Source organism: Phascolarctos cinereus, unplaced genomic scaffold, assembly GCF_003287225.1.
Source record: "Phascolarctos cinereus isolate Bilbo 61053 unplaced genomic scaffold, phaCin_HiC Scaffold_7;HRSCAF=346, whole genome shotgun sequence".
In the NCBI taxonomy this organism is placed as follows: Eukaryota; Metazoa; Chordata; class Mammalia; order Diprotodontia; family Phascolarctidae; genus Phascolarctos; species Phascolarctos cinereus.
Genome location: NW_027556180.1, coordinates 22,952,177 through 23,096,355, shown reverse-complemented (window position 1 = coordinate 23,096,355; position 144,179 = coordinate 22,952,177). Strand labels below are relative to the sequence as shown.

General features: G+C 37.6%; 1 pseudogene; it reads right to left on the bottom strand.

Moving 5' to 3' along the window:
* Positions 1–74,039: 74,039 nt before the first annotated feature.
* Positions 74,040–122,079, bottom strand: LOC110210203 (bax inhibitor 1 pseudogene; annotated as a pseudogene).
* Positions 122,080–144,179: the final 22,100 nt, after the last annotated feature.

Below are 144,179 nucleotides of genomic sequence, written 5' to 3'. Positions count from 1 at the left end.
CTCGCCCTCCAGGCCCCAGTGACCGTCCTTTTTGCACAATCATTCGGTATTGCTCTTTGGATATTTTATAGCATTTTATCTTTTCACTGAGACCATAACCTCCTCAAGGGCATACCTGCATTTTCTGGTCTTTTTTTTATACCAGCCATACTGCAGAGCATCTAGTATATGAGTGAATTAATTTTCATGAAAGGAAATGAAACTCTTTGCATCAATGTCTAATGATCTTTCCAAGGCTAAAGACAAGGCAAGCAGCAATGAGGCAATTGCTTCCTCTTCTGTACTCTCTCATTTGCCCCACACCCCCCCCAGTCCCAGGCCTTAACTCTGACAGGTACTGAGAAGCTGTGTCGCTGCTCTTCAGTCATTTTCAGTTGCGTCTGACTCCTCACGACCCCTTTTGGGCTTTTCTTGGCAAAGATACTGGAGCGATTTTGCCTCTTTGGTGATTTCTTTCTCTACCTCATTTTACAGATGAGGAAAGTGAGGCAGAGTTAAGAGATTTGCTCAGGGTCACACAAGTTCTAAAATGTCTAAGGCCAGATTTGAACTCACAAAATTGAGTCTTTCTGACTCCAGGTTCATGATGGTGCCACCTAACTGCCCATAGGAAACAGCGACCTTCAGGAGGTACAAACTCTCATGACCCACTCTGTTTAGCTGGCCTTGGAATTGACCACACTCCTAACCAACCTATCTAGACATCTACCTATGGTTTCTTACTGCAATTTTCATGCATCCTTCTTGCTCTTTAAACATCACTACCATGGCTTGAGCATCAACAAGAGTGCAACAACCCTACTGTTCTCACAACACTTGTAACTACCTAGCCTGAAACACCTTTCCTGTGCACCCCCTCCTCTACAATATCAACTCTCTTAGGACAAGAACTTTCTCCCTTTTATGTGTATTTCCCCAGTGTTCATAAGGTAATGCCTGCCATGGAGTAAACACTTAATGATTTTTTTTTCATTCATTCCACAAAAAGTCTAAGGTGAAACTGAATTTCACTTAACTAAAAACTAAAGGTGAAACTAAAAACCTAAGGTGAACCTATGTTAATGACAATTATGCCAAAGCCATTTTCCCTAGAAGACAAGGTACAAAAACAAACAAATAAAAAACCTCAGCCTAAGTGAATTCACTATTTCCTTAGCCAAATCTCAGTTTGGGTACTAATGGTACTGGTGGACCATTATGATTTTAGGTATGAAGTCATCCTGTATGACTTGTTAAGTATCCTACTTCAAAAAAATTATTAACATTCCAATTTGCCTTGAGCTTCAAGTATCTATCCTCTTTCTCCATCTTGGAAAAATTATCTTCCATGCATGATCATGGAATCCAACTTCCTGTATTGTCAAAGATCGCTTTTAAATGCATGCTAATTCTATTAAAAAGATAGTTTATCAGCTTTCCTTGTTGGCCTAGAAAATATGCTGTTGCCTTGGATAATTTTGCCAATTCCTTTTCCAATCTCTTCTACGTGACTCACAAACATTTTTTAGTATTATTTTTCTAGCTTCAGTAAATTAACTATGCAGGGGGCCATCAATTTATCAAAATACTGAGGCCTTCATGAACACGAAACAAAAGGAAAAAAAAAACCTACAAGAAACAAAAGTAAAATCATGAGCACCGTTTATAAGGAAAACAAATCATTGCGATCCTGTTACCATCTGAATTTGATGTTTAGAGAAAAATACTGATACAAATGCAATTTTTTGGTGAGTTCTGTCTCTGTGTCTCTGTGTCTCTGTCTTGGTCTCTCTCTCAAAAGGGATCACTCACAGACTAAGAACCAGAATGTTGCAAATACTCTATCAGTACATACTGTACAGTATATACATATATACAGCACATATCCTATGTCTTTAGATACACTATGACTATGGGATGCATCTGAGATCTTATTCATGTAGGTATTCCCTGAAACAATATACCTCCCATTCTATGCTGTGCAAAATTTCCCCAGGCATCATGGGTCAACTTAACAGACTGGGCAACAGGTGGAATTTGCTTTGGTCCCTTGACATTCTATAGCAACTGCTTGATTAAGTAAAGGGCCAGGGGATTGAAGATCAAATTATTTTAAAATAGTACTCATCTCCTCTCTATTTTCTTGAGTATTCATTAATATGCCTTCCTTCTTTTCACCACAAGTCAATTTAAATTCAGCCTCAGTTTCTTCAATTTTGAAATGAGACAGTTGAACTTGATGGTCTATGGGTCATCTTTGGCTGTAAATCAAAGATCTGAAGATATTAAAATCATTTGATGCCATTCTTAAGGGAAAGGGGAGAGACAGAGAGAGAGAGAGAGAGAGAGAGAGAGAGAGAGAGAGAGAGAGAGAGAGAGAGAGAGGAGAAGAAGACAAAGATGCAGATGCAGAAGGAGAAGAAAAGGAGAAGATGAAGAAGTAAAGGAGGAGGAGGAAGGAAGGGAGGGAGGAAGGAAGGAAGGAAGGAAAGAAGGAAAGAAGAACGGAAATAAGGGATGAAATTGATGCCATGGTAAAGAGCTCCTCTCTTCTAGTCAATTATCTGATAACCAAACAAAAGCATCCTCAATAACACTACTACTTCTATTACTACTATTACTACTACTACTACTACTACTACTACTACTACTACTACTACTACTACTACTACTGATACTACTACTACTGACATCAGTAAGAGGTAGATGAGAGGATGTTACCCACCAGAAGCCAAATTTTGATCATTCCCCTGCTGACCTTTTACTGCGCAATGTTTTTGTTGTGTGGAAATCTAATCTAATTCTTATTTATTAAGGATATGTTAAGAATTTGCTCAAGACAATGAATAAAAGGATAAAAGAAAATATTAAGTGCTGACTACGTCAAAGCATTGTTCCAAGCACTAGGGATACAAATATATAAATGTAAGAAAGCCTTTGACCCTAAGTAGTTATTCTACCGGGAGGACAATGCACATAATGATGTTTCAGTTGAAAGTCAGAGGGAAACTCCTACAGTACTTAGGTTGTAGAAGCAAAGCAGATGGTAAGAAATCTCCTTTCATGTAATTTCAACTGATAAAATAATGTTATTGATCTAGAACCATTTCACTGAGGACTTAAGTAAGGTAGTGAACAACAACAACATTTAGATAGTGCTTCCTATATACTAGATACCATGTTAAGTTCTTTACCGGGGAGAGTAACTAAGGTTTCCCGTAGGAGAAGGGCCCTGGAGGAATCTAGGGATTCTGTGAAGCAGAAGTGAAGAGGAAGTGCATTCCTAGCATGGGCAATAGTTGGTACAAAGGCAGAGACATAAAGTAGAAATGCCAAGTTCAGGTGTCAGTAAGTAGGAGATTTTGATTACGATACATGCTATAGAGGGAAGTACTGTGAAATAAACTTGGAAAAGCCATTGGGAGAATGGCCAACTAGCTTTTGACCAAATGCATAAAAAGATCAAGACCTCATTAAAGCTGTGCAATGGAAGAAAAAGTCTTCACCGACATGAAGGTCATTGAATTTTGTGATTTTAATTGAAGAATAGAACCCATCCTTAAATGTCTAAAATAATAGTGCAATTCTATGGTCTAATCATTTCAAGAAGCTGCCAATGAAATTTTCTAAGTGAGAAACAAATGTCTTTTTGCTCCACAATTGGTCCTAGGTAGCTCATTGTTTTCTAATATTAATAAAATAGTAACAAAACAATTCCTGACTTAGGCCTGGGCAACGATGAGCACTTAAAATATTAACATCTCCAAGAATGCTTGCTCTGTTTCTGGGAACTTCATGCATATCAAACGCACGGACAATCCCCAGGCAAGACTTGGTGGCTGAGATATAAATGACATATGGAATATGAAGCCATTGTTAAATGAAAACAAATAATCAGTGTCTCTGATGATGATATACCTCCATAGCATGTCACACCTTGAGCCCCAATGTCAAAGCATTCAGACAGACCCGTCAGATGAGTTGCTGCAAAGCAACTGATAATGACATCTTTATGAGTCTACTTTCAACTTTGAAATGACACTAAGAAAACATAAAGAGAAAACAAGTGACTTATGTATCACAGAAAAACAAAATGCTTTTCTATCATTCACTGTATATTCTACAGAGCCTTCTAATCCATCCTTATGACAGGAAAGCATGATGTGTTCCAGACACCATCAAACTCGATGTACTAACTGACTCAACATTCTTGTCGAAATGTGAAACACTCAATAGAGAAATTTAAGTAGGTGCTGTCCTCTTGCGAAAAATCTAGAGAAGCGTATGTCTATTACACAAAAGGGGATGATGTGGAGTAAGTACAAGCGAAAAGAAACCTTCTTAAACTTACTGGCTTGATTTCAAGGTTTTTCTGGGATGTTGACTTTTGTAGCCTATCCCTGGTGCCACAGCTTTCCCCCACATACATCAAATTGCTATAGTCCTGAACCATGAGTAGAGAGGTGATGCTAGTGATCATGATGAATGAATGATTGAATGAATGAATAAAAATTTATTAAGTCCTGCTGTGTTTCATGCTACATACTGGAAGCTGGGAATGAATTCACAGACACAAATTAAATAGTTCCTACTTTCAAAGACCTGCTATTTTCTTGTCGAGAGAACATGCACACATATAAATTTATAGAAATTAATAGAAAACAAATGGGTAAACAAAATATTTCTGAGAGAAGACACTAGTAGCTAAGTAGATGAGCAAAATCTTGAATGAAACATAGTGCTAGACCTAATTTTTTAAAAATTTTATTTACTTTACTTTTAATTTATGAAATAAAACAAGCTTTTCTATAACATAATAGAATAAATAAAAAAGGATGGTTGCACATGACACTTGCAAATCTATTATGTACTTTTTATAGAGATTCTAAGAAGTGGAAATAAGGAGGGGATGCATCCCATAAGTGGGGCACAGGCAGAGAGATAAGAAATGGAACATGATGTGTGAGGAACAGGAATAAGAAAGATTTCACTGAACTATATAGCACTTGAAGAAGAAGAATGTAAAATATGGACGGAGAGGTATGTCAGAGCATGGTTGTAAAGAGCTATAAATGTCAAAGAAAGGAGCTTGTATTTGATGATAGTGGCAACAGATTGCCACTGGATTTCATTCAGTGTGCCAATGAAATATAGAGTTTTGAGTGGATATGGTCAGGGCTGTTTAAGGCTTAAAGGGCACTTTATAATCATTATCTCATTTGCACTTCACAATACTCTCAACCTGTGAGGTAGATATTACAAATACTTCATCTGTTTTACAGATAAAGAAACCAAGTCTTGGAGAAACAAAGTGATTTTCCAAGTAGCCATTAGTGAGGACAATTTATTTGTTACATAATTCATACAGATGAATTTGAGGGAGTGTATTTGTTAGTTAGCCTCATTTTCCTTAATTGTGTAAATAATGCATTGGTCAAGATTGAGGTCCTTTCAACCTTAAATCTTATCATCTTAATATTTAATTCAAATTATTATTGAGAATTGACCTAAGAATTAACTAATTTCATGCATTAATAGCTTAATGTTTGTTTGATGTAAAAAAAATAGAAATAGAATATAATTTAGAATTCTATTCATAGAATAGATAGAATGGAAATTATGGTTCTAGTTTGGTTAATCTAGGAGAATGTAAACCATATGCATCACTTCATAGATTTTCAGTGGTAGTATGGCAGTACCAAGGTCAAAATTTTGTTTTTGATGATACACCAGGACTCTTCAAAAAAATCTCCTGTGTGTAGTAAGTATAGGCAAAGTTTTTCTTTAAGATTTTTAAGATGATAACAGAAACTCAATGGCTATCACTGCTATAAATCCCTTAGAATAAGTTAAACATCAATGATTGAGTACTGAAAGACAGGTGTACTTAGAACTTTAAATACAGAAATCTGATATTAAGACATATGGGTAATAATAATGAGTGAAAGAAAGGAATTTACTGAGCTCTTTTTAACTACTAAGCACTGAGCTAAGCCTTCAGATACAACTATAAAAGGGGAGGGTGGACATTTTTGTGTTGCTTTAAAGTTTTCAAAGCACACAATCTCATTTCAGCCAAACAGCAATTCAAGGAAGTAGGTATAACAGTTAGTAGTATCGCCATTTTGCAGATATAGACATTGAGATTCATTGAGGTTTTGAATTGCTCACTGTCACATAGTTAATAATTATCAGATGAAGATTTCAAACCCAAGTCTTCCTGGACTCTCACTCCAACATGCTGTCACTTACATCACTTTTCAAAGTTAATGGGTTGAAAAACTAAATTTAAGGAAATTTTTTTAAAAAAAATACAAAGGTAATGGATTGAATTTTTAAGAAAAATGACTTTATTTTATTTAAACTTGAATAATTATGGGAAATAAAGTATCCCTATATAGTCACCTATTTCAGCTCCTTTTAGATTTTGCGTCCATTTCTACAAGTCCTATTGTGTTGAAAAAAATCAAGTCTTCTGTGAGTCCACAAGCAGTATCACTGAAATGGTTATGCTTATTCTTGTTTGGATTAGTAGTAATGTAAAAAGGCCCCAGTCTCTTGAACAAAAAATGAGCCACTCTCCAGAAGAGGAGATTTCAATTGAACTGACTCAGCCAAGTGAATTTCAAGAAGCTAGATTACTTCCCAGCACAGCTTCCCACTCAAAAGATGAAAAATTGAAGAGTAGAGCACTTGGAAAAGACCTTTGTAGCTAGCAGCCAAAATCATTCCACTTTACTGGCCATCCAGCTTTAAACTTCATCATATGGTTTATAAGGTGAATTTATCTGGAAAGAATGTTTCATATATATATATATATATATATATATATATATGAATGTGTGTGTGTGCTTTCGTATATATACATATACACACATATATACATATACATACATGCACATATAGTTAGCATATATACCTATATCGATTATATAAATATGCACACATATGCATATATAGTCACTAGATGTGTGTATACACATTTTATACATACACACACATATACTGACTTACAAAATAATCATCCTAAAGTAGACTAGTTCAAAGTGATTTAAGAAACTAATATAAAATGCATTTACCATACTATCTTCCTTGGCTACCAATGGACATATTTGTATTACTAATAAGCACTAGGTAAATTCACCTTATTTAATTTAAAAGATGTATATCTGGGCTGGGACAAATGGACATCATTGTTCATCTCTTCTTTAAAAGGGTTATTTTAAGAAATCTAATCACTGTTCAACACTGCTGACATTGTAACCTAAGCCACTTAGGAATCCTGAAAGGATTCCCTTAAGATTATGCCCCATTATCTGTTCCATTTTCTCTCCAATAACTAAAGTCCTTTTTACATATTAGAGCAAATCACAAAGGCTCAGGGGAAGGGGTGAGGATTACTACTCAGACATTAAAACGTGCTCTGCGATAAACAAAAGAGTTCAGTTCAAAGGCTTATTGGAACCATTATTGTTATAATGACAAATAAGTCACCAGCCACTTGAACTCTAAAAGTTTGCACATGTGGACACAAACATTAAGCCTTTGTGGATGGCCCTCAGTCAGTTTGCCTTTCCATCTTCTGTTCTCCCTATCTTTAACGTTCACAGTTCTCACTTCTACCTGTTAGCCTCCTTCCAGACTCAAATCAAATTCCACATTCTGCTGGAGTCTTTTCTCAGTCTCTGCAGTTCCTCATGAGATTATCTGCCATTTGCTATGTCTATATCTAGCCTGTCCATAGTAATTTATATGCCATATGCCATTAGAATGTGAGCCCCCTTCAGGGCAGGGACTACTTTTTAATTTCTTTGAATATATAGTGAAGAGATTTTAACCATTTCTCTTTCATGACCCACTGTGGCAATCTGGTGATTCTACAAAATTATGTTTTTAAATAAACAAAACAAAATGCATGCAAAACAAATGCAATTGAAATACATTTATTAAAAGTAAAATGAAAGGAAAGAAAAGCAAGATAAAAAACCATTTATGGCCTCATATACTAAAATACAAACCTTTATACTAGTATTTAGCGCTGTCTGGCAGAGAGGGGTTAATAAATATTTATTGATTGACTGACTCTGACACTTTATTTTGTATAACTTAAATGTCCTAAATAATTACATTATTGTGAACCTATTGAACAGTTGATAAGAAATCATCATTTAAAATGAGTTCCTATCATGCTGGAATTCCGTAATGTCCTCAATTAGCTGTTAAAACAAGATCTATGAGATATCATTAATAGTAGTTAAATATCTCTGGTAAAATCTAGTTGAAAACTGATTTTATTCATTAATTCCATTAGTAAACTTTCAAAATTTAAATTTGAAGACATTTTTACATCCTCTTTATTTCTCAAGAAAACTCTCATCCCTTTCCCCAGAGAGTCATTTCTTATAACAAAGAATAGAGAAGTGAAAGGGGGAAAAAATAGAATCAACAGGGCTACCTAATACATTAACCAAGTTTGACATTTTATGCACTCTTCTACACCCTTCTCACCCCCTTCCCATTTCCCCAAGGGAGGGAAATATTCCTTTCTTAAGTAGTTTCTGTGTAGAAAATACTGTACTAGATCCTAGGGGAGATGTAAAATTGATATATCACAGGCCCTGCACTCAAAGATTTCAGAATCTAGAAGGGATTAATATTTACCTAACTATGACAACCCCCATCTTGTAATAAACACATTAGAGGCATATAAAATAAAGTAATCATGATGTCTTTAGAGGAAGATGGTAATTGAATGGGAGCTCAGGAGAAGTTCCGTGAATTAGGAGACATTTGAGTTGAGTTCTAAAAGTTGGGGAGAATTTCATCATGGGAAGAGTATGAGGCAGGATATTCTGGGTACCAGGAACAACATGAGCAAAGAATTGGGTTTGGAGAATGCAGCTCATGTTCTAGGGGTTGGCTGAGGTGTACAGTGCCTAAGTAGAAGGAGATGAGATAATGCTAAGGATGTAGGATGATGTTAGATGTGGAAGGCTTTGAATGCCAAGCAGAAAAATTTGAATGTTACAGGCAACAGGGAGACCCTAGAAGTGTTTTTATAATGGAGCTTGGCATGATTCAATCTAGGCAGTCTGAGAGATCAAAGTTATTTCTAACTCACTCAAAATCTATGAATGAGTCTGACATTGACATACACTAGTCAATATAAGGAACAAGAGTGGAAATGATATCGTGTGTTATTATAATCAATGCATAGTGGAAATGGTATTATTTGTTATTATAATCAATGAATCAGATAGTTTTGGTTAAATACGTGATTTCAAGCAAAAATTCCTGGTGGTCTTTTCTAGGCCTTAAAAAAATGACTAAAATTATTCTACAGTCTGCCTACTATGCATATATTTTCCCAGGTTCTAAAAATATTTTTTTAAAATTAAAAATAACAGAAAAATAGACTTTTATTAGAGCTAAATAGATTGTTTGCTTCATGAAGTGAATGTGCATAATCATTTGTAAAAACAGGTATAGATATAGGTACAGATATTGATATAGTTATAGATATAGATGCTATCAATAAAATTACCAGTTTTCAGTTTATTTAAAAGGCATGTAGGGTTTGGATAAGTAGATAAGAATCATAATAAATATTTCACTAAAGCCAGACCAGAAAATATGTTTATGACCACATTTTACTGAACCTAAATCTGTTCTGATTGAGGCTAATTCTTTTAATGAAAAATGTGAGATGTGGAAAGAGGACAAATATGGAGCCAGGGAATCTGAGTTTGAACCCTCATTTTGTCACATATATAGTCTCTGTGACCTTGTTATTTTAGCTCTCTAGCCTTGTTATATCATCTGTAAAATGAGAAAATGTAGACAGCCTGGCATAATGGATCAGGGGTAGGCCCTAGAGCCAGGAAGAGGAATACACAGCTATTAAGAGTCTACCATTATCTGGGCACTGTGCTGAGCACATAAACAAAGATTATCTCATTTGAGGAGAATGAGGCCTCAAAATAGTGGTATGCTGGTATGTGTTTAATGGCTGGCTTTCTGAAAAAAATAGGTATGCAAGACACACTGAACTTTAATATGTATGTTTCTTACTTCCTCCATCACTTTCTTAAGTCTAGACAATCAACAAATGAAGAATTCAAGCCCTGATTTATAATGTTTGTGGATTTCCTAGGCATAAATGCTCACACTGAGAATTTAACTCTCCTGAGGGGGTCAAGTCCAGTATTTGCCACATGCTAGCTTGTTCAACTTGGAGATTTGTGGGCCCTCTCAGTACTCTGGACAATTTTGTAAGCCTGGAAATCACAGCTCAATTATCCCTTTTCATTTGTAGAGAGAGTTCTTATGCTAAAAGTTGTCGATACCTATGAAATAACAGGTCCCAATGTGACCCCTCCCCCAAAAAATGAATAGAACAAGATGCCTATGAAAGTCCCTTTCACCTCCAAATTTGTATGTATCTACAAGTTAGTTATATGCTATTGTTATGAGGTTCTTGAGGGAAAGACAGTATGAAAAGGCAAATCATTGATAACCCACAGAGTAATTTCAGGACTTCACTAAGTATATTTATTCTTCTCAGCTAAAAAGGTGAATGTTCCACACATTGACTTAAACAATGTTAATCAGATTTTCACTTGTGCATTTCTTATTTATCACTGGATGAATCCACCTCTAAGGCAAAGCAGGTGGTCCTTGATTTTCAAAGTGAAATGTCCAAAGGTCATCAATAATTGGATTCAACTGAAAATAAATTGGCTTGAAACTAAAGGTACCATTCCTGTTTCATCAGTTATTCCCTAGCAGAATTAAAGAGACTTTCCATATGGCATATAACTTGTGAATACTTGAATATTATTGAAAGTTTAGGCACTTAAGTAAAATCATGCATGCTGAGAAAGTATCTGAGAAAACCCAGCCCCGTTAACATAGTCAGTATGTTCATTCTGTCAATCAATCAATCAACAAAGAATCAACAGGGTTCTCACTACTCTGTGCCAAATATTATGTTAGAGAAAAACAACCAAAACGAAAACAAAAACAAAAACAAATGGTCTCTGCCCATGAGAAGCTTACATTCTAATAGGGGAAATGACACACACATTCATAGTTCAGTCATTCATTTGTCAAGTTTTTACCCATCCTGCAGCATAAGATTAATCCATCATCAGGCATACATTTCACAGAGAAATCATAAATACCTGGATTGAAAATGAATAAAGCACTTCTCATTACTCTATGGGCTTTGTTTCTTATCACAAAACCCATAACTTTTCAATTGAGAGCATAATAACTTTACAACTGGAATGAATGAATAAAGAATGAAAAAAAATATGTATTAAGTGCTTACTAGGTATCATGCAACTAGGGATACAGCTACAAAAGTGAAGACAGTCTGTATCTCAAGGGGCTTACATTCCAAAAGGGGATTAGAGCATCAATAGAAGATCAGAGGCCGGGGAGGAGTATTTGGTTTAAAAAGTTACAGACCACCTAGGTGGCACAGTGGATAGAGCACCATACCTGCAGTCAGGAAGTCCTTACTTCAAATCCAACCTCAGACACTTACTACTGTGTGACCCTGGGCAAGTCACTTAATGCTGTTTGCCTCATTTTCCTCATCTGTAAAATGAACTGGAGAAGGAAATGGCAAACCACTCCAGTATCTTTGCCAAAAAAAACCCAAAAGGGGTCACGAAAGTGGGCTGTGACTGAACAACAACAATAAATGATTAGGCTATAGGAGAAGGGATTGGCCCACCATTTTAAGCAGGTGTAACAGGGTTGAACTGATAATAGCTCCAGAACAGGAAAGGAGGAGGTAGAGAAAGTGGAAGGTGTGCAGTGGTCAAAGTATTTGACCAGGAAATGGACTAGGAATGGCTAGCCTGGATGCACTGACCCACATAAGGACTTTGACGTTCAAAAGACAGACCTTCCAGGGACTTTAGAGATTATCCACCCCACCCCAATTTTACTGATAAGAATGATTAGGTAGAGCAAGGGAAACAGAATTACCTAAGGTCACATAGGTAATAAGAGTATCAGTATTTTAACTTAGAGCTTCTAATTTCACATTGTCTGAGCACAATTTTAACATGACAAAAGTAAGCTGAGTGCCATTTTTAAGTGAGGAAACTAAGACTCTGAAAGGTTAAATGTTTTACCCATGATCTAATAATAAATAACGCAATAACGACAATAATTACTGCCAAAAAATAGTACTTTAAATGGTGCAAAGTATTTATTACCTGATTTTAGCCTCACAACTTGCCTGGGGGATAGGTATTATTACCTTCATTTGACAAACATGAAAACCAAGGTTTAGAGAAAATAAATAACTAGCCCATGCTCATGCAGCTGTTTAATCAGAGGGGAGATATGATGCCAAGGGCTTGAGGCTAAAGCAGGATTCAAATGTCTCCAAGCCAAATTCGCCACCCACCATGTCATACTTCCTCTGCAAAAAAGTGAAAAGTTCATTTAATTATCCAGGTGTTTTGTTTACATGATGCTGAACTTACAGATGATGAGAAGTGTGCTACAACCAAGGGCAAAGCAGGAAGTGACAGCACAGTGATCCTATTACTTTGCTTGATAAAAGTCCCCTGCTTCTGAGTAGGTTTAAACCAGTCCATATGTTCCTCCCTGCTTTGTTTCCCCTATTTCTTTCTCCTATTGATGAGGATGGGAGCTAGACTCCAAAAAGGAAAAACCCTGGACTTTCCCATGTGGCCAAATCTCTAGTGCCCCCCCCAGGCTATAATCCCATCAACTGGCCTTTCTTTGTGGCTACACCCAATCTCCCAGTTCTCAGTTACCCTTAACCTACTCCAGACCTCTCTTGCCACTTCCCACCCTTAATTCTATCTAGGCTCCATTCTTCTTTGGCCACCCCTGGAGTTCTATTACCTCATAGACTATTTGGCCACTCCTAGATCCCTCCCATAGTCTTTCTGTATATAAGGTCCATCTTGTCTCCATTAAGATGCTCAGATTCCTAAGATCTAGCCATGGCTCAGATTTTCACAATTTAGCCAATAGCCCATAGATGCTCAGATTCCTTTAGAGTCTGACTAATATGGCGAAGTTCAATAAACCTTGTTTTTGGCTGAAAGAAGGCTTGGGTTGAATTCCTTCAGGTAGGACCCATGTGTTGATATTTTGGGATTCCAGGACCCCTAACCTTTAGACCTCATCACTATGATTCTTCTCTTCCTTTCGTTTATTCACCTCAATCTCTTAACAAAGTCTTGTTGAGGTAATTGAGAACCATGACAGGTTACTCTTGCTTTTCTCTGCCCCATTCCAATAAAGCACTGAGTTCTGGCCAAATGTCCACTGGTTTGCCATCCTTAGAAGAGATGATGGAATTGATCAGTTTTCAACCAAATTTTTTTTGGGGGGGATTTCCTTAAAAGTCCTACTTTCAGTACTAACAATGGCATGAAATTATCATGGAGTCCCCCAGACCAATTGTGTCTCAAAATAAAAACAGATCCCATTGGGCAGTATATTGACTAAGAAAAACACAAATTAACATTATGCTTCTTGTGTGTTTGCTAAACATTACCTAATTGCATTTTAACTTGATTTGGCTGCCTGCTGCCACCTGGGTTTAACACCTCTTTTCCAGATAATGCCAGCAGTATGGAAAGTGTGCCAGATTCCAGTTGGATAAAAGGTCATTAGAAAGATTGATTGGGGAGCTGGGGTAGGAAATGGCACAGACATGCTTTGAAGATGGTTAATCCAGGCATAGGAGGAGGTGATCTGCTTTGGGGGAGAAGACATGAATACAATAGGTCAATCAAATATGAAACATATTCAGTGCTTACTATTTGCACTATCAACTAATGGGAACACAAACAAAAATGAAAATCTTTGTTTTTAAAGAACTCGCTTTCTAATAATGGAGTATACCACACCTTTGAAATATAGACATAAGTTAGATGCAGAATTTTGAACCCATAATCCCTCACTCCACCACCTTCTCTCTGCAAGGAAAGAAGGGAGCCACATGGTCCTACATCTTCTTTGGACCTAACTTGGACAACATAATTTTACATCATTAACTTCTGTTTGTCCATTTTCGTGGTTGTCATCATTGTGGGTATTTCCTCCCGAGGTATATTTATTTCACTTTGCTTCTTTATATGCATGACATTCATTATTTTGTTACTTCTTATAGTACAGTAGTGCTCTCTTACATTGATGCCACAATTTGTTTAGCCTCTTCCCTAGGAATGCTCATTTACTTTGGTACAGATTCTTTGCTACTACAAAAAGTACTGCTAGAAAGATGTTGGTAGGACTTCTTTTTGTAATCATTGACTCCCTTGGATTATAGGCTTGGAAAAGAAAGAATGGTTAAGTCTATGTGTGCAAATACAAACTGGGTACAATGAATTCTAGCTAAAGAATAAATCAATTTAAAGAAAAGGTCAACTGAGTCAATGTATTCCCTTTTTTGTTGGGTGGCTCTTGGCCTTACTGCTTTTTTTTCTCTTACCCAGTATTATGGTAGTTCATAGATAAAATCCCCCCCTTCCTCTCTCTCTCCCTTCTTACTTTCTCTCTTTTCCTTCCCTTTATTACTTTCTTTCCTTCTGCACTGAGGACAGTATTGTCATTATATACCAAAATGTGCCATAGTACACCTCCATCTCCCCCAAAAACATCCTTCACAAGCACTTCCTACTATTCAAGTCACTTTGTTAACACTCTCCATCTCTCTCTCTGCCTCTTTCTCTCTGTGTCTCTGTCTGCCTTTTTTCCCTCTGTCTTTTTTTCTGTCTTTCTTTGATGTATCTCCATCTCTGTGTCTCTGTGTCTCTGTTTCTCTCTCTCTCTCTCTCTCTCTCTCTCTCTCTCTCTCTCTCTCTCTCTCTCTGTATCCTTCTATGTCTTTCTGTCTCTCCAAACTCCATTACTAATACATCTCAGGCCCTTTACTAATGTATGCCATTAAGATCCCAAGTAGGCACAGAACATTTTCATTCCTGGGATCTGAAAGACCCCTTGTAGGGCTTGCAGATTGTTGCACAAACCTTTCTTCCTCTATGCACCACTGCTGCCTTTGCCATGGGGTTCCCAACTCAAACACACAGTGTTAATAATAAAATACATCAATGTTAAAGGAGAAAGGAAATGCCTACTACTTTCAAGACTTCTCAGTTTCAAGCCCCTGGTGCATGAAATGTTATTTTACTGGTCTCAGAGAGTTTAGGGACCTTCCATAGATCAGAAACCCTCCACAAACTCTCACACAGGCACACAGTGTTGGAGGGTGTTTTGAATAGCTAACTTTAATTTGGCATGTCAAGGTTCTTTATACAGTTAATTCAAATTTAACTAGATTTATCCTGAAGAGAAACTTCAGTTCTTTGAATCAAAGATTTATTCAGAAAAGGAAAATAGGGCAAATGCTTAAAAGTACAAACATATGGCTACTCCCTTGAGAACTTCCTTGGATCATTTTAGATGCCATTTTATGTATATTTTCATCTTTTTATAATCACAAGGTTTCAATCTAAGGGGACATTTGCTTGGGATATTAGTCTTATTTGAGAATTTCTGTGGGAAAAATCCATATGAATAGATGATTTTTAAAAAAATAATTAGATGATATTTTTAAAAAAGTATTAAAAATAATTTCAGAATCAATCCATTGTGCTATTTAAGCTTCTTCTGGTATCCTCATTCTAGTGCCTGAGGCCTGACTGGGAGACAAGGAATTCTAGTTTACATATCTTGTCATATCTTCACGTTTCTGATATGGAATTGCTACCAGCTTTTCTGTTTTGTTTTGTTTTTTTAATAAATCAGATGTTTACATTTTCACACTCTGAAAAGAAAAGAGTATATCCAAACCTCTACTTTTGCTGCAGAGTTATATCTATTCCTCATCTTAGGAACTCTGACCTCATGGTCAGGGGATGTCCATAAAGATAAGGCCAAAGTAAGAGAGGGATTAAGAAAGAGAAATAAAGAGCATCCCTTGGAAGTAGAAACATCTTTCGGGCCTCAAGGACATGAACTTGGTAGAAAGGAAGGCGTGGCACATAGAAGGGAAGATGGCAGGCAATAACAGCTGGAGGAAATTCCACATGCAGCAGCCCATCCCTGACTTCCCTCTACTAATTCTACTGTGCATGGACATGATGTGAAAAGTGGAATCTTTCTTTAGTCAGTCCAGACAATTAACAACAGGAAAAACAAAATAGGAGGGCAGAATGGAACGCTAGCACTGTGAAGGAACTGGGAGTTCCACAGCAGACATAACTGTGATGTTCCTGGAGTCTGGGAGTGGGTACGCATTGGCGCCATCGGCAAAATCCATCATTCAGGATGCTTGAATTCTGCAGTGGCTTCCAAGTGGCTAACTCTATGTATCTGAATTGTATGTGGAAACTCCTTGGATTATGGCAGACCTGTGGACTAGTTTCTTGTATGAGACAATCCGTCCCAATCTAGGAAACAGAGTCATATTCACTGACTGTCTCCCATGTCTGGAATGTTTATCTTCCTTTTTTTGCCTCTTCACTTTCCTGGATTCTTTCAAGTCCTAGCTAAAATATCACCCTCTACACGAAACCATTCCCAGCTCCCTCCACTCCTACCTTAATGCCTTCTTTCCATTCATTTCCACTTTGGCTTGGCTCATCTTGTATATATGTTTTCTTGCATGTAATTGTTTGCATATTGTCTCCCCTATTAGACTATAAGCTCCTTGAGAACATGGGAACTTTTGCCTTTCTTTAGGTATTCTGTACTTGGCACAGTGCCTGGCACATCGTAGGTACTTATTAAAAGTTTGTTTGTTTTTTATTAACTGGGGATTTAAAAGGCCTAGGTGATGCTAGGGCTTCTCAGCTCTTTCATTAGTTATTTTCATGTATTTTGACTGGATTCCTTTTTACATCTTTAGTCATGAGTTTAAACACACAAGCACACACACAGACGCACAGTCAAACCATACTCATGTAATGGACTCTTATTTGCCATGTTTATGTGGCTAGAGCCCATTGAATGGAAACGCATTAGGGAAGGGAGGAAATGAGTCTCCCAGTGCACAGGGAATGAAACAGGTTTTTAATAGGATGTACACAAACAAATCTATACCCTCTAGACTCATGAAATGGGAAGATGCCATCGAGGAAGGGGCAGAGTTAGGGAGACAGAGATAGCTGATCGCTGAGCACTGAATTAGCAGAAGACCTAACCATCCCACAGGGTGAAGTGGAGGGCAGAAGGACCAGGGTGAACATGGTATTGGTAGCTCCTGGATCCTCATCAGGGGGAAAAAAGAGAAGTAAATGAGCAGCAGTGTACTGCTGTAGCAACATTATTATAGTTCCTGGGTTGATGCCCCCTTCTCTATTAGGGAATAGCTAGCAATCCAAAGTGGCATTAGTTAAATCTAGCAAAGTGACACTATTTTTTTCATTTATTCTTTTGTCCTCAGGGTGAATTCATGATGTTTAGTTCATTTTAACTCCACCTCACTCCATATTCTGAGCTCTTAATAATTCAAATTAGCCAACAGATCTCTCAATGCTGATTGATGTGAGTACTAATCCCAATGGCTTCTTCTTCCGTCCCAAGATTGGAGGATTTTCTCTTGTAACATTCCAAAGGTACAGTGGAGGCCAAAGTCTGTCTACCCATCATCCTTTGTTATGTCACAGGTCTGGTCCTCAGCCTTTTTCGATCATGTTTCTTAATGCTGTCTTTATTCCAATTTTTGAATAGGAATAATCATTTGTCATATACCATTTCCTATTTAAATACCTATCAGGAAACCTTTGAGTGACCCACAATTTGTAGCTTTTATGGTTCACAGTAAAATAAATAAATCATTACGCTGGGGGTGGGGAAAAGAGCATTATAATCTACTAATTTTCTCATAAAAATCTACTAATTTGCTTAGCCTCCATAGACATGAACTAATTGATGAGTGTTTGCCTCAACAGCTATTTAGCAATATGAACATACAAGACAACAATGCACGGACCTGTAGGAGATCAAGACTGAGTATTCATTTAAAAAAAATGTGAAAGGGAAGAAGAATTGTTTCTAGCTTGTTCTCTCATTGGATTCTTAATACATATTTGGAAAAGTAAACAGAATTGAACTTATTTTTCTTTACTTGAAAAGCAGAATGGATTTTAAGACAGAACTGTAGCTACATGAGTTCTATAATTATATTTTTATGAAAAGTATAGGGGGCAGGGATAGAAAGTTATTTGAATTGAATGAACCTAATTTCTCCCCTGTCTGAAGCCAAAAAGAGAACTGGGAAATAGTAAGTCATGCAAGGGACTGTGGGAAGCCACATGGACTGTCTCAAAACAGGAGGAAAAAAAATGTCATTGATTGAATAGGACAGTATCACATTAAAACTAATGAATCTTACTGTTTAAATACATCAAGGAACCAGAATGCTCTGATTTGCAATATATTTATTTTGTTTTTAACTGAACCTTAGAGTTCATTGATTTAGAGAACTTTCAGTGTTGAAATTCCCTCTACCAGTGTATTGACAAGCCCATAAAATTCCGTTCCCAGCCATCATTCTCATTTATTCATTCAACAAGCATGTTTTTCAAGGACTCATATAATTATTACTGTTCTAGCTATTAAGAATACCAAGAAAAAAATCAAACAGCCTTTAGTTCCTGCCCTTATCAAACTTACATTCAATTTGGGGAAAACAGCATAAACCCAGATAAGTATACATGAACCCACAGACACACACACCATAAGTACAAAGTAATTTCTAGGAGAAGGCACTAGCAACTTGAGATTAAGAGAGGAATCATTTAAGAGATAGAACTTAATCTGAGCCTATGTAAACCAAGATGTCTAAAATGAAGGGGCGAGGAGGGATGTTCATTCCAGGCATGAGGACCAGCCTGTGCCAATACCTAGAACTAAGAGATGGAATGTCATGTATGGCGAACAGCTTTAGACATACTGATTTGGCAGCTGGGTGAAGGACAGATTGGAGAGGGGGAAGGCTGGAGGCAGGAAAGCCGACCTAAGAGGTTATTGCAATACTCCAAGTAAGACATGATCAGGGTCTGACCTTAGAGGGTGACTATGTGAGAGACATTATAGAGACAGAATTGAGAAGACTGAATAAATAATTGGTTAGAGTTGGGATGAAGGAGAGGGAAGAGTAAAGGATAACACTGAAGTTGTGAACCTGAGTGGTGAAGGGAGGGAACAGGAAAGGAACTAAACATTTACATAATTCCTCTTGCTAGGAAGGCCCAGTGCTAAGTGTTTTGTTTTGTTTTGTTTCACAAATACTATCTCGTTTAACCCTCACAACATTTAATCTTGGGAGGGAAGTACTATTATTATCCCCATTTTACAAATGAGGAAACTGAGGTAGACAGAGGGCCTATCATACTGAACAAAAAATATAAAAAGGCAGGATGAACGAACATTTATTAAACTCCCCCTATTTTCCAGACACTTTGCTAGGCTCTGGGGATACAAAGACACAATCGCTAGATATTATTAAATAAATCTCAAATAATATGCATATGTCATTTAATTGAAGGCATAAATAAGGTAACCTTTTAAACTCCAAGTACTCAGCAGAAGACAGAGGCTGATGCCTCCTTTGATCACCTACTCTGTATTTTCCAGACTGAACTTGAAGGACATTGAGAAATCTGAATGAATAATTCTTCATCTCTTGTTTTTGATGAAATAAAAATTTCAGTCTTCTGGACTGTCACATTCACTACATTTGACATGTGCCACATTCACTAAAAAAATTAAAAAGAAGGAAAATATGAGTGGAGGAACTGTATGTGGGAATAGAAAATGCATTGTTAGAGTTCCCCAATGAATAAGCAATTAAAGTGCCTGTCAAAGTTCATTTTCAAATACAAAAAGAAAAAAAGAAAAGAAATATTCCCTGACCCTCTTCTTTAATGGATTAGGGACACTTTCTCCCAGAGAACATTTTGGTTTGAATACAGTCATGTTTACGTTTTTAAGGGAGGGTATATTCTCAATTGATTTTATTCACTATATATTTTCTTCATTTCAGAAGAAAATAGCTATACCCTGTTAAAATAAAATCTCCTCTTTTGAAAACAATTAAAGTCAGCAGGACATCCCTATAACTCAGTAAGAAATCTATGACTGCACCCAGAGATCTAGAATATTGTAAGGTAATATTGCTGGGAGAGTCATCCATTTGATTTTATTTAAAAGACCTTCATAGGGCTTTGACAAATACTTTAATTTTGGTTTTGGTATTTCTAAAAATAATGATCAAAGAGATTTCTAATAAGTCCTAAATGTGCAAAAGAATACTTTATGTAATTCAGGAAAAGCGTTATTACTAACTGAAGCAATCAACAAACAAAGATTAAGTATCTATTATAACTACCACTGCATGAACCTAGTTAACAAATGATCTTGAGGAAGAGAACAGTAGGAATATGCTCATGTGTGACATAGTTACTATAAATGTTTTGAATATATATGCACACTTATAATATATGTAGTGTATATACTTATATAGATATAGTCTATATATGCATATATTATATGCCCTTATATAGAATGTGTATATGTATGTATGTATGTATATATGTGTGTATACATATACATACATATATATCTATGATATATAGAGATATAGATGATAAATGATTTTGAAAATACTTCTCTCTTCTAATTGAGAGACTTTGAGAGGTGCTGTTTAGAAAGCCAGCCTTGAAGCTAAGAACTGGAATCAATCCCTCCTCTGACATACCCTGGTTGTGTGACCCCAGTCCACTCATACCAGTTCTTAAGGTCCTAGTATCTCTATAAGACTAAGTTAAAGAAAAGATGCTGACCCACACTGGTAGAGTGAGGTTCCTCATCTACTATTTTCCTGGGTCAATGAAATCACAGTTTCAGTCCCTTTCGCTTCCAATTAAATCTCTTTTCTCTCTCTCTCTCTCTCTCTCTCTCTCTCTCTCTCTCTCTCTCTCTCTCTTTCTCTCCCCCCTGTTTCTTTTGCCTATGATTTTATTAGCACAGTAATAATTGATTTTCTAAACCTAAGGTCATTTTAGAGGTGCCAGCTTCACACTGAGATGGGGACCCAAGCTAGATGAGGTATATGTATTAAAAAAAAAAAGTTCCCTGCAAAGACCATAAGGTCATTGTGCCAGCTGGTCAATGGACAATAACAAAAACAGCCAATGACATAATTGAAGTAATTTATTTCATTGTTCTTCTGCCATTCTACAATTTTTAGGTTTCTTTTCATATTACACTTTCAGAAAATAATCATAATCATAATGTGGTTATATAATATACATAATTATATAGTACAATTATTTATATTATGTATACTATGTACTTATGAAATATATATATATATGTATTATAGAATATGCTAAATTGGGATTAGCACATAGATTAAATATTCATATACTTTTACATTTTATCACTTTTTTATGTTTTTAAAGAAGTAGAGGAGATATTTTGATAGAGTGAACAAGACAGAAAATATACAATTTATAGCAAAAAATAAATAATAACTTCATTTGGCATTGGGGAAAGAGGAGATTCTCAGGATTCAGCTAAGAAAATCAATGAGAACTGGCAAATGAAGAATAACTCTCATATTGCTTTTGGGGAAAAGTACTGAATTCAGAGACGGAGGATTTTTACTGAAATCACAGTGCCGTTACTCTCCACAGCTATCCTCATCTGTAAATGGGGAAACTGAGGCCCAGAGAAGGGAGGCGATTTTTCCAAGATCATCGAGGTAGGAAGGTGGACTGGATGATCTCTACAGTGGCTCCCAGATCTATAATTGGGAATACCAAATTCTCTGCCTTTCCTAGTCCAGCAGTAGCCAACTCCTCCCTTGCCTCCTATTTATTATTCAGAGAATTTTGTGACAGTCATTACTTTTGTTCTTCATAAATTGTTTAATTAATTAAAAGGGAATCTTTCTAATAATTACAAATGACACTTTTGCAATGCCTTAAGGTTTGCAAAACCTTTATGTCATATAAGCCTTCACATGATAGTCTGAATTCTAGAGATATTATGCTTGCCATTCTACAAATGAGGGAGTCAAAGCTGAGAAACAATAGATCGCACCAATGGAAAGTGTCTAAAGGAGGATTTGAATGGAAGACTCACCTGACTACAAGTATACTTTTTCCACCTGACTGGTGTCTTTCAAAGGCCCCAGCTTCACAGAAATGTAAGAGAAATGATTATTTCTCTCATATTAATAATCAGTTATTGAATTAGGATTTAGGTTTTCCTTTCTTATTTCTTCATTTAGAAACCAGTAAACTGTATGTGTTCAGTCTCTGAAGGACATTGGTGATGATGAGATTGCCCAAATCCCCAGGGTACATGCTTTTCAATCCCCCCACCCAACTGAGAAACCTTACAAATAATTGAGTCTAATCTGAGTGAAATCAAGCCCATTGTGTTCTAGTCAGGCCTGAGTGATCAAAGTCAAGCTCCCCAGACCTTCATTAGCATGGCTCCACCTCTCACTATAATATTCATTCTATTCATTAATTATTAGCTAATCAGAGTTGATTGCCACTTTTAGGAACATCCATTCTTCCAAGGGCATATAAACGGTTCCATGAGTGGTCCTTGGCATTCGAGAGTGCCAGTGGCCCCTTTTGTTAATTATCCACTAGCATAATTAATAAAATGATTAATTAGAAACAATGTCTCTCGAACTTTTTTATACATTACAGAGGTTAGGTGGAAAGCACTTTATACATGGTAAAGAACAATACAAATGAGAACTCTTACCATTGTAAATGATGATAATTATAATGATGATGATGATGATAGTTATTATGGCATTGTTATACTTTTTTACTCCTTTTCACAACTTAAGAAACTGAGGTTTAACTGAGTTTGGTAAGGGCACAAGATGGTAGTTACAATTTAGTTACTATAAATTATAATTATAAGGATTCGTTTAAACATGCAACATTTTTAGATTGCCCACAACTGTTTTTTAAAAATAAAATGTAAATTCCCCCTGTATTTTTTCTTTTTTGGTTAAAATGGATGAAATGGTTTGTATGTCTAGACATAACCTAGGGCAAATATGCTTAATATGTCATTTTAACTGCTCCTTGGCCATATGCATTTAAATGAATGCTTTAAATCTGTACTTGCACCCTGAGGTGAAGAGCAAAATTTTGGAAAAAAACAAACAAAAACTAAACAAAAAAAACAAACCCAAGGCAAACTAAAAGCTGCCGTATAAATAAAATTGCTTTAGATTCTATTACTGTTCCATAAGGAGCAATGGTGCTTCAATTGTGAAACCTAAATGTTCCTCTGTGCACTTATTACAAGAAAGAGAATCATAAATTTAAAGGAAGAAGAGGCTTTAGAATTTACCTAGATCGAGCCACTCAATTATTTCTATTTTTTTTTTATTTGTATAGATTTTTTTCCTTTCCTCCCTCTCTCTCATCCAGACCAGAAGTACAGCAACCACTTACAGGATGCTCTCACTGCTGAATTGTCACGTTCTAGGGGCAGCTAGGTTGCACAGTAGATAGATTTCTGAGCCTGAAGTCAGAAAGACCTGAGTTCAAATGTGACCTCAGACACTTACTAGCTGTGTGACCCTGGACAAGTCACACAATCCTGTTTGCCTCCGTTCCACATCACAGAATGAGCTGGAGAAGAAAATGGCCAACCCCTCCAGCATCTCTCTACCGAGAAAACCCCAAATGGGTTCCTGGAGAGTCTGACACAACTTAAACAACCAAACAACAACAATAAGAATTTCTAACTTCAGCCTGTTTGCCCATTCCTAGACATTCCTAGACAGTTAACCACTCCTGGGAGCTCACCCTATTGGTTCTAGATATAGTGAGATCACTTCATCAACTTGAGCCAACTGTGGTCGGAAGTCTTCGGTTCAATCAATCCACCAGCCTCAGCCTCCACAATGACAGGGACCACTGGCATAGGCCACCATGCCCACTGTTATTTTTTGTTTTAACATGATTTATTTTCTTCTATATTCCTTCCCTTTTAGTTTTAAAATGAGAAAGCCAAAGCCAAGACAGACTTTGTGACTGGCCTAGGATCATATGGAACAGAGGGGGGGTGGGGTACCATGTGGAATAGCAAAAAGAAATCAGAAGATCTGAGTTTGAATCGTGACTCTACCACATAGTACCTGTGACCTTGGGCTAGTGATTTATCTTCTTTGGACTTCAGTTTCTTCATCTATAAGATGAGAGGCTTGGAGTCATTGCCTTCTAAGTCCTCTTTCCACCATAAATATAATTCCTACAGGTATTGAGTTTCAGAGTCAGAACTCAATGCCAGATGATCTAATGCCAAATTCATTACTTTTGCCATTACACCATGCTATCTGCTATGGGAGTTGGTTTCTTGGAGACCACATAGATGATTAGCTCTTAAATATATGAATGCCAAGTGGTAAAAGGAGGATAATTCAATAAGAAAAGTCTTTGGTTTATCATGATATTGATGAGGAAGAAAGAGAGAAGAGGGTATATATGGGAGAGTATCTAAGGTTTGTGAAAAGGATGTTTGGTAGCTACTGTTTCTATTAGGCCATCTCAGTAAATGCTTTCCCTAAGAGCCACTTCTGTTTACTGGTTGATCGTTAATGTGAAGCACACTGGTAGAGGCTTTTAACACTGTGAGAAGCACAATTGCCTACCGGAGACCCAATCTTAGAGGAATAGAGTGAGTTGGGGAAATGAGCCCAGAGATGGGCTATTCATCCTTCCAACCTGAACGTGATCATTACAGGCTCGGTCCACAGTGGTGAGCGCTACTTTGAACTCTGGCAGCTAGATGACACAGTGAATAGAGTGCTAGTATGTTGAGCTTAGAGTCAAAAAGACCTGAATTCAAATCTTGCAGTATGATCCTGGGCAAGTCCCCTAACCTCTTGTAGCTTCAACTTTATCATCTGTAAAATGAGGGTTATAGCATCTACCTTAAATAGTTTTGGTGAGGTTTACTGAGATCACATTTGTAAAGCACTATATGTTAGCTATTAGGAATTATTAGGGGGAAACCTCTGGGAAGGCATTCCTAATCCTATATCTTATGAGCCTCTACCAGTGTGTTGTCCAGGAATTATAAGCAGTAAATATGTGTGTGTAGTTATATATCTATATACACATATGTATGTAAATGTATGTGTGTATATACATACACACACACACATTATATGTATATATATATATACATATATACCAGTACGATATTTCCAAATTTTTAATAGTACAAAATTTATGCCATTATCACTTTCATTGCATGCAATATTAATTTTACTTTTTTTTAATATTTGCTAAAATTTCCAATGAAAATTTTATCTTTAATTCCAGTATTTCTGGAATAATTAGATATAAATATGGAAATAGATATAAATTTGAAATGTTTTAAGGTTATCTATCCATACACTAACCCTTTCATAAACTCTTCAATTAAAGATGAAATTTTCAATGAAAATTATAGCAATGATGAAAAATGGCAAAATGTTTAATGCACATTTTGTTGTTCAGTTATTTCAGTGGTTTCTAACTCTTTGTGACCCTTTTTAGACTTTTTTTCTGGCAAAGATACTGGATACTGGAGTGATTTGCCATTTTCCTCTCCCACTTATTTTACAGGTGAGGAACTAAGGTAAACAGGGTGTGGTGACTTGCCCAGGGTCACACAGCTAGTAAGTGAGGCCAGATTTGAACTCAGGGACATGAGTCTTCCCACAGTGAATGGGGCATAGTGAATGCTAATTCACATAGTGAAGATTTTAAATCAGTCCTATAATATTTCATCTATTTTTATATTATATCAGCTTTGTGGCATTTAATTATCATTCTTTCCAGTTTTGTGGACATATCAACATATCAATAACCAAGAAAACCATCTCTTTTAAGGTGTGTGTTGGGAAGTGTTAGGGATTAATTACAAAATATTTCATAGTGTTTGGGGTTTAGGGATTTATGTGTGAGTGAGTGTGTGTGTGTGTGTGTGTGTATGTGTGCATGTGTGTGCTTCATGCCTAGAAAAGAACAAGCAAAGGATGATGCACCCATGGCTTATTTGCAGACGTATTTCACTTGCACGTTGAGTGCTGAGAGAAATGTGCTTGCAGTTGTCACTCTTGTTATCCATGAAGTACAGGCTGAAGGGTTCTTTGGGGGAGTGAAAGGGACAGATGGTGATGCTTTGATTGCATGAGTGAGGAAATGGACTAATTTCAAAACTTGGGGCTGGTTTTCTCCAAGCTGCTCAGTGTCTTTTGTGTTGTTCTGGTTCAAATGCAAAGCCACCGCTATACCTAGCAGATCCCTGTGGGTTGTGGATGAAAAGGACAGTTACACAATAAATACTTCATTTTTTTTCAATTTCCATGGGGAAAAAATGTTTGAGCTTTTTTTTTTTTCCCATAGAACAACATGACATATAGAATAAAGGACACTGAATTGGAATCAGAGAACCTTAGCTGGTGTCTACACTTTGCTTCCCAGAATCCTAAGATTATAAGATTGTAGAACTGGAGTTGAAAGGCTATAATATTCCACATGAGAAAATTACGTGGAGTCAGAAGTGGGGTTTGAACCTCAATTCTTCTCATCATAGCTAGTGTCATTTTTTATACATGGGACAATGAGGAAAATAAAAAGTGGAGATAAGGTGTAGCCCTCAAGGCGCTTATAATCTGATAGTAACAGAAGATAGCTATGACAGGCACTTGAATATGCATCAGAGAGCTACAAGCTGAGGGTCACACAAGGTTTAAAAGGGAAGGCTGTTGCCAACTGGCAGAACTGGAGCAGATTTCCTTTTTGTGTGGATTTAGAGAAGTCCTAATCTCTCTGTTTCTTCACTATAACTCAAGGAAGAATAGAGGTCTCCAAGTCACTTTTAGCTATAAATCTTACGATCTGGCAAACCATAAAATCAAAATCAAACTCAAAAGATCATCCAGGAAACATTCCAAAGTCACTGCTTCCATTTAGTTTGAAGTGAAGATGGCACAGCCCTCCCTCACTTACATCCCATTCACTTGATATCATGACATCACCTCCCTGATGTCATGGTCCTCTTTGAGACCAAAAGAGAAACAACAACATTTGTCATTTCATAATTCTTAATAGAGTTTGCAATATTGCACTAGAGAGTGTCAACTCTACCTTACTGATTTAATCATAATTAATCATTTACTCAAGTTGAATAATAGTAATGAATACCAGCAGCGGCTAGCATTTAGATAGCTCTGAGTGTGTGCCAGGTACTTTATGAACCTTATCTCCTTTGATCCTCACAACAACCCTGTGAGGAATAGACTATTATAATCTCCATTTTGCAGCTGAAGAACTTGAGATAGAAGTTAAGTGACTTGCCCAGGGTCACACAGCTAATAGTTATTGAAACTGGATTTGAAATCATTTCTCCCTGGTTCTAGGCTCAGTGTTCTCTCCACTGGGCCTCCTGGCTGCCTCTATGAATAACTATTCATTTCCAGTAGGGATTGTTTGCTCATTATCTACCCCCCCCCAATAGATTGTGAACTCCTTGACAGCAAGGATTGTTTTTCGCCTCTTTTTTGTATTCCCAGAGCCTTAACAAATGACTGACTAACATGCAGTGCTCTCAAATATAGAGGAAGAAAACAAATACTTTTTTCTGCCTATTTCCCCAAATTTTTTTCCTCACTTTCTATTACGTTTAATAAAAATAAAATCACTTATGAGTAGTATAGTGAGAAACGGATTTGGACTCCTAATATCTCGACACAAATCCTTTTCTACTGCTTTTCAACCATGTTGCCCAGTGGTTAGAGCACTGAACATAGAGTCAGGATGACCTGAGTTTACTTTTGGCCTCAGACATTTTTGCTAGTTGTATCGACCTGGACACTTTACCTTTGACTCCCTCAGTGTCCTCCTCTGTAAAACAGAGACACTAGTAGCATGTATTTCTTAGAGTTCTTACAAGAACAAAATGAGATAATACTTACATAAAGTGGTTTGTAAAGCTAAAAGCACTATATAAAGCTAGCCATTCCCAACTTTCCAGCCTTAGCCCAGGTCTTTTATCATCCAACTGAGGCCTTAGCTTCTTCTTTTAGAATATGCATGACTGGAACTGTATTCTCCCTAAGGACCTTGCCAGTTCTAAATTTTAGTATCAGAATGATAGAATATTAGTACCAGAAGTGATTGATTCTAGGCTTGGCTTTCTAGGGTTGCCAATATTGGAAAAGAACAATGTCTTCACTCTACCCATCAAGTGGTTGCGCAGTTTCTCCTTGAAGCCCTGCACCTCTTCCCTAGGCAGACCATTCCACCATTGGAGGACTTGAATTGGTAAGTTGTTCCTCACATCAAGCCTACTTTGCCTCTTTACAAGTTTCACCCACTGCTCTTGACATGATCTTTTGCAGAAAGACAAAACATATCTAATCCCCATTCCATCATTTAATCATGCAGACACTTAAAGACAATGATCATGCATCCTCTAGATTTTCTCTTTTCCAGGCAAACTATCCCCACTTTCTTCAAGTGATCATCATCTGATGAGAAATCAAGGCCTTCTGTGTTCCTTGTCACTCTTCTCTGGATACTCTCAATTCTGCCGATATGGTAGACCTAGAATTAAATAGAGAACTCCATTGTGATAAGACTAGGATAGAGCAAACCAGGACTATCAAACTCATTTCTGGAAGCCCAGCCTCTCTTAATTCTACTTCCATAATATAGCCTATGATTATACATCTATTGTGTGCATAGTAATATGAGGGAGTCCTTCCCTACTCCCTTAGATCATGGATAGGTTCCATTCCATTGTCCATAAGGAAGTTTGTTGGGAGATTGGATGAACCATGTGTGACTCATGAATGAAATGAGAAGCTTGAAGAAATGATGTCTCAGGAGTTGCTGAGCCAGAACAAAGAGACTCACCTGCCCCTTTGTTGTTGTCTTTTCATTCTCTGAGGAGGTAGGGAAGGGCACCTACAATTGCACCTATTACACACAAAATAGATGACTATTGAATTAATAAAAATGAGAAAAATTGGTGATCATGCAAGTGAAGAGGAATGGATATACATGAGCTATATTGTGAAGGTAGGAATGACAAGATTTAGCAAAAGATTGGATATACAGTAGAAGGAAAATAAGAGATTAAGTATGATACTAAGGTTGTGATCCTGGGTAAGTGGCAGGATGGTAATATTCTCAACTATAATAGAGAAGCTGGAAGAGGGTATTATTTGAAGAGAAAGATAATAAGATCTCTTTTGAGTTTGTTGTGTCTGAGATGCCTAAAGGCCACCTTGTTTGAGATGTCCAAATGTAAATGGTGATTCAGGACTGTAGCTATGGAGACCAGATACCAAGGCTGTACGTATAGGTCTAGGAATCATATGCATAAATATAATAATTGAGCCCATCAATGCAGATGAGATTAACAAAGTGAGTTACTCTAGAGAGAAAATGAGAAGAAGCTCCAGGAGAGGTCCTTTAGGAAAACCTACAGTTCAAAAGTATGAAATGAAGTACTCACTAGAATGGGTAGTGGTGATGACAGGGGAAGGAGCTGAGCATTGACCCAATGAGTACAAATGACATGGAACAATAATCACTTAAGGAAAGCCATAGCTTCAGGAACTGTGACCCCTTAAGAGGTAATGGCCTTGGATTCAAATCAACACAGAAGCCGGGAACACAGTAGAGCAACCCATCCAGGCAAAAGCTATACCAAAGACAACCTTCATGAGGTCTCCATGAAGGGAGGAAAGGATGCCTACTTTCAGGATTTACGAAGTACTTCTCTGCCATATTCTTTACATGAGCCATGCACTGAGGCAACTAGGCAACACAATGGATCAACCACTGGGCCTGGGTCAGAAGGACCTGAGTTCAAATCTAGCCTCAGCTGGAAATACAAAATGGGGAACAATGATTATTTAGTACACCATTTTTCCAAGGATGTTGAGTATGTGAAGGAAATTAATGTGAAGAATGCTGGAAAGGTAACTTAAAGTCAGATTATGGATAAAGTGTTAGGGTATAAAGATTATAGTTTATTCTCTGACCAGTGGGGGAGCCACTGAACTTTACTGAGGAGATTAGTACTAGCACTATCAGACTTGTGCCTTAGGTAGCCAGGTTGAGGGTGGATTAGAGAGAGGACAGACTGCAAAAAGTGTCTTAGACATGCTGTATATTTACATGGAGAGTGAAATAGCTTGGGGTAATGGAGGGTGAGGAAGAGAGAGAGAGAGAGAGAGAGAGAGAGAGAGAGAGAGTTGGAGTCAGAAAACCTAGGTTTCAGTCTTGCCTTTGCTCCGTAGTGGTTGTGTGAATGTTGGCAACTCCTTAAGGATATAAACTGCAGGTAGGTGACTTAGTGGATGTAGCAACAGGCCTGGAGTCAGGAAGGCCTGAGTTCAAATCCAACCTCAAACACTTATTAGCTGTTTGACCCTAGATAAGTCCCTTAACCCCATTTGCCTCAGTTTTTTCATCTCTAAAATGAGATGGAGAAGGAAATGACAAACCACTTCAGTATCTTTGTCAAACAAAGCAAAACAAAACAAAATAAAGAAAGAAGGAAAAAGATAATGAAGAGTTGGATAACAACAAAGTTAGAAGGGGCAATTAGGTGGCATAGTAAATAGAATGTCAGGCCTAGAATCAGAAAAACCTGAGTTCAAATCTGGCCTCAGATATTTACTAGCTATGTGACCCTGTGCAAGTCACTTAACCCTATTTGTTTTTTTTTCATCTGTAAAATGAGTAAGAGAAGGAAATGACAAACCATTCCTGTATCCTTGCCAAGAAAATCCCAAATGAATTCACAAAGAGTCAGACATGAGCGAAAAAGACTGAACAACAACGAGATAAGAAATCAAATGGCCTTCCATGGTCATTGGAATCTTCCCAATTCAGGAACTATGGAAGTCAGTCATTTACTTTGACCATACATAAGTCCACATCTGTCAAGGATGCTCTGATAGGGCAATACCTAAGAAGAGTATTCCTATGCAAATTTTCTTGAAGTCACAACATATCTTCTAAATAAAGCCTAATCATATACTGTAGCATACTAGTCTATGAATAATATTCATCCTTTATAAGTGAGGAGAATCAAGCTTGTTAAAGTCACAAAATTACATATAATTAACAAAACATCCTTTGTAGCAGTAATCCAACCGAAGCCATAGTTTCAGTTCAATTCAGTATAATTCAATTCAATTCAACCACGCATTTACTGAATATATAATGTAGTCTAAGCCCATTATTAAATTCTAAGTAAGGAGAAAAAAGAGAAAAGGACTTTGACATCAAGAAGTCTACAATTTTGCATTCTTATTGGGGAGGTACACATAACTAAGTAATCACTCCATCTACCAGTGTTTATAAATTGCCCCCAATATGCGATCACCAAAGCTGGGGTACGCATACAAAGAACAGAGCAACTCTTTTCATAAAAAGCTCTCATTCTAATGGGGAGACAACACATGCATTTATAATAAAATACAAAAGAAAGGTAAAGAGAATAATGCAAGGTAGTTTGAGAGAGAAGGCTTTAGAAGTTGAGGCAATCAAGAAGCATTTCCTTTTGATGGTGCTACTTGAGTGGTCACTTGAAAGAAGAGAGTGATTTTATGAGAAAGAAATAAGGCAAAAGGGCATCTAAGGCATGAGGGACAGCCAGTGGAAAGATAAAGAAGGGAAATGGAATGTCATGTGTAAGGACCTGAAAGAAAACTGGTTTGGCTGGATCTAAGACAGCAGAAGGGGTTACCATTGACTGGAAACCTAGGCGAAGGCCAAGTTATATATGTAAGGTTTTCAAAGCTCAACAGAGGTCACAATCTTGTCTTTGATTCTAGAGGCAATAGGAAGATATTGGAGTTTATTGAGCAGGAGGGTGGCTTGGTCCCATCTCTGAATGGTGGGTAAATTAAAAGAAGGAAAACTTAAGAAAGGGAAGCTTTTGCAGCAATCTAAAGAAGAGGTGATGAGGTAGGAACTACGTGAGTGGAAAGATCTGATTAGTGAGATGCAATGGAGGTTGAAAGGACCAGAGATGACAAAGGGTTGTATACGTGCTTTGAGGGGAAGTGAACAGTTCAGGACAACGCCAATGTGGTAGAACTGTAAAACAGGAAGAATGGTGGAGTGTGGAAGATGGGTAGGCTTAGGAAGAAAGAACACGAGTTCTGTTTGGTCATATTGAGATTGAAATGTCCCTGGGACATCTTGTTCAAAATGTACTTTTCAGTAGCAGATTTAGGACTATTTTGGGGAACTCCCATAGGTAGAGAGAATATTGATAATGAAAAATCAGCAAAGGAGACTGGGAATGAGATGTAGACAGGTAGGAGATGTACAAGATGGTAGCATCACAAAAGTCCAGAAGTGATAAAGTAGCTAGGGAAAAAAAAAAGGCCAGCAGTGTCAAATGAAGGACATAATGGATGAGAAATGACCATCAAATTGGGCAGTTAAGAGATCATTGGTGACTTTGGATAAAGCAGTTTCCATTGACCCATGAGATCTGAAATGACAGACAATGGAATTCTGGTTAAGAAGGGAAGAAAGGGAAGTCAGAGGGAATGATGAGGCTTCAGGTTTCCTACCCCTGAACTAGGGGAATAGGGGAGGTTTTCAGGATAAGACAAAGAGCAGACTGCCGTGGCCATTAGAGCATGAGGGGTTTGAGGTAAAGGAAGCTGAGGATAGATTGGGAAGGGAGAAGATATGAGTTGAAAATTATATAGAAGGAATAATTCTAAACTTATGGTGACATCCAAAGTGCAGCCCATTCCCCCTATTTCTTGAACTTCTGTTAGCAACAATTTTAATGATTTTAGTCAAAAGCCTTCCAGCAGAATATGATAGGGGATGAAATTTTAGATGTGAGCAAAATTCACACAAGATAAACCTAACCATCAGCTTATAATTATTTCTCGTTGTATGGCTCTTTGTTTTGCTCATGCAGATATTGACATCTCAGTGCACCGGGCACCTATCTGTGGAAACGACAGAGAAAACACATCTGCTAAAGCCTACATATTTTATTTTTGATGCCACTGATTATCTGGATATGAGTCATTTTCACTGTAAGTTGATCTTTACAATGTGAAACCCTTAGCATCCCAGATGATATAAGGACTGCCTATCCCCAAAGCATCGTGTGCTGTCTGCCCATCAATCTGCCATCTCTGTTGTTTCTGTAGCTCAGATTGAACACCTCTTCTTCCTTCATTTTCGGTCTGTTCATTCTTTAGCTATTAGAAGCCAACGTGTGTCTACATGGAGTGGGGGTGGGGTACTTTCATTTTACGGGGAGTGCTTTTACACTCATACCCCCAAAGTCCTGGGAAGTCTTCCTCTCCAGATTCTAGTTTGTTTTGTCTGAACAAAATTGTTGCTTCTGTTGTTTTTCTCTTCCCGCACATGAACTTAGGCATTCTGTCTCTTCATGAGAGTGATAGTGTAAAGATTTACAGAAGGGTTCTGCCCATTTCAGTGGGTTTGTCTGATGTTTCTGTACACGCTTATCTCGCTGCCCGGTTTGGTAAGATTTAAGCTATGCTCTCTATCAAATCCTAAAGGTTTTCAGGACTTCGGGAGTCGAGCAGGGTTTCCATTTGTTACCTTTAATGTGTAACTACAGGCAAAGTCATGTTAAACCTGAGGAATGGGCACACTGCCTGAGCACACAGATCCTTGAACCATTGTGAGTGAGCAGTTCACTTTAGCCAAACCACTGGCATCTTGACAAAACCTAGTTCTGTCTTCTTTTCCCACCACTGTCTGTATCTCTCTGTTTCTGTTTTTTTTTTCTTTTTTTCTGTCTGTGTCAGTATTCCTCCCTTTTTCTCTCTGTCTCTCTCTCTCCATCTCCTACTCCCACCTCTTCTTCTCTTCAAACTCCTCCTGCTCCCTCCCTTTCTTCTGTCCATGGAATAGACACTTTAATTCACTTAAAATGATTAAACTGGCTTTGTTTGCAGATGAAGCTTTGATAAGGTGAAGATCATATGATTTAGAGGCAGGAGAGGGCCACAGTTAGCATCTATTCCAGGCTACCGCATTTAACAAATAAGAAAACTGAAGCAGAAACTGAGAGACAGAGAGAGAGAAAGGGCGAGGAGGGGTGGAAAGACCAATAAGCGTGAGAGTAGGAGTGGGAGGGAGGAAGAGAGGGAGAGAGAGAGGGAGTAAGAGAGAGACAGAGACAGACACAGAGAGACACAGAGAGACACAGAGAAAAAGAGACAGAGACAGAGAAGAGACAGAGAGAGAGAGAGAGAGAGAGAGAGACAGACAGACAGACAGACAGAGAGACAGAGAGAGAGAGAATGACTCACTTCAGATCACGTTTGGCAAGGAGCACAAATTCTCCTCCCTGCCCTGTTTTTCAGTATTCAGAGCTATTTTCATTAAACTTACTCAGACCTGTTATGATAAAATTATGGGATCAGTGGATCATAGGTCAAGAGGTAGAAGGGAATCTAAAAGTCATCCAGTTTGTCTTCCGCAGTATAGATAAGAAGAAAAGGTTGTATAGTAACTTGCTCAATGTCACACAGGCAGCAAGTGGCCAAAACACAATTCAAATTCAGGTCCTCTCACTCCAAAACCAGCACTCATCCAATTGCACCTCTTATTCCATGGGTGCTTGTCATATGAAGATCGTGACAGTAGCCAAGAAGTTCCCTATGATTTTCACAGTGAAATTACTACCCTCACCTTTGCACCTCCCACACAATCTAACTGCAGTGACTATTATTGCTCTGTCCTGTACCATTTTCTTGAGTTTTGCCTTTATTGATGTTAACACCCCATGAAGGGCCAAGCAGATGACTACTGAGTCATTCCATTTACAACTGGACAGGGTCTAAGAGTAGGAAGAATGGAGATGCATGCGGAATGTTAAAAATTAGACTGCGAGAGACTTTTCTGAAGTCATCAGTACTTCTGTTTGACTCTCCCACTAATTGTGCATAATTCTAATTTGTACCAAAAATGATATTATCTCGGCGTTATGCTTTTTGGAATTTGTATGTATTAACAAGCATGACAGAAACAGACATATATTTGTAGATGACCACTAGGAATTTGAGCAGAGTTATTTTTCTTTATTATTATTATTCCAATATCATTGGTGACCTAAACATTAATTTTTCTTTGTTTCCTGAAATTTACTCTCCTCATCCCACTCAACATGGAAGGATAGGAGCCAGTTTTCACCATTTATCGGTATAGAAACTTTGACCTGCTCTCTGACATGGGCCCACTGTTGCTCTTCAGGCAACTTTCCTCCTGCCCCTAAACCCAGGGACCCATCATATTGTTGTTTGACTTAGACATTTGGTTGCCTTTAGTAGATCTGCAGCTCAAAACTTCTGAGCTCGTGCAATCCTCCAGCCTCAGCCTCACCAGTAAGTGGAGATGGCAAATGTGTACCACCAACTTTGACGCCTAACACATTGAAATGTTAGATCCTAGAAGGAAAGTATTGTTTCCTTCTTTTTAAACATTTTTACCTATTTTTTTGTCTTTACATCCTCAGAATCCAGCTTATGACTGCTACATGATAGCATCTAATAGATAAGTGCTAGATTGAATTGTTGAATTAACACAGCTCATTCAACACTATAGAAGCTTTGAAATTGTTTGTAGAATGTTGAATGCAGTATCCAAAGCTTTTAACAACAGCAAATAGCTTCAGTATCCCATGAAGTTGGGCCTTTACTGGAACCTCTAATAAGAAGAAACACTAAATAGCTTGTTTTCTCTTTTTGGAGTAGCTTTGTTAGAGGTTGTGATGAATTGATCATTTGACTAACTGATGAGTGAGGGTGCATTAAGCATCTGTTGTGTGCTATTAAATTGCCAGGGACACAAACATAAAAACCTAAGTCTTTGCATCCCTAGTAAGGGAGAGGGGCTGCTGGGTGGAATAGTGGCTAGAGAACGGGGCTTGGATTTAGGAAGACTCATCTTCCTGAGTTCAAATCCTACCTTAGACACTTACCAGCTATGTCACCCTGGGCAAGTCACTTAACCCTGTTTGTATCAGTTTCTAATGGAAGGAAATGGCAAACTACTCTAGTATCTTTGCCAAGAAAACCCCAAATGGGGTCACAGAGGATTGGATATGACTGAACAACAGCAATGGATAACTGTCTCTTTTTCTAAAACGAATAGAGCATAATCAGTCAGCTAACATTTATTTAGCACCTACTATGTACCGATCATTAAGCGCTTGGGAAACAAAGAAAGGCAAAAAATATTCCCTGTTCTAAATGAATTCACATTAAAATGGAGGAATCAACATGAAACAATGTTCATGTAAGTTTTATATAGTGATGGGACAGGCAGTAAGATGAGGAAAGTCTTCTTAGAGAAGAAAAAACTGAGAGAAGTCAAGGAAACAGTGATGAAGAACGAACATGTTCTAGGCATGGTGAGTGAGGATACAGCAGCCAATGAAAAGTTGTAGTCAGGAGATGGAATGTGATGTATAAGATTAGGATCTCGAGTTATGATTTCCTTGATACTGGGAATTCCTTGAGAGGAAACTCAAGGCAGGTCAATACTTTTTCTACAAATTACTTATTTAGAAAGTTGCTTAGAGCACTGAGAGGTTAAATGATTGACCCCAAATCATATAGTCAGTATGTTTCTGACTATAACCCAGGTGTTTCTGGCTCTAAGGCAAGCTTTATATCCTTTGTGTCCTCTCATACACCCTCTAGGGATAATCATATTTATCTTAAATGGGACCAGTTTCTTAGTCTTTTTTTTTTTCCTTTGTCAATAATGCTCAGACATAACCTACTGCAGAGTCAAGGATAGGTAAAAAGAAAAAAAAAACAATATTAAAACAAGTTTAAGTGACTTGACCAGTGTCATACAGCTAGTAAGGGTCTGAAACAGAATTTGAAGTACGATCTTACTGATCTCAAATCTGACAGATGGCTCTTATTCAAGGTCTTTCATTCTTATATACTTTCGTTAAATGTTGCATTGTTTTAAAGGTAAGTGTAAACATACTAAAACATTTTTCAAATGTATATTTTAAATGTCTGCAATTAATTCATATTAATAGAATGATGGGCTTCTCAAATGATGAGCAACATGGAAAGAATAATAGGGTGTCAGGGGTATTCAGGGAGTACTAGCGACTCTGGTAGGGCTGCTCTTCCACCTTTGGTGTCCACCTTTACTAAACTCTAACCTGTGCCTCCAAGAAGCTATAGCATGCACAGTGGCCACACTCTGTAAAACCATCTCAGCAGATGGGGCTAAACCAGGTTGAAGGTAACTGACAGGCCTTAAATCCTTCAGTGAGTTAGGAGGCTGTCTATCTGAGACATATCAAGGCTTCCCTCAGTGGAATCGATGGATGAGAAGAATTTCTTCCAACAGCCATGAAGGCATCTGAAACAGGCACTGTGGAATACTTGGAGCTTTGTCAGATATCAAAGACTCCAAAGTCATCCACTGCATTTTGGACCATGGCCAGTTGTCCTGACTTTTGTCCTGACGCTAGACTTCAATGACTCTGGAAGAGAGAGTGAGGCTGATGAATCCATACAACCCTGTCTCCCTTAAATCAGTTCACATGTGAGTCAAGATATCATCCATGATGTCATTGGTCCTCTTCAAAAATGAAGGACAGGGGCAGCTAGGTGCCACAGTGGATAGAGATACAGCTTTGGAGTCAGGAGGACCTGAGTTCAAATCTGGCCTCAGACACTTGACACTTACTAGCTGTATGACTCTGGGCAAGTCACTTAACCCCAATCGCCTCACCAAAAAGCAAAAAGGAGAAAAGAAAAGAAAATGAAGGACAAACAACAGGTCTGGAATCAGATAAATTCAGTTAGAATCCTGGCTTTTCACTTGTCAAATCTACATTTATCTGAAGATACATGTGTAAGTCACTTAACATCTACAGGTCTTTGTTTCCTTAACTGTAAAAGAAGGGAGTTGGGTTAAATGAAGTCTAAAGTTCCTTCCAGATTAAAGCTAAATTTAAAAAGAGTACCTCAAGGATTATGTTAGCTGGCTCATTTTATAGAAAAGTAAATTGAGGGCAAAAGAGATGAATGTATTACCTTGGTCAACCTGTCCCAAGGTACTACCTCAGAGTCTGCTGAAGCACATATATATTCCTCTGATGTTATTTTGTGGACTGGAGTCTTCATGCAATTGAAATATTTTATGATAGTGACCTATACATTTGAGCACTTCAAGCAGAACCAAGAATACGTTTGGGAGCAACTTATTGACCTGGTCTGGTCCAAGGAGAAAGGAGAGAATTCAGATTGCCAGGTCAGCCCTTTGTACTTTAGAAATGCCCATATGACAAACATGCAATTATAAAGGAATTGGTAAAAGAGTTGGGAGGTGATCTTTGAACAAGATTTTAGTTTGTCTTTCCTTATTTTCAAGCAGCCAGATTCCTTCTTCTGTAATATATCACATTGAACAGATGGTCTCCAAAGTTAAATCTGAACCTGCATAATACTAGAGTAATTCTGAAACTATGAAATGAAAAATTAAAACCAATAGTAGACCCTTTCAAATTGTTCAGTCATGATCATCATTAATAGTAGCTCTGTCTGATGTTTTCTTTCTGATAGGAAGAATTTAGTGGATAAAACTTAATCTAGTTTGATAGCTAAAAAATGTTTCGCTTCATATTGGGCCATACCTACTAACTTAAATATACATTAGAAGTTACAATCTATATAGCAGGGGATTCCTCACATTTCACTTTTAAAGAAAATGAGCTCTCCCACTCTTTTCATTGTTTTCTCTCTGGAGAATGAATGCCAACAGATGTTCTATCCTTGACTTACCAGGAAAATTAGCACTTTACCATCAGATACAAATAGAGTTGAAACATCTTCTAGTCAATGTCAAAATCAATCTCAGCATGGCAGTGAGCTGCAAAGAGGCAACAACTTTTTAAATGGGAATATCTTGTCAGTACCATGTTAACTTATTTTTGGGCCATGGGTTCCAGCTACAAATTGTGGTAGTCCCAGAAATCAATACAAATGGGAGGTACTGAATCATGACAAGACATTTCCCCAAGATCAGTGTCAGTGATATTACACCAGGTCCACTCTATCCAACTGACAAATTTAACAGGCTTCCAAGTTTTATTGGGTGATGGCCACTGGCAGTTTAAGTGGACTGCCTCATCAAAACTGTGTCAACAACCTCTCTAGTTCTGAGTATCACCACTGAGACTAAACAATACCTTGAATCTCTGCTTTGACACATGGATTGACATACTACTTTATTGATGTGTGTTCCTTCCTGTAATTCCATTCGCAACATATTCACATCTGTGCTCTTCAAATCAGTCCTTCACAGGAGGGATACATAGTAGTCTGGGGCCTTTATCTAGATCCCATGCCACTGAGTAGATATGAATGGAACATGTTGGCTTCCATAATTTCTCACTCTTGCCACGTGATCAGCCCTTGTTCTTTTCTAAGCCATATGTACCTTTGATAACATCTTTTATTCCACTTGTCTTGTATAATGCTTGATTAGCAGTTATTTCCACCTTTTCATGCCCATCATACCCTACTGCCTACTGTCTTTTGTGGCCTTCAACCTGAATTTTTCAGGAACAGTTGTATTCAATGACTCACAATGATCAATCACTCCAGAGAATGAGTGTTAGACAAAGAAAATGTGATTTTATTTCAGGATGAAGACTGGGATCATTCAAAGAATTTTACAGTTTCTGGAAGGAATCGAGTTCCCTTTCTCCCCTTTATATTCAATTTTTGGCCCAACTTCTATTCTTCAGTGTTTTTCTAAGACATATATGCAGTTGGACAAGATCTACAGTTGTACATACAAATGCATACCACAGTTTGAACTATAGGCATCTGTCCCTGTAGTTTTGGTTTGTTCTGGTTTGTTTTTCTGAGCGGAACTCTTTTGAGCAGTTATGCCTCTCATTAAAGGCACTCTGTGTACCTTATCTGTGCATCCTACAGGAGTGTGGTATCTTATCATATCTAACAGAAATTCTTAACCTGAGATCTACATACCCCACAATGTCATATGGATAGAGTTCAGGTGGTCTGGGAACTGCTGGAGGATATATTTTTGTTTTCACTAATTTATAAATTAAGCATACTGTTTCTTTCACTATGTTTAAAAGCATGATAAGGAGAAGGGGTCCAGAGCTTTGCCAAATTGCCAAAAGCGTTCACAACACAAAAATGTTCAGGAACCTCTGATCTCTACAGAACTACTCATTCACGTGGATCTTGCCCCAAATAAGCCCAATGACAGCAATTCCTTTGGTGAGCCGACATCCCTCTGTTTCGTAGCTCAAAGTAGATGTTTGTAAATTGCTTCAAAAACTTCAAAACACTATGTAAGGTAAGCTATTACTATTATTATCATATTGCTAATAGGGTGTTAAAACAAGTTGATATTTACTATTAAATCTTGAAAAGAAATTTGTGTGATTCTGACCTGTTGCTTGGATTCTAACATGTTCTGGATAAGAGATTATCAGAGCAAAGACTTTACCGTAGCTGTAGTATTGACGGAATCAATACTTCAATTTTGGTTTTGTTTGTTTTGTCACTGTTCTCTTGATACAAACGACCATCGTCTTCTGATCATGCTGCTCTGTGATTGAACTGCTCCTTACCAGGTGTTATTCTCCTCTGATCCCTACCAGACATAGTACATAAGTTTCTCCCCTCTTAACGCCTCAACTGTTTCCTGTAACATATCTTGTGTCTACTGTAACTAACCTTCAGTGATGCACCTGTGTCTTGGGTTGCCTAACACTCTGTAACAACATTATGTTTAGTAAGCTACTACTCTACTTAGAATTCTTAGACAATGGCAATAAATGTTAACTTTAACTGTCCTCAGCTATTCCAATCAATTCCAAATGTTCAATATTCACTTTGCCTTTCTACCAGCTTTCAAAGGGCATTTCATTTTCCTTGACAATATACAGAGTAATTATTGAATCCTCAAGCTTTTCACCTTCACTTGAGGCGGCAGAGTATAGTGAGTAGGGAGCTAGAATAGAAGTCAGGAAGACCTGGGATGAAATCTTTCTAACTTTTTCTTCCAGATCTGTATCTTATCATTTTCTAGGAAGGAGGAAACTAACTGGGATTTAGCTAGTATTTATTTGGTAATGGCAGAACATCTAACACCCTTCCTTTTATAGATGGGAGAACTTAGGCTCAGAGAAGTTAAATGACTTGTCCAAGGTTACAAAATTCACAACAAGTAGCTCCAAAACTTTATAGTCTTCATTGTTCTTTCCATTGTACCATTTTGTGGTGAAATAGATACAATGATATTTCCGTTACTTTATAACAACATAGTTTCTCAAATATTCTTATATTCATTTATTAATTCATTTGTTATTGAATATCTATTATATACATGGTACTGTGTTAGAACCAGAGAAGTAGATAGATAGGCAGATAGACAGACAGACAGACAGATAGATAGATAGATAGATAGATAGATAGATAGATAGATAGAGATGATAGATGAATGAATCAATGAAAATTATCCTTGCTTTTAAAGTGTTATATTTTAATTATGAAATTAAATTAAAACATACTTAAAGTACATATAATGCAAGTTATATTGAGAAAATGATATCAGAGAGAAGAAACTATTCTACTAATTTAAAACAGTAAATTTATTGGAAAATATAAAAGTGTATTTTACAGAATAAGCCTAATAAAGCATTTTGTCATTGTGTTCACCTCTTCTTCTCATTGTGGACCCAAATAAGCTGCACTGAAGGGAAAATTTACAATTTTATGAAATAGTGCTTAGAGTGTTCATCAACTAAATAACTAAATAAGTGCTATTTATGGCAGAAATTCCATTAGCAAAAAAAGGATCAATTGAAATATACATATATATATATATATATATATTCTTCACATTTCCCAACATCCCCTGAAAAAACAGTACAACTATGAATGGACAAACCTATTCAGGAGTATTCTATACTAAAGTCACAGCCCACTGAAAAGGGAAAGATAAGGACTGATCTTTCTCTTACTCTGTTGCCATAACTTAGCTCATTATCATCCTTATTTCTTCCTTAACTGGAGTCAGGTCCAATTTTCACTGGAGCCATTCATTTTCCTATACAATGAATTAGAAAATGGGAGAGATTTGATTCCATATGTTGGTGACATCAAAGACAAGAACAGATTTTGCTTCATAATCTCTTTTCAATAACTATAAATCCCACAGCAACAGTTCTACTAGACAGTTATAACTTTGCATGCTCAAATAGAAGCTTGGGAGGGACAGCTAGGTGGCACAGTGGATAGAGTACCAGCCCTGGATTCAGGAGGACCTGAGTTTAAATGCGGCCTCAGACACATAACACTTACTAGCTCTGTGACCCTGGGCAAGTCACTTAACCCCATTGCCTAGCCAAAAAAAAACAAATGAAAAAAAAATAGAAGTTTGGGTTAAGGGTGCCTTCAGAATGACCATGCTCCATGAACTTCTTCTGTCTCTATATTCTGTTTTCTATTGTGTCAAATAAAAAAATAATAATAACAATAATGGGAAGATTTTTATCCTTCCCTCTGCCAAATTTTTCATGCTACCATGAAATAGAGGATTAAGTGTCTTATCTTGAGATTGTGAATGAAAATGCTATTCAAAGAATACGTTTTTGCACTGTGGCTATTCCAGGAAATGGAAGAATTCAGAACACAAATCATTTATCAGTGATCTCTATTAATTAACAAAGAACTAAATAATGTTGTCTCCTTTAGCTCCTAAAAGTAGTTATCAGGAGATGATAAATGGTTAGGTTCAGTTAATGTATTCAAGAATGTCACAGAAAACCTACTCTTGGTAGTTAGTCTATGATTTACATAATAAATTAGTAAAGCATTGACCTCTATTGCTGTCTACGCTGAATTCTACAGAAAACAAGGTATATATTAACAAAGCTGCAGTTTTATAAGAATTGCAAAATTATCGATTTCAGGAAACACATTTGTCTTAGTTTCATAAAAATTAAAAAAAAACATAAAAAGCTTTTTTCTTCCACTGGGAATAGGGTAGTTTTTGTTATTCTTGTGCAAATATCAATGTGACTACTTTGTCAAAGGATTCTGAGTAATCACAGCCTTACACCTATGATTTAATGTGATTTCCACAATTAAATATTTTTAAGGGTAACTGTTGAACTATTGATCCAATATTGTCAACAGAGCATTTCAGTTGTTGAGATAATCCATTCATTTTATTCTTTCTTCGTAATGGTGCCAGCTGAATAAGATCAGTTAAAGTGGAAAATAAGCAAAATATCTGAACAAAGTAAGAAGGAAGTAAGAAATGTACAAAATGTTATCCTTTCTTCATAAAGAATAAATAAGTCATTTTATATGCATTGATCACATATGACTAATACAAATGAGATTTTAAATTTTTATTCAAGGTAAAAATGCATTAATTTTCTAAGTCATGTATAATATGAATATTTGTAATTATTAGACATGATGTGTTCTCTAACATTATGTGATGGTTAACTAACAATAACATTCAGTAAAAACTTATTAATCTCTAATTTGACCAAGGGGAATTAATGAAATTATGAAAAATTATTTTATGATGATGTACTTATAATTTAATTCTTAAAATTCTAATTCATCTTTGTCTTTCTTCTGAGTTTTATAAATTCTGGGTTGTGTTTTATGAGCATAGCAGGTAGAGATTGAAATAAATTATGTTATGAAAAATAATTTAAAAGATCAGGATGCTCAGTGGACATTATGACTTTTTTAAATTAAGGATATCGTGATTGATCAAATTTGGGTGATAATTTCTTTCCTCAATTGAAAAAACCTCTCTGTTTCAGCTCACATGAAGAAAGTATGTCACAAATGCCACTCAGTTATCATTCCATTCATATTTCGTTCTCTATTTTGAGAGTATCAGAATAAACCTATCATTAGTAAGACTTATTTTCTATCTCTTTTCTCTCATGGCTCTTAAGTACAAAACACACTTTTGTCCTCAAGATTTAAAATGTGTTGATTCAACTCAACAAATATTTCTTAAGTGTCTACTATGGACAAAACAATGTTAATGTGATTACAGCTCGATTTTTATTATAATAAAAATGTTTTTGAATTAGGACAAAAGTTCTGGCCATGTAATTTTTACCATATAATTAATGAACACAGTAGTCATTTCAAAGATAATGTACATCTTACTTCTATGCTTAGGTGGATCCATCATATTGCCAAGATTGATTCTCTTTCTAGGGGTATAGATAGCAAATTATCTATGTCTTCTTATTCTGCACAATTCTTATTTCTATTCTTTCATAGATTTGTCATGGATGATCAACCTTCTGAAGTAGCTAGGTGGCACAGGGGATAGAGTACCAGACTTGGAGTCAGGAAGACTTGAGTTTAAATTCAGGAACTAGGAAATAAAACTATCACTCTTTGAAGATAATAGGATGGTATACTTAGAAAAAGTCAGAGAATCAACTAAAAGCTAGCTGAAATAATTAACAACTTTAGCAAAGTTGCAGCATATAAAATAAACCTACTTAAATTATCAGCATTTTCATACATTGCCAACAAAACCCAGCAGGGAGAGACAGAAGGAGAAATTCTATTTCACATAACTGTAGACCATACAAAATACTGAGGAGTCTACTTGAGTACTACTACTAGAATTGTATCCCAAAGAGATCAGTGGAAAAAAGGAAAGGACCCATATCTAAAAAAATATATAGAATCTTTTTTGCACTGGCAAAGAATTGGAAATTGAGAAGATGTCCAACAGTTGGGGAATGGCAGAAAAAGTGGTGGTATATGATTGTGAAAGAATACTGTTTTGCTATAAGAAATGACAAGCAGGATGGTTTCAGAAAAACCTGGGAAGATTTAGATGAACTGATGCAATATGAAGTGAACAGAAAGAGGAGAACATTGTACACAAGTAACAGCAGTATTGTAATTACGATCAACTGGGAAAGATTTAGCTATGTCAACCAGACTTAACTGGCCTCTAACTGTGGATTGCTAGAGCCGAATGGAGCATGCTAGAGACAGGCAAGTCAGGAATCAAACAAAGGTTTAACTTCAAAATGAGGGAAATAGCTTGCAAACTAGGACACGTGTGCCGGGGCTTTGCCTCTAGTGGGAGGAACTGAGGCAGTGGCTTCATGACAGGAACACCTGGTACTAGTCCAAGCTTGTCCAGTGCTTGTCAGAGCTCAAGGAACTGCTGGTGCTGGTCAAAGCATTACAATAATTACGTGATTTTGCCAGAGTGTGAGATCATCCAGAGGGTGAGTGCAAAGGATTCTTGTTATGCCAAGTTCAGGGCAAGCTTGTTTGCTAGGCTTTAGCTCTGGGAAATGGTATGTATCTCCTAACATATTCACAGCTAATTTGATAGAATATTATATTATATTAATATATTATTATATTATATATTTACAATAATATCAGATATAGTTCCAAAGGAGTCATGATGAAAAATGCTATCTACCTTCAGAGAGAGAACTGATGAGCTCTAAAGACTGAAACATATTATTTAAATTTTCTTTTTGTCTTTTTTTTTATTGCAACATGCTAATATGGAAATATATTTTGTGTGACTTCATGTGTGTAATGGGTATTATATTGCTTGCCTTCTCAGTGGGTGGGGAGGGGAAGGAAGATAATTTGTAACAAAAAAAATTAAAGAAATTATTTTTTTTAAATGTCTTTTAGCACACTTCCAAGGAATACGTACCTTTCCATTGTCCCTGGATCACCTTAAATCCTCATTCTTCCATGACTCAATTGCTCATTTCACAGACAAATAGCATCACTGAGAGAACATTAGTGTTATGTGAAAATGAAAGATCTTAATGGCATTAATTCATTTAATACAGTGGTATAACCCTTAAATCTTGAATTAGGGTATTTCTATAGTTCTTTAAAATGAGGCACAGTGGAAGAAGTTGTTCAGAGACTAGAGACATTGGGTCCTCATTTGGTTTCAACCTCATACTGGAAGTATGACCTTGACTAAGTTTCTAAATCTCCCTAGGCCTCTGCTTTGGCATCCAAAAAATGAAGCAGTTAGATCTGGTGACATTAAACTCCCTTCCAACTTTAATTGTATAATCTTATGAAAAGAAAAAAAAAAGTAAATCATTTAGTTATAACTAATATATAAAGAGATCAGATATCTGAGAAATTACTATGCAAAAAGGATTTCTCCACTTCTTTAGCTGCTTCTGAATTTTTGTACCAAAGTTAAAAATAAGAAGTAATAAAAAGGAAATGAGATTCTTCAGTAGGTGAAGCTGGTCACTATTATGGCACCACAGTTCAAGAAGCATTGTCCCCAAAGCATCTCTAGCTCTGCATACATGTTTTCTTTCTTACAAGCCTCTCCAGGTCCTGAATATCTGTTACTATTATGCTGATGCTTCAAATGAGTCAGCTTTATTGGATTAGATAGTCTAGCCAGTAATGATTCAGTTTTATGTAAAATCTTCTGAAAAGATTGCTACTTATTTATTTCTGATGAAGTAAAAGGACTAAGGGACCTCCAGGCCATTATGAGACCTTTATTTCCTGTTGATTAAAATATGCAGCACCTTTTTTTTCTGTGCTGAGGGAAATAATATTGCCTGTTTTAGGAAACTAGAGATACTTAAGAAAGAAGTGTGCTTAATCAAAATTCATTTCCTATGGTCAAATGTTTCAGGCACTGATCTCACTAGCGGGGACACTTGAGATATGTCAATTTCCCAGGTTAGATTACAGGAAAACTGAATGTCTTGAGAGTCAACACAGCTCTCAACCCTGTGATGTTTGGATATGAAGTGGAGTAATAGTCAACAAATAAATACCACCAGAGTTTCCCCAAAGCTAAATGAACCAATTCTTTTTCTAATATTTATTTAGGACATAAACAATCTAAGCTGATTGTTCCTAATTTATTTCACCTCAGCTTCTTCTGCCAGGTTATAAAATCAAAATGGGATTCTGCAGTTCTCAGACAATCCTTAAGAAGTTTAAAAACACTGTACTCAGTAGTCTCTGTGGAAAAAAAAAAAACATGACTTTCTACACCTCCTAGATTTTATTTATTCATTTATGTAGGTCTTACAGGCTGACTACTTCCAAAACAATTTGAGGCAGCTTACAAAATTAAACATTATGTATAACAGAATGTCTAGAGAGAAAAGCAGAGCAGATCCCATCTCTAAAAGCACACAGGGAAGAGATTATGGTGCTTAGAGAGGGAAGAAACTTTAGAGATCATCTAAGCAAACTCCTCATTTCACAGATGAGGGCAATTAGGACTAGAAGAATTACACCACTTGGCCAAGGTCACACAGCTTTCCACATAGGTCCTCACTCCAATCTCAGCACTCTCCATTTCACCTCACTACCTCCTAGGGCTGTTACCAGACATCTGAAGCTCCCTCTTTGAAGCTGGCAACAATTCATGAAATAGAAGGATAACTCAACAGCAGGGCCACTGCCAGCCGATATCACTTGCTGTCATCAGCTGAATCACTGAAACAATGGCTTTAAAACTAGTTGTGAAGGTAGGCACAATGATAGCATGTTTTCAACGGAGTGAAGTGTATCAGCTTTGGGGAAATGGCCTGAGAAAGCAACCTCAGATCAACCTTATGAGGAGAGGGAGTCCCTCACATGGGTCTATATAGAAAGAGACCCCAGGGCTTTGTGCTCCTTATAGGATCTGGCCCACACAGGAACTGGCCATCTTAAACAAGCCTTTGGCAACTGCTCAGTCAGGGATAATTCCTGAGGATACTCCTTGACATAACTCAATAATGGGCTATTCTAGTTGTTCATAGGGAGACTCACATGCCTTCCACTATGACCTTGAGGAGCACTGCATTTTCTAGATGAAGCATAAAAGGGCCAAATTTCTCATATTGTGGAAATGTAACAGGGAGATTTCTATTCTCATTCAACTAAAGGCTAACCAATTATCCTTGTAAAAGACAGCATGGGTGATTGTGAGCTGCTATTTTGCTTTGGAAAACAGCATAATTATACTATAATTCCAATGTAATTCAAAAACCCATTTAAAGATAATTCAAAAGGTTAGAATCCTCCATTTCTACCCCCAAAAAATCAATATGATCCTTATTTTAAGTGAGGATATTGTGTCTCTGATCAAATTCAGGCAATGATTTCTGATTTCAATTGAGACACTCTCTATTTCAATTGTGATGAACATGCGCATACTGTCGACCTTGAACAGCAAATGGATTATCCTTAAAATATTCTTCCAAATTAAACTTCCATTCATCATCTCATTTCAGAATGTCAATGAAAACCAATAATTAATTTTAATTCCTCACTTGAATGAGACTATAAATTTCTGTAGCATGGATAGAAAAATTAATCTGAGCTATCTGTTTTTCTTGATGTTATAATAGATGGTTAATAATGAAATCCATGCAAAAAGGGTTTAGACTTCCTATCTGGTCCCATAGGATTGGAGTAGCAGTGATAGGATGAATCTGTGAAGTGGCAAATTTATTTGATATAAGAGAAGAACTATCCAAAAGTAAAGTGCCTTGCTTTGTAGGTAGTAGTGGTAGTACTAGCACTAGTACTGGTACTAGTATTAGTAGCAATAATGTATATTGCACTTAATATGTGCCAGGCACTGCGCTGAGTTCTTTATAATTATTATCTTGTTTGATGTTTACAATAATCCTGGGAATAGGTGCAATTATTATCCCCATTTTACAGATGAAAAACTGAGGTACAAAGAGTACCCTGGATCACACAGCTAGTAGGCATCTGATGCCAGATTCAAACTAAGGTCCTCCTTATACCGGTCCCAATTCACTATCCACTTGTCATTTAGCTCCCCTTTCCTGGGAGGTCTTTGATCAGACTTGATCACTTGTCAGAAAGATTGAAGAAGGGAAATTCTGAATGGACAGTTTGGACTAGATGACCATTGAGTTCTATTTTAACCTTAGGATTCTGGAATTCACCTCATGCTTATGAAATTGAAAAGATGCTGAAAATGGGAAGAGGGAAGAGTCACTGTTGAAAGGATTGTGAGGAGACATGTATGCTAATTCACTGCTTTGTGGAGCTGCAGATTGGTCTAACAATTCTAGAAAACCAGTTCAAAATTATACAAGAGAAGATACTAAATGTTTTTATGTAATCCTCACTCACAGAGTAACCATAGTGGTTCAGATGCTTTCCCAGAATGACCACTACATGTTGTGTCTGAGCCTAGATTGGAACTCAGGAAGACTCATCTTCCTGACTCCAGGCCCAGAATCTGCTGTGCCACCTAGCTGCCACTAAATGCTTCATATATACTATATTCTTGAGTCACAAGTGCAACAAGCAAAGACAATCTCTTCTTAATGACCATAGTAATGGAAGAGACAGTATGAAAAGCAAGGTAGCAGCCAAAAGGGAACTTTGGTTAGGAAGGCAGAGGGTTGATGACTGAGACATAGGAGAGCAGATTGCCACACTGAGCTATCTGTTAGTTAATGTCTAGTAAATGGATCTTGAGAGAGAAATAAAAATATGTACATGATGCATACATTTAAAATTTTAATCTGCTTTAACATTTTCTTAGTAATTTTCTTAAATCTAGACAATAAACAATCAACAAAGAAAGGGGGGGAGGAAGGAAGAAAGGAGGAAAAGAAGGAAGGAAGGAAGGAAGGAAGGAAGGAAGGAAGGAAGGAAGGAAGGAAGGAAGGAAGGAAGGAGGACAGGAGAAAGGGAGTCTTTATTTGTAGAGTTTGCTTATTTTTGAGGTTCAACTCTCACACTGAAAATTTAACCATCAGCTCCTTGCAGCCTCTAACAACCTGGTGGCTCCAGCACACTCTTGACCCATCCGCAAATGACTGAGTTGTTTTGATCATTGTTAATGTTTCCAGAAATAGGACAGGGAGAGCCTAAGAAGGATATTGGTGCTATGGCAAAGTGGCTGGTGAAGAAGTGATGGGCATGGAAATGGTCAAGGCTGGAAGGTGGGAAGTGAAGACCAACCTGGATGGGGCTTTTTGTGAAATGGTTTCCTGGGAGAGGCAGTCACCACTCAGGAAAGCAAGCATACATTTCTCTATGGAGAGGAGGTGGCCAATAAGAAGGAAGAGGTACTCGGGGAGGAAAAATGTGGCTAGACAGCCAGGACTGAAGTCACTATCTCTGCCACTGAGGTGTGGCTAGTGCCTGGAATTAGGACAATGAGGTGCTAAGGTACTGAGCAGGAGCGGTGTGGTGAGGCTGGAGCTTCAGAGATATTCTCCTTCCCCAGCACCTCCAAGAAGCAGAAGAAAAGAATATGTTAACTATCTTTCTCCCACTGTGGAGAGTGAAAAAGCCATTCCATCTCTGAACTCCATGAATGTTTATTGGCTGTCCCTTATACCAGGAATGCCCTCTCTCCTCATATCTACTTCCTGGCTTTCCCTAGATTCCTTTAGGTTCAGCCTAAAATCTGACCTTCTACAGTAAGCCTATCTTGAGTCCCCTGAATTCACTGCCTTCACTTGGAGATTGTCTCCAATTTGTCCTGCACATACCACCCTGTTTGTATATAATTGTTTACATGTTATCTCTCCCAGTAGACTGTAAACTCTGCAATCAAGGACTGTCTTTTTCCTTTCTTTTTATTCCCATCACGAAGTACAGTACCTGGCAAAAAATTAGGTAATTAATAAATGTTTAATGACTAACTGGAAGCCTGTTATTCCCCTTACAGTTAGGTAATTGACAATGACTGACTGCAGTATTTCAAAAGCAATGTGTTGGCTAACACTTCCTGCTTCCTCACACTTTCTGTCCCTCTCTTTCTTTGCTATTAGAAACCCCACTTCTATACAAAAGAAGAAAAAAGAGGTTAGGGAACTGGGCAGTGCGAGGGGAAGAGGCATCCAGCATCTAGTGTAAAGTTGGAGTGTGGGGAGGAGATCAAGAATCATTTCTTGTCCAGGAGATAACCTCTCTAGGGTCAGCCTGTGACAATTTTCTGAGCCAGCCCAAGGTGATAAACAGAAGAAATAAAACAAAGAAAAAGATGTCTAATCTGAGAATGATTCTTTTGCAGGCTGTACTTATGATTCTTTGGATTTTCTCTCATGTAATAGAAACCGCTTCACTCTAGAAGTTCTAATTTTCTATATATTATCATCCAAACCTCATTCCATAACCCTTACAACCCAATTCCTCATTCCCATTTCCCTTAAACTTCCCACTCCAAAGTTTCAACCAAACACCACTTAGCCCATCCATTCTCCCCTCTGTGATGCCTGTTCCATGGGAAACAAATGATTCTTCATCTTATTTTTTCCTCTCCCACTCCTTCCATATACTAGCTCTTATTGAAACCTGGCTTTCTGCTGCTGACAACCTCCCTGGTCATCCTTTCTAGTATTAGCTTCACCTTCACTCATTCTTCTCAGCTCACTGGTCAAGGCAGGAGAGTTGGAATACTCCTTGCTCCTCATTGCCACTTCCAGGTTCTCCACCATTCGGTAACTTTTGAGGTCCATTCTGCTAATATCTAATACCCAATCAAGATCCCAGTAGCTGTTGTCTATACACTGCCAGGTCATTCTTCTTATTTCTTCAGTGAGTTTAATAGGATATGTGACTCACAATTTTTCTCTCCTGCCTCATACTAGGGAACTTCAATATACATATTGACTCTTCCTCAAACACCCTTAACACACATTTCCTCAATCTACTCATTTCCCATGACCTACTCCTTCACCTCATCTTGGCCACATACAAAGATGGTCACAGTTTTGATCTTGCTGACACCCACAAATGTACCACATCTACATTCGAGAATTCTGAATCCCTCCTATCCAAGCATATTCTATTGGTTTTTCACCTCTCCCCCTACCTTCCCTTACAAAACTCCATGGCCTCCAATACATTAACACCTCAATTCTCACCCTGGGACATCTCCCCAATTTGACCTGTTGGTACATCAATTCAACTTTTCACTGTTCTCCTTTCTAAATCCCTAGTCCCTTTATCATATTGCTATTTATGCCCAATCAATTGAATGATTACCTGTCAGACTTGAACGATACCTGCCATTCACTGTTTTCATTCCTACACACATGCTTCTGAATGAAGGTGGAGAAAATCACTCAATTGTTTCATTTTCCTTTGTTTTGTTTCTATTTCTACTACAAATGTATATTACACAACCTCAACTGGTTTCTGCTAAACATCTGCCCTATCAGCTCATTACCCCATTCTCTACAGTGGCTCTTCCAAACCATTTTATCCCCCCTCCAGCCTCCAATGAGATTCCTCCTCCTCCAATTCTCTCAGCTGAAAAAAAAATGTGGTCATTAGCCATAAGCTTTTTTCCCTCTTTTCCATTCTTCCTCATCCCCTATCATTGAGATGCCTTCTTCCTCTATCTCCTTCTTTGCCTCTATCTCACATGATGAAGTAGCCTTACTCCTTACAAAAACTAGGCCTTCTGCTTATTCAAGTGACCCCATCTCATCTCCTCCAACATATTGTCCTGTCATCTCATACTATCGCTTATTTTCAATATTTTCCTTTATACTGGATCTTTCTCTTCTGCCTACAAACATAATCATGTTTCTCCCATTCTAAAAAAAAACCTGATGACTTTTCCACTCCCTCTGTTATCTTATATCTCCTCTGCTTCTTGTGCCTAATTTCCTCAAATAGCTGTCTCCACTTTCTCTCCTTTCATTCTCTTTTTAACCTCTTATAATCCAGCTCCTAACTTTATCTTTCTACCAAAACTATTCTATCCAGTCATTCATACTAATGAGTTCTCAATTGCCAAATCCGATGGTCTTTGTTCAATCCTTATTCTCCTTGACCTCTCTGCAGCTTTTGGAACTGTTAATCTCTTCCTTGATACTGTCCTCTCTCCAGGTTTTTGAAATGCTTCTCCTCCTACCTAACACCTCCTTCTCCATCTCCTTTGCAGGATCCTCATCCATATCTTTCTCTCCCCCAGTAGATGTACCACAGAGTTCTGTCTTGGGCCTCTTCCCTTCTCTTTCTGCACTGCTTAACTTAGTGACCTCATCAGCTCCCATGAATTTCATTACCATTCCTTTTATGCTGACAATTCTCAGGTCTACCCATCCTGCCCCAAAGTCTCTCCTGACTTCCAATCTCTCATCTCCAATTGTCTTTCAGATATCTTGTACTGGATCTCTAGTAGAGTGATCTGCCAGTTGCTACCTGTGTGGCCTCTGACAAATCATTCCATTTCTTTTGGTCTCAGTTATCTAATTTGTAAAACAAGTCAATAAGAATTTATTGAGTACCTACTATGTGCCATTGAAAGAAATGATGTTTGAGCTCTCTTCTAGTTAACCTCATGAAATAGTAATTTTTTAAACTTTTTTTGAACCTGAGAAGCCATTAAGTCCTCATTCTGTCATTGAGGCCAGAAGTGGTTCAGTGGATTTCTGAGGATCACACAATGGATCAGTTAGTCAATAAAATATTTTTTGTTAATTGTCTTCTATGTGCCTGCCACTATGATAAGTGCTAAAGATTCAAAGAAAGACAAAAGACAGTCCCTGACCTCAAGGAACTGATAGTTTACTAGGTGAGAAAGCATACAAGTAACTATATAGAAACAAAACACACAGGATAAATTAGAGGTAATCAACAGAAGGAAGACACTTAAATTTGTGGAAATTTGGAATGGCTTCTTGTAAAAGGAGCTGGGAATTGAAAGAATTCAGGGAAGCCAAGATATAGAGATTCAAAGGGAGACTATTCTAGCTAAGGGAAACATCCAGTGAAAATGCTGAGTCAGGAGATGTAGGGTCTTATTTGAGGAACTATAAGGAAGTCCATTGTTGCTACATTTTAGAGTATGTGAAGGTTGGAGAGTAAAGTTTAAAAAAAGACTAGAAAGATAGGGAGGTCAGGTGATCAAAGGCTTATAATGCAGAAGATTTATTTTAAATTTGATCCTTCAAGTGACAGGAAGCCACACAGCTAGTAAGAGAGTACAGGAAGATTAAATCCTAGCTATTCTTGGCTTTAAGTTAAGCTCTCTACCCACCAGCACTTGCTGCCATGAGGGCATGTTCAGGATGGTACAATTGCCCCCAGAACCTGCATGCTCCTCATTGAAATGACTTTGGAGCAGGGAGTTCATTGATTTAGTACTACTTCTAGAATTTCAGATCTATCCCTTCTCATCTTGTGGAATTCTTTTCCTTGTCTTTCCAGAAATTCCCCATCTAAGTCTAGCCAATGTGCTCAAGGCATTGCTATGAGTCTTTTCTCATTGGGAGTACACTGGTGGAGCAAACAGGAAAGGCCATCCATTGGTCACCTTTTGTTCTTGTTACTTGGATGCAGCACCCACCTTCCCACTAATGTGTGTCTCTCTCATGATGTCCTTCATACTGCTTCTGCTGAACAATATCTTTTGGTCAAACACTGTAGCTTATTCATGACCAATCTGTGCTCCTCCATCACTCTTCAAGTTATTCATCTAAAAAATCTAGCCCTAAAATTTATAGAGAAGAAAGTAGATGAAAGTTTTGACAGAATCAGTTCAGCAGAAAGATTAGTGTGTAACTTATGGATGAAAAGAAAAGCACATCATAGCAATAAAGCATTATAGCAATAATTTATTACAATTTTTGTGATGGTTATTTGTCAGTCAGTGTACCAGAATCCAGGTTCATCTGATGCTGGCAGCCACTCAGCAGCTTCTAGACTGTACCCCCAACTTTTTTTTTTGCTATAATGCCACCCAACTTCCACAATAGATCAGAGTGCTGTTTTTGAAACACAATGAGGTTGAAAGTAATGCAGCATTTGGCTCCAGATTGGAAGATTATATCTCTAAGGCAACTGGTGGCTAGAAAGAGCTAATAGTGAGAGTGAAAGTAAAGACAAGCCTGGATTGAGGCTGTGACTTTTGTTCTGATCCTAACCATCCAAGCCTAAAAAGAAACTTCCCAGGATATTAAATACAGGGGAACCATCAGCCTTGAAGAGGCTATCACCATGACATGACAGAGAAGGAAGTGATCCCAAGCAAGAAGCTTTCTGGAGCCATTAAAGAGCTAGTTAGGTCACCCCAGACTCTGGACCACACCAAGGACAGCAGACATTTCATTGATGAGATCACAATGGCCTTATGGAATGCTCAGCTAATTAAGAGCCACAAGGAAGAAAACTCTAATGATTGTGCATTTGACAACAGACAGAATTTCTCCATTTTTTGAAACAGAAAAAGTGTGTGTGTCACGAGAGAAGACAGCAGGTACTATAGGAAATATAATACATCCCACCACCACCACCATCAAATACACCTATTTTGCCACACATTCGGAGGGATAGGGTTGAAGGGGCAAGGAATGTAGAGGATGTTAGACAGTGGAATTGTAAACTGAGAGGAAACTGGACAAAATCCAGGCAAAAGCAGAGATGCCATTTGTATAAACTGAGAACAAAGAACCTCCCCACCAGTCACAAATACCCTGGATATGGCAAGTAGGGAGAGTGGCCCCTCAGTATATACATACTCAAGACAAAATGGCTCCAGTAGTGACAAAGCACCTGGGAGATGGGGATCAAGCAATGGGAAAGAGAGAGTGCTTTGCATAGATAAAGTCTGGGGTTTTTGCTTGGGTGACTGAGCATTGGCACTGTTGCCTAACATTGTATATTATACTTTCTTTAAAAATGCATAGGGCTCTTCAAAAAAAACATTATTATATGATGACAATCAAATATCTTGATGATCTAGAAAATTAAATGTTCTTTCTGTGCAGGCTTACATTCAATAAGGAGTTCTATAAATACACTTTCTATTGAGGAGATGTCAGGTTTACTTCTAATTGTACTTTATCATTTACTATTTAATTAATAAATTAGTTATATTATATTTTTTATGGCCCCTTAATTTCAGCAGCCACAGGTGTCTCTTAAGGTTGCTGCTATTATTGTTGGTGCTGATTCACTAAGACCTAATTTTTTTTTTCAAAGAGATTTTTTTAATAGGACACATGCCTACTGGGTTGGCTGCCCCTTGCAGAAGATATGTAGATAATACTGCTACTACTAGTCTCCTGCCTCAGTGATGATTTTTTTTTCCTTCTAGTCATATAGGAAATATGGCCTAGAAGCCTAGACTTATGGTTTGGATAATAATAACTATGATTTATGTATCTCTTTGAGGTTTGCAAAGTGCTTTATTCATAGTATCTCACTTTATTCTCTCAACCACCCTGGGAGTTAGGTAACATTATTTTCCCTACTTTACAGAAGAGGAAATTGAGGCAGAGGCTGAACGACTTATGTATGGTCATATAGCTAATAAATATCTGAGGTCATATTTCAGCTCAGGACATCCTGACATCAGGTCCAGATCACTAACTATCTCACTACCTAGTGGTCTTGGTTTAAAATAGAAGGGTATTCAGACTCTGTCAAGTCCAAGCCTCTCATTTTACAAATGAGGCCACCGAGGATCAAAGAGGTTAATTGACTTGCCAAAGGTCACACATCTAATAAGTATCTGAGGAAGGACTTAACCTCAGGTCTTCTGACTCCAAGTACACTAGGTTTTGCTATTTCTCAATCACAAAATGAAATAGAGGGAAGGCATATAAATCACTCAGAAATCCCATACTAATGTCAACACCTTATTAAAGGAGGAATTAAAGAAACAATACCAGAACCAGTACTTCCATTTATTTTGGTTTAGAAGGACATAGCCTACATGTTGAAACAAGGACTATATCAAGAGGATAGAGACTATTTTAAAGATATATACTTCAAATAAAAAATCTGTTGTTGAGTGAATGAGTGAAAAATAAATTCTTAACATATGCCAAGCATCATCCAAAATGATAGAACTACAATTGCAAAAACAAAATCCTTGCTCTTAAAGTCTTTACATTATATTGGATAGACACAAGGCTTATAGAGTAATGTGATGAGTGAGAGGTATTTTGGTTTGTAAAGTTACAGGGAGGAATAAATAGAGACATGCACTGGGGAGAAGAATGGCACTCCCATTCTTGTAGTGACGGCAGTATTAACTTGAACATGGTTCTATAAAGGCAAATAGTTGGGCTAAGGGGTATGCAGAGGGCATATTCCCTGTGGCATGCATGACACATTAGGAAGATGGCTGGAGCATTAAGTGAAGCAGAGATGGAGCCCGATTAAATAATAGAGGGAGCCAATAATGCCATTCATCAATCAGTACAGTGGGAACACCAGGACAGTAATTCAACCAGAGTTGAACGGGTTAAATCCTCCAGGGGGTAGTCTCTTACCTGAGTTGTGAGATGGCCCAGTGAGGAGATAGCTGGAGAATATAGTGAAGCATGGAGGGAGTTAGCCTAATTGCAATGAGTAGTTGCATGATATAAGCATGGCTCCACTCTCAACTAAAACAGATCTCAACTCCTCAATGTTTTAGTAGAAAGTCTTTGAAAATTCCTAAAGTTGAAACATTCATTACTTTGCAAACAAACTCAACTAGGAAGCTAGATGATGATGATGTGGGTAATACGCTGGACGTGTAGTTAGGAAGAGCTGAGTACAAAGTCAGTATCAACACTTACTAGCTTTGTGACCTTGATTATACCATTTGTTGGCTGTCTGCCTCAGTTTCCTCATCTGTAAAATAGGGTGAATAAAAGTACCCAGATTTGTTGTGAGGATAAAATGAGACATTTGTAAAGTATTTTGCAAACTTTAAAGTGCTATACACTTGATATGTATCATCATCATCATCATTATCATCATCATCATTAATTATGGCCAGGCTGGTCCCAGGACAAAAGACATACTGCTTATCATTGGGTCTCTACTTGAAGCTTGATAAGGCTCCTGCTCCATCATCAAGGCCACCAAGAATGATGTCTCTTCCAAAATCACAATGAGATATAAGATGAAGAATTTATTGGCATAATCAAGAGTTTGAGGATATTTTATATGAACAATAAAAATATGAACATAGAAAGTTCATTCAACATTCATATGATAAACAAAAGACAATTTTTATTAATACAGAAAAAATGCCTTCATTCTGATGAAAATCATTCTGGTTTAATTTTGAAATTACACTGAAGCAAATGTTATTTGATTTGTCCAACATGAATGTTAGATTCTTTTTTAAGACACTAGAAAATTGCCAATGATTAATTAAATGTGTGCCATTGGTGCTTAGAAATTCTAATTTCTGAATACTAGTTCAGAGAGAAATTTGTTTCAAAAAATCTGTTAATATAGCTGAAATTTGCTAAGCCCAAAGACACCCTCCTAATTATTAACAGGATTAGGAAGTAATATCTAATTTGTTGAATTATCCCACCATCAAACTCTTCCATGTCAAATCATCAATTTTTCAATACTCATATTTTCATCTTAATTTTGCTTGATGCAAATGTTTAAAATGTTAAAGGCCCCTAAAAATACTAAGAGAAATCAGTGCCATTGTAGGACTTGCTAGAATTGTTCATTCTACTTCATTCTTTTAGGAGAAATGTAATTTATAATTTATAAAAAGTACCTGCTTCAAGTACTTACTCTGGAGAGAAGTATGAACATGTTACAAACAATGAAATCATTTTTTCCAAGAACTATATTCCTTCCCCTAGTAATCCACAGTGACGTAGCATTAATTCAGCTGTGTTGTCACCAACATTGAATCCAAGACTGCCCTCTAGAATGCATCATGGATGGAAGAAAGACAAATCTTTCTTTTCTTTTTTTTCTTTTTGGAATCAGTGATTTCATTGCAGAAAGAAAAGTCATGTCATATCATTTTTTTTGTTTTAATGTATTTTTTTTAGTTGGCTGATGTCTGGTAGAAAAATGGAAAACCTCTTATATGTAGTAGATTTAGAAGAAAATAGGTACTAAATAAAGCAAGCTATATTTAATTTCACCAAAAATTCAGTTCCTTTAAATTATATATCATCAGCCTATAGAATAAGATGCTTGAGGACTTGAAAAAGCAATACTTAATGCAGAGACATTAATATGGGCAGGTAAATAATAACACCCCCCCATCTGTATACCACTTTAAGGTTTATAAAATACTCCAAACACCCCCTAAGATGTTAGTAGAACAGTTACTGTCATCACCATCTTACAGATAAGAAAACTGGGTCTTTGTGAGTTTAAGTGACTTGCCCAGGGTTATTCAGCTAGTACTTGGGATGGGAGAAAACTCCCAATCTTCTTTCTTCAAGGCTAGTATTGTCCACTCTATCATTCTTCTACAAAGACAGCAACCGGAGATATGTATTAACACAGAAACAAAATATAATTCAGTCTCTTATTATCTATTTCATGAAATATGCAGGACAGAATTATGTTAGTCATGAAAAATGTGGCACTCTTCAGTATAAGCAGATATAAAATTTAATCAAACCCTGTGATCTTTTTTTAACATCATCATTATCAATAGTTTTTCAGTGATGACCATAAAATATGATTGGGATTCAGCTCAGAAAGTCTCAAACAAAGGACTGCTAACATGTTACAGTTATTAATTCTAGTTAGATATTATGTAGTGAGAAGTATATTTCCATAAATATTTGTGACTGCTATTCATATAAGAAGGATATTTTCCACTTCTTAGATAATTCTTGTGAAAATCAGTTTCTAATGGAAAAAAGAGAACCTGCCAGAAACAAGTAAATTACAACCAGATACTCTAATATTACATTTAAGTGTCTTTATAGACTTATGTAAATGCACAGTTAGTTGACAGATAACTATCTCCTTTTATTATCACCCATAATAAATACAAATGAGATTACATTTCACATATATTCATGAACATTCATAATGTTTTTGCTTCTTCACATTAAGGATCCAGGCTATAAGGTGTTATCCTTATAAACTAAGGTCTGTACTTCTAGTCTAAGCTTATACTTAGATTAGCGCTGATTAAAGACAAAAGGTGATGTATCATGATTTCCTAATTCTTACCTGTAGCAGACATTATGTAAAGAGTTTGTATGGGAGGTACCAAGAAGGAACATAAGTTGTCATAGAATTACATGCAGGAATTCAAGTTTGCAGCAATCCAATCCTATAGCCTCATGGACAGCACAGGTGATGGTGCCATTCTACTGTAATAAGGACACCATAATCAGAAGCCCAGGTCTCTGGGTCTCTGCCTTATATCTAATTGTTGGGGTGGAGTAGATTTGCAGGGACCAAGTGGAAGGGGGAAACTTAGGAAGTGATTTGTGCATGCAAGTATTAATATACAGTGTGCTATATAGGCATATATTAATATACACATGTATGCACATATATGCACGCACACATGTGTATACATATAAACACACACAAGATACGTACATGTTCGTGTGTGCATATACATGGTGCACACATGTTGTATGCATACATGTATTGTATATGTGTATATAAATGTATTCCATATATGTATATATTGTTGTATGTATATGCATTATTGTATATATATGTATCATATGTGTGTACATATATAAGCAAATATAATACATTTTTAGAGAATATTCATGTATATATGTATGTATTGTATAAATGTCTATATGTAGACATAGATATACATACATATTCTCTAAGCAAATATAGATTTTAAAGACCCCAAAAGGCAGGCCTTTGAAAGCTCACTCATTAAATCTCTACAACAGTCTGAAGAGAGTTTATGAGAATACAGTGCTGGAGCATCTGTTGCTTAGCATCTGTCTAAAAAATAAGTTGTTTACCCCATTATGAGTGGGCAGTAAGGAACAGTTCAATGAGAGTCGGGTGGGGAAACTGGACAGCTTCCCAGTTCCTTCTGAGTCAGGTCTTCATAATGAGGCTCAACTACAATATTTGAAATGAACTTCAAGACATCTGACAAAGCATACACCACAACATATAGTAAAGTGAAATACAAATTATTATTAACTATCTGCACTACTCCTATGTATTTGAGTCATGTATCTAACTATACTTATATATCTACACATACAAACAAAATATATCTGTAATGTATATACATATATGAGTACATATATGTATTTCCAGATCTAGTTAAGTATAGTTGCCAATGTAGATATATGTGTTATAAAATAGCATTGACTATATTTATTCCCATAATTTCTATTAATTTGTTTTACTTTAATAGTAAAGGAGAGAAGGGTGGAAGAGAATATAGGAGAGGTAACTAAGAATTGGGTCTTTACACTTTGGAGCCTTCATTAATATTTTAAATCCTCATCCATATTCAGTAAGGCAAGAGTGGGTCAACACTAGCTATTTTAATTTCAATAGGCTTGTAATAAGAGAACCACAAGTTGATAGCCACATCTATGACTATAGTTTTGAAAATGTCAAAGGTTTTTATATTTTTGAGTAATACGACATAGAAGACCATAAAATGGGAAATTACATTAAAAAAAATGAAGTTCTACTAGTTTCACTTTTCCTAGTTCCTTTTCCATGTGAATGTTGTGTTTTTCAATGCATGACTCCTATATTTCTCTTTTTTCTCTCTTTATCTATATTGCTTCTTACTAAAAATTCAAATTAAAAAAATATATACAGATGTATGCTATAGATCTTTCAACCAGAATGAGTTTTTATACTTTCTCAAGTTAATTATTTCAAGTAGTTTATTGAGAATATCTATATCAAAAGGAGAAGATAATAGTAATTATTTTCAAATAAATGACAAAGGGGTTTCATATTAAATCATATTATTATCAAGAGATTAACACAACTCTCCACCATAAAAACAGATAGTAATTATACCAACAACATCATTTCTGGTGTTTGAGCAGTATTTGTGTATTCAAATAGGTATGTCCGATTTTAGAATTTTAATGATATAAATAGCATCAAAATTTAAAAGTATGGATGTATGCAATTTCATTTTGAATATAAAGTAGAAAGGTAAAAATAATCTAATCCCCCAACTGAGTCTGTCATCACAATATATGCATTATTCACTCATATTAAGAAAAGATTCAGTACATTGTACTAAATTACCAAAATATAATAAGTTTATACACTTTTCATATTTATCTACTTTATTGCAATCCTAATGTCATTAAAATATTTATGAAAGGATTATAAAAGCCCAAGGCCAAGATAAGAGAAAATAGATAACATTTAAAAGAATATCATGTTGTAGCTAAATCTAGGCTTTCAAAAAAGTTCAGTGAACTGGGAAGGGGCCTACATTTGGGGTCATGTGATATGGATTCAAATGCTTCCTCTGACATATCAACTCTGCCACTTTCATAAAATCACTTAATCTCAATGGGCCTCAGTTTCCACATTTTAAAAAATCATGGGGGAAGAACTAAATGCCGCAACAAAACTAACAGAAATTATATGATCATCTCAATAGATGCAGAAAAAGCTTTTACGAGAATACAATACCCATTCCTATTAAAAACACCAGAGAGCATAGGAATAAATGGAGTCTTCCTCAAAATTTTAAGCAGCATCTATCTTAAACTTTCAACAGCATCATATGTAATGCGGACAAGCTAGAAGCATCTCCAGTAAGATCAGGGGTGAAACAAGGATGTCCATTATCACCACTGTTATTCAATATCGTACTGGAAACGTTAGCTTTAGCAACAAGAAAAAAAAACTGAAGGTATTAGAATACGGAAAGAAGAAGCAAAGCTATCACTCTTCACAGATGATATGAGGATATACTTAGAGAATCCTAGAGAATCAAGTAAAAAAACTACTTGAAATAATAAACAACTTCAGCAAAGTTGCAGGCTATAAAATAAACCCACATAAATCATCAGCATTTCTATATATTACCAACAAAGCTCAACAGCAAGAGATAGAAAAAGAAATTCCATTTAAAGTTACTGAAGACATTATAAAATATTTAGGAGCCTACCTGCCAAAACAAACCCAAGAACTATATGAAGACAATTACCAAACACTTTTCACACAAATAAAGTCAGTCTAAATAGTTCGAAAAACATCAGTTGCTCATGGGTAGGCCAAGCTAATATAATAAAAATGACAATCCTACTTAAGCTAATTTACTTATTCAGTGCCATACCAATCAAATTTCAAAAAAAAAAAAGGTTTTGTAGGGCTAGAAAAAATAGTAACAGATTCATTTGGAAGAACAAAAGGTCTGGAATATCAGGGGAAATAATCAAAAGAAATGCAGGGGAAGGTGGCCTAGCAATACCAGATCTTAAATTGTATTATAAAGCAGCAATCATCAAAACTGCTTGGTACTAGCTAAGAAATACAGTGGTGGATCAGTGGAATAGGTTAGGTATGCAAAACATAGTAGTCAATGACTATAGTAATCTACTATTTGATAAGACCAAAGACCTCAGCTTCTGGGATAAGAAGTCACTATTTGACAAAAACTGCTAGGAAAACTGGAAAGAGTATCGCAGAAACTAGGTGTAGACCAAAATCTTACACCATATACCAAAATAAAATCAAAATGGGTTCATGATTTAGATATAAAGACTGATACTGTAAACCAACTGGGAGAGCAAGGAATAGTTCACCTGTCAGATCTATGGAGAACAGAAGAATTTATGGCCAAACAGGAGATAGAGAACATTATGAAATGCAAAATGGATAATTTTGACTATATTAAATTGAAAAGTTTTTTCACAAAGAAAGCCAACACAACCAAGATTAGGAGGGAAGCAGAAAACTGGGAAAGAATTTTTACAACCAGTGTCTCTGATAAGGGCCTCCTTTCTAAAATATGTAGAGAACTAAGTCAAATTTATAAGAATACAAGTCATTCCCTGATTGATAAATGATCAAAACATATGAACAAGTATTTCTCAGTTGAAGAAATTAAAGCCATCTATAGTCATATGAAAAAATGCTCTAAATTGCTATTGATTAGAGAAATGCAAATCAAAACAACTCTTAGGTACTGCATTATACCTATCAAATTGGCCAACATGACAAAACAGAAAAATGATAAATGTTGAGATGTGGGAAAATTGGAACAGTAATGCATTGTTGGTGGAATTGTGAGCTGATCCAACCATTTGGAAAGCAATTTGGAATTATGACCAAAGGGCTATAAAAATGTGGATACCCTTTCACCCAGCAATAGCACTTCTAGGGCTGTATCCCAAAGATTTCATATAAATGGGAAAAGGACTCACATGTACAAAAATATTTATAGCAGCTCTTTTTGTGGGGGCAAAGAATTGGAAATTGAGGGTATGCCCATCAACCAGGGAATAGCTGAACAAGTTATAGTGTAGGAATGTAATACAATACTATTGTGCTATAAGAAATGATGAGCAAGAGGACATCAGAAAAACCTGGAAACACTCGTATGGACTGATGCTGAGTGCAGTGAGCAGAACCAGGAGAATGTCGTACACAGTAACAGCCACGTTGTGTGATGACTAACTTTGATAGACTTCACGTTTATCAGCAAGGCAAAGATCTCCAAAAGTCTCATGAAGGAAAATGCTATCCACATCCAGAGAAAGAACAATCGAGTTTGAATTAACATCAAAGCATACCCTTTGTTCTTTTTTTTTCTGCTTTGTTTTGTTTCCTCTTCCTAGAAGTTCCTCCATTGGTTCTAATTCTTGCTCAAAACATGACTAATGTGAAAACATGTTTAATAGGAATGTATATGTATAACCTATATCAGATTGCACATCATCTTGGGGAGGGAGGTGGGAAAGGAGGGGGAGAAAAAATGAAAACTCAAAAGCATATGGAAGTGATTGTTGAAGACTAAAAATAAATTAATTAAAACAAAGAAAAAAAAGAACTAAATGCCCTCTAAAGTCTTTTCCCAGATATAAAACAGTGATCTCATTAAAAAAAGACATTTCACTTACAAGGGAAGTTTTTTGGGGAACGATGAATCAAAATATTTATTTTCCAAATACATGGTATTTAAAATAATCTAAAGTATATTTTATAAGAAAAATAGATCTTCATTTTTTAATGATTGTCCCTAGGATTACATCTCTATAATTAAAAAAAATGTAATGTAAAAATGCTAATTTGGGAAAATTACAAACCCTTACCACATTACATTAGCAATAACTGAGTTTCTAACTTCACCCACTGAATAATTTTTTTTTTAAAGACAAGTAAGCTTTAGGCACATTAACATTTGCTGTGTAGCCAAGTTTCTTCTCACTCAAATTTACATTCCCAATTGGACTCCATGTCATCCCTGTTGTCTTCCATGGTATCTGGTTTAGCATTCCTATCCAAAGTCTACACCAGAAGAAACAAATGGAAATACTGCCTTTGTTTCCTCCTCCTTTTTTCTTACCCAAGATTTTCAAGTCACTGGAAGCTCATGAAGCATTTCTTCTGACAATATCGTTTGTTTCCACATGACTCAGGGAAAGTGGGGAGAACATAGCCGTGGGCATATTTACATGTTAACAAGCAAATTCACCACCCTTTCTCAGACAGATGGTCCAAAAAGGCTACACTTCCAAGTTAGCTTGGTCTGGTTGCCTCTATAACACTCAGGAAGAAGTCATCAACCATTGTAACATGTCTCTCTTGGAGGTGGTAATAGGTTTCTCTACATAGTGAATCTTTCACATGTAGTAACACTTCTTTAGAATCTATCCTCCACAAAAAGAACTTCATATCAGTCATATAATTCCAATGCTTCAGAATTTCTTTTTCCCTTGCTCAATCAAACCAGCCATCAACAAGCAGTTATTAAACAATTACTCTGTTCCAGGCACTGTTATGAAGGGTCAGGGATATGAAGAAAAATCAAAAGGAGGCCTTACCTGCAAGGAAATTATATTCTATAGAAATGAGAAACAAGAGAAACTATATAAAGAGAAACAAGACAAGACATTAGCAGCTGGGGAATTTTAGGAATGCCTGCTACAGAAACTAAAGCAAGCTGAGTTTTATTCACCAGCCCCTTGAACTTATTTTTTTTCCTCACTTTTCTGATGATGTTTTTTTTTCTCCTTGATATGCTACTTATAAGAATCTCTAAAACCCTTTTACTTTGTTTATTTTCTCTTTCTTAGACTCACAAGATTGAATTCACCCCATGGTAGGGGAAGTATACCAGCAATACTAGAAATGGCAGAGAATGGTGAAATGGGAAGAGTATGGGGCTTAGGGTCAAGAGACCTGGGCTTGGATCTCAACTCAGCCACTTATTATTATATGAGATCATGGAAAACCATAAGACCCTTTTGAGCCCCAGTGCTGTCATTGGTAAAATTGGTTAGATGATCCCTAAGACCCATTCAGTTCTAAAATAGTCTAAATCTTAAAATACTTGTCTATTTGTGGAAATCACCAAAATAGAAACCAAGTTACTTAGAAGAGGGGTCAATGGAGCTGGGGCTATTTCGTGTTTTCTTTGTATCTCCAGTTACAAGCCCAGTACCTAACATATTGAATACAATTGACAAGCTTTCATGAAACTGAACTATAGATGTTCATTGGGCCTATAGAGAAACCATTCACAAGGAACCCAGGGATTCCTGAAAAAGATGCAAGTAAAATGGAGTACAGGTGCAAAAGCATAGGTCAATGAGAGGAAAGGATGCAAAATGTGATCAGAAGAATAGTTATAATATGTTCACGTAGCCATCATATTTTAGTCAGAAATACTGGCTAGTTCTATCAAACCTCCTTTTAGATGATGTAGATAACATTCAAGACTTTGACATCCTTTCTACCTCTAAGAGTCTAGCTAGGATTGTGCCCATGCCCATGGCTGGCATGAGCACACATGCGTATATCTGTGAGTCTGGAGTCAGGAAGACCTGAATTTAAATCTGATCATAAATACTAACGAGTTAATACAACCCTGGTCAATTAAATGAACCTCCCATCCTATTTCCTCATCTGGAAGAGGGAGATTTCAGCACCTACCTCATAAGGTTTCTGTGAGGATCAAATGAAATAATATATGCATATGCCCCCCTCTGTCCTCTAACACTACCACCATTCTACTTCAAGCCCTCAGCACTGCATGCCTGGACTATTGCAATAGTCTGCTGGCGGGTCTGCCTGTCATTTATCTCCCGCTACTCCAACCCATTCTCTTATTTAGCCACTAAAGTGATTCTCTAAAGTGATTCCCTACTCTGTGAACTCTAGTGACTCCCTATCCCCTCCAGGATCAAATACTAAATTCTCTGTTTGACATTCAAAGTCTTTTACAAACTATCTCTCTTCTCATTTTCCAGTCTTCTTACACCTTGCTTCCCAAAATATCAATCCAGGAGCTGATGACCTGTCTGTTCCCTGAACAAAGCACCCCATCTCTAGGCTCTAGGAGTTTTCTCTGGCTGGCCCCTTCCATGCCTGCAATGTCCTCCTCCCTCTGCTATAATGACTGACCTCCTTAGCTTCCTTGTAGCTCCAAATAAAATTTATTCTTTTCCTGGAAGCCTACCTCAACTCCTCTTGATTCTAGTGCCTTCCCTCTATCAACTATTTCCTGTTTCCTGTACATGTTTTGCTTTGTATATATTAATTTGCATGTTCCTCCTCCTTAGAGTGTAAGCTGTTTGAGGGCAGCAACTGTCTTTTGTTTCTTTTTATAGCTCCAGCATTTAGCATGGTGTCTGATACATAGTAGGTGCTTAATAGATGTTTATTGATTAATTAAGGCACTTCCAAAATTTAAAGGACTGTTAATGCATATATAAAATTTCAAGTTTCTATGAGCTTTTTCTGTTTTTGTGTGTTTATGTTTTTCCTGAGGCAGACTGAAGCCCTTCTGTGACATGGTTGATAGGCAGTAAATGGAAAAAAATATGAACTTGGAATTATAGGACAAGAGTCATAAAATCTAATTTGGGCTACACTGTAATGTTAATCAAATCACTTAACCTCTCTAGGCCTCAGTTTACTCATCTGTAAAATAAGAGTGGTTGAACCAAGTGATTTGTAACATCCCTGGAACTCTAAAGAATGATCTTTTGGACCTTTGATCCTATACTTGGAACACTGGCTTCCCATAGCAAGTTTTCTCCAATTTCTGATTGGTGTAATTACCAATCCTTTGAAAAAGACAGACACAGTGCTAGCCATCTGGGCCAGTAAGCTTCTTGAGTGGTAAGTGCAATTCAGGGACTGGGGACATTCCACCAGTATGTGCTCCTTTATTTATTTATTTATTTATCTTTATTAAGCACTGAAATAGCCTAGTGTTAGCAGCAATGAATTGTGCCTTTGATGTGAAGGGTCACTACAAGTGCACTTGTGGTGGAAAAGTCATTTCCTTTTTTAATTAGTGTAATAATAAGGCAGAAGGAAATGAACACTTTCATTTGAATCTGCTTTCTCTTCTCAAGCACACAAATTCCTGTCTGTCACTGATATTTCCTTTCAGATTAGTGGCGTGTAACTCAGTTCAACAATCTGGTCATTTCCATTTCTCACATTTGATTTTCGTTTACTTAGTTTTTCTTAATCTTGCTGCTGCCTCATCTCAGTTAATGGTTTATAGCAAAGCTCACTCCCAGAAAGGTAAGTTTCATGAAACAATTTCACAAAATTAAAAGTAAAAAAACATCTAAAGGCAACCACATGGCCTCAAGCCTTACTGAAATTACAATGGTTTGGATAGTAACAGATGGACAATGGACAAGTGACCATGTAGTCCATGGCAGTCATTGACTTAACATGTATCTTCTCATCACTCTCACCCTCGTCTCTTCTCCTCTTATCTCTTCTCTCTGTCCCTCTTTCTGTTATCATCCATTCCTACAGATGGCAAAATAATTTTCCTAAGGCACAACTTTAACCACAAAACCCCTACTGACAAAGCTTCCATTTATATCAGTTCAGGCCACTCTAATTGTTAAGGTTTGAAATCTAAATAAAATGAGATGTTTTCAGTTTTCAAAAAGTTTTACTTATCTAAACCAGGGAGATCTTCAGAGCCAGGAAAGGACATTCAGCAAGGACAGCATTTACTCAGTTGGCCATAGCTTTCTACTTCTGTGTTGCTCATACTGGTCTGCTGGTCAGAAACATAAAGGAGGAGAAGCTGAATCCTCATGTCTTAGAAGTTTTGTAACTGGGCCACTAGGAAATTAAATCAACTCCCTCAGCTTGAATCCTCTGAACCAACTCCTTTGTCAAGGAAGCTCTCAATAGTGTTTTAAAGGGAAAAAATACAATGTAGCCTAGTCTGCATGGGGTCAGGTCTTGGCATATTGCTCTTACCACAAATTGTCTTTTGCTCAGGATAAAATGAAAACCCCTTCAGCTTGGCATTTAAGTAGCTCCACAATCTCCAAGCTATCTCCACAAGCTTATTTCATACTACTATCCTTTCTTAACTTCATGTCCAAGCCAAACAGGACTACTGACCTGCCCTGAACTCAGCATCCCTTCTCACAGTTGCATATGCTTTCCACCACACTTAGGATGCATTGCTTCTTCATGCATTGCTTGTGCCAGAATCAAATTTCACGAGTTAGCCTAGGAGTCACCACCACCCCCCTCAAATGGCTAGTGCTTTGCTCCCCATCAATTCACCTTAAATTATTTGTATTATTGTTTGCATTGAATCCTGCACTCCAACCTCCCTGTATTATTTACTCCTTAAGGTCAAGGACTGCCCTTTTTTTGGTCTCCTTAGTACCTTACAGAGTACCTTACATGCAGCAGGTTCTAATTAACAGATTTTTGTTGAATCAAACAATAATTTCTTGAGTCGAAAGTGTGACATGGTAGCAAAAAAAAAAAGATACTGAGGTAATATTTTATCTTTTTAGATCCAACCTGTGATTTCATTAGCATGGAGAATTCCCCATAAGGAAACATCCTCTAGCAATGCATCTGAAACTTATACCTGCAGAGTGCTACCCGGGGCTCCTGAGGGTTTGAGTCACTTACCCTCCTAAGCAGGCTCACATAGATAGCTAGTACCAGTCAGGACTGGTACCCACGTCATCCTGCCCTTGAAGCCAGCTCTCTATCCACTTACAAAGCAAGGTCCCTAAGAGTATCTGAGTTTTGTGTGAACCAATGGTTCTGATACATACTGGGTGTGTGACCCTGTCATATCATACTTTCAGTATTCTGTTCATTCAGGAGAGCTACATTTGAGGAAAAAAACATTTTCCATTTAAAGGGAATGAAAGGTAAACATGAATGGCAAAAATGACTGGAAGTTTTATTATATGAATATTGGTTAAAGGATACAGAGAGAGGACCAGTAGCCTGGAAGAGACAAGAGATGGACAGGGGTGGGTGGGGGATAAAACACTGTGGCTCTCTTCAAAAACTGAAAAATCTTCATTGGGAAGAAGGTTCTGCTTGGCTCCAGAGGGCAGAACAAGAGCAAAGGTGGGAGGTACCTAGATGCAGATCTCAGGTCAATATGGGGGGGGGGGAAGCATTTAGAGGGAAGATTGTTTAAAAGGAGAAATAAATTAACTCAGAAGATAAGTAGTTCTCTGTCAGAGGGCAAGGGAAACTCGGGTTTCTTGCAGAAGAGGCTACTGTTCAGACAAGGATGAGCTGCCATAGACTTTCCAAATTTAGGAATCGGTGGTTCAGATTAAGGTGGTTCAGATTGGTTTGTTCTCTCATCCATCCATTCATTCATTCATGCATTTGCAAATTAAAACTATATCAATTTCTTCAGTTATTTCTAAATTAAGTGCACTTCTCTCTTTAAAAACTTACAAAGATTTATAGATACTGTATTGCTAGAGGGTAATAGAATTCAACCTTAGCTGGAGGAACTAGAGAAGTCATCCTTACAGAGATTTTCACATTAAAACATGTTGGTTGCTGTAGGTTTTGCCTTCTTTTTCCATCACTTTTAGCACTTTGAAAGAAATCTCCTAGCTCCCAGGCAAAGAACCCAAGAGGTGGAATCTGGCTCTGGGAAATGTAACCCAATCAAATGCTCAGCAAGGAAAAAGAAACAGCAAACATGGGGAAAGCTGCTTTGGGGGGCCAATAGAGAGGGGCAAAACTTCCTAGGAGACCATATACCATGGGACCAGACCTGGCAGATGAATAAGGGGCAAGAAGTTTATGAGTTACAGAGTCTTTCCGGGAGCCCAATGACTGGAACAGAGAGGGATTGGAGAGGAGACACATATACACTGGCATATATACACAATAATATATGCATACATACACATATACACCTGTCTACATATGCTCACATTTGATTGCATATAGGTATGCTTATGTGAATTGTATGTGTATGCATATATGTGTATACATGTATGTATTCTATGTGCACAAATGCATCACATATATGAACATGGATGTCTCTGTATATGCCTATACTATGAGCCTTTGCATATATGTATCATACACATTTGTTTATGAATATGCACACAAATGTACACTATGTGCTTTGCATAGATGCATGCAAATAATATGTACATCACATATGCATGTAGGTACATTGTAATGCTTGTGGATGTGCACATACATATACATGTATGTGTATGTTGTATAGACTATATGCATATTATACATTGTATCTGTATGTATAACATACATATACACATATACATATATATGCATTATATGTGTGTGTGTGTGTGTGTGTGTGTGTGTGTGTGTGTATGAATAATATTCCTAGAAACTGGCACAAAAGTCAGAACACAAATGTTGCTACATTGAACCTATGAGACATAAGGAGTTAAGTTCCTGAAACCAGTCAAAACTGTAATTGTTCACCAGAAATTGCTGAAAATGCCCTTTTCTTTTTACAATTCTTTGCAATCAAACATTAATTCTGATAATATACACTTTTCCTAACACAATAGCTATGAAACAACTTATAAAGTATAGTACAGAAAATAAAATAAGTAACATGCAAAAACATTTTTCTTGTTAGTAATTCCCTAAAATTCTGTGAGTTTTTGTGCTAATATCTCAATTAAAAATATTATTTTAGACAATATTCACTTTTAATAACACATGAGATGTAATGTATGGTACCATAAATGCTGTACAGTAAACAAAATTCTTAAAATAAACATTTTTAACCTGAATCCTACCTTCCACTGTGTCAGATGGTGGAGTGAGGTCATTATACTGCATCCTATACCGCTGTAAAGCCCTTGACTGCCCTGAGAAAACAAAGGGAGAGGTTACAGGGACTTTAGTTCCTGCTGTCAGTAGACGCCGAGTCTTAGAGGTCCTGAGATCTCTTCAGATTTTCTGTCCTTCAGGGCTGATGGATAAAGTAGGAGATTGTGAAGGATTAAATAATCCAGCAACAATGTCTGCTTCCGTGGTATCTGAGATCCTTAAGGGTCTCCAGCCACATGCCTGCAGACATTCTGGAACAAAGTTTATTTAACACTTTTATTTTTCTCATTAAGTTGCATCACTGACTGTGCACACTTGCTTAAAGCCCAAAGGACTTGTATTAAACTTTGGGGACATAACTACAATACAAGTCTTGAATTTTAAAAGCAAGCAATGAAAATATGCAATGAATATACAGAGAGCTTTTTACAAGAGAGGGTAAACAAGACCAGTTAAGTGCCTAGTAGGAGATGGGCCTCTCTACACACTTTACATATTGCGCCTCACATTTTTCCCTCTACTATACATAGCTGCCAATATGTGGTTGCCAACCTGAAAGTGAAAATGAGGCTACTAATAAAATCACACAGATGCTTGAAGTCAGAAAATTGAGTGCATGAATATTGAGGATTGATTGTGTGTGTGTGTGTGTGTGTGTGTGTGTGTGTGTGTAGTAAATACCTGTGTAGTTAATGGTATATGATATCCACAAAGAGAAGACTTGGTGAGAGTGTCTGGCTGAAAGAGACTCCTGCTGGAGGTGAGAATTGGGATGGTGCCTTGAGGGAAGCCAGAGGTAGAGGGAAAAGGGAGAGAATGCCAGCTCTGCAAAACAGCCAGTGCAAAGGCAACCAGTTGAGGGATGGAGAGTCATGGGAGAGGAGAAGAAAGGGGGATGGGCCACTAGATTGCAGCCTGCAAAGAGCAGAGCCAAGTGCAAGGGTGGGCACTCATGGCCTTCTAGCACATATTTTCCCTTTTCTACTTTTGTCTTGTTTGACTTGTCTTCAGCACCCATTGCCACCTCCACTAGAGTAGGACTACCAAGAAGCAGTCTAAGAAAAAAAATTGAGCTTGGTGAACCATTCCTTCCTTCATGAAGCATCCCATCCCAACACACACACACACACACACACACACACACACACACACACACACACACACGTACTCACACACCTCCACCCCAGGTCCTAGACAGCTGTAAAGTAGCCTTCTCTTCACCTATAGGATGATCATCACACTTTCAGCCTGAGTCTCAGGAAGGTCAACCATAATGGGAAATAATAGATGTCCAGGGACAGCCCTTCAGGAAGAGTTGGTCCAGTACCAGGGCATGAATCACTATTGTCTGGTCTTCCTTCTGTTCCCTTGTACCATTTAAAGACCCCTCCCCATCACCAATTCTCTGAACCAGTCACGGGCAAGGGGATGAGCTCCAAGCCTGTTGCTGCAGGATCTGGCCCTATCTGGCTGCTTTGCTCCTGCCCTTTTACCAGAAGCAGGTGCGCTGGGAGGAGACCGCCTGAAGAGACGCTACTTTCATCATTGAGGGAACTAGTTCATCATGCCCACCCCAAAGCTGATCTTCTAATCTTGATGTTTCTCCTCTTGATAGAACCACTGGGGAAAAGTTTTGTTGTCTAACCCTAGCTAGGACTTTGGTCTGAAGGAGAAAAGAATGGAAAGAGGGAAAGGGTGGGGAGGAGGGGACAAATGGAACCTCAGAAACCATGAAGCCAGAATTTTAAAAGATCTGATAATGTATTCTAATTTTTAAAATGACATGGCAGAAAAATAGAAAGGGTCAAAGCTTTTTTACCAATGCCTTTCTTTGTCATTGATATGCCTCCTGCTGTGTGTGTATAAAGAAGAAATGGGGGGGGGGTTGTAGGAAGAGAAACGATGAGAGAAATGCTAGGTGGTTATCATTTTATTTCCTTTTCAGCTTGCCCTTTTCATTCATTTCAATGATCACCATGAATTTCCTGAACAGGGTAACAAAATCCAGAAAAAGGTCCATGCAATGCCAGATGTAATCTTCATCTTTTCTCTCTGCCTTTTCAGTGATGAGTCTTGTATCAAAAATCACAAGCACACATAGGAATGCCAGTCCAATGTACATGTTTGCTTGACAGAGCCACGTGGATAAAAAGATGTTCCTCAAGTAAGAGATGAATGTCAGACTCAGGGCTGAAAGCAAGATACCACCCAGGCAGAGGCAGCCCAGGCATTGGTCATGGAATGAGTTCAAGGTGAAAGAGATAAAGGTCATTGTTGTGCCCAGGAAAGAAGAGGGGACAATGCTGGGGTCGATGGCGATACATGAGTCCAGTTCAGGGCCGAACCCAACCCCTATGAGGAAAGCAAACCCAGCCAGCAGAAGCAATCTCTTTCGTTCAGTGTCCTCTCCATGGGGTGTGATCAGCAGCCGGAATAACGTTCCAAAAGAACTCAAGGCTGAGAGGAAGCCAGCCTGAGGGAAATGGGAAACCACATTCACGTGGGCTCCTGCGGCTGCCACAAGCATACGGAGGGCAAGGCTGGCATAGACCTTCTTCAGGTGCTTCTGGGTGAAGGGGCTGAGGTGGGAAATCCTCCAAAAGGCTTCCAAGATGGTCTTCCAATAAAACACAGTTAAGATGTTCAAGAATATGGGATGCCCCAGGTCTTCACCATTTTGGCTCTAGCCTTCTGGATTTCAAATTGCCAGGAACTGGGACTTGGCAGGTGTCACAGGTGAGTGTGACATCACTTGCCCCTCCCCTGGGACCTGGCAAATGGTTGAAGCTTCAGTCTCTAGCTCATTGAATGCCAGCGGGTATCAAAACCACTTGAAACATGCAAGTCAGAGTTTTCTCACTCTCTTGGTCATCTCCCAGCCCCCCAGACACTCTAAAGTTACTTAAGGAGCAGCATCTTGGAGACAGGCAACAGATGATGATGAAGAGAGTTATAAATACCATTATATATCACATTTGTGTAGAACTTTAAAGGTTGTAAAATCCAGCGTGGACATTATCTCACTATCTAGATTTAGGAATGGAAATACTCTTTTTGGGAAGTGATTTACATAATCTCCCTCTTACATTACTTGTATCTGCCTGTCTTATATTCATTACTAGTAGGCTTTTAATAAATTATGTTCTATCGATCACAATATTAAGTTTACTGTTTGTCAGGCACCGCTAAGGGCTGGGGATGCCAAGATAGATCAAAATACTTCTAATCTAAGGAGCACGTGATTATAATAGGAGAGAAAATAGGTATGTAAGTACATATAGAACAGATACTGTCAAAGCAGAAGAAAGCTGAGTTTGGAGGGTAAGGCGTTAACATCTGGGGAGACCAGCAAAGTCATGCAGTAGAGGCAATGCTTGAGCTGAAACTTGGCGGAAACCAGGGACTCTACAAGGCAGACTAGAGGAGGGATAGTACACCAGGATTAAGAGACAGCCAGGGCAAATACACAAAAAACAGAAGATGGAGCATTGCATGAGAGGAGAAATATGGAGGCCATTTTAGCTGGGTCATAAAGTACACAGTAGGAGGTACACTTATTGATTCTCTTTTATGTGTATTTTGTGCATAAATACATGTCTTTGTTATCTCCCTGTTAGAATGGAAGATCCTTGAAACCAGGGATTATTTCATTGTTTGTATCCACAACACTTGGCATTGTGTCTGACACACAGTAGGTACTTAATCCCCATCTTTTTGATGGATCAAATAAATAAAATGGAATATGACAGGACTCTTAGAATAGAGGTGGGAGGGGGAGATGAAAAATCCACATTTAAGGGGCAGGAGAAAAAAAAGGAGTCATTGATGGAGTCAGAAGAAATAGCTCTAGAGAAAAGAGAAAGGTCATTTCAAGTCATGGAAGCCAAGGGAAATGAGACTTTAAGAAGCTAGGAGCGGACAGTGACAATAAATGATACAGAGAGGAGACCAAAAATGCCCATTCTGCAAAGGTCTTTCTTTCCTCTCATTCTGTAGATTTGTAAAGGAATTTTTAGTAGGTAGGCGGGGCCAAAAGTCAAAATGCTGACAGACAAAACTGGGTGGCAGCAACTTCCAACGACATAAAAAGTTTGGCCAGAAAATAAGGGAAATAGAGGAACTAGATAGACTAGGGGTGGGCAACCTGCATCCTTGAGGCCAAATGTGGCCCTCTAGATCCTCAAATCCTGCCCTTGGACTGGATCCAAACTTCAGGGAACAAATCCCCTTAATAAGACCACACCCAAGGACCTAGAAGGCTCTGTGTGGCCTTGAGGTCCCAGGTTCCCCACCCCTGAACTAGACAGACAGGCTTTGGCAGCAGAATTAAGGGAAGGGCTTACATTACAAGAGAGGGATCTCTTGGACATGTGTATAGGCAGCAGAAAATAAAGGCAGGAATTGAGAGACTGAAGGCCGTGGAGAAGGGGAAAATTGAGGGAGCACATTGCTAAGGCTGACTTTTGACCTTGACATTCCCAGGCTTTAACCCTCTTGTCCTTCTCCTTTCCTTTCTGTAGGCCCCTGAATGGCTTATGCCCTTATAGACTTCCTGAAACTACACATCCTTTTCTAGAGTTATTATTCTTAGTGAGACAGGAAAACACAGTGTGTTTCATGCCTAGAAATTCCATCTCACCTTACCTCTACCTTTTAGAATCTCTCATTTCTTTCAAAAATCTGTCAAGGCCATGATGACTTTCCTGATCACTCCCCCCCACCCCCCCTGCCCTCAACTGCTAATGCCCTTCACTCTAAATTTCACTTTGTATTTTTTGGGGGGTTTTATTATCTGTCTACATGTTCTGTCCCAAAATAAAATGTAACATCCTTGAGAGGGAAGACTGTTTGGCTTTTGCTTTATCACGCCAACACCTGACACGACACAGTAGTACCCTGTACATAGGAGATGATTAAATTCTTTTTTTGGATGAATGAATAAATCACTTTTCAATAGCTCCCCCTCGCACTCCCATCCTTGGTTTTTATAGTATTTGACTCACTTTTGAAGACTGAGCAGGATTTGGGAAAGTAGAGAGAAGGGTAGAAATTTCAGGGAGATTTGAGCACGTACAATAAATGAATCAGTTTGACTGTGTTAGCATAAGTGAGTAGGAAGAGACCAGTCTACCAAGGGCTCTGGGGCCAGATGGACAAAGGCCTTGTCAGCACAGCTAAGCACTGTATACTATGAGAGCCTACTGACAAGACAGAAGGTGGGAACAGAAACCTCCAGAGTTATGTTCCAAGGAAAGTTTTAGGCAGCATTGAGAAAGAGAAATTGACCTAAATATGTACACTGGAAGAGTAAAGTTGGTTAAAAATTCAGACCGTACCATACAGCTAGATATGTAACCTATTGAATTATCATGATAAAAAAACAATAGTTGTGCTCCACATACTTCATCCCTGCAGGGAGAAAAATCTTAGACTGTGATCTCCTTGATGGAAGAAATTGTCTTTTATCTTTTTGTATGCCTAACACTTAGCCCAATGCCTGGCATAGAGTAGGTACTTACTAAATGCTAGTCGATTTTGTATACCCAGTGATTAACACAGAGCCTAGTTTCTTTAATTCTTAAATTAAGCAGATTTGCTATTGGTGAAAGCACCTATGACTCAAAGTAACTGCATTTTCCCTGTGCCAAATTTTCTTAATTCTGCTACCAAAGTCTCTGTTTAGTTGCACATACTAATTCCTTATTTAAAAATTGATGAATTAAATTGAGAAAAGATTGAGAAGTTAATGTAAGAGGAGCTATAAATCTTCATCATGTCCCTATGCATAGTTCTTCCAATTCCTATTTCCCTATAGATTTAGATAAATGGCTTTCTTTGCTATTTGTATGTTTGTTGTAGAAGTCTTATTTGGTGAGAAAGAGATCAAGTGATATAAAGCTTGGGATATTCCTTTCCTCATTAAGAAATAACTCAGGAGTTTAGTTTGGACGTAAAAATATTATCTCTTAAACTAAGGTAGCAGAAAGATATAATTCTAGCCCAGTAGCCCTTCTCTCTGAGGAAAGTAGACTGGCACCAATCTCAACTAACTCCAGATTCCACACTCTGTTCCATGTTGTTTCCCTATTCATTGATTAGCATTTCTTTGTGTGGCCCAAAAAGGCAGAGCTAAGCTGCATGGGTAGAAGTTGCAGAGAATAAAATTTGTCTTAATTAAAGTTATATGAAAATTATATGGGCTACTCTGTGTGGTAATGTATTACCTCCCCCCCCCCATTGTTACAAGGGTGGAATAACTGCTCAAAGGTTCCCTTCAGCTCTATCATTCCATTTAGGTAATTTAGTATTTTCAAAAATACAGTTCTTTCCATGTAAGAGAGGAAGAGTTCTTCTCTCAGTCAAATTAGATTAGATCTTGAGCTTTCTGTGGCTATATTAAAGGGGTGGACAGAGGTCCTCTCCTTCATACATTAGAGAAATTTCAGTAATGATGGAGCGATGTTAGGCCATATATGGGTGGTATACAATGATTTTTAACAGTTTATTTTATTTTATTGTTTTATTAATTTTGGTAATGGTCTTATAAGGTAAGACAGCAGATTGGCAGAGACAGAGACCGAAAGTAAAAGTAAGGGAAGGGAATTTGGAGAAGAAGAGAGAAGAGGAGGGGAGAGAAGAGGAGAGGAGGGGAGGGAAGAGGAGGGCAGAGAAAGGGGAGAGGAGAGGAGAGCAAGAGGGGAGGGGAGGGGAGAGAGGAGGAAAGGAGAGGGGAGGGAAGGAGAGAGGAGGGGAGAGGGGAGAGGAGGGGAGAGCATAATTAGACAGAAAGGAGAGAAACAGGCATGTTTGCTTAGACGATAGACAACGTTTGAATGTTTGTCCTAGGATCTGACATTGTGCAAGGCAATGGACTTTTATTGTAATGTTTTCTTTTTTGATATTGTTATTATTTTTCCCCAAAAAAAGCCAGCCTTCATGTTATTTTGGCCTGGCTTTAATATGTAGTGCTTTCCACACAAGGGCAATGGAATTTTTCAGACTCCCAGATTGTATATTAGTATTTCCAGTTAAAGATAATGAGTTACCGAAATTTAAGGATTTTTATTGCCAGAAAATAATTGCTTAGCAGATTTTGTGTGGGAGAATATGCAAAGTTCTCTACATAGCAGTATTGTTTTCTCAGATTTGGACTACTAATTCTGAGGATTATGCTTCACTTTCATTGCCGTGGAAGCCCATCAGTCAATTGGGATAGCTCTTGTCCTTTGGCAAAAATTAAATGAGAATTAAATAAAGAGAAATGTGCTATTTGCACAGGGAAAATGTGGTTACCTTGAGTTATAGGTGCATTCTTTTCACCAATGGCAAGAATTTTTCTAGATCTGGTGTTACCAAAATTAAATCCATTAGTTATTATTCATGCCCCTAGTCTTTTCTTATTTCTATAATTAAAAAAAAAGAGGATTCTCAAAAGGAAGAGGAAGACATAAGCTCTTATGTAATTTTAATCTTCACCTAAATAATTCAATAGTCACAAAATATTTATAAATTTACTTGTGCAAACAGTAAATAGTTTGGTGTTCTTAAAGGAGGAACTTTTTTTGTGTGTTTGTTTTGCTTCTAAGAAGATAGGTTCTGAGTTCAATTTGACCTCAAACACTAGTTATGGAACCCGGGGCGAGTCACTTAACCTTGTTTTTTTCTGTTTCCTCCTCAGTAAAGTGTTGATTATAATAGTCCCCATCTCGCAGGGTTGTTGTGAGGATCAAATTGTAAAGTGGTTGCACTGTGTCAGATACATAACAAAAGCTATATAAACGTTAACTATTATTATCATTATTTTAATGAAGCCCATTACCAAATTAAATTAGAGGGCTAAGTACAGCGCTGATCTGCATTCTGATTAAAGTGTACTGAAATATCCCATTTTTTGAAGCAAAGCACATGTTAATATGTTTCCTCTATTTTGTACCTGTAAAATTTATTTTTTAACCCAAGTATAATAATTTACATGTATTCTTATTTAATTTAATATTCTCAGATTTATTCCAAAGGTCAAGATCTCTTTGGATTTCAACTTTATTATTTCATGTATGTTCAATCTCTCCAAGTTTTGTGTCATTTGAAAATTTGATGACCTTAACATCTATGCCTTATTCCACAGAATTGCTAAAAAAAAAAAAAAAGATCTTCAATGACCTTACAAACAAGACTTTTTATTGCAATCACTGGTGAAAATATTAGAGATATTTTTCAGACCTCAGCATTTATTGTAAAATGGACATCCTTACCCCAGCATTAGGTGTCCTTGGATCTATTAAATACTATGATGAGATGGTCACTTGCTTCTATTCCATCTTTTTTTCTAAATTTTTGTCTTTTAGCATATGCCAAATTGTTATGATGATTACTGCTTTGAAGTTATTTTAAACTTTGATGCTGATATTTTTCCTTCTTTATTACCTTTTTTATTTTTGTTATTTCCTTGGGAATGTGTGGCCTTTTGTTCCATCAGATTATTTTGCTAATATTTTCTTTGAATCAATAAAAAAGCTATTTGATAGTTTGATTAAAAATAACAGTAATCTGTAATTTAATTTATATAGTGTTGTCATTTTTATTTTATAGGTTGGACCAACTGTTTGGCTGATTAATATCTCTCCAATTAATTGGATTTTCATTATTTCTGTAACAAAGTATTTTGGAGTCGTATTCATACGTGTTGTGGGCATGTTGTAGAAGGATGACATTTTATGTATTTTCTGGTTATTTTGAATGCAATTTCTTTTTCTATCTTTTCTTACTAGCAATATACAGAAGGATTGATAACTCTATAAGTTCATTTTATATCCTGTTATTTCCCTGATGTTATTTTTATTAGTTTTTTTTTAGTTAAATCTACAGGATACTCAAAGTAGACCATCATATACATATCATCTGCAAATGCTAATACTGTTTTTCTTCTTTCCTCTTTGCCTATGTTTATTCTCTCAATTTCTTTTCTTTTCTTTTTTCACATCTCTATAAGAAACATTTCTACAACATTTTGTATAGTAGTGGCAAAAATAAGCTTCCTTGCTTTCTACCTGATCCATTGTAAAGGTTTCTAATGTTTTTCCACTACAGGGAATGCAGGTTCTTGGTTTTCAATAGATGCTGTTTACCATTAAAAGGAAAAGCATATTTATTTCACTGCTTTCTAGTGTTTTACAAATGAATTAGTAATGTATTCATTCATTCATTCATTCATTCATTCATTCATTCATTCATTCATTTATTTATTTGTTTCTCACGTTTTGTTTTAAATGCATGATGTTTTATTAATGGTCTTTTAAAACATTAGTTACTAATGTTAAAATAAACCTACATTTCTCTTATAAATCCAACTTAATTATAATGAATTATCTATAGACCTTTCATTTATATTTTCCAATCAATACTTTAACATCGATATTCTTTGGAGATATTGAACTATAGTTTTCCTTTTCTGTTTTATCTCATCCCAGGCTAGGTATCGAGATCATATTTATTTCATAAGAAGGAATTTGGTAAGATGTCTTCTTTGTCTATTTTTATAGGGCCAGCTAAGTGGCACAGTGGAGAGAGCACTGGGTCTGGAGTCAGGAAGATCTGAGTTCAGATTCCACCGGACATACTTGCTCACTCTGTGACCCCTGGTAAGTCATTTAATATCTATTTGTCCTTTTCCTCACTTGTAAAATGGGGAAAATAATCACACCTACTTCCCAGAGTCCTTGTAAGAAATAAATGAGATGATAATCATAAAGTACTTAGCAAGTTAGTGCTGGCACATAGTAACCACTATATAAATGTTTATCATTATTATAAGTAGTTGTGCATGGTTATCATATTTATGAATAGTTTACTAATAGTTGTTAGAATTCACTTGTAAATTCATCTGGTCTTTAGAACCCTTCTCCCTCTTAGACCTTACTACCTTCTTGGGAATGTTTATGTGTCTTCAACTTTCTTTTCTAAGATTGCAGTGTTGAAATTCTTTCTTGTGCTTTTAATATTGGTATGTCATATTCCTGTAAATAGAAATTTGTTCCTTTTAAGTCACCTATTTTGTAAACATATCATTTGCAAAATAAATTCTAATAATGTCCTTTATTTCTTTCCAACCACCTCCATTTCCTTAAATTACTGAGAAGCCTTGAAACCTGGTGGGGCCCTTTCTTTGGGTCCTTTCTTCTTTCATCATACTTGAATGGATGGGAAAGATTAGTGGTTTTTTTTTCTTTGATGATTTTATTCAGCATTCTTCTTCATTGTTATTATATCTTCCCCAGGGTAACAGGATGTACGTACCTACAACATTTTATGTTTTCCATCTCAACCAGAAGTCTTATGTAATGCATGTCAAAGATTTTCTCAAAAACATTTATATTTATATATATACACATATATTACATACATATAATGTATATGTGTATATGTCTTTGTGTGTATGTATGTGTCTGTATAAAAGCATATATACATATATGCATAGAATATATGTATAGAATGTATATGTGTGTGTGTATGGAAATTTCATTTGATATGATCATCTAATATCTTATTCATAGATAAAGGTCTATGAGTTTTAGAAAAAGAAAAGAAAGTTCAAGATTTTCATGAATAGCCTGAAACACGATTAACATACTTATAATTCTACACTTCTTCAAAAGGTCTCGGTGCACTGGAAATAATGCTGAATTTGGAGTCAGACAGCCTAGGTGGAAATCCCAGTCCTGCCACTGTGTGATCTGGGGAAAGGCATTTTTCTTTTTTGGGCCTAAGGTTTATCATCTCTAACTGTGAGGTCATTGGACCCAATGGGTATTACAGTCACTTCCCATTTTAAATCTACTGGCTTGTGACCCCAGATCTCATAGATTTGGATGTTCCTTCTACTAGTTCCTAGCCCTGTCCTAGCCCAACCCTTCCATGTACCCATCTCCTCCTTCTCACCATTAGCCATGAGAAACACACCAGGTGTTGGAATTTAGACAATAAAAAAAAATTGTGACTTTCATTGTTATATTTGGGAAAAAAGTGATTGGACCTTTGTGAAATGATATTAGCAGTCTGGGATCAGAGAGCCATCATTTTCCTCTAACTGAGCAAGCTTGTCTAGTCTGAGAGGATATTTCAAGTCAGGTCATATTAGAGCTTAGATTCCACTAGAAAAGTAGTCTTGAATTATTCTATTACACAAGTTCTAGTGAGTATCCAATTAATATTATCTTTGTTGTTGTAATTATTATAAATTGCTGTTGCTGCTCAGTAGCTTTCAATCCTGTCCGACTCTTCGTTGACCCTGTGTGGGTCTTGGCAAAGATACTGGAGTGGTTGGCCATTTCCTTCTCCAGCTCATTTTACAGATTAGGAAATGGAGACAAACAGAGTTAAGTGACTTGCCCAGGGTCACACAGCTAGTAAGTGTCTGAGGTTGGATTTGAACTCACAAAGATGAGTTTCCTGACTCTACGTCAAAGGCTCTGGGCAATATGGTGCCACCTAGCTGCCTATTATTAATGACAATGGCTGGTTTTTGGGTAGCACCTTGATGTTTACAATGAATGTTACAAATATTATCTCATTGTCTCCTCATAACAATCTTGAGAGTTAGATGCTACCATTATCCCCATTTTAGAGTGAGGAAACTGAGGCAAGCTGAAGTTAAGTGACTATCCCAGGGACACAGTAAGTGTTTGAGCTTTACATTGGATTCAGATCTTCCTAACTCCAGGTCCAGGACTCTATCCACTGCGCCACCTAATGGGATAGTCTTTATTCAGTCAACTTTTCAGTGCCACCCTAAAAGTGATATGGAAATATATAAAAAAAAAAAACAGAGAAACTTGAATTCTTCATTTTTATCATAATGTCTTTCATTAAATAGCATTTGAAAAAGTGGGAGGGAGGTGGGAATCATTGTTAAGAAAACTATTAAACTGCATTCCTTGGATGAATTTTCCACCCCTTAGCCCTTTAAAAAAAAAGGTTTGTTACTCAAAAATACCAAATAAAAACAAATAAATAAATAAAAACAAGCAAACCTTTTTTTGGCCTATGCATCTCCATGTATATGTGTGCATGCATATATATACACCTCTGAATTATTATATATAATATAAATTACAAATATATTATTATATTTACAAGAAATACATTGTAAATGTATTTATCGACATGATCAATAATTATTTATATATGACAGATAATGTTTATTGTTATTATTATACATTTTAATGATGAATTATTATACATTATAATGGAGGTATACATGTGAGGGTATAAACACACACACTTGAGTCAGTGTGGATTATTGACCAGAAAGCTGGCTTTAAAGGAGCCTTAAAAAGCTATGTTAAATCCTGACTCTAACACAGAGTAACTTACAAAGACCCTGCTTGTCATTCTTAACATTTCAGGGCTTGAAGGAACACGCTTCCACAGCATAAGCTGCAGGCTGTGCTCTGGCCTGCACTGGTGGAGGTAGCTTACTCATCTTGGGGTCCCCTCTACCAATGCAATGGCAGAGGTAGCATCTAGTCCTCTAATGGACCTTATAGATCGCCCAGACTAACACCCTCATGTTACAATTGAGGAAAACGACTTCCAGAGAGTGGAAATGATTTGCTGAACGAAAGCCCAGCAGGGAATAAACGTTAAAGCTTATGTCTTCTGGATCCCTTGACCTCTCCACTTGACTTTCTTTTTCAAGTGGCTAGACACATACACAGTCCACAAGAACTAGATTATTATATCTTTCTTATTCAGAAAGATAGAACAATTTCTGGCACATTCCCCAACAAATTTCACACTCTAAGATCTGGGGTTTTTTTGTTTTGTTTTTTGTTTGTTTGTTTTCTTTTCTTTTTTAACAAATTGCTTTTGCCGTTGGATAGAGGCTTCATTTCCCCACGTTCCTCCTATTCATGTCCACAATTATTCCTTTGCAATTCTTCTTTAAAAAATTTAAATTAACTGGATTTTTTAATTAGTTTGTTATTTGTTTATGAAGAAAGTAAATTGTATCTTTCTTCACTGTTTGACACTTGGTCCTCACTTCTCTTCTGCTGGGCAAATTGTCTTTTCTCTACTAGTATATACAGCATTTATACACTTTCCACCAAAACTAACCATGAACAAAAAACAGCCCACCAAGTGAAAAAACAACTCAGAGAAGAATTTGGAAAATACTGTTGCTTAATATGAACAGCAGCTCTCTTTAATCTTGAGAACTGCAAAGGTTGAACTCAATATTTCTGGGTTAAACAGCCCAGCCTACTAGTTATTCAGTAACTTGAATACTGAATTTTCCCAGCAGAACTGAGCTCCCAGCAACTCGCTCCAGCTGTTTGTAAGGAGCAGTTCCAACTACAACCCTCCTTTTTCCTTTTCAAGCAAGAAAGCAATCGGCCTTTAGGAGAGGGTTCACCCCTTTTCAATACCAGGTACTACCAAAGGGTGATAGCTGTCACTGAATCTCTTAGCCAGTGAAGTAAATTCTCTTGTAAAAACCAATAATCCCTTAGTTCCAGCTACCAGATGAGTATGTCTAAAAGCCACAGGACTTTTAAGCTCTTCTTTGCCTCCTCTATTCTCAATTGCATTTTAAATTCTCTTGCTCATTCTCTCATCTTCCTAACTCTTTAATGGCTTTGAGACCCACTTAACTCTTAGTGACTCACCTTTCACTTTAAAAAAAAATCCCCAAATCACTAGAGTTCCCCTATCAATTTAATAGTCTTTTTTTTAATATCTTATATCAGTCATCAAGTGTTTGCATGATTTATCTTTTTTAAATATTTTAAATATTTTAATATTTTAATCATAAAGCAGTTATATGCAAATGAATTGTCATTCCCTTATAGCTTTAAAATCTGCAACACTGTTCTTTATCAACTTAAATGTCTTTGAAATTATTTTTACACTGACATTCTCCATTTTTAAATAAATGAATGTTCTAACCCAGGCTCCTTAAAAGCTCAAACTATTTACAAATGAGTGAGATATCATTCTACATTGTACATTAGGTGATTTGGGTTTTTATTTACACTACAGCTTATTTTCTTATGTTTCTTCACACATATATTAGAAGTTTATTTTTATTAAAACAAACTTATTTCATAATTTCTTTTGGAATCGAAATGTTCATCTATAAAAGCCACAATGTCTTACACCCTTGAGCCATTGATATAATTCTTTTGTTCTTTGGATAAACATATTTTCTAACTCCTTCATCCATAAATTGCTTCATGCTAAAAAAAAAGAAAAGGAAAAGAAAAGAAAAAAACTGAAAGAAACTATGTGCTCAAAAGAAACATTAGAATAGGCCACAGGAAATACAATACTTTATTTTTCTGTACTGGTTTACTATTAGCAAGTATTTTAGTGCTGCTGGTTTTATTTTCTAATTAATCTTCCAGAATGAAAATGTTATGGGTGTAAACTAAAGCTTAGGGTAGGTATGGCACACAGTGGATAGAAGGCTTGGCTTGGAGTCGGGACAGTTCATCTTCCTGAGTTCAAATCTGGCCTCAGACATGTACTAGATATGTGACCCTGGGCAAGTCACTTAACCCTGTTTGCTTCAGTGTTCTCATCTGTAAAATGAGCTAGAAAAGGAAATGGCAAACCACTCCAGTATTTTTGCCAACAAACAAACAAAAGAAAGGGCAGAGAGAAGGGTTGTGGAGGCAACTGAAAAACCACTCAACAAAAACTGAAAATGTAAGCTTGTTCTGAAGTCAGAACCAAACCAATATAAATCTCTAATGCATGTAAATTGTATTCTCCTAAATCCGGTTTTGTCTCCTCCCATCCCCCAACTCTCTAAGAGAACACTCTTGCCTCCCCTTCAGATGGTCATTGATACCATTATTTTTCTTCCTTGCTATTATCAAAGCCTGTTTTCAGGAAGCAGTTGTCAGTTGTGTGTATCTTACAATGAGTCTTACATTAATTAGTACAATTACACAGAAAAGAGCAGAAGTTCACAAAAAAAAAATCCCACAAAGAGACCAGATTAAAAAAAATGTAGTAATCAATTTAAAACACACTTTAAAAGACTGTACACAGACCATATTTGAATATTGGTAAATGTTTAACAATCAGCTCTCCAAAACTTAAAACACACTTTTATATTTAATCTTCACCGCTATCATAAGTCTGGATGACTCATGAAACAATAAATCAAGCCTTGATTTTAGTGTTTGCTGATTTCTGGGGTATAAATACTTTCATTGAAAATTTAACAAACAGCTCTCATGAAATCAGGTCAAGCTTACACTTAACTAGATAAACACCATTTTTGCCTGTTTATAAATCTGGCCCTACTCAAAATATTTACTTGTATGTGTCACAAGCCATCTTATTCCTTAATACCCCATCCCTATCATGTGTGCCAAGTCCCAGGATTCACTCTTTTTGAATCTTAACAATTTTTTTTATTAGAGTTCAAAATCAGTCTTTATTCCAAATGGAGACTGAACTATTTTTAAAGTATAAAAAGTAAAATGTCTGAAGGAATATTATCTGTGCTTGTATTATATTATCTCTAAAAGTACTTGCCTAGACAAATGAGAGGAAAAAATTCTAGGCTCGTTTGTCCTTATCTCTAAAAGAATTAACTGAGCCAAGTAAGATGTTCTGATGTATTTCAGAGAAAAAGAGAATTTGGGAAATTATTTTCTAAAGTTGGGGACACCAAAGTGTACCATTCTTCTTTTCAATGATTAATAGCATCAGTTGAATTTTTTCAGTCTCAGTCAAGGACATAAAAATGATGTTATTCAAAATACTATTTTTATACATGTGATGTACACTTAAATTCAACTGCAACATAATTCTATTGTGTGACAAAGAAGTGAATAGCTATAAAGGATGCTTCTATTAAAATGCAGTTCTAAGAAATGGTTTACATGGAATTTTACTAAATGTTTTAATATGTACATGGAAAATATGAAAACATCAATACAGTTGAAGAATATTACAAGTCAGTAAGACCTGAGTTCAATTCCACCTGGGAGACTCACTAGCTGTAAGACCAGACTGGGATCACTTTTGGTTCATAAGCCACAGTTTTCTTGTTTTTGAAGTGGAGAGAATGATCCCCATAGTGTTTAACTGAAAGGCTGTTGCAAAGATCAACTGTGATAAGTGAGTAAAGTATAACATGTAAGTGCGAATCATGCATTCGCAATATAAGTAACTAAGTGTGAGAGATCATTTATTTAAAGTCCAGGCCATAACTTAATTGATGTAGAGTAGGCCTAATGAAGAAACTCTTTCCACCTACGCAAATGAGCAGCTCATAGGAAGCGGCTTAGGGAAATGGTCACTCTAGAGTCATACAGCAAGGGTCAGAGTCAAAACTTGAATCTGGATCCTCCTGACTCAAAGGTTGACAATCAATTGAATTTCCTTTTCTCCCCATTTTGAATATGTGTGTGTGTGTGTGTGTGTGTGTAGATAGATAGATAGATAGATAGATAGATAGATAGATAGATAGATAGATAGATAGAATGGTTTATTATTTCTGTGATAGGAAGCCACCTGTAATAGGAGGTGCATGGCATGCTTTTGACCTGTGTCCACGCACAAGTCAAGTAACCATTTAGTGTTTTAAACAGCTCAGAGACTGTAACTAGGTTAACCTAACTTACATAAATCGATGGAATGGGATATGAACACAAAAATGACCTCATGTTCACATAAAGATATAAACATATGTGCAAGTATATACGCATATATGCGTGTGTATGTGAATATATGTATGTATCAATGTGTGTGTACATACAAATACGTTTTGTGTACAGTTGTTGTTTAGTCATTTTAATTGTGTCCCACTCTCTGTGACTCCATTTGGGGTTTTCTTGGCAAAAGCACCATTTCCTTCTCTATTTGTGTGTAGCACTTTTTTCTAGTATCATACTGTGTATATATGTACATATATCTTTCTGTATTACTTTAGCATGTTTTTGTAGTGATTTTGAGAGGAGAGAAATGTGACACTATAGAAATATGCTGAAGTAAGGCTGAAACATTATGGGAAAAGGCAAGAATATTGGGCAGCTGGGTGGTGCCATAGTGCAGAGAGTGTTGGGCCTACAGTCAGAAAGACTCATCTTCATGAGTTCAAACTGGCCCCAGATGCTTCCTAGCTGTGTGACCCTAACGAGTCATTTAACCATGTTTGCCTCAGTTTCTTCATCTGTAAAATGAGCTGGAGAAGGAAATGGCAAATCATTCCAGTATCTTTGCCAAGAAAACTCCAAATGGGGTCATAAAGAGTTGGACATGACTGAAATGACCCAACAAAAACAAAAATTACTGGCACTGTTATCAAAGGACCTGGGTTCAAGTACTATCTCTGACTTTTGCTATTGTGACCTTGGATAACTTACTCAAACTGCCTCAGTTTCCTTATCTGTAAAATGAAATGATCTAGATTTTCTTTCTATGATTCTATCTTCTTACACAATTTAGCGAGTTTTTACCATTTTATTACATCACAGTTAATTAGTTGTGTCTTTAAAAAGTTGAGTGTCAGTGCATGGGATTAGAATCACATAAGAAAAAAAACACAACGGCACAATAAAAGAATTATGATCATATAGGAGAAGCTTCCTTTGCCTGGTAGATCATCAGTAGACAGCATGTCTGCAATGTGTTTTCCACCTCTACAAGCGGTAATCACATGTGACATTGGCTGCAGAACTGGTTGGGAGCAAGGGTTCCACATGAAAAATGGCCCTGGGTGGTATTTTCGCCACACTGTTTTTGCTTACAGCTGAGGATGCCCCATTTGAATTGCATCATATTATATTTAACCTCCCTGAAAGACAGCTCAAAGGAGCAGCTCTGTGCCTCATGCAGATTTGTTGACACAGAAAATGTAATTAGTGTCAAAGCTGTATAAATGAACACAGGCTGCAGATACATTTCACATCCCATTACAGTGTTTAAATACAGGGCAAGTAAGTTGGAACTTAGGAGGGTGCCTATAAATTGAACCCTTTGAATAAAGCATGTGCAGAAAACAATGATGGGGGTTATCCATTAAGGAAAACCAAGCTTTCAGAGAGATGAAGGTCTCTGTTCTGGGGGAGATGAGAAGGAAGTTGCTGCCCCTAGTTTCCAGAGGGATCATAAAATCTTAGAGATAGAGCTACAAGGAACATCAGAGGTCATCTGGTCCAAATCCCTCACGTAACAAATGAGGGAACTGAAGTCCAAGATGGCACAAATAGAAAGAATGAGAAGCAAGGAGATCATGGGGAAGGCTGGACTGAGTCAGCTATGCAAGGAGTGTGGTTTGAAGATAAGTGCAAGAAGGCTGATGTCTACACTCATTGCCTCCACATTCACACCTCCCTTGCAATCCAAGTCCCAAGGTCATCAATCATGGGGATCTGCTCTCACCAAATTACACTTTGTTTATTGCTAATCTTGACCTCTTGGGAGTGCTTGAAACTTTTGACCACTCCCTCCATCTAGATACTCTTCTCCCAATGTTTTTGTGACAGTGAACTCTATTGCTTCTTTTACAATCTGTTTAAAAAGTATTTTTGGACTCTATTCGAGGATGTCACCGATCACATACTCCTCTGTATGGACTAGGGATAGTTACTTTTATTGTTCACCTACAATTTCTCCTTCGGTGATCTCATCCATTTCTATAGATAGAACTATTATATTCTAACTCTACAAAAGCAGCCTGCAGCTGTGTCCCAAACTCCAGTCTTACATTTCTACCAGTTTGCTGGACATTTCCAACTTGACATCACACAGGTATTAAAAACTCAACATGTCCAACACAAAACTCATCTTTCCCCCAAACCTCTTCTACCTAACTTTCCCATTTCTTTTGAGGTGGTCACCATTCTTCAGAACCCAGGTTCACAAATGCAGAAGTTATTCTCTCACCCTTCATCCCCATGCCCTAGGACCACACATCATATCCGATTAATTGATGCTTAATTGGTTTCATTTCCATGATACATTTGTGTCTGTTCCTGTATTTATTCACCAGCCACTTACCTGCTTTAGGCCCTCATGGTGCAGCCAAGATTTCTTTCTCTAGAGTGAAAGGACCTGGGTTCAAATCCTACCTACATTAATTAATATGAGTGTAACCTTGGGATGTCACTTAATTTCCTTGGGTCTCTGTTGTCTCATCTGTAACAAAAAACAAGTGGATTGAACTAAATCAGAGGCCCCTTTAGGCTCTAAAGCTACAAATCTCTTACCTCTCAAATGAATTACTGAAGTCGCTTCCTAATTTCTCTCCAAACTTTCAGTGTCTTTTGTGGTGTACTGGAAAGAGACTGAGTCCAACCTCCACTTCTGTCACTTGTTACCTATGTAATACAAGCAAGTCATTTAAAGTCTCTGAGCCTCAGTTACCACATCCGTAAAAAAGGGATCTTAGGATTCAAATAACCTCTAATGCTCCTTCCAGCTCTAATTCCTACAGTTGAATCCTCCCTCCTTCCAGTTACCAAACTGATAATCCTAAAGCACAGGCAGAAGTAACTGCCTTATTCCTTTTGCTCAAGAACACTCAATGATTTTCCCTGGCTTTATGATAAAATACAAGCTCTTCTCTTTGGCATTCAAATTCTTTCATGATCTATCTCTAGTCTAACTTTAAAGGCTAATTACACATCACTCCTCCATCACCCACCACTTAATCTATGTTCCAGCCAAACTAACTGACTTGTTCTTCAAATAAACCATTCTAACATTGTTTCCACGCTTTGAATAGCTTTTGCCCATTCCCAGAATGCTGCACTTCCTATCCTCAGATCCATGAAACTCCTAACTGACTGAGAGGCTGTTTTTCATGTCCCATGTCCAAATCAGGATGCATTTATTTTGCTTCTATTCTGTATTTGCTTAGCTGTGAATATGCTCTGTCTTCACCCTAGAATGTAAACTCCTTGAGAACAGGAGCGATCTCACTTTTGTGCTTGTATTGCCAAAGTGCACAGAACCCGAGGCACAAGAGTGCTTAATAAATACTTCCTATTGATCAGTTACTGCACTCATAACCTTTCCAGTACAATGCTCTGTTCCCTTTTTTTTCCCTTGTTCAGAGACTCCATTTTCCTCATTCTTTACCAAGTTATGTATGCTCTCCTTAGTCTGGAGCAAAATTTGGCCCAGACCTACCTTCCGTGCCATATCCTCTATGTCTTATCCTTCTCTCACTCTCTGATGTTAGGGCTGCATGCCCTATAGTTCCCCTTTCTAATATTTTCATCTGCTGAGTTATTTCTTAAGTGCCCAAGCCATCATCCCTCTCTGCAACTGAGTCTGGTAAAAACGTTCCTTTGTCTCCATCTTCATTTTTTCTCTTCTGTCCCCTAGGACCATCCAAGTTTTCACTCAAGGAACACCACCTGCATGTGGCCTGTCCTGATCCACCTCAATGATTAATGATTCTTTCTTCATACTTCAATATTTTTATATCTCTCATAGTAGAATGTAAGCTTATTCATGTTATTTTTGTTGTTTTTCTATCCTTAGCACCTTGCATAATGTCTAAAACACATTAGACATTTAATACATATTTTAATTGAATTATATCTGAGTTCTAACTTGCCTGCCACTTCCTCTATGAAGTCAGCACTGATCCCCTATGATTGAAGTGATCTTAGCATCGTAGTTGCCTAGCTCTAGAGCTATAAGACATCAAAGGCAATCTCCCTCCTCACATCTCTCACAGCATTTCCTTTGTAGCTTTCCATTGCACTTAGAATATTTTAATTCACATGGTAGTTATTGGTTTAAAAGTCTCAGCTGTGCTGCTACATCGTAAGCTCCTTGAGGACAGCAGGAAGGGCTGTTTCCTAGACCTTTTTAATGACTACTCCCAGACCTCTGGGTTCTCATGGCAGTGGGTCTTCCCTCTACTGGTGTGGTTTGCAACCTAATGACTGTTGGTATGTGTCTCTTGATCATGGCCATGTTTAAATATATCCTGCCCATAGATCAAATGTCCTAAAAGCTTTTCATTGTTAGATCTATTGACGTGTGGATGCCAGTGAAGCAAATGGGACTATTCTGCTATCCCTCCCTCTTATAACATGAGTTGTCTATTTCCTTTTCTGTGTATTGATCACTTTGATATTTTTTTTTAACCTTTAGTGGCGGTGTGTATGTTATCATTGGTAACTCTACTGGGCACTTATCAGTGCCCAATAAATCTTGGGTGAATTGTTGAGTGGGAGGAAGCACAGCGCATTTTAGTCATTGACTTCTAAATTGTGCAAAAACAGAGAAGTGAAGACAAGGAAGGGGGAAAAAAGTATTTGAGAAACACAGGCTGTTAGAGGACACTGAAGGTGAATCTAAGCAGCCACTAGAGAACAAGAAGAGAGAGAAGCCAAACGGAATCTTCCAAAGAAAACAAAATAGCCATCCACATTTGCCCCAGCATCTTTCTTGTCTCACTGGGGTTGCTCTCCATGAAATTCAAATACTATTGATAGCTTTGCTTGGTAATTAGAATATTTTTTCATCTCCATCCATAATTCTTTACTGTAGTTAATGTTATTAACAGAAAGATCAAGCAATGACAGTTTCAGCTGCATTGAGAGAAAAAGAAATAGATGAGAAGTAAGGAGAAGAAAGAAGATAATTGAGCTAAGTGAATGGAACCTAAGCACTTTTACTCTGAGAATATTAGACAGAGACAGATCAAGAGACAAAGAGAAAGGGACAGAGAGAAGAGACAGGAGAAACAGAGATAGAAAAAGAGACAAAGTATCAGAGAGACAAAGACAGAAAGGCTGACAGAGACAGAAAGAGATACAGATATATACATGGGTGAAGAGAGAGACAGAGACAGAGACAGAGAGATGCTGCAATGCTGCATTTCAGATATGACACCATAAATGGATCTCTAATTGTGTTTATAATCTCAAAATATTGTTTTTAGGTTTACAAGATAGAGCCTTGGAGTAGCCTCATAAATATTCACTTTACTTGCATCTTTTCCTCTGGACAACAAGCCTCTTCTTTTGTGAATTCACTTACTTATATTCATTCTGACAGCAGGAAATGCAAACACTCAAAGAACATATTTGCTCCAAAAACAGACTAGGACAAGTCTCTGCAGTTTTCTCAGAAATGAACCAGCAATCATTCCAAGAAGGAATTGCAGCCAAATTAGCATGGATTGTCAGGTGGGTTCACATATGCTAATCTAGATACATTAGAAAGAGAAATAGATGAGTAGACAGACAGAACGTGACAGAGATACAGACAGACACAGAAACAGAGACAGAGACAAAGAGATACAGACAGGAGACAAAGGCAGAGACAGAAGTAGAGTTAAACTATATATGCATTTATTACATATGATATTTATATATATTGATATTTTACAAATGATGAAATATAGTCACACAGCTGATCTGTATAAGAGCCTGTAGTCCAACTTAATGCTTCCTGACTCTAGGTCTAGAATTTTATCTGTTATACCACACAGACTCTTGACCTTTGGGTAACCTCTGAGACTGGTTTGGATTCTGGATATATAATGTTTTTAATCATTAAAGGAATCATGAAGTGGCCAACCTAGGATGCTTGGAAATTTATTTTCCTTCTCAATTTCATCTAGAAACTAGGAGGCTGGCCATTCTTCATTTTTATAGTGAGAAATTCATTTCCTCCAATGTCATTTTGGGTTTATTGTATGAAGCTTGACTAGTTATACTTAGACTATTAAGGGTACAAGATTTTGAATATAGATAGTGTTTTTCATCCTTGTTTGCCCAAAGAAAATCATAGCAGCTTCTTCTGTGTGTGATCCAGCCTTTTAAAGTTCATCTTCAAATTCTACTTAAAACATCTACTATATACAAAGAAGGAGGAGAATACTCAATCACCATCCCAATCAGCCACATGAGCACTGTCTCTGTCTCTGCCTTTTTATCTATATATGTCTGTCTGTCTTTCTGTCTTTCTGCCTCTATCTTTCTGTCAGTCAGTCTGTCTGTCTGTCAAAACACACACACACACACACACACACACACACACACACACACACATGAACACACACACTTTATTAATTTATGCTAAATCTCCCAGGAAATTCTAGACCTCCAAAATATAGGGTTTCAGGCAGAAAACCAAAGTAATATCTCCTACATCCCTTTAGCAATATATTACATTATTATTTTCTTAGTCATCATAGTTAAAAAATTAAGCTTAATTCATTCGCCACCCTCTTTACTGGCTTTCTATAACAACATTTTCATGGTGTAGTGAAAAAACATGACATTTGGAAATATGCTATCGATATAGAGCACTGGACCTTGAGGCAGGAAGACCTACATTCAAATCCTGACTCTGATAGCAGTATGACCTTGGACAAATCACTCACTCCTGCTAAACCTCAGTTTCTTGATCTGCAGAATAGAAACACAACTCCTTATAGGAATTTCCTCATAAGGTCGTTCTGTGGCTTAAGTGAAATAACATATGCCAAGCACTGTGTTAACTTATAAATGCTCTGATGACTCAACACTTCTCTACTTTCAGGATAATCCTTCAACTTCCTTAGTCCGTGGATTCTTGCTTTGTAAAGGGAGGTATTTGGACTAGACAATCTTTAGGGTTTGTTCCAATTTTATATCTGTGAAGAATTATTATTTTTTTTTTAGTTTTCTTTTTTTATCTTTAGGTTATCTTGCCACCTCCCCTATAGCAGCCTTCTTTGAATATCCCCCACATAGGAATTTGAAATGTCCTACGAGGACACTGCTATTTTGGGGAGAGAAACTCAAAGCTAGTTCAGTGATCTCCTAATTCCAGTTTCTCCTTAAAGGACTTTGGCATTTTCTACCATCAGGATTCTCTTTGACACAATTGAGAACTCACGTAGAATGGTGGCCAGCACCAAGAAGTTTTAGGCCTTTATGAAGAATATTGTTTTCAAAGAATATCAACAGCATTAATGAAAGGTCTGTGTTATCAGAGATTAAAAGGATCTCAGAGTTATCAGGGATCTCAGGTACCATCTAATCCAACTGGCTGCTGTAGATTCCTTCTATAATGTAGTAAGCGAGGAAAATACAGGAGAGATATGCATGAAGAAGAGCATGAAAGGGAAAGGCATATTCTCCACGGAAAATCTGTAGGAGAGTATATGTAAGAACTTCACGGAATGAGATGTAGATGGGCTGCACACTGCAATGAAGGAAAAAATAAACATTTGGATGAGATAATGTATCTCATTTGGAATTTCTACTCCAGTTCACAAACATACTCATAAAAAAGGATCATGAATTCCTGAGGTTAGCTCCTCTCCGCAATATTAGTGAATGACAGACACAGGAATGAAGCAAGGTATATCTATATATATATAGATATAGATAGATATATAGATATAGATATGTGTGTATGTGTATATATACATACACAAATACACACATGTGTAGTGTTCTGCAAGCCTTAAAGTTCTATATAAAAGCTATTGTTGTTGTTATTTTAATATAAGTAATTTTAGAGCCTCCTGATAACATTGTAGTTAAGGGGAGAATAAAGAACAAAACTTAGAACAAATATAATAAATGGGCAAAATATAACAACTTTTTACTTTTTATATTTTTAAATTGATTTATTTTTAGTTTTCAACATTCACTTCCATAAGATTTTGAGTTTTAAATTTTCTCCCCCTCCCATTTCCCCCCCTGCCCTGAGACAGCATACAATCTGATATAGGCTCTACTTATAAATTCATGTTAAGCATGTTTTCCCTTTAGTCATGATGCAAAAAACAATTAGAACTAATGGAAGGAGCCATGAGAATGAAGCAATAAAATAAAACAACAAAGGAAAAGGAGAGCAAATAATCTGTTTCCATCTACATTCAGACTCCATGTCTCTTTCTCTGGGTGTGGACAGCATTTTCCATCATTAATCTTTTGGAGATGTCTTAGATTCTTGTGTTGCTGTGAAGAGCCAAGTCTATCAAAATAAGTCATCCCATAATGTGGCTGTTACTGTGTACAATGTTCTCCCAGTTCTGCTTACTTCACTCTGCATCAGTTCATGTAAGTCTTTCCAAGTTGTTTTGAAGTCTGCCTGCTCATCGTTTCCTGTAGCACACTAGTATGCCATTATATTCATATATCACAACTTGTTCAGCCATTCTCCAACTGATGGGCATCCCCTCAATTTCCAACTCTTGGCTTCCACAAAAAGAGTTGCTATAAATATTTTTGTGCATGTGGGTCTTTCTCCCATTTTTATGAGATCTTTGGGATACAGACGTAGAAATGGTATTTCTGGGCCAAAGGGTATCCAGAGTTTTATAACCCTTTAGGCATAGCCCCAAATTATTCTCCAAAATGGTTGGATCAAAGTATAACAACTTTTTCAGGAGCCAACTTTGTGGTTTCATGGGTAAAGTGTCGGATTATCACCAGGAAGACCTGTATTATAATTCTGCTTCACACATTTGCCAGCTGCGTGACCTTGGCCAAGATACGAACTCTGTATGCCTCAGTTTTCTCTTCTATAAAATAATACCACATACCTCACAGGTCTGTTGTAAGGACTAAATAAAATAGCACACACATATAAAATGTTTCTGAAATTTTTAATGGCTCAGTAAGTGTTAAATATTATAAAATAATTTCACAAATTTTTCTTGGAGTTTTTACCAATGTCTCAACTTACTTTTTATGTTTTCTATTGAAATTTTTCATAAAGAAACAGTAAAAAAAATTTTGTGTAACCACCTCAATGGAGCTGCAATAGAACTACAGACAGAAAAGAGAAAGGCATTCAAAAAATACTGAAGGAAGCTGTCTGATGAAGACAGTTACATAAAGATTAATGATCTGTTGTGCAGAAAAGGCAAAGATAGAGAAGAGAAAACTGCATTACTGTGGATGAGAGAATTCTCTCCTTCCACAATCAAAACCAAGAACTTACATGGGTGGGGAAGGAGCCCTGCCATGTTTGTTGCTCACAAAGTGATTGTCTCCCCGCTGTATATCGTTTCTATGGTTTGGATGAGATGAATTTGAGCACAGACATTAAAGCAGCACAACAGGGAGTGTGCTTTGAAGCATATGAAATGAAATTAGGCAAAACACAAGGATATACAGCCTAGAACAAAAAAATAGATAATCAATAGTATGGTAAGCATTTCCCAACAGGTGGTAATGGAAGGAAACATAATGGAATTCATAAAGTGTTTGGGAAAATTCACAAATGACACAGCCATGCATGGTGAATAAGAAAAGCTGGAATACATCTAACCTTTCAGATTGGGAAGCAAGACTTTCCAAACACATTTTTGAGCTCTTTTGTGTATTGGATTGGATCAGAGGTTCTTAACCTAGTGATCGACCCCCTCACCCCCCAAAAAAGGATAAGTGAATAGATTTTAAAGGCTTGGACGGGAAAATAAACATTGCATAATAATTTTCATTAATTTTTATCTGAAACTTAGCATTCCCTTCAATTATTGAATAACATTATTCTGAGACAAAGCCCATAGGTTTTGCTGGCTTGCTATGAAGGCAGGGTTAGGGGGTACATACAGGGTGTGTGTATGAGAATCCAAGGCACAAAAATATAATGGGGGAGTTCATCTCTCATATCTCAGTCTAGTAAGGGAATAAGACAAGAGCATATAAAGGGCTACAATACACAATAATATATAAGCATATCATAGAGTTGTAGAAATATACAGCATTTAAAATCTGAAGAAGAATGTTACCCTCAAGTGGAGAAAGTTTTCATGAAGGAGGTTTCTTTTGAGTTGGGCTTTAAAAGGCAAATATAATTTCATTAGGCAAAGAGGGGTAAGGAGAACAAAGGTGCAGATTGTGAGAGCATTGTATGTGTTCAGTGGTATAAAGTTGTCTCTTTCTTTCTTTTTTGGTATGAGTGTAGAGCAATATAAAATCAAACCAAAATAGAAGATGAATTCTAGGTAAAATATATATATGTATACATGGGTGTGTATACATAAAATGCGCATATGCATACATATGTATATATACTTACACATACACATACATATATGTATATACACATACATGTACACACACAAATACATATATGCATATATGTACATATATACATGAGCACACACAGATATACATATATAATATATATATGGCTCTACCCAGGAGATAATAGGGAGGCCTTTGATAATAAGGAGGTTTTTTAGTGGAGAAGTAACATTGTGAGATATATGATTAAAAACACAGAATTTTCTCATCAGTTGAGATAGTAAATTGAAGCATAAGAGAGTGGAAGGACCTCTAAGGAGATTAATTCACCATAAGAGCTAGGTGCTCTTGAGGGCTTATACAAGGGCAGTGACAATGAACAGAGAGAAATAATAACACAGAGATGTTGTGACAGTGTGATCAACATGTCTGAAGCAATTTAATAAAGAGAAAAGAGGGAGAGGAAATGGTCAAAGTTAATTCCAGAATTACAACATGGAGAACCAAATGATTGATGGTGCTGGTGAGACAAAGGTAAAGTTAGAAAAGGGTCAGGTTTAGTGGAAATTCTCATGAGCTCAGTTTGAAGAGGTAGACCATCTAGGTGTTCTATAGGCAGCTAGAAATGCAAATGTGAGCCTTAAAATAGGGAGGGCAGGACAGGATGCCTACATTTAGGGATCATGTACAGAAAAGAGATTAAAATTAAGAATGAATGAGATTTCTAATGGGGATAACGGAGAGAGAGAAGTAATGAATGACAGATCCTTACGTATTACATTAATTATAGAGATGGGAAAAGGACAAAGAACCAGAGAGGGACACGGAGAAAGAATGGTTAGAAGGAAAGCCAAAAGGGTGAAGTATTTCTGAAGCCAAGAGAGAAATAAATAAATACAGCAGAAGGCAATGTTCGACATTCAAAGTTTTCAAAGCTGCCAGTGAATTAGTAAAGCACCTACTTTGTACTGGGGATTGTGTTGGGCACTTAGGTTTGAGGTCTGCCTCTGACACTTAGTGGCTCTGTGAACCTGGGCAATTCACTTAAACTCCCAGTATTCTGGCAACTCTCATAGTAGAAGAAAGGAAGGACATTGCAGGAAATCTTCCTGGATAAAGGTCTTACTTCTCGAATATATGAAGAACTAATCCAAATTTATAAAAATAGGAGTCATTTCCCAACTGATAAATGGTCAAAGGATATGAACAGGCAGTTTTCAGACAAATAATAAATAAATTAAGCAATAATCACATAAAAATTATCTACCTCACTAATAATTAGGGAAATGCAAATTAAAACAGTTCTTACATAACATCTCACATCTATCAGATTGGCTCAAATAATAGAGAAGGAAAATGACAAATGCTGGAGGGGATGTGAGAAAACAAGTACACTAATGCACTGTTGGTGGAGCTGGGAACTTGTCCAATCATTCTGGAGAACAATTTGGAACTATGCCTAAAAAGCTATTAATCTGTATATACCCTTTGACCCAGCAATACCACTTCTAGGTCTATACCTGAAGATCAAAGAAAAAGGTAAAAAATACATATTACAAAAATATTTATGATATGAAAGTTTTTTTTTTTTGTAATGGCAAAGAATTGGAAACTGAAGGGATGCTCATAAACTGGGAAATGGCTAAACAAGTTATGTTGTAGGAATGAAATGGAATGCTATTGTGCTGTAAGAAGTGACAAAGGGGATGGTTTCAGAAAACCTGCAAAGACTTCTGTGCATTGCTGCAAATAAAGTGAGTAGAACCAGAAGAACATTGTACACAGCAACAGCAATACTGTAAGGATAGTCAACTATGAAAGTTTAGAAACTCTGATCAATACGGTGATCCACAATAATTACAAAGGACTTTTGATGAAAAATGCTGTTCAGCTCCAGAGAAAACTGATAGATTCTGAGTGCAAACTGAAGCATATTTTTTCCCTTTATTTGTTTATTTTTTTCAATATAATTAATGTGGAAATAAACACTGCATGACTTCCTTTCTATAACAGGTATTGTGTGTCTTGCCTTCTCAATTGGTGGGTATGAGTGTGGATGGATGAAGAGCATTTGCAAATGAATTTTTTTTAAATAAAAAAAACAAACAAAAAACAAAAAGCACTTCTCTAAGTCTTCTTTCAGGCAAAGGGAAGGGAAAGGATAGGCACTGACATAGGTCACATCCAAGGCCTCTACTCTCTACCCCACCTCTCCTTGCCCTTGGCAGTTTCTCCTCAAGGGTATGCTGAAAAGTCATCCTAGCTCCAATTTATGGAATGAAAGTATTTCTTTGGCATGATAACTTATACCTGTCCCCTGGGGCCTGGCCAAATTTTCTTCACCAAGTTTGACCTGATTCTTTTGCAAAATCATTCCAATTTAAAGGACATTAGACTTTAAAGCCTAAGGTTGATTGATTGAGAACCTTATCACTTGCTTTAAGTGGGGTGTGATTGTATGAGTATACTGACTCCATCCTTATATATAATGGATATCATTCCCACAAGAGAAATGACAAAATGAATAGATGCAGAGAAATCCCAGGGGACTTATATGATCTGATGCCAAGAGAAGTAAGAAGAGCTAGGGGGCATTCTGCAATGATAACTATCTCGTAAAGTATGGGAACTGGGAGAGATTTGAAAAGGAGAATGAAAGCTGAAGCAGTGGATAGAAGGTTGAACTGAGGATCTGGAAGATCCGAGTTCATGTCCTGCCTGGACACTTCACTCACTCACCTCTCTGCCTCACTTTCTTCATCTGCAATATGAGGAATACAAAGAGAAACTAACTTACAAGATCATTGTGAGAATGAAAAGAGCATATGTAAAGCCTTTTGAAAACCTTACTGGACTATGTAAATGCTAGCTATTATTATTGTGATTCCAAAAGATTGATGATGAATCATACTTCACATCTCTTCTGAGAGAGGACATTACTAACAGTAGTATATTTACATACATGACCAATGGTTGGAGTTTTTTTTTCTTCTGTCACTATACATATTTATCACAATTTTTTTTTGGTGGGTGGGATATGAAGGAAGGGATTAGGAAAAGCTTTATTATACTAAAAAAAGAGAGAAAGCAAAGAATATAAATAATTTTAAAATAAACAGAAAAAGTAGAAAGCTGTTAAGAAAAGGACATAGGTAAATAAGGCAGTATCAGGAGTAAAATATTCTATTTGAAATAACATATGTATATATTTGTTTAGATTAGTTATTTTTAATATTCATTTATTAAAAATTTGCATTCCAAATTTTCTCTCACCCTCTGGATGCTACCCTACCAATTGAGAAGGCAAACAATATTATATCAGCTATACATATAAAATCATGCAAAACAAATTTCCATGTTAGTCATGTTGCAAATGACAACAAGAAAAATAAAATGAAAAACGTATGCTTCAGTCTGCACTGTTGATCAACTCTCTCTCAGGATATGGACAACAATTTTCATCATGGGTCCTTCGGAATTTTTTGAAGCGTTGCCTTGATCACAGTACATAACTCTTTCAAATTGGCCATCCTTACAATATTACTCTTACTGTGTACAATTTTCTCCTGGTTCTGCTCATTTCATTTTGTATCAGTTCGTAAAAGCCTTTCCATGTTTCTTCCTTTTTTTTTTCTGAAATCATTTCTTATAGTACAATAATACTCCATCAAAGTCATATACCACACTTTGTTCAGTAATTCCCCAATTGCTGGAAATCCCCTGGTTTTTAATTCTTTGCCACCACATACACAAACAAAAAAAGATACTCTAAATTATTTTGTTCATATGAGTCTTTTTCCATTTTCTTTTATGTCTTTAGGATACAGACCTAGTTGTGGCATTTCTGGGTCAAAAGCTATGCCCAATTTTATATCCTTTTGGGCATGGTTTCAAATTGTTATTTAAAACGGTTAGAGAAGTTCACAACTCCACCAACAAGGCATAAGTGTCTCTATTTTGCTACATCGCCTCCAGCATTTATCATTTTCCTTTCTTGTCATGTTAGCCAGTTTGATAGGTATGAGGTAATATAGAATTGTTTTCATTAGTATTGTTCTAATCAATTGTGATTTGGAGAATTTTTTGTTTCCTGTGACTATTGAAAGCTTTGATTTCTTCTTCTGAAAGCAGACTCTCATATCCTTTGATCCTTTATGAAGTGGGGAATTACTTTTATCTTTATAAATTTGTCTCAGTTACCTATATGTTTGAGAAATGAGGCCTTTATCAGAGAAACTCACTTCAATCCTCCCTTTCACCCTCAGTTGCCTGTTTTCCTTCTCATTTTGGTTGCAGTGGTTTTGTTTGTGCAAAAACCTTTTAATTTCATGTAAACACAGTTATTCATTTTATTCTCATGATCTTATCTCTTATTTGATCATAAACTCTTCCCCTATCCATAGATCTGATAGGCAAGTTCCAAGAGCCCCTAATTTACTTATAATATCATTCTCTATATCTAAGCCCCCCAAAATATAGATAACAGATTTTTTATACAATTCTTTCTTGATTTTCTTTGTATATGAAACTTTTTGTTTGTTGAAGGTTGTTAAGTTCACAATTCTAAAAAGTGTAAATATGAAGAAAATAGTATATATACATTTATTCACTGGGCCTCATTCATTCATTCATTGTGTCTGTAAGAGGAGAAGAGCCTCTGCAATGGTAATTATTCAACCCATCCAAGGGTCATATAATGTAAAGCGAGAATTCTATGATGTCACTTCAGCATGTGCAATTACACAGTACTGTTCAGGATGGGACTGTCTCACTAAGTTACTTCATCACAGTATACAAGGTCACTTCAGCAATGAACAAACAATGACACTGGCAACCTGGCCTGCAATGGGATGATAGTTAATTGACTTATCTGGCAAGGGACAAAAGTTTGTCATGGAAAAACTGTGTTGTCTACTACAACCTAAACGCTGAGGGAAGATTAAAATGGAATAAAATAAAATTTCAGTGCTACAAATATAAGCAGCTTAACCAGTTTAGTTTATTGCAACAGATATAAGAAATTTACTTCTTAAAAGATCAATACATTATACCACAGGCCTCTAAGGACCAAAACATTTTAGCAGATCATTGCTAAACAATAGCAAAACATTGCTGGAGCAGGTATTCTTAGTTTGAACAAATATGGAATAAACAGCCTTGGTCAGATGAGGATAATAATTCACAAAATGGTTAAAAACCATAAAGATTCTGATTCTCAAGCATTTTGCTATTTTTATTGTTGTTGTTGTTTTGCTTTGTTCTGTTTTGTTTTCTCCCAAGGTTCCAGGTTGCTATTGCATGTAATCAACTAGGCAAATTTTGGCCTTTGCCTCCACTAATAAAAACCCTATCATCAAAACATGTAAGTGTCAGTAATCCCACAGGATATTCATCTAATTAAGACATAAAATAAGGTGAATAACAAAAGAGTGTCTTATTTACCTTACCTACAAAAGATAATCACAACCCTCCTAAATGGGGGTGAAAGGACTGCTATCTGATTTTCACTCCATGCCTCAAGTAATACCACCAGGACAATAGGAGAGGGACATAATCCTTTAGAACTCATTAAGCCAGTGTCAAAGATTAGAGTTCATTGCCATCTGACCATTGGAGCTCTGTAGATAGTACGCAGTGAAATCTGCAGGACTGCTGAAGTCTCCAGGTAGAGTAAAGATATGGGGAATTCTCTCACCTCAAAGCTGAAGCTGTCATGATTTTCTGGAAAATTCTGGGTTTAGGGACCCCATTCCAATAATTCATCTATGAGGCTATTCTTCCCTCCCTCAACTCTATACATAGCCTGACGAAATTTCCATTATTTCTCACTCTATTCCAACACCATCTGTAGTAAGTCCACCTTTTAAACTTGGCACTCTCTGCTAATCAATGTCTACATCTAGCGAGGCCAACAGTTTGCAGTAAGACACATGGCCTTCTGGAAAATATTGTCTTGATTTTTTCTTCCCATTTAACAACGGTCTCTTAACTTCAAACCACAGAAAAATTGTGATACTATGGGCTTTTCTCCTCAGTCGTAATAATAATAAGGGTAACCACAATAATAATAACATTAATATTTAAAATGTATATAGTAACACAGTGTGGTAGGTGCTCCTCCTATGCCTATTTTACTGATGAGGTATCTGGAACTGAAAGAGAAGTTAGGTGCTATGCTCATGGTCACACAGATGCTGTCTGAGGCAGGATGTAAATATAGGCCTTCTTGATTCCAAGCCCAGCATTCTATCCACTGGGTCTCATAGCTGTACTAGCAAAGAATAGCATATTTGATGAAACCATAGGTAGGGGATAGACAGGCTTTTGTATGTGATTCTCTACAGCAGACAATCTATTCATGATTGATGAAAATGTCTGGCATGTTTAGCACTGTTGATTTCACTCTTTGTTGATTTTCAGCTCAATATACGATTGCATGCATATGTACATTTGTGGACACTTACAACATAAATATACAGACAAGACCAGAGGAGCATGGTCTGGAGTTGGAAGTAACCCCAGATGTCCCATAGTCCAACTTCCTTATTTTAGGTATAAGGAAACTGAAATGAACAAATGAAAAGTAATTTACCCAAAGTCATGATGGTAGTTAAGCAACAGATCTAGGATTCCCACCCGGGTAATTTGATTCCAATTTTAGGTTCTATCCACTGCACTCAATTACTTTAATTATGTATAGCAGGTACACTCTTTTTCTAAAAGTCTAAGTCATGTAAACAATACATGTAAATGTGAGGGAGTGGAATCAGGGGCAATCAGTAGAGAAGTAGACTGTAAAATCAAGAGTCAGACTGGGTGTCCAGAGATAAAATTTCTAATCTCAGTTCTATCACAAACTAACCATGTGACCTTGAGCAAATCATTTAACATACTGGCTCTCAGTCAAAATTAAGAGGTACTTAGATAGAACCAAAGTTTTCAGTATCTAAAAACTCCTCCAACTCTAAAAAGAAAAGAAAAAAAAACTTCCATTGTCATGTAAAATTGTGATGAAGTTGTGTATTAGTTATTGGAAAATAAGTATAGCCATCGGCTCCATTAGTAGTCAGAGGAGTCTGCAGCTCAGTGCCCTCAGGCTTGGCTTTTCTTGCACTGCTGGTAAATCAGGACTTCAGCACACCCAGTATTCTCAGAACCGGCTACTGAAACTCTCCCAAATGTGCTGATGCAGCATAGTTATAATCTGACACTCTTCATCCTGAGTAGGCCTTCCTGGTTAAACTTTATAGCCTCCTCCCCCTCCTTTTTGCTACTGGTCCATATTCCCTGGCTCCATTTCCCCTTCAGATGATGTGACAGCTGCCATGCCAGGCTTTCTGTCTAAAAACTCTATGGAAACCAGGACTTCCAGAAACTCTATTCTGTCGACCTTTGTTTATCTATGTGTCTATACCTTCCTATGTTATACCATCTTAGTAAATCATTTTGACTCATTCTAGTTTTTCTAGGTGCCATCACTTGAATGTTGTTCTGAATTCATAGAACATTCCACTTCCAGGTCTCTTTGTCTGTTTTCTGATCAAATAGGAAACTATTAGGGAGACATGAGTTGTCATTGTATTGCGCAATGATAGAAGATGATGAAATATAGGACACTAATTATAGATCACAGATCATGGAAGGGACTTCAGAGACAATTTAGTCCAAACCCATCATTTAAAATATAATACAACAGAAATGCAGAAACGGGAAATAAATCATCGAAGGTCACAAAGGCAGCTAGTGGCAGAGCTGGGATGAAGACCTAGGATTCTTATTAGATTTCATGAAAATGTCACGTTCTTAGTCCTCAAATGCCAAAGAACCATGAAATCTACTTATCATTCACTGAAACTTGAAAACTAAATGAAATACCCCAATCTTTAAAACTACAATCAAGTTACAGATACGAACCAGTTTAACAAACAGAACATTCCTGAAAATTTGATTCATCATATATAGATTTATATGTACTATTGTTTTGCAGAATTCCAAAGACATATATCATACATATTTTTTTACTCTACACCTTCTTTATAAATTCATCTGTCACCTAGCCTTTCTGTCACATATTTAATAAGTCTATGCAACATTTCATCAGTAAATTTGGAACCTGCCTCCAAATCTGCCAATTTGCAGTTTCAAAGACCAGCCCTTTGAAAGTCAACTAGTTTCTAGAAATAAAACATTTTAAACAATTTATATTATAAAGAAAGACTGAAAAGTTATGTAATTTCAATATATATGTCTGAAGAATAAAAAAAAAATGGAACCCTTCTAAATTCTCCTGCCTTCCCCAACCTTTTTTTTTTCTTTATTGATAATGATTTAGGTTGGGGAATCAAGCCTGTTCTTTCATCTGTGTAGGAAACGTCTAATGTGTAAATGCCCTCCACAATGGGAGATTGAAACTTGTATTTAATTCATCGTCTTAGAAAACTGTCTGGGTCACTGAGAAGTTGAATGGCTCACTTGGGATGCCCAAGTCAGTATGTTTCAGAGGGAGGATTTGAAGATCTTCCTAACTCCAAGGCCAGGCCTTGCTCTTTCAAATGTATAAGAATAGAATTAGAACTGATTTTTTCATAGGTACTTAAAATTAGAGTTGAAAATGTCTACAGGGTTAAGGCAGCACATTGTTTTATTCTTTTGATAAGGAAATTGTAGACCAGAGAGAGATTAAGTGGCCCAAGGTTACAAATCAGTAGTTCATAGCAGAGCAGATTTTCAGAAACCACATTCAGTTTGCTTTATACTATGTATTCTACACTTTGATTTTCTATAATCCTTTTAAGATACAAATTCTTACTTTAGTCCTTATTTTAATTACACACTTGTGAGCTCAATGATTTGAAGGTCCCAATAAAAGTCTCAGAAAAATGTATCAAATAGACTTTCACAAGGCCAATGTGGCATAAGGTAAATGACTCTTGTTTATAAAAGTAATTTTCTACTCCCTATTACACCTTTATTTATAGACAGCTAATTTGGCAACAAACAGTATAGTTTGTTTTCCAGATGTGTTCAAACTAATAAAATTGAAGATTTTCTGTCATTCATTCATTTTAAATGTTTAAATTGAACAACAATAAAAAAAGCCCTCTTTCCTCAAATAAATCACAGTCTAATAACATCTTTGCAAGTGATTATCACATATTTTATGATCTTCAAGAAGAGCTACCTCCTATCTATCCTTTAATAAAAGATCTTTTTATTATTCTAACTTGAAACAACTAGTCATGGCACTTTTGGGAAATGAAGCATTTGAGTGAAAATAACTGTACTGCCAAAAGTCCATATTATGAAGGAAAATTTGGTATAGAAATGTTTTTGACAACTGCCAATGTGAGGCCATGTGGTCTAATGGATAAAGAGGCAGACTTGGAGTCATGAAGACACAGATTCTGTTCCTATTTGTGATTCATACTGGTTGCATGACCCTGAAAAGTCATCTAATCTCCCAGTATACCAACAATTCAAAGACCCTAAGTCCAAAAACAAAAACAAACAAAAACTGATACCTATTTTCAATGGGAGCAAGACTTTACTCATAAGAGTTCTCTAGGCCTGTTAAATCACACATCTTTTGTAAAAACCATGGATTGCTCAAAATGGAGAGAAAGCACTGAATCAGAGCCAGTGGACATGAGTATGAATCCCTTGTCAAAATTAATATTTGAAAGTCTGAATATTTGAAAGTTTTCTATGCTAGGATGTGTCCAGAACTCATTTGTCATTGCCATAGCTATGAAGGATTGCAGATAACCCTCATATCAGAACAGGACCTTAGGGGCAGAGGTTCAGCAGAATCCTTAAGGGCTTAAATCAACATTTTATCTTATACAGTAGAACGATGAGTCCATGTCTTGTAAATATTCAGTCTAGTGTTTTGGTGAAGGAAAAAGCTCTGTTTTCTTCTCGAGGGAAAGCAATATCCAGGTTTCTTTGATGTTTCTCCATTATTTCTGTTACTCCCTATGGAAAATTTCCTTTCTCAAACATTGTTTCAACATGCAGGTGAATGCTCTACTTTAAATACATGTCAATATGCTTGCCTTAATGTATACTAATTGGTGGATCATTTGCATTGCTACAGTACCTTCTATTTGTGATTTTAATCTGAAAACATGAAGTGTATTATCTCAATAGTTTTAATAGTGTTCATTATTGAAATGACAAAAGTAATTAGACTACATACTTCCATGTCACTAATGAAGTGAATTTATAGGCCATATAATTTAAATTGTGATTCCAAACATGGAGAATGTCACAATTTATGGAAAACTCCAATAATTTTAATTTAATGTACATATAATCTTGTCAGCTGTGTTTGGCCTACAAAATTTTGTCTAGATAATTATTTCTTTCTTAGAATACTCTTGATACTTTCCTGAAGATAGAATGAAAACCTTATTAGCATGAGCTATAAATAAAGGATTTGGATGGTGGCTCGACTGAGCTTTTATATTCTCTCTAACTTTAGCAATAAAAATTTGAATATTCAAATATTCCATGCCTCTACAATGATGCCATAGCCCCACTGGAACATGCTGAGAACCCAAATCCAATCCCACTTCATCAGCAGTTTTTCTGAAGGTGCCTAAAGCCCATTTCAAAGATCTTTATTTGTTGTTCAGTCATTTAGTTGTATCCAACTCTCTGTGACCCCATTTGGGGTTTTCTTGGCAAAGATACTGGAGTGGTTTGTCATTTCCTTCTCCAACTCATTTTACAGATGAGGAAACTAAGGCAAACAGAGTAAAGTGACTTGCCCAAGGTCACATAGCTAATTAGTGTCTGAGGTTGAACTTGAACTCTGGAAGATGAGTCTTCCTGACTCCAGGCCCAGCACTCTATCCATTGTGGCATCTAGCTGCCCCAAAGATCTTTATATTCACAGTTAAGTGTCCTCACAAGTACTATGGGGTCAATGTGGATAGACACCTGTAGACTTCAGAGTTCAACAAAACATTAGCTTCCAAAGTAGCTGGAAGGAGAGCTTTACGATGAAGATTCATGCTATATGATGCATCGAGGTATTGGTGTAGCTACCTGGCAAGTGTAAATATAGATGGACTCTGTATGGGTAGGAAAACATCATGAAGACTCTTCATCTGATTTCTGAAATACTCCACAGTATAGCTTCCAACAATTTAGTACTTAATAAGTTAGTGGATTTAAATTGACTTAATGCTTCTGCAGGCAAGAGTGGAGAAAAAAAATGTATAACAATCATTCTTAATCTTAAAACAAGTGAATAAAATATTTTAAGGTAATGAAATTATCACTTTTTAAGCAATACATTCCTTCTTTCAAGGTTTCACAATATGTTTATAAAATTAAATTACCCCAGGTGACATAGATGTAGTGAAACAAGCCCAAAGCAAGGCATCAGTGACATATATTCTAGTCCCACATCTATTGTGAACTAGCTATTTAACCAATGATAATCAAATTCACTTCTCTAGGTTCCTCTTCCATAAAATAAAGTCATATAGGATAGTTTGAACAGATAATTTGCAAGGTTGCTGGCTGCTTTAACCTCTGATATTCTGATTCTGAGAAGCAAACTGGCACCAGAAAGATCTATTTTGGGGTAAACCTCCATTATCTGTGAAAAACTCAGTTGCTAAATTATCAGGGAGCAGCCCAGGTCCACTTAGGAATGGCTATTTAAAGCATTTATAACATAAATATGATAGTCCTAGATCCTGTCAGTGAATCCTTAGTAAGTAAGTAAAGGAAATATTTCATATGTTACAAGCATTGGCTTTAAGGGGGAGCCAGGATGGCAGAATGGCAGAAAACAGTGCAGTGGGATACCATTCACAAATACCTCCATATAGGTCAAGAAAATGCACTAGACTGAATCTTAATGAGGAAATCCAGAAAATGTGATAATGAGTCATTTCTCCAGTCTGGTTTGTCATAGAAAGACACACAGGGAGGAATGTGGATACTGGGGACAGTACGAGCCAAAAGCATATTGCTTGCTTGAGCAGCACTCCAGTGCCTTGGGGGAGGCTGTGTAGGAGGTCGAGAGGAAGACCTAGATCCTCTATGGCATAGCACCAGAGCCATAAAGGGGCACTAGATGGAGACAGTTGCCAACTGACAATCAACAAATATGTCTCCCAACACCCAGTCCCAGCTTACAGATCCAGGACGAAGTAAGAAGGCTATCTACATACCTGGGTCGTACTTAGGGTACCAAGAAAGGAGGAAGTTCAGAAGCAGCAATAGCTGTGGTGTGGCTTGGAGAAGGTCCCATTTTCCACATTTAGTTCAGTTTTCAAAGAAATAAACTGGACAGGAATTCCAGACCTGAGGGAAAGCTACAATTGTGCCAATCTGAGCCAACAGAGCTTTCCAGGTGGCTGATTGGGACAGAGTCAATTCACCCTTGCAAAGACCCAAACCCATGTGAAGGAATTGCAGAGCTCAGACCTGGGGGCAGCAGTCACACTTCGTCCTGGATCAGACCACTCTTGAAGCACTGAAAGCCTGAAGGTCCTCAGTCTGATCCTGAGATCCTAACATAACACAACACTCAATATTCTAAGAAAGTATCAATAGAACCAGCCCAGACCTTGCTGAACTCTGAATATTATGAGCAACAAGGATGCCAGAGACCAGATGATAAAATATGCTACCTACCTCCTGATAGTAAGATAAAGAATTAAAAGTGCAGAATGAGACTTTTTTTTTTGGGGGGGGCATAATGTGGAAATTTGTTTCCATTGACTATATACATTTCTAATGGGTTTACTTTTCTTATGTTCCCAGTGGGGGTTGGGTTGTTATCTATCCTGGCACAGCAGAACAAAATACTCCCCACACACATACACACATTTTCCCCTCCTGAAAATTGTGAGCCTATGAATACATTCAATGATCTTTTCAATTAAAGTTTTTGAAGGCAACATTGTTTTTATTCTATGTAAAATAGAAAACAATATTGGAAATCTAGTTTTGGTAGCATTCTGAAATGCACAATAAGAGAAAACAAAAATTCAAGAAATAATAATAGATTTTCTTTAGCAAATTTTATTACAATTATTAAAAACTGAAATTATTAGTTCTTACCTAATCAAATTAATTAAGTAGTCTTTATTACTGGATAATATTCTTTGTCTATACAGTCTTAATTTCATTAGTGTTAATTGAAAGTAATCGTGACTGATTTATGAGTACTTAATTAGAAAATTTGTCTACTAGCATAGCCATGATCCCTAATATCCAAAATAAGCCATCTATATGAATCACATAACTATATGGAATCAATAAAAAATGTTGGAGAAAATTTGTTTTATCTTTCTGGATGAATCACAATATTTTTGCTATACAATTTAAAGATTGTATCCTCTTGCATTAACTTGATTTCAAAACATGAGCTTAGAAAAAGGTAATCTGCATCTACCCCTTATGACTTCCCCCATGTAAAGAGCTTGTAATGGTAGCAGTTGGAAATCAAAGGCAAACATGTGAGTTCCAAACATATTCACTTCTGTTTTTCCTTGTGTTAACCTGAGATTCTCACCATCTAAGTGACTTCACTGTTTTCTAGAGTTATGTTCATTTCAAGTAGTGTTGAGCAATACGTTTTCTGAGTTTTTTTAAAGCTAAATAAGAAGGTCTGTCACCTTAATAAAGCCTAGAAACCTCAGGGAAAGGGACAATGGAGAGGTAAGTTTTGATGATATGGAAGGGATGGCAAGAAGTGAACTGTGGAGCATTGAGACAGGTTCAATGTAATCCTGCAATATAAGAGAATGGAAGGTAAATGACAACAGTGGCACCCTTGGGTGAGGAGTTTTTTCCCCTAGAAAACCAAGGAAAATGAAGACAAAGGTTCACCATTTCTGGCACTATATTAAATGTATACAATGGTCTAACACTTTAAAAATAAGTTCAGTATAACTAACTCAAAATATATTTACCCTACCAGTAGTATATTGTGTTTATTTTGGGGTGATGTATTTTAGGATGGTCCTTAACAAGCTGGGCTTCAGACAGAGGTAGGTGATCAGAATGGTTAAAGGACTGAAGGATCCACTTACTAGCTGTGTGACCCTGGGCAAGTCACTTAACCCCAATTACCTAAATTTGAAAAAAAAAAAAGAACTGAAGGATCATGGAAGGAGCAGGTAAACAAAACCTAAAAAAGAAAAGGTCTCGAGGAGGTATGGTAAGAACATGAAAGTCATGAAACAACATCTGCAAACACTTGAAAGGCATTTTATAGATAAATCATTGTTTTACTTAGCTACAGGAGGCAGAACTGGGTACAGTGAACAGAAGTTACACAGTAGTGGATTTCAGGTATCAATATAAGGAAGAGCTTTCAAACAATGAGTTATGCCAAAAAAAGAAAGACTGACTCAGTAGGGAGGGAGTTCCTCATCACTAAAGATCTTCTGTCTGTGGATGGTCCCTTACTGGGGGTGTTAAAGAAACAGCTCAGTGTACTGGACTAGGAGTCAGGAAGACTTGGGTTTGAATCTTGTCACTAATACTGACTTGCTATGTGAGTGTGACTGGATCACTTGACCTCTCTGAGTCTCTGTTTCCTTTTCTGTGAAGTTTGGGCTCGGAATTCACTAGCTCACCCCACTAAAATCACCCCAGCAGTTTGGGCCTCCAGAGAGCAGCTGTCTACCTTGATACTGAGGACAGAAGAGAGCAGCTTTTTCTAATGCTCGTGAACCTTTCTGTGGGGCTTCCCCATTTTCATTAGTTAATATCAATTGGCCTGCCAGATTTAATAGGGGCATCTGTATAGGCTGTATGGTAAGAACAGCTGGTGTATGAGACTCCTCTTCCCCTGCCCCTCAGAAAAGGCTGGGATGCTGCCGTATCCCTGGCCTCCTTGAACTGAACTTGTCTGGCCCCCATGGTCACTCTTGTTCATACCCTATGCTGCTGCCCACAGCTAGCACCTCTGGGAGCCCTGCAATGTCCACTCTGATACTGCATAGATTGCAAAGGTTACCCTGGGCTAGAACCTAACTTTAAATGTGACTTGTGGTTTCTACTTTTAACATTCTAGTCCTCTGAAAATTACATTAATCTCTTAAAGAATACCACCATAGGTTTTCTGTGGTTTTCAGTTGGCTTTGTTTTCTGGTGTTTTGTTTGTTTGTTTCTGGAATGTCTTTTTTCTTAGCCATCTCCAGATGGCCTTCATATCTAACTCTTCTCCACGGGAAAATGGGACTCCAACACTGAAACCACCCCAGGCTTTGGTAAGTGGGCTTTCACTTTAAGTGTTTGTATGTGTTCCACCCACACTGTTTAGCACAGTGATTTTTCATATAAGTGCTTAATAGCTGTTCTATCCTTCCTCTCTGTCTCTCTCTCTCTCTGTCTCTCTCTCTCTCTCTCTCTGTCTTCCTCTTTCTTTCTTCTGATTTGTCTATATATATACTTCTATCTCTTAGCTCTCTGTCTAGCTAGCTACAAAGAAAAAATTAAAATACAGATCCCAATGAGATGTGTGAGTACTGGTTTAGAGGCAGAGTTTTCCTAGTGCTTGGATCTTTTGCTCTTAATCCACATCCTCCTTTTTCACCCCCACCGCTGGACTTTGGAGAAAGAGACCCCTGTGACTCAGCCCCACCCTCCCAAACCAAAGGATTGTGGATAGCTGAAACCTCTGCCACCACTAGAAGGGGATAGGGAAGGGAATCGTGCAGGTAAAGGAAACCACAAAGCTGGAGGATGACATCTGTGAGGCTAACCATGGCAGCCTCACATCTGGACTTCACATCCAAAGTAGTGAGGGGGCATCACTCATGAGCAGCATCAGCTTAAATGCTGTGTTACCTAAACCCATCTTCCCCAACTCTACCCCCTTTCATACTGCAGATGCAAAAGGCTATGAGTGACCCCTCCCTTTTCTCCAAATTTCCATTGCCTTCCCCCTCTCCTCGAAGGGGATGACTAGTTTCTGAAATTTATCTCCATTTTTTAAAGAGTCGATGATTTTTTGGAAGCACTACCTCCTTTAAGTGTTAAATGTCATTGACTGCTGAATTGCTAATATGTGTGTGTCCTTGCTTCAGCACAGTAGGGAAGGGTCATAAGGGAACATATGGAAGAAGTTACAAATCAGAGGCAGAGCCAAGATGGCAGAGTAAAAGCAGTGACTTGCTTAAGCTCTCCCCAAATCCCTCCAAACACTCATAAAAAATGGCTCTAAACAAATTCTGAAGCAGCAGAACCCACAAAAAGACAGAGTGAAACAAATTTCCAGCCCAAGACAACCTGGATGATTGATCAGAAAGGTGTATTGCGCCGGGCTGGGAGAGCAGCACAGAGCGGCACGGGCGTGCAGGCCACAGCGAACCTGGAGCAGGCCTCAGAGGACTGAATCGTGGGCAGATGTGGAGGTTTCCAGACTCCTCAATCCACGAATGCCAAAGACAATTTAGAAGGTCAGTGGGAAAAGTCTGTTTCTGCAGTGCTAAGAGAGGAAGGTGGGGTCTCAGCTCCATTCCCTCAAGAGCATGGCCCTGGATGGGGGGGAGCTGCTTCCCAAGCTTCCAGCCCACAGACTGAGGGGGAATCCAGGGGCTGATCAGAGAGGGACTGCAGGGATCTCTTTGCCAGTGCTCAGGCAGGAATCTTTTGCTTTGCCCTTGTTTGGATCTGGGTCACAGTTCTGGGCGGCAGTGCTGGGGTGAGGAGGAGCACTGGTGTGGTGGAGCTTGAAGTGGCTGTGGAGAGGAACTCCTCCTCACAGTTACAGGACAGAAAGGAATACTTGTGGTCACAGCCCAGGAAAGGAGTAAACACCTTGCCCCTTATCATAGAACCTTGGAAGAACTGAAAATTTACAGGTCCCTACAAGTATCTCTGAAAACAGCTGTACAAACCCCTGAAGCTTGGACAGTACATTCTCCACATTGGAAGCAGATCTTACCTTAACAAAGAGTTTAAAACTCAAGTAATTGGCTGGGATCATGAGCAAGCAGCAAAAAAGAGTCAGACTATATCTTACTTTGGTGAAAAAGAAGATCAAAATATATAACCAGAAGAAGACAACAAAGTCAAAGCTCCTACATCCAAAGCCTCCAAGAAAAATATGAATCAGTCCCAGGCCTTGGAAGAGCTCAAAAGGGATTTTGAGAAGCAAGTAAGGAAGTAGAGGAAAAACTGAGAGTGATGCAAGAAAATCACAAAAACAAGTCAACAGCTTGCTAAAGGAGACCCAAAAATACTGAAGAAAATAACACCTTAAAAAATAGCCTAACCCAAATGGCAAAAGAGGTCCAAAAAGCCAATGAGGAGAAAAATGCCCTAAAAAGAAAAATTGGCCAAATGGAAAAGGAAGTCCAAAAGCTTACTGAAGAAAATACTTCCTTAAAAATTAGAATAGAGCAATTGGAAGACAGTGACTTTATGAGAAATCAAGACACTGTAAAACAAATCCAAAAGAATGAAAAATTAGAAAACAATGTGAAATATCTCATTGGAAAAACAACTGACCTGGAAAATAGATCCAGGAGAGAGAATTTAAAAATTATTGGACTATCTGAAAGCCATGATCAAAAAAAGAGCCTAGACATCATCTTTCAAGAAATTATCAAGGAAAACTGCCCTGATATATTAGAACCAGAGGGCAAAATAGAAATTGAAAGAATCCAGAGATCTCCTCCTGAAAGAGATCTCCAAAGGAAAACTCTTAGGAATATTATAGCCAAATTCCAGAGTTCCCAGGTCAAGGAGAAAATATTACAAGCTGTCAGAAGGACACAATTCAAGTACTGTGAAAACACAATCAGGATAACAAAGATTTAGCAGCTTCTACATTAAAGGACACAGGGCATGGAATATAATATTCCGGAGGAAAGGAGATAGGATTACAATCAAGAATCACCTACCTAGCAAAACTGAGTATAATCCTTCAGGGGAAAAAATGGTCATTCAGTGAAATAGAGGACTTTCAAGCATTTTTGATGAAAAGACCAGAGCTGAATAGAAAATTTGACTTTCAAATACAGACTCAGTGGAACATGAAGAGGTAAACAGGAAAGAGAAATCATAAGAGACTTATTAAGATTGAACTGTTTACATTCCTGCATGGAAAGATGATATTTATAACTCATGAGACTTTGTCAGTATTAGGGTAGTTGGAGGAAAAAATTAATGATGGATAGATGATAGATAGATAGATAGATAGATAGATAGATAGATAGATAGATAGAGCACAGGGTGAGTTGAAGATTAAGGGGTCATATCTGGAGAATAAAATTAAGGGAGAAGAGGATTATACAGGAGAAGAAGAAGGGAGAGGTAGAATGGGGTAAATTATCTCACAAAAAAAACAGAAAAGAAAAGTCTCTTACAGTGGAGGGGAAAGGGGAAGGTGAGAGGGAATGAGGAATCTTATTCTCATAGGATTTGGCTTAAGGAGGGAATAACATACACATTCAATTGGATGGAAATCTGTCTTACCCTACAGGAAAATAGGGGGAGAAGGGGACAAGAGAGCAGGGGGATGATGAAGAGGAGGGCAGATTGGGAAAGGGTGTAATCAGAAGTAAATACATCTGAGGAGGGACAGGGTCAAAAGAAAGAATAGAATAAATGGGAGGACAGGATAGAATTAAGGGAAATAGAGTTAGTTTTTCACATGTCTCATATGGAAGTGTTTTGCATAACTGCACATGTACAACGTATATTGAGTTGCTTGCCTTTTCAATGAGGGTGGGTGGGGAGGGAGAAATAGAGAAAATTTGAAACCTAAAGTTTTAAAAACATGTTTAAAAAAATGTTTTCACATGCTACTGGGAAATAAGAAATACAGGAAATGGGGTACAGAAGTCTATCCTGCCCTACAGGAAAATAGAAGGGGAAGGGGATAAGAGAAAGGGAGAGAGACAGAAGAGAGCACAGACTAGGGGAAGGGATATTCAGAATGCGTACCATCTTGGGGTCGGGGGAGGGGTGAGCGGGGTGAAAATTTGGAAATCAAAAACTTGTGGAAGTGAATGTTGAAAACTAAAAATAAATAAATTTATATTTAAAAAAAAGAAAAAGAAAAAGTAGGGTGAGAGAAAAGACCTTCAGTTACCTGCTGTAGTGAGTAGCAATCTTTTTTATAGATTAAGAGGGATAGATTGTTCTCTAACCCCTATAATATAATACAATATATTTGTATATGTAGGTGTGTGTGTATATATATATGTGTGTGTGTGTGTGTGTGTGTGTGTGTGTGTGTGTGTGTGTGTGTACATGTATATGTATTATTCTGAGAAGGGGTCTATAGGTTTAACCCTAATACCCAAAGAGTCCACGAAATGTTATTGTTGTTGTTTCTTATTATTTAATTATTATCTCCTGATCTAATCCTTAAATATAAGGTAGCTCAGGGAGGGAAGATGTGAGCATGGGGGCTAGTATTAAACACAGGGCTTTTACCATTTTCCTTCTCATGGTTTCTCAAGGTAGATCTTAAAGTAAAATCACTTTCCTGGATGGAAGTTACTGAGAAATGAGGTGGAAGGAGTATTCTGTCTAACATAAAGATGGCAGACCATGTAAGAGAAGTGACTTAGCTACTCATAACAGTAACAGGACCATCTCACTGCACTATTGATAGAAAAAAAAAATAGGAAGGGACAAGCAGGCAGACACATGAACACACAGAGACAAAGATGGAGACAGAAAAGAAAGAAACAGAAGGATAGAGAGAGACAGACAGCAATACATACAGAGATGGTGATTGAGAGAGCCAGGGAGAAACAGACAGAAATAGAGACAGAAAGAAAAAGAAGAGAAAGATAAAGAATGAGAAACAGATGGCTAAGGAAAACCAAAGCAGGATGGACAAGACTGAATCTCTGCTCTTCTAATTTTGATGTTCAGTTGTGTCTGACCCTTTATAACCCCATTTGGGGTTTCCTTGGCAAAGATACTGGAATGGTTTGCCATTTCCTTCTCCAGCTCATTTTGCAGATGAGGAAACTGAGGCAAACAGGGTTAAGTGATTTGCACAGGATCACACAGCTAGTAAGTGTCTGAGGCTAGGTTTGAACTCAGCAAGAGGAGTCTTCCTGACTCCAGGACCAACACTCTTAACCACTGTGCTACCTAGCTGCCCATCTCTTCCTAATCTCTCTTCCTAAATCCAATCTGCACATCAGCTTCTCTAATTATGACCCCATAGTCAGGATTGTTGGACATGACTTCATATGATCCTTACCTGTATCTAGATGCTTACCTGGTCTGAAGGTGGAAAGCTAATTATCTAAGCAATCACAGATCCATGCTTTTCTGGACTGAGTTTTTATTGAAAACCAAATGCAGGCAAATCCAGAGATTTCAAGTGAACACAAGAGAGTAAAGGCTGATAGAAAGAAGCTTCTCTTTTACTTAGAGTCAGTTGCACTAACTAGCCTTGTGACTCCTCATCTGTAAAATGGCCACGTTGGACCAAATGACCCCTTAGATTCCTACTAGCCCTTAGTCTATGATCCTGTTTTCTGTGCTACCAATTATATACATATTATTTCCACCTATAGAATGCAACCTGGTTGAAGGCAGGCACAATTTCATACCTACCTTGGTGTCCCAGAATCAAACATAGAGACTAGCACTGAGTATAATGTACTCTGAAAGTCAGTTGATTGATTCAAAAAGAAAAAATCCATAAGATCATAAATATTTAAAATTTAAAGGTTCCTCAGCACTCATCTAGTGTTATCCCTTCAACTTACAGATGTTGAAACCGAGGCCTGAAATGGTTTGGCGATTCGTTCTAGGTCAGACATTTGCCCCCAAATCCAGTAACTATTGCCACTACACCATTTGCTTTCAGAGAAATTAATATTATACTATTGTATTAATAAGCAATTATTAATTTGTGATGCACCCTTTCCCCTCTAATTTCTGTTAAAAACCATCTCCTTAAAAGGTCAGTCAGCCTCTGAAGGGCATGGCTAAGTAATGAGATTATTCCTAGCCCTCAAGGTACAGGCTCAATAACTTTGAGCAGGACCCCGCCCAACCAGGAAACCTAATTTCTATTTGAAGTATAAACAGAATCCAGTCTGGGTGAGTCTTTGCCTGGAGCAGAAACCCCCTGTCCTTGGCCCCCTCCTTTAGAGTTTAGGGCAACTCAGCTCAAGAAGGAGAAAATTATCTAGGAATGTCTGGATGGAAATGGCTTCCCTTTGTCCAGATGCCTTGAGGTTGCTGAGTCTCTGGAGCTGAAGACTTGTAGCCGACTTCCTCATTAAATGTCCACCAATCAGGGTTGAGTTTCACTTGTCAGGGAGTTCTTTTTAAGAAGGGATTTAAGGAATTTCAGGGTCTCTTTTGGGATCTTTGGTTACTGGAGAAACAACCGATTTATTGACAACTAGCCTAATAAATCAATTATGAATTATGCAGAAACCATCTCACAGGGTTTTCTTACACTTTAGCCTCAATTTTAGAATGTCACAATGTTGTTGTATTGGATTTGGTCCTGTTGCATGTAATTTAAAGAAAGTGAATCATTACCTAGGACTTAGAAATGTTGCGTTGTGAAACAGCATAGCCAAGGGAAAAAGGCCCTGAATGTGGAGTTCTGGGACCTGGGTTAACCTCCCAGTTCTCCTCCATCCTCCCAGCATGTCATTGGGAAGCTCCTTTGACCTTTCAAAGCCTCAGCTCTCTCATCTCTAAAACAAAAGGGTCAGACTAAATTGTGCTTAAGATTACATCCAGCTCTAAGTATGTGATCCTAAGGATAATGCCTCAGAAATGGTTATTAGTCACATAAAAACAAAAAACTAAGGGTGGCAGAGAGTGGAACCTTCAGCAGCCTTAAATGGGACTTTAATTTCTTTTCTTTTTTTTTTTTGGCATAGATTATCACTGTGATTTCAGCCTTGGGCTCCTTAGTTAATTTGTAGAGTATCATAAATTGAAGAAGATACATAATCACAGACTGTCAAAGTTAGACACAGCCTGATGGGACCAAAGACTATAACATGCACCAGGAGATCAATTAGTCAATCAGAAATAATTCTTAAACACCGATGGCTTTCAAAGCTTCCTGCTTCTCAATGGGGAGCAGACAGCCATCTCGTGAGGTTGTAATAGAGGTAACTTTTGCTTTCCACCTTGAGAAGTCTCTGAGTTTAATTTGGGTTAGTGTCTCTGTCCCACACACCAGCTCCCTCATTTGCCTCTCCTCTCTGGTGGGCAGAACAATGAATTCCTTCCCAAACTTTCTTTCCTAGAGGCCTCAGAACTTTCTAAAAAGCTCTTCATTTTCCACTCCTTGCTCTGCTTGGTTTCAACTCCATAAACATCCTGGCCCTACATAAGGTTCCCCTGTGCCCTAACTTTCAGCTTTCTTCTGTGTATTTTCTCCCATTAGATGGTAAGCTTCTAGAGAGCAGGGAATGCCTTCCCTTTACTTATTAGTCTGCCTAGTGCTTAGCTCAGTGCCTAGCCCATAGAAGATACGATAAATATTTATTGAATTGAACTAGCGTGGGTTCATGGAAGGCTTAGCAGAAGTAATCTGCCAAAGATAAGTAAGAGAGGGAACCATTCATTAATTTAGAGTCTAGAAACACGTTGGCGAGTTTCTTCTACAATTGTGATCAAAACAAATTTTTTGGCCCTAGGGAGGGAATGGGGGGGGGGTGAAGTGTTTTGTTCTATGGCAAATCTACCTCTTTTTATGTTATGTCAAAGTGTATTTTTAGCAAGTGAGAGGAATTAGCCCTGCTAAGGTGAACTTATGCCCCCCCCAAATCAGAATCACAATAAAGAGAAAGGGGATGATTTATCATGTTTCTTTCTCATCTTTTATTATTTCTGATATCCTCAAGGATACCAGTGTCACTGAGATCTGAGACCCTTCTACCCCCTGACGTCAGATGCTCTCATTAGATACTTTTGCATCCAATTTCTCCCCTGCTGACTCTTGGGTTATTGATGAGAAGCCATTAGTAACTCATTGCCCGCAGACCCTGGCACAGTGGAGACTAAGTTGTACTCCAGCATGGCGTTTGACCGCCCCACAGTGAGCTGTGCCCGCTGGGCACCACAGCAGCCCATGGGACTCCATGACCTGGCAGCTCCTAATGGTGGCATTGCCACTGTGCCAGCCATTGCTCCATGGATACTAATCATCCCCTTGAGTCAGTTTGACTTTGCAGCTGAGCTCATCTGCCACAGAAAACAGAAAGCCAGCAACAGGACAACCCTTGGTCAAATCAATTATTGAAACTTTGGAATGATTGAGACTGATGGTGGAGTAGAGTTCTCGCTTGACAGCATTTTCTAAACAGACACACACACAACCATGAATGTTAAGTTGTGAGTCACAGCAATTACTATCCTAATTCATTCTGACAAGGGACTGATTCAAAGATAAAAAGATACAATAAAAGCAAAATTAATAGGATATTTAAATATTTAGGTGATGCAGGCAAGTCCAAGGAGCCGTTCTGCTTCCAGAACTTGGATTATTTGGTTTAAGGGATGCCAGTAGGTAGAAGAATGTTAGGAATTTAAAATTTCCCTTTATCATGACACTCTAGGGTTAAAGAGAATGAGCTCTATTTTGCAAGCTGCCAAAAGTTGTACCATAGGTGAGTATTGCTGCTAAGGTCATGAAATAGATGCTTAATTTCATAATTAAATACAGGGGGAAATTTTGAATAATGGAGTGTCATAAGAACAAAGGATTTAGAGCTGGAGGTTGCCATATAGGTCACTGAGTCCCCAAACCCATTTTGCAGATAAGAAAATTGAGGTTCTGGGAAGAGAAGTAACTGTCCCAAAGTCACATCGTGAGCTAAGATCAGATTTGAATGCAGGACTCCAAATCCATGTTTCCATCAACTTTATTCTACCCTGGCTAACAAGCTTAGGTTAATTTCCTGCTTCTATAATGGTCTTGAGTAAATAATTTGAAATGAGCTATGGGGTTTGAAAGTTGAGGATCCAATATTTGGGCTAAGAGGAGACTGAAAATATTCTTGATAAAGAAATAGCAACTTACTGAGATCAAATATCATTATTCAACTTGCTTTCAGAGAAAGGGAAAAACCTGAATGATCAACTGTAATCATGATTTCTATTGAGTTCATCCACTCATAAATTGTCAAAAAAAGATAGGTTATATGATGCTTTCAACTTTTATTAAGCTGTAGGGTAACAGACCTCAAAAGCATAATTAGAATCTCAATTTGATTTCTATCAGACCATTGAGGAGTACTGTAAGTAAATGGACTCCTTTCTTTGGGAGAAGAATGTGATATTGATGATCCTTCTTTAATATCTGTTCACTTTCCAATGCCAATTCATCTCTCTCTTCTTTAGCTACTAAGGAGAAAAATGAATCAAAAAAAGCTGAGGCACTGACCATGATTGACAGTATAATCAACATCTTACATTCTTTCTCTACCACTTTTTTATTCACAGAGGAGAAGAGCATTACATCAATAGTCCTTTGGACTGAAGATTGGTCATTGATTAGAATTCTGATGTTCTATGTTTCTCTGATGGAGAAATCATATTCTATTATATTCATTCACATGCTACAACTGATTTAGCCATTCCCCTAAATCAATGGTTAACCCTCCCTTCCTCTGTGGTCTCTTTTGTTGGTGTTATTTTTGCTAAAAAAAAAAAAATGAATATTTTGGTGTATAGGAGACCCTTCTTTGTGATATTAAAATGTCGGTCAACAGTTAATCAAGAAACATTTATTAAGTTAGCTATTATATGCCAGGTTCTGGGGATACGGATTAAAAAAAAAAAAAGGATGAAACAATTCCTCCTGTCAAGGCGCTGACATTCTAACATATCCTTATAAAGGAACATACAGAATAAATAGAGAGAAACTGTTTCAAAATAAGGGGGATAAACCCTTAAGAACAGGATTTATACCGATATTGTCTACTAAATTTGAAAAGTTCGAGGCCAGATTTCAATGGAAATCTATATTGAGGCTCCATGATTATCTCACCAACTTGAAGTAATTGCCTTTGTTTCATAAGAGCATTTTTTGATTGGTTCAAACAATCAGAACCCAAAGGGAACAGAGCCTGTACATCTCCTTAAATTAATCAGAACCATTATGTGTAAATATTGGATCATGCCTTACGAAAACTCTATAAAAGGTTCTTTCAGAACCAGGTGGAGAGATTCTGAAGGTCTGGATTCAAGAGGTTGAGCAAGCATGATACTTACACACACTTCTGAGAAGCAAAGAGAGGCCTGGGCTCTGGCAGATAAGGGAAATATTGAGTGTTATCAGATGTTTAGCTCTTTCAAAGCAGAAGAGAAGCTGAGGGAAATTGCATGAAAAGGTTTGCTGTCTCCCTGACATCTTTTCCCAATGGCTGTCTATCCATAAACACTATAAATAATCTTCTGTATTATTATCCAAAAGTTTCTAGTAAATGGAATTTTGCCTCAACTATAAAGAGTATATGGGTATATAGATATGAAAGTAGACATAGATACAGACATAAATATAAACATATAGATATAGATATAAAGTAAGTATGATATAGATAGAAAAGTAAAATTAAGCAGAGAGTCCACCTTTGCCTAGTTGTTAGAAATTCTCTTAACTGGGAACTCAGAATATTTCTAACTCAAAAATTTTCAATTAAAATAACTCCTCAAAAATGAATAGGAGGACACCATGTGGATCTTAGGGATTGTTATATTTTTGCTAATCTTTAAATGAACTTAATTATTTTAACAGGGAGCTAGGTGGCACAGCAGATAGAACAGTGGACCTGAAGTCAGGAAGACGAGTTCAAATCCAGCCTCAAATACTTACTAGCTATAGGGCCTTGGGAAAGTCACTTGACCTTTTTCTCAATCTGATTCAATTTCCTCACCTACAAAACAGGAAGTACTTATAGCACTCACCTCCCAGGATTTTTTAAATATAAAATGATATAATCTTTGTAATGTATGATTTGTAATATAATAAATGATTTTCTATGTAGTGAAATGCTTTGTAAACCTTAAACTTAACTAGTTATTATTATTGTTATTATTATGAATACTATAAAAGCAAACAATACTGGCTTTGGGGAAGAAAGAATTGCCTTTCTTTTCCTGAACATGCCTTCACCATGATGGACAAATATTGTTGTACCCTCTCCCCCTCCCTAAGTTGTTCTTGCTAGAAGAATCACTGAGACTCCAAAGGCATTGCTGCTGGGCACTGGTCATTCACTCCTTCACCTGGTATTTCCCACCTCCCCAAAACTACTGCTGCTGAGAATATATTAAGCTTTCACATATTGTAAACTCCACTTTCTGTCTGATTCATGTGCTCTCCTGGGGCTCCCCATGGTATCTCTTATCCTCCAAAAGAAATTTAATACTTTGAATTACTGACCTCATCATCCCCAAATGACGTGTGATTGTTTTGAAAGCTGGCAGGAGAAAACCCCATGAAACAACAACAGCAATTGTAAATGTCTTTCAAATGCACAGTCTCCTCAATTTCACTATGGTTGAATTTCAAGCTCCAGGACCCCAAAGTCAATTTTAAACAACTGAAGAGGAAAAAGAAATCACAAAAAGAAAAATCTGAGGCTTTTAGCTTCATGTGGCTTTTGTCTCCTGGGTTTTGTTGTTTTTCTGACATTCACAAATTCTCACTCAATGAAGAAGAGAAAAAAAAATGCCCCCCAATGGCTGGGATTTGCTTCTTATTTGCTTCTTTTTAAAAAGTAGTCACTGGGACATTGTTAATCCACATGGCAGCTCCTGAGGAACAGCCTGGCTTTTGAGATATTTTTATATGATTATGATAGCATATTCAATTTTACTCTATTTGCAGTAACTAAATTGATAGGAAAAAGAAACATCTTCTGAGGAGATACTTTCCCTCAAAATCATGTCTGTCAAATTCCTCAGATTAACAGAATACATCAGTCTGTACTGTGAACAGGAAGCAGGCTGAGGAAGGCATCAGTGAGGATGATTAAGTTAAAAACCAACTGCTGACCTCTCTCCCCACCCTACCCCACCCCTAACACAAACATATACACACCTTCTGGGTACAAAGTGCTAACAAGTAATGGTTGGTTACATCTTCTATCTAAACATAAAAACAAACAAAAGCGTTTTACTGGAGCAAATTCAATGCATTATTCAGCTATGATGAGCTGAACATATACAGCCCTGTCGAACAGGCATCAACACATGGCATTCAGCAGGCAGTGGCTCACGTCACTCCGAGTTTCTCCAAAGGACTCCCCACCTGCCTTGAACTGACAAAGCAGAGCTCAAGTCATCATAATAACAACACACACTGCTAAAGCACGTCAAGGTTTTAATGGGCTTTTTTACCAACAAACCGTGCCTGCCAGGTAGGTGGCCTGAAGCCTTATTATCTCTTTTTGAGAAGGGGAAATTGGAGGTGAGTGAAGGGCAAGGACTTTTTAACAGTCATGCAATCAGGCAACAGATGAGCACTTTCTTTGGCTGTCACCCATGCCTGCAACCTCTCCCTCCTCCTCTCTGACTGCTGACTTCCCTGGCTTTCCCTAACTCCCGACTAAAAGCCTACCTGCTGCAGGAAGACTTTCCAAACCCTGCTTAATTCCTGTGCCTTCTCCCTGTTAATCGTTTCCAATTTGTCCCGTATACAGCTTGATTTCTATATTTTTGATTGTATATTGTCTTCCCCTTAGACTGTGAGCTCCTTGAGGGCAGGGACTGCCTTTTGCCTCTTTTTACACCCCCCAGTGCTTAGCACAGTGCCTGACATATAGTAGGCACTCAGTAAATGTTTACTGATGGATTGAGCATCTATTAAGTGCTTGCTATCTCCTAGGCATTGGGCCTAATAAACTCTGGGACTGCAAAATCAAAAATGAATCAGTCTCTGCTATTGGGGAGCTAACTATCCAGCCAAGAGAGGTGGATGCAAGTAGGCTTATACAACACAGATACAACTTGATTTAGGAGAGGAGCACTGCCAGCTGAGAGTACCTTCAAACAAGCTGCTGCTGAGCCTTGAGTAAAAGGGTGTTCAGAGAAAGTGCCGGGCACTTTAAGTGCCACATGGATTTAAATTGGTCCCCTATGAATCTGGGGCAGCCAGGTGGCATAGGGGACAGTGATGGACTTGGAGTCAGGAAGACCTGAGTTTTAATTCTGCCACACACACTTATTAGTCCTGTGATCCTGGACAAGTAATTCAATTTCTCTTAACCTCAGTTTTCTCTGCAAAATGCGGATGATAATAAAAACTTATTAGGAACTAGTGCTTCCCAAGCATGAAATGAGCTTCTTTGAAAAGTGGAGAAAGGATTTCCTTGGAGATCTTCAAGTGGAGGTTGGAAAAACACTTTAAAGTGCAGATCCCTTTTGGGAATAACTTTCAAACTCTCACACTGTGTGATTCAATGAATTACATTCTTTTCCCTCTGACCTCCTCAAATACTCTGTTTGTATCATTATACCACTTATAATATACATTATGAAGACTTCACAAATATTATCTCATTTGATCATAACAACCACTCTGGGAGGCTGGTGCTATTATTATCCACATTTTACAGATGAGGAAACTGAGTCAGAGAGAAGTTAAGTGACTGCACCAGGGTCACACAATTAGTAAGTGTCTGATGCCACATTTGAACTGAAATCTTTCTGACTTTAGGTCCAGGGTTCTATCCACTACTCCATCTAGGTGCCCTCAATGTTACAAAAATATGCATTTGTAGAATGAATGAAAAAATGATTTACCAAGTTGTTCTGTAGGAAGCAAATTTACTCATGTCACACATAAGAGGAAAAATTACTTGAACAAGTCTGATGTATTTGAGAAGTTGAGAATCTCATATCCTTAGCACTTCACTAAAATATCTCCTTGAAGATATCTGAAGATGGAAACATTAGAAAATGTTTACAAAAAGGTACCTCCTTGAAAAGGATAGACTTCTCATTTCCAAAAGAAAAAATATGATGTAGATGACTGCTGAGGACCACTTTTCTATGTGAAATACATTAAATATTTCCCAATTACAAGTAAAAGAGTTTTAACAATTTTTTTTTAATTTTGAGTTTTAAATTCTCTCCCTCCCTCCTGTCTCTCACCCCTCCTTGAGAAGGCAAGCAATTTGATATACATTACACATGTGAAGTCATGCACAGCATTTTCCATATTAGTCATGCCATATGAATTAGAGTCAGTGGGTTTTCCTTTCATAAAAGATTCTCCAGTAACAGCTCAATGACCCACTTAACAGATATATTTCAGAGAGAAACTATTCCTTTTCAGGTATGATTTACTCTGGATAACCTCTGAGTGCTTTTTAACCCAGAAACTCTAAGATTCTTTGAACCATTTCTACATATAGCATCACAAATTGGACCTTTTCCCATGCATCTAAGAGTGCCTTGGAACATAAGCTCTTGAGTATGGAGAAGAGATGGTTTTCTTTCCTGCTATCACCCTCATAGCCTCAGCTTCTGTTGTCTTCGCTTTTGCTCCTTGAAGAAGTAACACAGGAAGATTTTTCCCCCTTAAAATGTATTTACATCCAATAATTTCAGAGAATTTCAGAATACATTCACTGGTCCCCCCATCCCTTGCTTCTAGCCAAGTGACTACTATAGTCTCTAAAGCTAGGGTTGCATCGCATAATGGCCAAGTACCAAGAAAATTGGAAATGTGATATTTTCCCAACACCAAAAGTGCTACTAATTATGTTCACGGTATTATTTCTCCCATGGGGAACAAAGTGAAAATATATGATAAGTATAGGTAGTTTCTGCCTCTAAAAATCCTCAGCTTTGCTGGTACAGTGTATCTAGTTCTCATTGTGTGTATGTTCCAAAAGAGTAATGAAAGGGACAGGAATGTGCTCTAGGCTCTTATAGATTGGGCAATCAAAGCCAGGCATGATGAGAGGACTGATCAAATAATAATTCCTTCCTAAAGCTTTCGACTCACAAGCCCTGAATCATAGTCACTGGCATAGTGCTGCTGCTGTCACTAGAGTTAAATGGTTTTCATTATGCTCACCTCACTCTTATTGCTCCATGCCTTCCTTTGGCCTGATTAAATAATGCTAAATATTACACAAAAAGCTCTGATTCGTGACAACCAAAAGGGTGCTCAGACAATGAGGTAGGAAGGAACTGGGGAGAACAATGTCGGTGAGGTCACATGCTTGTGGGGGGTTGATGACACACACTGCAATGAATCATGGATGCCATTTTATCAGATTCTGCTGCATATTAATTCAATGTGACAATTTATATCAACAAATCCAATCAAATCTAATCCAATCCTATCCAATAAGCATTTGCTAATTGTCCATAATTTGAAAATTGAAAGAAATTGGTAGGGTGAATAAAGCCTTGGAGTTGTTAAGACCTGGGTTCAAGTTCAGCCTCTAATGAATACAATTTTTCTGGGTGACATTTGCAAAATCATGTAACCTAATAGTTTCCCCAGGGAAATTGCTAGGACTATTATCAATCAATTAGTAAACACTTATCAAATGCCTACTATGAAGATGGCCAGAGCAAAGGCAAATCTTTGCCTGAACTCTCCCAAATTCCCCTTCAAACAATTTTAAAATAATGCCTCAAGACAAATTCTGGAGTGGCATAGCCAACAAAGAGGTGGGGTGAAACAATTTTCCAGCCCAAGACAATTAAAAACATTGCAGGAAGGGCCTGTGATGCTCGGGCATGCCAGCAGCAGGCTTTGGAGGCAACTGAATGGGCAGTGATTGCTTCTGGAGCTCTCAGTCCACTGACAGTAGTGGGGTCTGACCATTGGTCAAAAGGAGATGGTTGGGAGCAAGACTCCATTGCATTCCGCATATGTGGTTCCAGGTCACAGTTCCAGGGCAAGGAAGAACACTATTGGGAGCACAGTACCTGGTCACGTTCCAACGTAGGAAAGACTATTTGTGATCCATCACTCAGAGACACAGGCCAGGAGAGCAGTGGTCATACCTCGGTGTCTGTGTTTTCTTTCACAACATGACTAATAGGAAAACATATTTTGCATGACTGTACAAGTATAACCTGTATCAAATTGCTTACCTTCTCAATAAGGCAAGAGAAGAGGGAGAGAAAGAGAGAATTTGAAACTCATTTTTTTTTAAATTAAAAATTGTTTTACATGTAACTGGGAAAAAAAATAAAATGTTTTTTGTAAAAAAAAATTTATATATATATATATATATATATAATATATATATATATATATGTACATATACATGCCTATATGTGTCTATATGTATATTCATGTGTATGTGTGTGTGTGTGTGTGTGTGTGTGTGTGTGTGTGTGTGTACATACAAAGAAGTGGTTACTATGTGCCAGGCACTGTACATCACAGATACAAAAGAGAAGAAAGTCCTTGCCACCAACAATAGAATGGAGGAAATAACATGCAAAGAAATATTTACAAACAAATTATATATAGGACATACAGGAAATGATGGGCAGATGGAAGGCACTATAATTAAGTGGGGCTGGGGAAGTTTTCATATACAAGGCGGGATGTTAGCTGGGACTTCAAGGAAGCTAGGAAGGGCAGCAGTGAAGGAGAAGGAGAGGTAGGAAACAGAACAAATGCTCAGAACTGAGAGAAGGAGTGTCTTGTTTGAGGATTCAGTATTATTGGATCAGGGAGTAACATGTTAATATTGTTGTTCATCCTTCATTTACAAGGAGGACCATTGATATCATGGGTAATGTCTTGACTCGTGCATGAATTGGATTTAAATGAGGCAGAGTTGCATAAAGTCCTCAGCCTCAATCTTTCTTCCAGAATCACTGAAGTCCAGGGGCAAGAAAAATGTCAAGAAGACTGGTGATAACCAGGGATGCAGTGGATGACCTTGGCATCTTCAATGTATGACCAAGCTCTAAGCACTCCACAGTGCCTGCTGGAGCTACCTTCATGGCCCATTGCAACAAATTGTTGTCATCCATACATTCCACTGGGGAAAGTCTTCACATGATTAAGGTAGACATCCTCCTAACTCATGTATAAGCTTGAGGAGTATTGGTTACCTTTAGCCTGGTTTAGCCAGCCTGTGGAGAAGGTTTTACCAGAGTATGGCTGCTGTGCATGCTACAACTTCTTGGAGCCACAGGTGAGAGTCAAGTGAAAGGTGAACATCAAATGTGGAAGATGAGCACCCCCAGGAAGGGCTGGGCAAGTCTTCACAGCAGAGGGCCTAGTCCTCCCTGAACACTCTATATACTGCAGGAGTAATGTATAAAAAGGCTGGAAAGGTCAGAAGGATCTAGGTCAAGAAGGGCTTTGAATGCCAAAAAAAAGCAACTTGTATTTAATCCTGGAGACAATAGGAAGCCACTGGAGATTTTTGAGAAGGGGGAGAGGTCACATGATCAGACATGCACTTTAGGAAAATCACTTTGGTGGCTGAATAGAGAACGGATTAGAATGAAGAGAGATCTGAGGCAGACAGACCCACCAGGAGGTTATTGTAATAAGCCAGGCATGAGGTGACTCTGAACTATACTGGTGATGTGTCAGAGGAGAGAAGGCAGTATATTTGAGAGATGATGTAAAGATAAAATCAACAGGCATGGCAGCTGCTTGGGGGAGGGAAGGTGAGCGCTAATGAGGAATCTAGGATAACGTCTATGTCGCAATTCTGAGAGGCTGGTGGATATTATTGCCCTCTACAGTAATAAGGAAGGCAGAAGGAGGGAAGAGTTTAGGAGGAAAGAGAATGAATTCAGTCTGGACATACTGAGTTTAAGATGTCTCTGTTGGACATACAGCTTGAGATGTCTGAAAGGTAGCTGCAAATGTGAGATTAGAGGTCAGCAGAGATTGGGTGAAAGCAAGGTAGATTTGAGAATCATCACCAAAGAGATGGTAATTAAATCCATGGGAGCTGATGAGAAAACCAAGTGAAGTACTAGAGAGGGAGAAGAGAAGAAAGCCTAGAACAAAACTCTGAGGGACACTTTGATTAAAGAATATGCTCTGGAGGAGGATCTAGTAAATTCTATGCAGAAGGAGTTGGCTGATGTCAGAAGGAAAGTCAGGAAGGAGGGTCCACTGAAAACTTAGAGAAAAGAGAGTGTCGAAGATCAAGTGTCAAAGGCTTCAAAGTGCTCAAGGAGAAAAAGAACCAAGAAATAGCCTTTGGATTTGGCAACTAATAAAGCATTAGTAACTTTAGAGCGAGCAGTTTTGGTGGAAATATAAGGTTGGAATCCAAATTGTAATTAAGAAGAGAGTGAAATAGAGAAAGTGGAGGCACCTACTGTGAACAGACAGCCTTTTTGAAGGGTTTAGCAACAAAGATAGAGGATGACAGCAAGGATGGAAGGACCAAGTGAGGGGTTTTTGTTTGTTTGTTAGTTAGGACTGGTGAGAAATAGGCATGTTTGTAGGCAAGAGGAAATAAGCCAGAAGAGTGAGCGAGATTGAAAATAAGTCGAAAATTAAGGATGACAGAGGGAGCAGCCTGTTGGAGGAGACGGGGGTGGAATGGGATCACTTGAACAAGTAGAGAGGTTCACCTTGGTGAGGAGTAAGGTTACTTCATCACATGAGATAGGGATGAAGGAGGAGAGTGGCAGAGATACATGAATGACAGGAGATAAGGAACAGAGGAATGAATTAAATTCATGGCAAATGGCCTCTTTTTTTCCGTAAAGTATGATTTAAGATCTTCAATGAGAGAGTAGAGGGGGGTGGAATGGATCCAGGAGAAGTTGAGAAAGAATAAAAAGCTTTGGAAGAGCCTCTGTGGAGAGTAGAAGAGTGAGTTGATAAGGGAGGTGAAGTACAACTACCTAGCAGCAGTGAGGGTCCCATTGAGGTTTTGTAACATTCATTTGTTGTGGACCCAATCAGAATGGTTATGTGATTTTCTCCACCTTCATCATCACATGTGTAGAACTGAAGGCAATGAACAGTGGTAGTGGTCCAAGGCTGGGCCTTGTCTGGGTATAGGTGATATGATAAGTGGGCTAGGAATTTAAGACAGGAGGACAGTATAGAGTTGAATTGGTACATCAAGTAGTCATGTGGATAGTGAAGGGAAGATGGCCTGGGAGGGAACTGAGTGAGTCAAGAGATTAAAGGTCATGGTGAGTACAAAGGGAAAGCAGAGGAAAGGGTGAAAAGCCAATAGATTATAATTATAGTTGGATAAGAAAATTTCAAAACTCTTGAAATGAAAGTAGGACATTTGTGGATGATAGCAAAATCAAAGTTATGACCATCTTTGTATGTGGATTAGATGGGGTGGAAAAGTAACGTATGAGAGGTGAGTACATTGAGGACCAGAGCGTTTAGAATATTTGAGGGAGAATCAATATGTATGTTGAAGTCCCCTGGTATGAGGGCAAGATTGGGGGAGGAGAGAAAAGTTGTAAGCCAAGCATCCAATGAACTGAGGAAGGAAGGGGAATGGCCAGAGGGTCTGTAGACAACAGCTACTAAGATTTTGATGGAGTGGTAAATATGAATGGAATAAACTTCAAAGGAAGAGAGATTACTGAGTGATGGAGGAAGAGGGAGAAACTGGAAGCTGTAGGGAGAACAAAGAGTATTCCAACTCCCTGTCTTTGCCCAGTGAGTTGAGGAGAATGAAGGTATAGCCAGTACTGGAAAGAGTGGGCATAGAGGTTGTGTCCTCAGGAGGAAGTCAGGTTTCGGGAAGGGCTATTAAGCGGAAGGAGTGAGAGAGGAAAAGATTTAAGATGAAGGGGAGTTTGTTGTTTATGGAACAGGCATTGCAGAGGGCACAATAAGGGGGTCTGGTGGAGTTGAGATGAAATTTTGGGGTAAGACTGTTGAGGGCAATAGGAATGAAGAATTAAGTCACAGAGGGTGAGGAACGAATGGGGTTTGGATGATCAACATGAGTTCAGGGTCACTGGGATGTGAAGGGTATGACCAAATAGTAGATAGCCTATACTAGTGGAGATAATTGCCCCATCAATAATTTCTTACACCAGTGGGCCTGGGGGTAGGGAGCAGAGTACAAAATAAAGGAGAAATTATTCTAGGCACTCTACATAAATAGATAAAAGAGAAACAGTCTCTCTTCTTAATGAGCTTATATTCTATGGGAAGAAAACTGTAAAATCTTATAAAGAAATGTAGTATGGTTGTTTTACATCCCAAAAGGAGAAAAAGAGAGAGAGAGAGTAAGAAAGAGAGATTCTCTTTTTTCTTCCCTCAAATTAAATGCTGTATGTAAAAAGTGTCATAAGATTTCAATTACTATCAATGTTATTATTAGGAGAACTAATTAGGAAGACCTGGTTTCAAGTCCTCCCTCTAACAAACACAGGCCCAGATATCTCTGTGCCTCTAAGAAAATAAATTATAGTAGGGTTGCTATTATGTGCTATATAGACGTTATAGCAAATATTTAACAACCAGCTTTACCATCAAAAATGTACACATAAAACATTTAACATTAATTTACATTATTACACTCCTCCTTTATTGTCATAAGTCTAAATAGTAAAGGACAAACTGATGTATAATGTTTTCCAACTCCCAAAGTATAAATGCTCACCCTGAAAATTTAACGATTGGCTTCACTCTTGCAACCCAGTGCTAACTGCGTCCAGTGCACCACTGAATGTGATCAATATATCTACAACTCTGTCACTTCCAAAATAATCCATAAGTTGATGGCAAAGCAAATACACACAATTCACTGAAAGGTATCACAAGTTCCCTTCGTGGTTATTATGATTTGACTTTAAAAAAAAAAATTATTCACCCCCCTCAAGGCTGTCTTCCAACAGTTTCTCACTTCCATGTGTCAAAATCATTAAAAAAAAATTACTTGAAACATGAAGCAGCAGAGATAACTTTGTTTGCTAGGCCTTTGATAACTAATATAAAAAGAGGCAAAAAAAGAAGGTGATATACACTCTTCAAAGACGTGTGACACTGATATAATTCAGGAAAAGTGATTTTTCTAATGAAAGATCTGCACGGCATTCCTCTACTCCACTCCTGTGACTCCCTATTACATCTGGAATCAAACATAAATTCATCTGTTTGGATTTGCATCCCTTCCTGACCTGACCCCTTCTTATCTTTCCAAGCTTGAATCATTTCAATCCCCTCTACACACTTCACTCTCCACTCACATCCTCTACCTTCTGTTTGTCACACATGCCATTCCAATCTCAGACTCCTCACCTTTGCAATTGCTCCTCTCCAACACTAGGCTGTCTCCCTCCTCTCCTCCAGCTCCCAACTTCATTAAAAACTCAGCTCAAACCTCACCTTCTTCAGAAGATCTTGTCCTGCTCTTCTCCCCCATTGATAGAACATTCTCCTTTGAGATGACCCTGCATCTACACTGAATATAGCTGGTTATTGATATGAGGTCCTCGCCTGAAAAAAATGCTTGCATTCTTTGTTGGGTTATGGGGTTGCTCAATCTCTGAAGAGTTCATGTTATGGGTTGCCTAAAGGGTAGTAGGTATGCATATGACAGGCATGTAAACAATGCCCATGATAGCAACAAAGAATTATGAAGGATAAGCTGCTTAGAGGATGTCATCTATAAAAAGAAGTGGCCTGATCAGAAAGGAGGAAGGAGAGATACCTGACTGATGGAGAGCTCAGGAGTGTTCCACTGGCATCCAAAGAGAGGAGACTTAGACAAACACCTCCTCTAACCTCAGTATATGAGGTGGATCCATTGTGGATCATTTAGCAGGGCTTCTTAAGCTTTTTCCACTCAAGGGCCCTCCAGTACTTCTTAGACTGGGGGTTGCAATCCCATGCGGTTACAACCCACAGTTTAAGAAGCCATGAAGGGGCAGCAAGGTGGCACAGTGGATAGAGCTCTAGCCTTGGAGTCAGGAGGACCTGAGTTCACATCTGGCCTCAGACATTTGACACTCACTATCTGTGTGACCCTGGGCAAGTCACTTAACCCCATTTGCTTCACCAAAAAAACAAACAAAAAAAAGCCCTGAAGGAGGAAGTGGACAAATATCCCACAGACTGGAAGGCATGTACTGGGTGTAATCTGTCCAGTTGGAGGTCATCATTGTATTGATGAGATTAGTCCATCAAAGTATTTAGATACCTAATTTCTGCCAAACCATTTCAATTTTTCCAGGAGTTCATCTCTACTGGAGAAACTTCTATAATGCAAAAAAAATTTTTTTTCCTATTTTTTCTGGAATTATTTTTATGTCTAGTCTTCTTTTTATAAAACTATCTGTACCCTAGTCACAATATCTCTTGAATCTATACCCTTCTACCTCATTCTAAGGAAAGCCCACAACTTTATCTTCTAAGCATGCAAGTTTCTAGGGTACAAACACAATGTCTTAGACCATAGGTGCCCATCTGCCTGTGAGCTGGAAAATCGATAAGCTCCTCTGCAATGGTATCCCACCCCTCTCTATAAAACACTTGAACTGCTCTGAAGCTGGGCAGAAGATGGAAGCAGGAGTCCTAGTGACTGATCAGAACTGCCAAGTCCTGGAAGCAGCCTTTCCAAGACCATAGTAAACTCCCCCTTCTGCCATGGCTTCAAGACCCTCATGTATGAGGCTCTCTGGTGACATATTCAGTGTTCCTTTCCCCCTTCTCCGTGGAAGGTGTCAGCCCTGACCTAGTTGGAGGGGTTAATGGGCTTTAGAATTGTAGTCCCGGCCCGCTCATGTGGCTGTCTCATTAGACTTTTCTCATTTTGGAGGTATCGGATGGCGCCCCAGCTTGGGGAGTAAAGTGGTGCTTCTTTCAATATCCTGTGGCTCTCTGTGCTTAAACCAACCCACCTGTCCTTCAGTGTCACAAATAAAAGGATCACCACCTTTCAGCACTGACTGGGCTTCCTAATTCTTCAGCAAAGTTCCTTTAACTACAGCAAGGGAGTCCACCTAAGACCTTTCCTGAGTGGTTTGTGTCCTCTGCTAGCTCTGAAAGGAGGCTACTAAGTTTTCAGGGGCAGCTAGGCAGTTCAGCAGCCAGAGTGCAGGGTCTGAGGTCAAGAAGAAATGAGTTCAAATGTGACCTCAGACACTTACCAGCTGTGTGACCTTGGGCAACTCACTTAACCTCTGCCTGCCTTCCTCACGTGTACAATGAGCAGGAAAAAGAAATGGCAAGCCACTCCAGTTATCTCTACCAAGAAAACCCCAGTTGGGTCACAGAGAGCAGGACACAGCTGAAACAACTGAAAAACAACAACCAAAACAAGAAACACGTTCAAATACTTCTGTCTTGCTTGTCAAGACTCTCACTAATCTACTGTCTATTGTTTGATCACAAGTAGGTCTGATAATTACTGCTTTATAATACATCTCAAGATCTAGCATTATTAGGGCCTATTCATTCCAAATATTTTTCATGATTTTAATTATCATTTATGCAGTTGTATAAAGTAATCTTTGGATTGTTTAACTGGTAAAGTGCTAACCATTTAAATTAATTAGGGCAGTATGGCCGTATATATTAGCACAGCTCTGAATTCTTGAACTCTTAGTACCCCTTACTATACTCTACATGGTTTCAACATTTGTTGTTGTTGATTATGGGAACATGTCTAACATTTGTTTTAAATTCATTAACATATGCAAGTTGCTTTGCAAACCTTAAAGTGCTTATTAATATCACCACCAACACCATCACCATCATCATCACCATATTCTCCTTTCACCACCACAGGGAGGTATTTTCTATAGAAGGCCTGCTTCAGGTCTTAATCACCTCTTCTAGGCTATTAATTATGTTAGCACCACAAAAAAAAATCCATGATTTCCTACAGCCTCTAGGACAAAATGCAAATGCTCTTCTATTCATATAGACTATGGATTTCCTCTCCCCTTCCCAAAACTATATAGTTTGGTATTCTTTCCCATTTTTCTAGCTCTACTCCTTGAGTCTTTGAAAGGGGCTGGGCAAGTGCCCTCTCCCACTGCTACTGCTGCTGCCCTCAACTCAGGTACTTCCTATTCCTTCCCTTCCTGCAGACTGAAAGGCTCTCTTAAAAACTCAAGCATTTATGTGCATGACTGAAGTTGGCCTCCCAGCTCAACAATCACCAGTCCAAAAGGGTCTTTAGAGCTGAGTGGGATTGCCTTTTTCATTTGAGTTACATAACCCATTAAACCAGTCCATTCTCAAAACTCTATCACATATACAGATATAACATGGGGTTCAAAAAGTTGGGACTTATAACAGTAATTTACTTTGCTCATTTGCCCTCCAAGATGAGAACTGTGAAATTCAAAGATAACTCAACCTAGATTTCCATGGTTCACCACGCTAACAGGTCCAGACAATTCATAGCACTGTAATAATAATCATTTAATTAGGGCAAAGTTGGAGGTGAAAGTAATTTAAACAATGGCAACTCAATAAGTACAGAGATATTTGACTTGAAGCCCTCTATCCATCCCCAAAATTCTTTAGTACTGAAGCTTCCCTAAATTTCTATTATCTTCCTTCTGTTGATTATCTTCATTTATCCTACATGTATTGCTTGTACGTATCTGTTTGCAGTAGGTTGTCTCCACCATTAGACTGTGAGCTCCTTGAGGGCAGGCATTTTTTTTTTTGCCTTTCTTTGTATACCCATTGCTTAACACAGTGCCTGGAAAACAGCAGAAACTTGATAAATTCTAGTTGTTAGGCTGACTGATACTTTGAGCCTCTCTTCCTTTGGGTTACAATGGGATGGGGTGGAGGCAGCTAATATTTTTGTTGTTGCTATAATTAAATGTAAGTTCCTTGAAGTCAAATACTAATTCTTTTTTTGTTTGTATCAGTGGAGCTTAACCCAGCACATTTTAAAAAAATAAATGCTACTAAATTGAATTCGATTAAATATTATTCCCCCTGTTTGGAATGGAAAATAGAGGGCAGATGTCACGTATAATATGGAGATGGAATCCACAGGATATTAATGATTTTATAGAGTTGGCAGAGAGATAGAGAGAGGTAAGGGGAAAGCTAAGGGGGGAGTCAAGTCTCAAAGGGAGCCAGCCTAAGAAGGTGGCAATAACAGCAGCAGAAATGAGGAAGACATTAGGAGGAGCACATTTGTTGGGGTAAGATGAGAAGTTTGTTTTTGGACGTGCTGAGCTAAAGCTAACAGGGAACATTGGATTGGAGATATCCTGCTGGCCTCACCATAGGTAAGATAAGATAAAATATACATTTATAAAATACACATGGAGAGCCATATGAGCCCATGCTGGAAATGCATGAACACTCTATTTTAAATGTTTAAAGTTGGCAGCACTACCTTTATGATCTATTTCATAGTTCCCAGTGATTTGAAGACTGATGAACAAGTGTGGTACTGACTGGAAAGAACGCTGGATCCGGCTCCCAAGAATATGGGTTTGAACCCTCTTTCCTACCACATCTTGGGGAGGTCATCTCTTGGCTTCAAGTTCTCCATCTACAAATGAAGGATCCACAAATCTACAAATGGGATTAGATTACTTCTGCTGTCCCGTTGGGCTCTACATGCATAATTTTATCATCTAATAACAGCAAATAAATATGAAATGCTGAGCCCATGATAGTGGAGCTAACTTTCAATTGTTTGATACTATTTTTTATTTTCTCTGGGCTTTTATTCCTGAATCCAGCTCAGGCATCTACCCTGGGCATGACCTTGTGTTTGAGCTGTTAATGGGCATGGGAACAAGCAAGAATGTATCAAAATATATATTTAGGGTGACTGAATATTTTAGGGTAAGAAAGCAAAAAGTTCAGTCCTTCCAATAATTTTACATATTCAGTAATTCTCTTACTATGTGGAAGTCGTAAGCTGGGTGGCAGCACATTAAACTAATTTGAAACGGTATTCACAATCAGTAGCAGTCAACATAGTTGAATCAATGGTCAACACTGATGGTATAAATCACCAAGAGATAAATCCTGCATTAATGCTATTTTGTACAATTAGACATCAACTAAACCTGTCTAAACTTATCATTTTCATCTCTAGTCATTCCAACGTAGCCATGTTTTGGTATAGGATTGAGAGCACTGAGAAACACTTCTGAAGAAACAAGAGCCATACTCAGAAACGAGCAGATGCTGGCTTTGAAGAGAACATGGACTTAATGAAAGAAAGTATGCCTGACCTGGTTATTTAGGAATCATGGCATCATAGTAGTGGTAGTGAAAGCAGTACCCATGGAAGTAGCTCTATGCATGTAGCAGCAGCAGTAATAATAGCAGTAGAAGATGGCAGTTGTGCTGGTGGTGATGGTGGTGAGAGTGGTGCTAACCAAAGTAGTTCAGGACAGTCTCTAGGAAATATATTAGAAATTCTACTTAGATTATGGTCTTGGTTTACATTGGACTAGCTCTATGACCTTTTTCAAAATCCTTCAGTCTCTGAGCCTCAGTTTCTTGTTCCTTCCGATAGGGATAAAATATTTTCTTTACCAATATTAAAAGGTTGTTGTAGCATAAAGTCAAAATTTGTAAATGGAATAAAATGCTATAGAAATGCAAGATAGGGACAGGTAGGTGGAACAGTGGATAGAGCACTGGCCCTGGAGTCAGGAAGACCTGAGTTCAAATACGGCCTTGATACTTCCTAGCTGTGTGACCCTGAGCAAGTCACTTAACCTCAAATGCCTCACCAAAAAAAAAGAAAGAAAGAAAGAAAACAATGAAAGATGATTTTGTCATAATTGGTTAAAGTAGAAAAGATTTTTAATTGCCTACTATTATATTTGTAATGTGACCATTTCTATTTAGGATCTGTATCTATTTTGAGTTTATTGTACACTAATATGTGAAATGCAATTCTGAAACTGATTTCTATTAACCTGCTTTCAGTTTTTATCAACAATCGTTGTTGAATAAGGACTTTTTCCTATGTTGGTTTGTGTTCTTAGGTTTATTTAAAATTGGGATACTATGTTCATTCTTTTTTATTCTTAGATCTTGGTTTTCTATTTTGTTCCATTAATATCTCTTTACCTTTCTCTCTCTCTTCTTTTTTTGTTTCTGTTTCTCTGTGTGTCTGTCTGTCTCTCTCCCAATACAAAATAATGCTTATGATTACTTTTCAGCATATAGTTAGAAATCCAGTAGCCCCAGAACCCTTCTTTCTTACTTTTTCTCATTGATTTCCTTTTGATTTTTAACAATTTTATCAAGTGAATTATAGTATCAAGTTCTGTAAACTATGAAATATAAGTATGTGCATATATATATGTATATATATATATGTATATATATATATATATATATATATATATACATACACATCTTAAAAATGTTTTTTTCAAAGTTGTTATTCAGTTTTGTTTTGTTTTGTTTTTTTCTTCAGTCATGTCTGACTCATCATGACCCCATTTGGTTAAGTGACTTGCTAGTGAGTGTCTGAAGACAGATTTGAACTCAGGGAGATGACTTTATTCAAGGTACTGCATCAATATTCATTGTTGATATTGGTCTTTAGTTTTCCTTCTCAGTGTTATCTCTGCTTGGTATATGCATCAAGATTTTATCTCATAGATGAAATTTAGTAGGGTGCCTCCTATGGGAAGACATTCCTGATTCTCCTATCTTTAAGTTTTTCTCACTCCTTACATCATATTGCATTGACTTAGTAGAGTTAAGGTCATCAAGGACAGGAAGTTTTTTGTTTTGTTTTGTTTTATGTTGTTTTTGAATCCCCAACACAGAAATAAGTGCTTACTGAACTTAATTTAGTTAATATAAGCAGAGGACTTTATACCTTGAAAAATGATTGTGTTTTCTTGGTAGCTTTATTAGTGAGTTATATGAGATCAAAGGGCAATACAGCAAACACACAGGATTGCATTGTGAATAGAGGACAAGCCATGTAGTCCAGAAGACCTCAATGCCTCTCTGACATATTAACCTTGTGACATGAGCAAGTCACAACCTCTCAGTGACCTGGACAAAGTTCTTAGACTCCAAGTTGTAGATTGTAGATAATTTACATTGGTGGAGGGAGTTTCCGCACTGGAATCTGCCCTCTTCAGTGAAATTAGATTGTATCAGTCACAAAGATTTCTGATCATTTTTCTGTAAATACTGCATATTGAGTTGCAATGCAAACAACTGAGCATAGAGCTATTGTGTGGAAATAACCACTGAAATACTCCATTCTTAGCCCTGTCCAACATCCTCATTACCTCCTGTTTTCCACTTCATTACTTTTTGCACTAAGATCATCCTACTCTATGATCTCAGAAACCCAAATCCTTCTCTCTTTCTCCATTTCCTTTTTAGAATATGTTTTCTAATAATCAACGTCCAATTTCTGCAAGACGAATTCATTTAAGCACTCTTTGGTGTTTTTAACAGAAAAAATAAAGAGTATATGGAGCTTTAAAACTTTATTTTAACAACATTAACTAAAGTTATTCTTAAAAAAAAAAAGAAAGAATAATTAGAAGGGGAGGAAAAGGCCTTCTTCCAAGTGCCCTTTGGAGCTGTATAGTTGATTTGGTAAGTATTAGCACACTCATACATTTGAGAAAGGACATGTCTGAAAGATGCATCAAATTGGATTCAAACCAGGTCACTCCGAGCAGTCAGCATGAGAAACATCCAGAACCAAGCAACACCCGAGTGAATACTGAGCAATACTGAAAGATACTCATGAAGCACTAATCTTACACAGCCACATGGATGGGCTACATGACCACGGCACTGGTTTTTTTTTTTTTCATATCTGATTTCTCTAGCTTTTATGAATATCATTGTCTTCCACTGCCAGTATAGTAAAGCACAAGTCCAATCTATATTTTACAGGTACAACTTATTCAATAACATATAATTCCCTGAGTTTTCACCTTAATGACATTTTAAATGAAATGAGTCAGTGTATCTGATATGTCATATTGTCAAGGGCCCTCCCTCAACCTGGGTCATTTCATAGGTTCAATTTCCCTGAAGTAAATGTCCTATTTTTGTGCCTGAATTTCTCTTAGACTTCACAAAAGGAAACATAAAATTGAAAAATTAGGTCTGTTACACAATATTCAATTAATAGATATGGGGAAAGTGGTTTAATGAGAATTCCTGTTGGTTCTTTTGAAATTATTCAAACTTGAGTTTTGGCAGATATTTGCATGTGTAAACAATGGCCCAGCCTGTAAGCTGTTAAATTTCAGTAGACTGGGTGCAATCACAGAAATCTCCAGAGCTCACCTCTCACTCCATCATTTTGTTCCCATCCACAATTTCCTCAACAACCTTAAAATGGATAGATGCTCACACCTGTATTTTAAAAGGGTACTGTTCCCTATGGGCAACTAGGTGGCTCAGTGGATAGAGTGCTGGCCTCAGAGTCAGGAGGACTCACCTTCCTAAGTACACTTCTGACCGAAAAGACACTGACTAGCTGTGTGACCCGGGTAAGTCTGTTTGTCTCAGTTTCCTCATCTGTAAAATGGGCTGGAGATGGAAATGGCAAACCTCTCCAGGATCTTTGCCAAGAAAACCCCAAATGGAGTCCCAAAGAGCTGGGCATGATTGAACAACGACAAATAGCCATTTTCTATGCAAGTGCTCACATAGTAATGCAACAGGGGTATAAGACTGCCTACGTTTCTCCTCACAGGAAGAATGCAGATGGCATTCTTATTGGGCAGTGAGTCCTACCTTTCCCCAGAGACTTAAAAGTCCTCATAGCCACATTTCATAGATTAGTGTCCCCTCCAATATAAATCAGCTTAGGATTACTAGAGAAGCAAACCTTCACATTCCTGTGGGTCCCACCTGTAATCCAAGGAACTGTGCAAACCTGTGTCCTTTCAGTACTCCTTGGACATCTTCCAGCCAGAAGGAAATATGGCGTGGCTAGAAAGGCAAGCCCTCCTAAAGCACAGCTCTGTGTAACTCACCCTAGCAACAGAAGGCAAAGTCCTGTATATTTTGCCTTGGTCTCTTGCTTCTCCTTCATCTTTAGTCAATGTGTGTTATCCTCTTCTTGCTAAAAGGCAGGTTCTATCTAGGAATTTTCACCTCTTTCTAGAAGACTCGATTGTAGAATTCTCCTGACTAGCCCTGCATTCAGAAGGACCTGAGTTCTAATCCGGCCTCAGACACAAAACACTCACTAGCTGTGTGACCCTGGGCAAGTCACTTAACCCCATTG